The sequence below is a fragment of the Schistocerca serialis genome, chromosome 2 (genome assembly GCF_023864345.2).
Source record: "Schistocerca serialis cubense isolate TAMUIC-IGC-003099 chromosome 2, iqSchSeri2.2, whole genome shotgun sequence".
Lineage (NCBI taxonomy): Eukaryota > Metazoa > Arthropoda > Insecta > Orthoptera > Acrididae > Schistocerca > Schistocerca serialis.
The window spans coordinates 809415809-809559987 of record NC_064639.1 but is presented as its reverse complement, the minus strand read 5'-3'; positions in this window follow the sequence as shown (position 1 = coordinate 809559987).

The window sequence follows — 144179 nt, the reverse complement described above, 5'->3', positions numbered from 1 at the left end:
AAGGAGACACAGTCTGTCAGTCATCAGGATGATTCTAAAAAGATAAATGTTACTGATAGAACGTTAAAGTATATTAATAACAGTAGAGTAAAGTCTTTGGTCTGAAACCTATAGCCAGCCGGGGTGGCCGTGCAGTTCTAGGCGCTACAGTCTGGAACCGGGCGACCACTACAGTCACAGGTTTGACTGCTGCCTCGGGCATGGATGTGTGTGATGTCCTTAGGTTAGTTAGGTTTAATTAGTTCTAAGTTCTAGGCGACTAATGACCTCAGAAGTTAAGTCGCATAGTACTCAGAGCCATTTGAACCATTTTGAAGCCTATAGGGATGCTTAAATATGTTGTTTATTTACAACTTGAATCAATGGAGGTAATTTTAAAATTGGCGCAATGACATATGAGGGAACAGATGTATTAACGAGTCTTTTAACGAAAAAACAGATTACTATGGATGATATGGGGCAATGGCCTTGTGGCAGTGGATACACCGGTTCCCATCAGATCACTGAAATTCAGCGCCGTTGGGTGTGGCCAGCACCTGGATGGGTGACTGTCCAGGCCGCCATGTGCTGCTGCCATTTTTCAGGGTGCACTCAGCCTTGTGGTGCCAATTGAGGAACTACTCGAAAGAATAGTAGCTGCTCTGGTCACAGAAAACCATCATAACGACCGGGAGAGCAGTGTGCTGACCACTTGCCCCTCCTATGCACATCCTCAGCTGAGGATGACACAGCAGTAGATGGTTCCGATGGGCCTGATGACAGAGTGCATGGATGATATGGGGAAAAGTTTGATGGTGTAGATCTATCAATTTATGTAGATATATTATTCAACTCAGGAACGCTGTTTTCTGAAAATAACCCAAATAAAATAAAATCAAGTAATAGTAAAATATACAAACATCTGATAAAGCAAAATGTTGATGACTATTTACCATACTAAAGAGGACAACTATAGATGCTTCAGATATTCACAAATAAACTCACCTGAGAAAAAGGGGGAAGGCTTAGTAAAGAAACATACAGAAAAACCAGTTGATATGTTTTGGTGAATGATGTTAGAGGATTAATTGATAGGTTAACAGAAATTCATTGAAAGGAGTTAGCTGGAAAAAAAAATATCGCAATGAAAATGTTGGAATAAAACATGTTAACAAATGAACTTAGAGATTTTTTAATCAACAACCTAAAGGGATTTCATTTTTAATTAGGTTTTTGTATAATCTTCCTCATACTTTTTGGAAAAGTGAAAAACATCGAAAAAGATTGGTCAATTATGTTTTAAATAATTTACGAATGTCAGAGAAGCATTTGCCTGGATGTTTGTACTGTGGACCTTTTACTAAACTAGAAGAAAGATTAGATATAGGAGATCCACTTATTAATGCATTAGATGAAGCTTGCAAAATGCATGGCATTATCTATTGTGATAATAAAGATTTAGAAAAAAAACATGAAACTGGAAAGAACTTCAGTTAGCTGCAAAAGAAGGAGTGCACGCAAGTGATGCATCAACTGGCGAAAAACTAGCTGCAGCATCAGTTAGATGATAATGTTTGGAAAACTAAAATTAGGAATAGGCGCTATGACTGCTTCAGCTGTCGCTGGGTGTAGTGCTCGGCCTGCTTCAGCTGGCACTGGTTTGGATTTAGACCAAAATGGATGGGGATTATGAAATATATTACAAAACTTTTAATCTAAATAAATGAATAACTCTTCAACTGACTATGCTCTGCTACCTAGTGGTACAACTAAACCAAAATCAATTAAATATAAACTAAATAATGATCAATTAGAAAGCATTGAACAATTTTTAACTGATGCTCGAAAAAGAAAGAAAGAGGAAAAAATTTGTGCAAATTTTACTCATTATACTATGCATTCCTGTTGTGAAAAAGATTATTGAATATCTAACACAAAAGAAAGAAGGTGCTGGATTAACGAAACACTAAGCTGGATGTTTACAAATAGTTTTTATTGCATTACCATATCTAGCAACTATTGGTTAACTTGTAGCTGTAGTCAGATGTAGAAGAACAAAAAAGACATAATGAAGCAATGGAAAGGAAAGGAGAAGAAGTATAAAATTTTTGAAGAAATGATTAATAAATATAATAATCCACTACCAAATTTCGATATAGAATAATTAGTTAAACAATTGAAAATCAAACACTTTCCAGGCGTTTTTATAGTTGATGAATTGCCTAAAGAACCAATCAATAATGAACATGGAATAGTAAATTTAGATACATCTGATCCCCTGGGACTCACTGGATATGTTATTAAAAAAGCAATGACAAAAATTAGTTTTTGATTCCTTTAGTGCTAATATACCAAAACAACTAGTTAAATATTTGGGAAAAAATTATTTGTACTACAATAGAGAAAGAATACAAAATTTTGGTGAAGTAATGTGTGTTCACTTTTTTTGAAACTATTCTGTGATAATTTTTAATTTAATGACGTTTTGAGTTTAATAAATGGGCATTTTTGGAAATAATAAGCAAAGCAATTTTGAAATAATAGCCGATGGAACAATAAAAACCAGAGAATTGGAAAAAATAAAATTTGAATTTGATCCGAAAATAGAAAATACAATTAAAGAATTCCATAATGAATCACAAACCCTTTTTAAAGTAACTAAAGGATATATTGATTTTAAAGCTAGAAGAATAGTGGATATACAAGATCTAGTAAATGGTTATGATGCAGTCACCAAACAATACTTAGAAAATGAATATGTTAAAAAACCTGAACATAGAAGTACTTTAACACATTTCAGTAATTATGTCACATCTGCACAGCTTAATGAAAAATAAATTATAATCATCAAGATAACTGTAACACTATAAAAAAATTTTACAAAAGAGGAAGTAGAAAAAGCTTTTATAGATTATTTTTCAAAGGCAGGTTTAACACCATATCTAAATCAATTAAATAATCTTCAGAAAAGAATGTGTGAAAAACATGAACTGAAATTTGGTTTTAATACTGGTACAGAAATACTGAAATACACATTTGGGTATGATGTGAAAATCAAGATAATTACTTTATTTGGAGCCACTTTAAATCCTAACCTGTCACCTACTGATTGCAAAATAGAGATATTAAGATTCAGTGTCAATGAACTGTGAATTTTATATCTAACACAATTCAGTAATCCAACACTTGAAATGAAAAAGAAAGATAAAATTTTTATATCTCTAAATGAATCTGTTAAAACTGTACCTATTTCAGGTGAATTAATCATGTTTGGCGAATTACTTTTAGATACAATGATGATGACAGAATAGAATCACAATAAATTATATTATTAAATTTTCAATTTATATAAATGGAGTATCACAATCACATCTGTTGTTTATAGTGTAAAAATTCACTGGGACTCATAATCCTCATAGAATCACCACTAGAAATGGACAACAGAGGACAAGGTCTTTGCACAATATGTAAAAGTAAAAAGAGTAAGTCTGTTAAAAAAATTTTATAGGTGATGTAAATATTCGTGTAGAAATTATTAATGAATTACATAAACCAATGAGAAAAAATTGTAAATGAAGAAATGTTGCTTCATTCAGTATTGATGATTTATGGCAATCTGATGTAATTGAAATTGACTCAGGCGATCTGAGAGGATTATCTTAAATTAATAAAGGATATAAAAACTTTATTAACTGTTATCAATTTTTTTCAAAATTTGCTTGGGCTATTCCAATTGACGATAAAATGGGTAAAAATGTAACAGAGGATTTTGAAAAAAATTATTCATTAGAGAACTCCAAAAAGTTTATTAATAGATAATGACTGAGATATCTATAATAAACCATTGTAAGAACTCATGAAAAGATATATTATTGATAATTATTCAACCTTTCCTGAGTTAAAAGCATCTGTTGTTGAAAGGTTTATCAGAACACTAAAAGAAAATACGTGGAAAAAGTTTCTCTTCAAGGATTTTATAAATGGGTTGACTTAGTCTCGAAATCAGTTGATGAATACAATAACTCAAACATTCAACAACAGAAATGAAACCGATAGAGGTCACTGAAAATAATTACAAGGTAGGTAGAGTTGCATGTAATGGTAGAAATAAATTTAAAAAAGGAGACAAGGTGAGTATTAGTAAATTCAAAAGAATTTTTGATAAAGGATATACTGCCAACTTGCAAACAGAAATTTTTGAAATTGAATTAGTTATTCACTTTTATCCAATCACATACAAATTGAAAACTTTAGATGCAGAAGAAGTAAAAAGAAATTCTTATCAGTATAAATTACAAAAAACAAAATATCCAGATGTATATCTTGTTGAGATATTTTCAGAAAGAAAGGAGATAAAGTATATGTAATTATTTCTAATAAATGGCGAGCCTAAATAATCTTGAAGTCTGTGAACTGAAAGCTTCAGCAGAGCAACTTAATCAAATGATTCATCTGATGTATAAAAAATTAAGTTTTGGACAATTAAATGAGTTGTATTTTACAAATGAAAAGTATGGAAATATAGTAGATACTGATTATATTGAAAAGGAAAATTCATTTAGTGAATATATGTGGAAACAATATCGAATTGTGAAAAATTATCTGAAAACTTCATTACAGAATTTCAAGATGAATTGGATCGGAAGTATATATCGACATATCTAAATTTTCTGGAAATTTCATAAGAGAATTTTAGCATAAATTAGATTGGAATGATATATCATCTAAACAAGTATATATCTGAAGAATTTATTACACAGTTTCAACATAAAATAAATTGGGAAGAAATGTCATGTAGTAAAAAAGTGACTGAAGATTTTATCACTGAATTTCAAAATAAATTAGATTGGGAAGACATTGCATGCAATCCAAAATTAACTTTCAATTTTTTTAGAATTTTAAGATAAAGTAAATTTGAGAGGTATATCATACACACAAGAACCGACTGAAGATTTTATGAGAGAATGGTATATCATACACACAAGAATCGACTGATGATTTTATGAGAGAATTTCAGGATAAACTTAATTGGGAATTAATTTTAAAGTATCGAGTAATATCAGGTTCGCTGTTGCATAAAATACTTTATCCTTTGAACTAATTGAACAACCTGACGATGGGGAATGTTCTATATGTTTAAGTAATAAAAATCTACAATTTGTAAAAACAAAGTATAATAACTTTTCTCTTAAGGAATGTATTGATGAATAGTTAAAGGAAAGAAATAATCATTCAATGTGTAGAAATGATATTAAAATAATTATTAAAACTAATATAGGTTTCGAGTCTGATGATGATTAGATAAAAATTGTAAATGAATATAACTTTTTGACCTTAGAGTACTTACATCATTATCCATTACTTATAGAGTGTAATTATTTAAAATATTAAAATACTTATGCCAGCTAATAATTCTTAAGGTTTCCTTCATTATTTGGTATAAATTTATTGAACTGGTATTGTAATTAAGTCTTAAAATATCTTCACAATTTGGGTGTCTTTCTTCGATTCTGTATAGTCTTTTTGTAAATTTTTTCATTGTGTCATAATTACATAATAAGTATATGCACATTCATCATCGAATAATTTTAAAAGAAAGAATGTAGAACTTAAATTTTCATTGACTGTTTGAGGAACAACATCAGGTAATAAAGTATTTATTTCTTCATTTTTTCTGATGTAAGTTCTTATAGACTTACCAACTACTCCATTTAAATTTTTAATGGTATCTTCTTGAATTCTATTTAAATTTTGTAAGTGTGTTTTTAAGGTTTCTACATCTCTTTGATTTTTTTTCTCCATGTTTTATAATTGAAGGTAAAACTTCTTCATAAGCGCAGTCTTGGAAATTTTCTGCAAAAGGCATCTTCAGTTCCATAACTAAGGAGTATAGGCCAGGTTCACTCATTAATTTTGATGATTTTGTATAAATTTAGATAGAATGATTTAATCGCAACTGCGATTTGCATAATTTTTCTAATACCTTACTTCAACATGAAGTTTTACAGCATCTCAAGGACGATTAAATCATAGAAGTTAAGCGACTTGATTTCCATAAAAGCATGTATTATTCATTTTGTCAATAATCACAAAAACATGCTTATTATTATATGTAATTTTGTTGTTGAATTGATCTATAATTGGTTCAATTTACAAGCAAAGTTTTTTATTAGGAAAAAATATTTGAAGTGTATATAAATGAAGATACTTCTGCTATTGCTGTTTTTCAAAATAGCAATAGTCAATGAAAAAACAAATCAGCTAAATGTTTAATTGGCTTTCGTTACTTGGATATTCAATCAACAAAAGGAATAACTCAAGTGAGTGATGATCTATTGGGAGATTCATTAATGTTATTTCAACTAACACACCTTCATGATGTAACTGGTGAGTTATTTGAAGATACTATAAATTTTACGAATTATGCTTTATTAAACTACACCATTTATTAAATGGTATAGTTAAGACTAATTCAGAAAGGACATTTTCATTCTTTAATGAACTTTTCTACATGGAATTACATGAATGTCATTTTACGTATAAATGATGAGGAGTTATAAACAGGGAATTTCCTGGACTTCCAACTAAAATGAATTCTCCAGTTAGGTACATTAATGGATTGTTATATTTTTCCATGAATGATACTTCCTATGAATCGAATGAATTCATAAAGAAAGTTGTTAGAGCTGGCGCAAGTGATTTGTCATTGTTTATTATTGATTTTAGAGAATTAGTTCCTCAGGTAATAAATATATTTAAAGGTACATGAGAGATATTAGAAAATTTTACTTTTTCACAAATCTAATAGACTTTTATATTATGTAAATGGAGAAGGTTCAACAAGACCACATTCAAACACAACTAGAGCAGTCTTCTGTGAAATCCAAATTTTGAAAATATTGCAGTACTGAGATGTCAATTGATAATTTTACATTGCAGAAATACATAAAAGATGGCTGCAGAATGATGTGTAGACCATTTGTAATTAAATATGTTAAAAATCGCAATGGAATAGAATTCCTTGTGTGTGCGGAAAATGCATAACTAAATATTATTACAAAGATCATTAACAGCAGATTCTGAGTGAAGAAGATTGGAAAATATTATTGTCGACGGATACTAAAGAAGAATAAATAAACTGATCAACCAAAAATGTAAGGAAGTAAAGAGATTAAAGATTTAATTTTTTATTTAAATCTCTCACATAAAGATAAACATAATAATAAATGTATACAATGTTCTTTAGAATATATGAAAAATAAGAAATAAGAAGCATCTCATGCTTAATAAGCAATAATCTGTTAAATAAGGATCAATTTTGACAAATTATTTTTCTCAAATCTAATTAATTTTATTTTCTTTAAATAGAAAGATCAAATTGTGAGATTCACACTTGCTTGACTTTGTGATTGTTGATGAATGAATAACTTCAGAGGATATAGAAAATTAAATATAGCTTATCTAATTAGATTTATTAAAAGACATTATGTACCTAATGTAGATCCTTTAAATAAGGACCATCTTTGGAAACAATTACCCTATCATTAAACTGAAAATGATAATGATGTTCTCCAAACTAAATAAGAAAAACTATTGAAAGAAATATTCTCATGTTCTATTGTTGTATGTGTGGAACCAAAATATGAAGAGGGACAAACATTCAACGAAATATTTCCATTTTCTACCTTGTGTTTGTGAAACAAAAAATTAATACTAATCAAGAAATATTATTTTCCTTTTATACTTATTTATTTGAGAAACGAAGGGAAAGAAATACAGTTCCAGATTAAGTAGTTGACACTGCATTTAAAAACAGATTATGAACTATTAAATTTGAAAATAATATAAACTCAACAGAAACTAACCATTTCTTAACTGCAGTAAAACCAAAAATTTTGAAAATTCTAGAGACAATTTAAAAATAAACCATTGATTGAAAATAACATTAAAACGTTTTTGTGAGTACCAGTTGCAGACTGAGAGAAATATTATGGAATTTCAAAGAGAGACAATTAAAAAATTTAAAATTGTAAAAATAATATATTATTCAGAATGGGTGATTTTCAAGCCCCTTGGATCAGGATGGCCATTAAATAGAATTACTGTTTTGCAGTTAGGAATAAACAGGTATATGCCACTGAGAAAATCCACTTACATTGAATTGCCAGATAAATTAAAAAGTAAAAGGCATGTATTGTTGTAAAAAATAAAGATCGAAAATATTTTCTTTGGGTTGTAAAACCAACATTATATCATGTAGATAAAAATTCAGAAAGATTTACAAAAAATAAAGACGTTGGTCTTGATCTTTATTAGAAACTGGAAAAAATTGAATTTTTGTAGTAGTTCATCATATTGCAAAAATTAAATATAGATTTAATGTGTATATCAACTTCTATTCTTCTCATGAAAACGTCAAATTTATCCATTGGAAATTGTGAAAAGGTGAAGAGAAAACATGTAAATCTCCTTTATTTTAAGAGTCAAAATAATTCACATTTTTGTTGGATAAAACACTGATCTCGCCTTGCTTGTGCTCAGTTAACAATACACAAAGAGACAAAATTTATTTGTGATATGTGTTAACTTCATTTCTCTAGTAAAGAAAAACTAGGTAATCACACATCAACTTGTTTAATTAACACACCATTAAAAGTAGAGATACCATATGTTCATTTTAAAAATTATCTACACTAAAGTTCCATTTGTTATTTATGCTGATATTGAAAGTTTACTATTGAAGATGGACAACTGTCAACTCAATCCAGAAAATTTATATAAAATGAAATAATCAAAAACATGGAACAAGTGATTTCTGTTACTATATTAAGTACCTTAATGGACATTATACAGATCCTATTGTTTGAAATGGACCAAATCGTCATAAGTAATTTATTGGATGCATAAAAATAGAGGTTGAAGAAACTGGAAGAATATCTCCTGAAATTGAAGAAATGAGTCCATTAGACAACTGAAAAGAATCAAGACAGAATAAATCTAAAGTTTGTATATTGTGTGGATGTCATTATACAAGAAATTAAAAAAGGTTTGGCAATATTATCATTTGACTGAAAAATATATAAATCAGTTATGTAAGAAATGTACTTTACAGTTAAAACTCCCAAGGTTTGTATCAATTTATTTACATAATTTATCACAAGATGAATTTCATTTGTTTGTGAAAGAACTTGAGTATGATAAGAAAGAAACAGATTTAATACCCCAACAATGAAGACAGATATATTAGTTTTGATAGAAGGACAGAAAGTTTCAGAATGAGATTTATTGATATATTTAAATTTGTGGCTTCTTCACTTGACAGATTTTCATCAAATTTAAAGACGTATCAAATGATATAATATTAAGAAGTTTTTGAAAGCAGGATTATTCGATTTAGTGATCACAGAAGGTGAATATCCATATGTTTACATGGACTCTTGGAAGAAATTTGAAAGAGACACTATTACCATCATAAAAAGAATTTTACAATAAATTGAATGACTGTGAAATAAGTGATGAAGGCTATAAACATGCAAAATTGGTCTGGAAAAAATTTAATATGAAAAATCTTGGTGAATATCATGATCTGTAGCTTAAAATTGATGTACTATTGTTAGCTGATATTTTGGAAAATTTTAGAAAAACTTGTATAAAGATTTGGATCCATTTTGGTATTTTACTGCACCCAGTATATCCTGGGAGGCAATGAAGAAAATGACTGGACAACCACTAGAATTATTACATGATTATGATATGAGTCTTTGGTTTTGTAAGGATTAAGAGGTAATATACTACAAAATTGCAAAGATATGTAAAAGCAGATATTAAATATATGAAAAATTATAATGGAAGCAATTTATATGGCTATCCTTTGAGTCAGTATTTACCATATTCTGGATTTGAATGGGCTCAACTAAATAATTTTGATTTGGATATGTTTTAGAGATAGATTTTGTATATCCAAATGAACTGCATGATTTACATAAAGATATACCACTCTCTTCTGTAAAAAAAAAAAAAAATGTGGTGCAAGGTACTGAAGAAAGCAAAATGTTAACTATTTTGGAAAACAGAAATAATTATGTAGGTCACTATAGAAATCTTAAACTATACCTATCTCTAGGATGAAGATAAGAAAAATTTACAGAGTTTTAAAATTTAAACTATCTGATTGTTTGAAGAAATATATAGACTTCAATAGACAAATAGCGATGGAATCGAAGAATCATTCTGAAAGGTATTTCAACAAATTGATGAATAGTCCCATATTTGGTAAGACAATGGAAAATATGAGAAACAGGGTGGATATGAAATTAGTATCAGTGTGATAAATTAATAACAAAGCCAAAGTTTGCAGAAATAACTATATTCAATGGAAATCTCCAACTAATCACAGTAAAGTTCTCCTCATCTCCAGTCAACCTAAGTGCAATATTATATATCTAATGTGGTAAAGCTAAATCAATTACTTTAAAAGAAAATTAAAAACAACATCCTATCAATATTTGTAGCCAATAATAGCATAGTTCCAAAAACCCAATAAGTTGAAAATAGCAGTTTTGTTGGTGGAAAAATTAACATCCCAAATCTCAACCAATCAGAGCATACCTTTAAGATGATTCATAAAACTTGTGTCAGTTTACTTTATTTCTGACATACACATGAAAGCATATGCCTCTTCTTTCTAGTAACCCCCTCCTTACTTCCAACCAATCGTAGGGCACTATTAAAAATACCAGATGATGGGAACAAACTAATGTGTGCTTTATGGTCCCTTTCCCTCCTCTTTCCAGCGAATCAGAACCTGCTATTTAAATAGTGCGAGAGAATGGCGCCAGATGCATAGTAAAAATTATGGAACCTTACCATGAAAATCAATTATATTCATTATCTCCTAGAAAGTCAAAGAAATTCTTATTTCTGGCATAAAAATGTTCTCCAGTTACACAACTGTGTAATTTATAACCCTTCCTGATTTAATATCAGAATTATTCATTACAGGCAACATCTTTTCTTTAGTGAGTGTTTTCTGACATGACGTAGTTAAAATGGCTTGTTACAGGAAAAACTAAATAAATACATAAATAAAGAAGAAAATGAAAAGAGAAAAAAATGCTCACTGTTGCACGAGTAACGAAATACAACTGAAAACTTACATTACAATCTCCTCTGTGTGTACATTTCTGAGAAACCGTACATCATAATTTGAGGTACAGGCTATTTACCAAAGCAAAATCCAAAGTAAGTACCTTCAGAACTCAAACATTCTAACAATAATTTCAATGAAAAGGAAACTTTAATATATATACCACATTTTTAAACCGGTTTGAGAATTATAAAATAATTTCTTCCAGAACCATACAGATTCCTAATCTCAAAAAATGGTTCTGAATATTAGTGAATTTCTAATAGTTATGAAAATAGTTGTAAGATTTAAAACAAAAAGACAAGTGAGCGTCCTATACAAGTCTCAGTTAGTGAGTAGTGTGATATTAATGAGGTGAACTACTCAAGCACCAAGCATCTCTTGCACGGAATCCATGTTTTTCATTTTAAATCTCATAATCACTTTCCTAGCTATTAAAAATTCGCATGCACTAAGTTTCAATACTATCTACATGTGTTTAGGAATCTGTATGAAGACATGAAAAATTATTTTATACTTTTTAGTCTGATTTAGAATTGTGGCATATTAAAAATTCATTTTTATTTAAATAATTATTTCCTGGATTTTAGTCTTGATTCTGTGGCATTTATAAATCGATATCAAACAGTTTTACAAGGTTAAAATAGAGGACCATGGTGAATTTATGGCTATTTCATGTTCTCTTCACCTGACACAACTGTTATGTTGCTTGCTGTTAGCAGCAATCATTCTTCCCGCAAACCGTTCGTAACTGCAACAGGTAAGGCGAGAAATAGCAACAGTACACATTGTAGCTCCGCCACATAGTTTTGCATTGTAATCCTGTTCTAAGGTCCTCTGAAAGTTTCAAGCCTCTAGCTCAGTGCGAAATGGCGATGGTAAACAAAATCCTCTCAGTATACACCAGACAAGCAAGCTAGTTGATATTGTATTACCATCAAGTCCTAATTTGTGTTTTTCGTTTCTAATCTCTAGCTCACCTAGAAATAAATCTTAAAGCAACTGCAAAGTTTGTACTCAGCAGGCAGACAGACAAGAAAGCCATGCCCATCACCTCTTGCCCCCTCTCTCTGCATCCTCTCTCCATTTGTGTGCATTCCAGAGGTACCCACACAGCACGCCAGTCCTGCAGGTAACTGAGTCATCAGATATTAACAAACTTTTTCACCTTCCGAACACATCGAGAATAAACGGAGTTAATATTAAACCCAAAATTTGAAGTGTGTAAATCATTGAAAGTTAATTTAAAATCAACTGCAAAATTTGTACCAGATAGACAGACAAGAAAGCGACCTAATACAATATGTGGTAAAACAGAGTTATGTCAGAGACTATGTGAGCCATCCACTGTTCTAGCCATATGTAAGTACTTCCGTAATTATGAAATACCAATATACTAAACAGGAGTTACGCAAGAAATTATTTAACCTCTCCTACGGTTTTAGATATCCTTCATGAAATTTTCGTAAACTCGTCAAAAGTGAACAAACTGCAGTACGCTGCTCTCGAAAGTAGATAACATGAGGAAAAGTCAAGAAATTTGGTGGAAAGATGATAAAAACTGTTTGAGTCATTGCAACTGAAGGGTGTCTTTTGAAGGCTTTCGCTGTTCTAGGAGTAAGCAGACAAGGTTATTTAGATTAAAATGAATGGGCAAAACTTTAGTGTTTTAATTTTAACCGTATACTTTGTGTTGAATAACGTGATTTATCACATAGGTTTGATGGTTATATCATTAATAATTAATTTGTAATACCTGATCCACCGTATGAACACCTGTAAGACTTGTTCTTGTGTGGATTAGTATAGCTGTTGAGCATGAACGCAGAGTTGTGTGAGCCACCTCAAGAAGAACATAAAAGAGTGATTCTAATTCATTTTAGCACATTTTCACAACTAGCGAACTCATGCCTGGTCGTTATTGTTTGCAAAAATCAGTCCAAGTAACTAATCTTTGATAGACCATGTTCTTTTTTAATATGTAAACTCTTGGAACCTACAGAACGTTAAAGTGATCATATGAGCCTCTAAACGTACTATCGCAACGAACAGGCTAAATTATATTCCCGATAAAAATTTCTTGAAACAAATAAGGAGCTATTTAATGAGTTGTGATGACTTAACCGAGGATAACAGTGTTCCGTTTCAGCTAAAAGGGTATATTTCCTTTGGAGGAGGAGCGATGTATTTCTACGAATGCGAAGTTTGAAGCAGTTATTTGGCTCCAACTGCACAGTACCGCGCCAACGTTTATTTTTCATTATACTACTATATCCACCATTCGCAAATACTGTGTCAAAAACTTCTGTCAAAGGAGAGCAAATGTTTGCACAACTGTCTTACTAACGAGATGCCCTTAGTATCCCTAACCTGACACCAAATAAGAGTATAAGACGTCTTAGTAACAGATCCCCATCACAGTATTCACACACGAAGCAGAGAGCTTTGTTCCCACAGAACTTTCACAACGTCATCTATGGAAAGAATTGTCTATTTTTCTCCACTTCACTCGATAGAGAGAAGACCCGGTTTCATTACTTTCACAGCAATCTATTGGTTTAGTTGTGTTATGTATTTTTACCTCCTACCTCGTGAAACCTTCAATGATCTGGCATTTCGTCTTTCCTCATCAGAGTATCTCGGGTACAACTGTAGTTTTTAGACTAAACGTTTATCACTATTGCAGCCAACATGCTAAGCGCGACTTAGTGTCAACTGGTTAATAGCTGATTAATCTTTTGTATTTCTTGAGATCAATGGTTACACTTTTGTGAAAAATAAACAGAACCAATGAAGTACGGATACTTTAATCATTAGATTTCGCTAGATTCAATTTGTTAAATAAATGGAGTTGCCAATACTATTCGTTTTTCAAACTTTCTGGCTGACGAAAATTCTCTGCTGGACAGAGAGTATAAACTGAGACTATGCAAGTGGCGATCACTGCTGCCGACTGAGTAATCTAAGCATGACTCACGACTGTATTCATGGCTGTACTTCTGCTAGTACTTAACTTCGATTCAGAATGTAGTATTTAATTTTAAAACAGTTCCCTGCATTGCGGCTAAGTATTTACTCCATAATATCCTTTCTTCCAGGATTACTACAAGGTATGCAGGAAAACGTATGCTGTGCTTGGAGAGTAGGCGAGAGTACAAGTCAAGATCTGCAGCCAGGTCATGAGGCATGCCTGTATAGCTCAGTCGGCAGAGAGTTGTGGGCGGGATGGAAGGTTATGGGCTGGATTCTGTGTCCGGCGCACAATCTTAATCTGACAAGAAATTTCAAATCAGATCACACTCAGCACCAGAATGGACGATTCATTCTCTGAAGCACAGATTTCGGTATGAATCTAAACTAACCAGGCGTATCCTGTTGGTGAAAATCTCTCGTGATAGTAGTCAGTTGACAATGCTGATATGATGCTACGTTTGGAGGAGTGATCTATTTACCATTTTCTACGCATCATTTCAGGGTAGTAGAGAGATACCGCGGTTGTCACCCTAGGTATGCGTGAGGAGATGCTGTTCATCTTCGTCTGCTGAACAAGCGTCCTTAGCTCTCAAAGTATGCGTTTTACAACCCATATTTTCCGGATATTTATTTCTTCCAGAATGAGATTTTCACTCTGCAGCGGAGTGTGCGCTGATATGAAACTTCCTGGCAGTTTAAAACTGTGTGCCGGACCGAGACTCGAACTCGGGACCATTGCCTTTCGCGGGCAAGTGCTCTACCACCTGAGCGTCCCAAGTACGACTCACGCCCAGTCCTCACAGCTTTACTTCTGCCAGTAGCTCGTCTCCTACCTTCCAAACTTTACAGAAGCTCTCCTGCGAACCTTGCAGAACTAGCACTCCTGAAAGAAAGGATATTGCGGAGACAGGAAGTTTCATATCAGCGCACATTCCGCTGCAGAGTGAAAATCTCATTCTGGAAACATTCCCTAGGCTGTGGCTAAGCCATGTCTCCGCAATATCCTTTCTTTCAGGAGTGCTAGTTGTGCAAGGTTCGCAGGAGAGCTACTGTAAAGTTTGGAAGTTAGGAGACGAGCTACTGGCAGAAGGAAAGCTGTGAGGACGGGGCGTGAGTCGTGCTTTGGTAGCTCAGATGGTAGAGCACTTGCCCGCGAAAGGCAGAGGTTCCGAGTTCGAGTCTCGGTACCGCACACAGTTTTAATCTGCCAGGAAGTTTCATATTTAATTCCTGTTTTGGTTCGTACTACCTCCTCCAAAAATATGGAAACCAAAGAGACTGAGGCAGAAGAGAGATGTTTCACAGTGTTTCAGACGAAAATGTACTCATAGCTCTTAAGGTGTGACTTTTAGAGCCCATTTTCACCAGTCATTTATTTGTTCTCTTGGTCCATTCTACACCACTGAAAGTTTCCTTCACTATAATTGAGCTGTGCGTGGCTCATGATTGTGATCTGTTGTTCCTGCATGTCTGGAACTGTGACAATATATATATATATATATATATATACATATATATATATATATATATATATATGTATATATATATATATATATATATATATTAGTTTTGTGTTAATGTCTTCTAGCACCACTATCCTTGGTCACTTTCGCTGGTCCGTGGGTAGCAGCATCAGCGTTATGGGTAGTAGGTTCGTGTTACTATCTCTGAAGCGATTGTATTTCTGGGTTCTGCTCTGACAGGAAAAGGGGAATCGGTGGAGTGAGTCGGTGCAGTGAGTCGGCAGAGTCACTCGGAAAGCAGACTGTCGCATGTTAGTCAGTTGGCTCTGACGCTCAGTCGCGTTTGGGTTGTGGGCTGAGTCGGGTTTGTCGTTACTCGGCTGTTGGACGAGTTGGCAGTCAGTATCAGGCAGGTCCGCACGTTGGAAGTAAGCGCCATGACTCTGGTCGACGCAGACGGAAGGCCACTGGTTTGTCGGTCGGCTGGTCGTCGGATGGTGACATGTGGTACGCTGAGCTCTGACACCAGTATCAGTCGGGGAATAGTTGGCACTCAGGAACGGTCGGGTCTGTATGGTGTTAGAATTCACCGGGACCGCTGATGGAGAAAGTGGGCTGCCGTTGGTCGTTTGCTCGGCCTGTCGTCTCACTCGTCGACGCCTTGGATCCTTCGGACGAACACCATTTTCCGAGTCGGGAATTGGTGGACCTTGTTGGTCCGTTGGAACCGAGCAGCGTCGTAATCTCCACAGCGCGAAGCCAGGCCTGGCCTTTTGGCGGCGTGCCAGCGCTGTTGCATTTGGAGGTGCTAGCTGTGTGAGCGACCTTTCGCTTTCCTCCGAAACAGGATCCTCAAGTTGAGTAATTAGTTACCTATTCTTAAAATTCGACTGTTACGATTTGTTCGTTATTTGGGGTTTGCTGTTTCCTCAGCCGTTGACGCGTTTGATAACTAGTGGTGTGTGTTGTTGCCTAGAACCTGCAGCTTTCTTCCGTATTGATTTGACAGTTGTGACTTGCGTTTTCTGTATTCTTTAAACTTGTTTGAGTGGTCTTTGATGCCTTGGTCTTGGTGAAGCCGAGTTTGAAGTTATAGGTATCTTGGTTTACTCGTCATCCGGCGATATTTTCCGTTATTTATGCAGTTCGATCTGACGATTGCAATCGGTTCGATTGTCGGTCGGTCGTGAACCGTCTCTAGGTTGTGCTGCCTTCTCTTATCTGACCTTAAGCCTTGGCTGCCTGTCTCACTTCACTACACCCTTAAGGGACCTTCTCAGGTCGACCCTGGAGTATTTTCTGAATATCACTCGTGATTGTTTTAATTGGTGTTTTTCCCCTTTTTCTAAATTTGTAAGTACTGTGCTTGGCCTTCTCTAGTGTATTAATGCTGTTTTAATTGATTGAAATCAGGCCTTCAGCTGTGTTTTATTTAAAATTCTTGTTTGCTCTGTATTTAGGCTTTCAGCCGCCTTGTTTTAAAATTTGTGGCTTTCAGCCGTACAGTGTAAATGCTATGGAGTCGCCAATCAATAGCTTATCTTAAGGTTTGTCTTTAATTATTTTGAATAATAGTTTGGGCCTTCAGTCGTGAAGATATTTCATGTTTTCTTTATATGGTTTTCTGTTTACTGTGTAAATGCTTGTCATTAAAGGTTGCCTTTTATTATGATGAAATATTATTGGGCTTTCAGTCGGGGCAATAATTTAAATTTTGCTTAATATGGCTTTTAGCGAAATTTGTAAATGCTTACCTTTTATAGAATTGCCTCTGCTGATCTGAAATATTATTTGGGCCTTTAACCGAGAAGATATTTTAATTTTACTTATGTAAGGCCTTCAGCCGTTTGTCTGAATCCTTGGGTTTTAATAGGAATTATTTAAACTTTATTATTGAGAAGTTGTTTTAAAGAGAAAATTGCGCATTGTTTTGCAGGAATAAAGTTGTGTGTTTTGTGTAACTAGCAGTAACTGATCTTGGCCCTTCCCACAAAGTGATCCTGATCCGCTCTGTACTGCCAATCCGGATTTCAATAATGTTAGCAACAACAGTACTGGTAAATGTGTTCCTATGTCAGAGTTATCGGAACCATTTTCGGCGATAACCTTCGACTCGGTCGTTCCCGGACCTGGCCACTCACCTAAGATACACTTACCCTTCTCCATCATCTCTCAAACTTTGGAAATCGTCACCATGAGTGTAGAATGAACCAGAATAGTACTGACAAATTTTCAGGGGTTGTTGAGGAATGCCCTCTGAGTATTTTCGTGTCAGGGACCCACGGTCTACGGGAGTCCGTTACAGAGAAAGCGTATTTCGTTTGGTTTCTTGCGGGAATTAGCTTTGTACGTGCGTTGCACTGAAAAGAGTACACAACAGTGCAAGGGCGCCCTTTCAGTAGTTTCTAGGAAGGGGCACAGATCACGTGTTAAAATTTTGGAAGGCGAATGGGGAGTCATATGATTTAAACTTTCACGACCAAAAATGTCACAATAAAATTTTCAAGGCGGGCCTGGTTGAATGGATTTAACATTAAAGCCTAACGTTTCGTCTCCATCTGTGTAGGACACTGTCAACAGGGATCGTAGCTTCTTTGATGGTCCGATTCACGCCCTGCCTCGCAACTGACAGTAACGGGTACACGTACTTCCGCTCAGAGGAGGACAACGCATGTTTTGAATACCCGGGCGCAATTGACCCTTATCGATTGCAGCTGTTTGCCGTTGCTGTCACTCTACGTCTTCAGCACTAAGATCCAAACATCATACAGTTTTATGCCCTCCTCCTTTCTGTTCAAATTCCTGGGGTATTTTACAATCTCTGTGGCCTCTGTGTATAGCGTTTCATGGTACCCGCTTTTGGCTGCCAGTATTTGAGTCCCATCAAAGTGAATGTGGTGATCTCCTGCCTGCTAGTCCGAAGATTCAGTTTACCACGGAGGAGGAGGCAGGGTGAAGACATTTTCTTGATGTGATAGGTTTCATCAAAGAAGATGGTAGCTTAGGACACACAGTTTACCGAAAATCCTCGCACACAGACCGTTATCTACACCGGGATTCGAACTACTACCCACAGCAAAAGTGAGGCGTCATAAAGACGTTGGTGGATGGAACAAGGAACATGGGCGAACCAGAGCCCGGAATTAAAACATCTCACCAATGCATTGCTCAGTAATGGTTATTCGCCGGCTGAGACAAAAAAAAAAAAGGAACAAGCGCCTGTGAAACCAACTGTTTTCTTCTAGTTCTTAAAGGGCGTTACGGACTGCATAGGAAAAATATAGAAAAAAGGAGCATCATCATAGTCTACAAACGCATCTGTAAGATACGTAATCGTCTAAAGCTGGCCAAGGATGTTCGAAAATCGTTGCAAAAACAGAGGAATTAGAGGATTCCGACTGGTTGTGGGGAGATGTATGTGAAAACTGCAAGAAAAGAACGGTCGAAGAACGACTAGAGAACACACAAGGGCAATTACAGAAGGAGGAGGGGAGACTGTTTGATCAGCTGTTGAGGGATATGTTTGCAGCCAGGAGGCCACCTTATTCATTTTGATAGGAAGCAAGTACTGGCAGTCACAGGCGAACACCACGTAAGGCTAAATTGAGAGGTCATTAGATATTGTAAAACACCCCAGGAATTTCAATTGGAAGGAGGAGGGCGGCAAATTGAATAAAATTGGAATCCTGATGCTGAAGAAGATGTGCACTAGTCATCCGCTGTGGTGAACAGCAACAGCGCAAGTCGCCAGTCGACAACGGCCATTTAGTCTTGGGTGTGACGTCAGGCCACGATGTATATTGGTGCAGTCAGCAGCGAGCCAGGGTGTGAATCGGACACTCAAAAAAGCTAAAATCTCCCTTGAAAAAGCCTCCACAGGTGGAGACGGTGCGTTGGGTTTCAATGTTAAGTCAGTTCTACCCATGCATAACAGCCCCGAATATTTTTAATCGTGACTGGTGATCTGTAAACAGTACTAATTCATACTCTATTAAAATAGGGAATGGTAATGTCAGTTGCTGTGCTCCCACGTTAAATTTCATACATATGCTCATTGTTTTTCTTTATAATTGGTATATCGAGAAAGTTAATTTGTTTTTTCTAGCACCTATTCAGTTGTTTGTTTCGTATTTTTATATACCTTGTCGATGTCAGTATGAACTGTTTCAATGTTTATTTGTGGTTCATCTATGAAGCAGAGGATGTCATGCACACACCTGAATTAATATCATACGTTGTGTTCTTTCACTACTATTTTTTTGAAAATGAAATGTTCAATGTAGTTTATAAAAATGTCTGCTAAGGCTCCTGAAACTGGGGTCCCCATTGGAAATCCATCTTCTTCTAGATAAAATTCGTTATTGAATTGGAAGTAGTTTTGTCCTGTTACAAGCTTTATTAATGCATTTCATTAAACTGTTCATCAGGGAGTAGAATACGTATTTTCAGATTTTTATAGATAATGCCTGTTGATTCTGGTAACAGCATGTTGTAATAAAGGTTTTCTGAATCAAACGAGAGGAACGTTGCTGTGTCTGGGATCTTTGTATCTTGGATTTGTTGTATTAGGTGTGTAGTATTTTTAATGGTTCTGTCTTTTTGTACACTCAGGTCATCAGACAGTATTTTTAACACGTATTCTGCAAACTTGTAAGTTGGTGATGTTATGAAATTGAGTGTGTATACATCGGGAAATTTCGGTTTCTTGCTCTTTTGTTGCCTTCGGAGGACAGGTGCAGTGAGACTATTCTTCGTCAGCATACTTTTATCCATGTTATTCTGAATAATGCCTATATTTTTCAGCGTGTTTTTCGCTTTTGTCCGAAATTTCTGTGTTGGACCTGATTTTAATTTTATAATATTGTTCTGAGAGATAAAATTCTTGTATTTCTTAACGTATTGGCTTTTGACTATAAGAGCTATTCTCTTCTCCTTGTTTGCCTTTGAAATGATGTCATTTTCAGTTTGAAGCCTTCTCTCTTGTTTTTTTATTGTTACTGTTTCTGTGTTTGTGTTTTTTTGTGTTGTGTTTTCGTATTGGCTATTATATTACGGATTTATATTGACACTGCTGTTTTCTCCTCCTGCCTCCCTTGTCAATACACTTTGTGCTTCTGTAGTTAGATTTTCTATATGGGCTTTATCTACTTCTGAATTAAGGTTTATTTTAATCTTTTCCCCAGCAGGTGTCTTTCTTTACTTTTTATTTGCGTGTCTGTAAGGGTAACTAGTATTGTGTAGAATTTGTAAGTGTGTTTTTGTTTGTTGATTGTGTTGTGACGAATCTTTCTTCTATGAAATATTTCCTTTCTTTGTACAGAAGTTTTTGTGTGCTTTTCGACCTTGTTCACCAGTTGAGAGAAAACTGCAGTATTATTAACGATTTTTGCGAGTTGCAAATGTGTCTTATATAACTCGTAATTTAACTCTTATTTCGTATAGGAATTTTATTTCGAAAGTTAAACACATTTTCCGGGCAGCATGCATTGCATTTTGAGCGCTGGGTAAACTGTTTTTAATTTTACATTGATATATTTAGATACAAGGTCTTTATGTTTGCATATGATGTTGACTTTTATGTGTTGTATGGTTTTATGAACGTTCAGGTGAAATCTTCCTAATTTTTGGCGTAGACAACATGGAAATTTGTGCCATGGCGTCAATAATTAGCGTGTTATTGGCCACCGTGCGCTGCAAGCACACAAATATTCATTTTATTAATAAAAACTGTCATTTTTGTATTTGTTCCAGACGTTTTTGTCTTTAACTTTAAGATTTAAGATTTTAGAATCAGTTTCTTTCCATAAATCCAAAAAATAAGATAATTCTCGTTGGTGTGGAACACGTCAGAAGTATAACATAAAGAACCATAAAACACTGAAATAAAATACTTACTATCTGACCGTTTCTCAGGAGATTGTCAAAATAGTTGAATACATTACAGTAAACAGGAACTGCTAATATGTACAGAATTAATACATTGTCAGAGTGAAACATCATTATGCGCTTTTAATTAATGTATCATACACAAAATACCTAATCTTGACTGTCATGACCAAGTGGTGTCTAAACTGAACTCCAAAACATTTCTTCTTAAGCTGGTCTAACTGTCCCTGTTAAGATATTCATCTATACAGTAGAAGGAGTTGCCTACCAAGAAGTCTTTCGAACTCTATTTAAATCGTACTTTATCTGAAACCAAGTTTTTACTGGTTTCATTTTCAGTGGAGTCCAGAGTTATAGTTTTGTTTTGCTGTTGGTATTAGGAGATTATCAAACACTTCACGTATTGTTTTTTACGTAAATAAATAATTACCCACAGTTATTTCAGTTTTTGGCTGGTGCCTGCATTTTCTCACATTTAGTCACATGCTGGAGGTCGGATTGTAACTGTACATACGAAACGCAAGTGCATTTTAGTTTTACGAAATTTTTTCTTCACAATTTCATGTTCTTTACGATAACTGCTATGCGGCACTATTAGCGGTCTGTCACTAGTTGTAGATTCTTACCTGAAACTGTGATTTAAAGTGGCAACTATTGTGGGTTCACTTTATGTCTCTGCCTGTTTGGTTTTTGTACGAAGACGTCGCCAACCTAATAGGTTATATGCTGAAAACTTACGTGTGTTCACTACTGTTCTCATCATATCTTTGTTTGTATGTGTGTGTGTGTGTGTGTGTGTGTGTGTGTGTGTGTGTGTCTGTGTGTGTTTGGATGTGTATGCCAGAGAGAGGGTCTGTGTGTATGTGTGTATGATATTTTTCTATAGAGGTTATTGAGGGAAAATCGTAGGAAGTTGACTATAAATGTAATCACTGTCAGAGAGTGGTTGAGAGTTTTGGTGTTCAGTTGATTTGAGTTTTACTTTAAATGATCTGCGGGGGATTTCACGGAAGAGTGAGTGGAAAGGGGTTGGGTGGTATTATTGTGATAATAATCCTTTTTTGGTGTATTACTCTGTTATTTTGTCTATTAATGTAACATCTGAGTTGTTTGTCATGTGTTTTTGATCATTCAACGAGATTACCTTTCTGATTTGGTTTTTTGTATGTTGCAATTATCTTTAAGGGTTAGTAGATGTTTCTTTATGGTGGAATCTAGTTACTTTCATGTGTTCTTCTCTAGGGACTGGTTCGTGATTGTGTACTACTAGGTGTTCTGCAAATGTGGAAGGATTTGTCCCATATTTCTAGGCTCTCATTTGTTCTTTGTATCTGACATCAAATGTTCGGCCTGTTTATCCTATTTATCTCCCATCACAAGTGTTACACTGTAATTCATATCATCTGCTTTCTTGTATATATGTTTTTGTCAATTTTGCGGTCTATTTTTGGATAGAATTGTCTGTTGCGTATGCTACACTTATGCCCTGGCTTTTGAAAATGTTGACGATGTTGTGTGTGATTTTATGTTTGTACCGAAAATAAAAGATATAAAAATCCAAATGAACAGATTACTCAAATTTCAAAGACACTCGTGACAAAACGAAACCACTTCCAATTCAATAAAGCATTTTTTTTACAACAAGATGGATTGTAGGTGGTCTCACCAGTTTCAGGAGCCTTAGCAAATATTTTTACAAGATACACTGAACAGATCTTTTTCATAAAAATACAGCATATTATATTAGTTCAGGGATATGGACGACATACTCTGCTTAAGAGCTGAACGACAAACAAAGACTGAAAAAGTGCGTACTGATATTAGCAATGTATATAAAAATAATTGAAAGAGAACAGAATAACCAAATTAACTCATTGAATATAACAATCAAAAAATAAAACAATAAGCGCGTGTTTGAAATTTACTGTGAACACACAGCAACTGACAGTATCATTTCTCAATACTCGAGCCACCCACACTGACAAAGGCAAACAGAATTTCGACACATGTTCCATGGACTCATCACAGTGCCACTCAACTAAGAAAGCTACCGAAAAGAACTTGACATAAAGATGCAGATAACGAAAAACAATCGTTACAATAGTAACATAGCCACAAAGCTAAACAACAAGAAAAAAGTGTTTTTTATTTGCAACGCGTTTATTTCTTTGCTTCCTATGTACGATGGCCATGCAGAGAAACTTGTTGTTTAACATAGGTTCAATTTCATTTGTTGATGCGTCATCGTTAGTACCATCACGTTTCAGCAGGTAGAGCAAAAGGAGCTTTTAATGATAAATATTATTCCATTTAAAGTTATATTTCTACACTGTAAATGTTGCCACCCAGTCCATTTACATCAATGTGAAAGCCTGAATGAACACCTTTCTGTGGCGTGGACTGTTGCGAGACATGCAGTAAGAGTGTCAATGAGCTTCTAGAAGGTACCTAAAGATACGTGGAGCCATGCCGACTCCAGTTCTGTGGTCAGCTCCAGTATGTCTTTCGTTTGCGGATCCATGGTGCGACCAGCTGATCGAGATGGTCCCACAGATTCTCGGTTGTGTTTATATGCGGGTAGTAGCCAGAGGAAGACGGTGAATTCATCCTGGTGCTCTTCTGACTCTGTACGGGCACTATGAGCTGTATGGCAGACGGCATTATCCTGCTGGTAGACGCCTTATACCTGAGGAACAACAAACTACTTGTAGTGCTGGACACGCTCCCACAGCATAGATGCATACTTGTGTTGATTCGTTGGGGCAGCCACAATGGCGAGATAAGCCAGGGAATGCCACGAAAATATTTCCCACATTATAGCGCTCCGTCCTACGACCTGAATCTTTCCGACTATCCAACAGCCATCTGGCCTATGTAGCATAAAAAGTGATTCGTCAGAAAAGCCCACCTGTCGCCACTCATTGGACGTCCAGATGCGGTATAGGAGTGCAAATCCCAGTCTTCGCCTCCAGTGATACTGAGCAACGGTCACTGAACGGTAGTTGAGGAGACAGTGGTGGTAGCCCCTTGGTTCTTCTGGTCAATCAGTTGCTCAACAACTGCACGTCTATTCACCTGTACACAGCTCCGCAGCCGCCGTTCACCTTGTCGTCTAAGACTTGTGGTGCACTGGTTTTGGATAACGCCATTTAGCCATCCACGCTGTACCGTAACCAAGCCAACGGTTTACAAACATAGCGTTTCGGAAATGCCTGAAAGCCAATGATCATACCCTTTCAGACGTAAGATAAATCGCTCCGCTTCCACATTAAAACAACGACTTCTCTGTTTTCTGCGGCTTCCCCCCCCCTCCCCCCCAACGCTTTATGTACTCACCAATGCTAGTGCTGCCATATGCCGTCTGAATGGTTATTGCACCATGATGTCGAAGATATTCGGTGATTGCATTAATGTGGTCCGTGTATTTATCGTGAAACACAAGCGATTCCTGAAACGTTCTGGGAGTTATTTACTTATTTATTATTTTAATTTACTAGAACATTGTGTGTATCTTTAAATGGCAGCAATTCCTGGTGAAACAGGTATTTCAGCTCCCTGTGTATTTTCGCGTTTGGTTAATAAACTTGCATCAGTGTGGGTCGTTGATTCTTCGTCTTATTCCCAAAACTACACTCCTGGAAATGGAAAAAAGAACACATTGACACCGGTGTGTCAGACCCACCATACTTGCTCCGGACACTGCGAGAGGGCTGTACAAGCAATGATCACACGCACGGCACAGCGGACACACCAGGAACCGCGGTGTTGGCCGTCGAATGGCGCTAGCTGCGCAGCATTTGTGCACCGCCGCCGTCAGTGTCAGCCAGTTTGCCGTGGCATACGGAGCTCCATCGCAGTCTTTAACACTGGTAGCATTCCGCGACAGCGTGGACGTGAACCGTATGTGCAGTTGACGGACTTTGAGCGAGGGCGTATAGTGGGCATTCGGGAGGCCGGGTGGACGTACCGCCGAATTGCTCAACACGTGGGGCGTGACGTCTCCACAGTACATCGATGTTGTCGCCAGTGGTCGGCGGAAGGTGCACGTGCCCGTCGACCAGGGACCGGACCGCAGCGACGCACGGATGCGCGCCAAGACCGTAGGATCCTACGCAGTGCCGTAGGGGACCGCACCGCCACTTCCCAGCAAATTAGGGACACTGTTGCTCCTGGGGTATCGGCGAGGACCATTCGCAACCGTCTCCATGAAGCTGGGCTACGGTCCCGCACACCGTTAGGCCGTCTTCCGCTCACGCCCCAACATCGTGCAGCCCGCCTCCAGTGGTGTCGCGACAGGCGTGAATGGAGGGACGAATGGAGACGTGTCGTCTTCAGCGATGAGAGTCGCTTCTGCCTTGGTGCCAATGATGGTCGTATGCGTGTTTGGCGCCGTGCAGGTGAGCGCCACAATCAGGACTGCATACGACCGAGGCACACAGGGCCAACACCCGGCATCATGGTGTGGGGAGCGATCTCCTACACTGGCCGTACACCACTGGTGATCGTCGAGGGGACACTGAATAGTGCACGGTACATCCAAACCGTCATCGAACCCATCGTTCTACCATTCCTAGACCGGCAAGGTAACTTGCTGTTCCAACAGGACAATGCACGTCCGCATGTATCCCGTGCCACCGAACGTGCTCTAGAAGGTGTAAGTCAACTACCCTGGCCAACAAGATCTCCGGATCTGTCCCCCATTGAGCATGTTTGGGACTGGATGAAGCGTCGTCTCACGCGATCTGCACGTCCAGCACGAACGCTGGTCCAACTGAGGCGCCAGGTGGAAATGGCATGGCAAGCCGTTCCACAGGACTACATCCAGCATCTGTACGATCGTCTCCATGGGATAATAGCAGCCTGTATTGCTGCGAAAGGTGGATATACATTGTACTAGTGCCGACATTGTGCATGCTCTGTTGCCTGTGTCTATGTGCCAGTGTGTCAGTGTGATCATGTGATGTATCTGACCCCAGGAATGTGTCAATAAAGTTTCCCCTTCCTGGGACAATGAACTCACGGTGTTCTTATTTCAATTTCCAGGAGTGTATTACTTGATTCTAAGCTCTACGTGACAGTGTAATGGAATTTTCACCCACCTCTCCACTATCCACTTGACTGTAACAATATAACAATAATGAATCTCTCGGTCTGTCTTTGTATCAGATACTGATAATGCTGTCTCATAGGAACACTCAGGCATCTCTGTGCCGTCCATAGCGATTAATCAGAATATGATGCTCTTCCTTACTCTATGTCTATGACTCTTATTTACGTAGCTGTATTTACATGTCGTTAATGTCTACACCACCTTCATCACAGTCTCAATTATTAAGCGAGAACTCTACGTGTGTTAACTAAATCTACTCGTACAAGAGGAGTCTGGTGCCTGGGTCATGGTCAAGGCAATAAAGTGGATTGCTTGTCATTTGCGAAAAGTCAGCCGGCTCCGGCGCAGATTTTAAGACACTTGATCAAACGCAAAACCTGGGACACGGCAGTTCAGTATCTAGGAAAATACACTCCTGGAAATTGAAATAAGAACACCGTGAATTCATTGTCCCAGGAAGGGGAAACTTTATTGACACATTCCTGGGGTCAGATACATCACATGATCACACTGACAGAACCACAGGCACATAGACACAGGCAACAGAGCATGCACAATGTCGGCACTAGTACAGTGTATATCAACCTTTCGCAGCAATGCGGGCCGCTATTCTCCCATGGAGACGATCGTACAGATGCTGGATGTAGTCCTGTGGAACGGCTTGCCATGCCATTTCCACCTGGCGCCTCAGTTGGACCAGCGTTCGTGCTGAACGTGCAGATCGCGTGAGACGACGCTTCATCCACTCCCAAACATGCTCAATGGGGGACAGATCCGGAGATCTTGCTGGCCAGGGTAGTTGACTTACACCTTCTAGAGCACGTTCGGTGGCACGGGATACATGCGGACGTGCATTGTCCTGTTGGAACAGCAAGTTCCCTTGCCGGTCTAGGAATGGTAGAACGATGGGTTCGATGACGGTTTGGATGTACTGTGCACTATTCAGTGTCCCCTCGACGATCACCAGTGGTGTATAGCCAGTGTAGGAGATCGCTCCCCACACCATGATGCCGGGTGTTGGCCCTGTGTGCCTCGGTCGTATGCAGTCCTGATTGTGGCGCTCACCTGCACGGCGCCAAACACGCATACGACCATCATTGGCACCAAGGCAGAAGCGACTCTCATCGCTGAAGACGACACGTCTCCATTCGTCCCTCCATTCCCGCCTGTCGCGACACCACTGGAGGCGGGCTGCACGATGTTGGGGCGTGAGCGGAAGACGGCCTAACGGTGTGCGGGACCGTAGCCCAGCTTCATGGAGACGGTTGCGAATGGTCCTCGCCGATACCCCAGGAGCAACAGTGTCCCTAATTTGCTGGGAAGTGGCGGTGCGGTTCCCTACGGCACTGCGTAGGATCCTACGGTCTTGGCGTGCATCCGTGCGTCGCTGCGGTCCGGTCCCAGGTCGACGGGCACGTGGACCTTCCGCCGACCACTGGCGACAACATCGATGTACTGTGGAGACCTCACGCCCCACGTGTTGAGCAATTCGGCGGTACGTCCACCCGGCCTCCCGCATGCCCACTATACGCCCTCGCTCAAAGTCCGTCAACTGCACATACGGGTCACGTCCACGCTGTCGCGGGATGCTCCCAGTGTTAAAGACTGCGATGGAGCTCCGTATGCCACGACAAACTGGCTGACACTGACGGCGGCGGCGCACAAATGCTGCGCAGCTAGCGCCATTCGACGGCCAACACCGCGGTTCCTGGTGTGTCAGCTGTGCCGTGCGTGTGATCATTGCTTGTACAGCCCTCTCGCAGTGTCCGGAGCAAGTATGGTGGGTCTGACACACCGGTGTCAATGTGTTCTTTTTTCCATTTCCAGGAGTGTATATTTCATCAAACTTAATTCAGTTAATTTTCTTTTCTACTAAGATTAGTTCAGGAAAATTACGAGGAACTGGATAAAATGCAGATAATAAAGCAAGTGAAACATAATTTAGAACTGTTACTGTATGTCTTAACAGACAGTCAACGAAAGCAGATGTATCAAAAAGACAGGGTAGCAGAACACAAATGATAATTGAAGGACCTGTGATTGTCAACATTTAACTTTATGCGTACTATTAATACATTTTAATTCATTATTTTGTAGTCTTACCTATATTAACATTATGTGTCAAGTAATATATTGGTATAAGAAGACATCTCTGAGATCTTGCCTTTTCGTAACTGTGACAAATTTTAAAACAGTTAGACACATCTACACTAGAAACAGCTGAAATTTTAATATAAATTTTCGAATAATTCGACGCTTCCAGAGTATAAAACCGAATATTTTGAAGGAAATAAGTCCCCCACTTATATTTTTGCAATCACAAAAGAGATTATATTCCACTTTCTATTTCTCTGTGTTGTCAGAAAGAAATAAGACCAAAGCACATTACAAAAGAAACAAGCCTGCGTTCTTATAGGTAAAATCCACACACGAGCAATGTCATCCTGTAGACTGACGCAGTAGTTACAGAACAAAGATAGCCAGCTTTGAGAAAAGGCTCACCTATCGCAGGACAAACAGCTTTGCTCTTAGGGCTGACTTTTCGCTTTGCAGACATTACCAGAGGGCAAACTGTACACTTGTTACAGTTACGTGTTACGGAGTAGTAATAATGTTGATGCCTCTTGTGCTGTCCACAAACCCAATTAAGTTCAACTGTTTACGAGATATCTCGGAATTTACTAGAGAACTGTTTTTTTCTGTCCGGAGATGTTCAGCACTTGCAAATACCGGCGAAATCAAACCTTTATTCATACATGATGAAGCAGGTTTCCTTCGAGACTTAATTAAAAGCAGAATTTTCCGGGAAAATTTTTAATTAGAGAGATTTTAAGAGAAAAAAATCATAAGTTTTGAAGTAGGCAATACGTTTTCTCTCTCTTAGGGCTAGGGTTACATTGTTCGAGATCACGATGCACTACAAAATAAAACATGCAGTTCCAGTGAAAATATGTCACAACCATAGGGAATTTTGGGCGTAGAAATCGCGCAAATTACACGAAATTTTTTGTATACACTATCTGATTATGCAAACTACAGATACAATTCTGGACTTTAAATCTTCCACAAATACTTATCGACCCATCGCAGCACTGGCGTATATTCAATTCTGTAGTAGCAGAACGATATACCAACGTAAGTACTTTCGTAATAACTGAATGTCCCGACCAAATTCAGGCTTGGTTGTCTCAAGATGTGATTTCTAGCTGTTTGTCTGGATGATCCAGCTGGGTACAGAAATCATGTCAGGTGGCCATATCAACAGCTAATTAAACGCCGAAATTTTTCTAGACTAATGGCAAGTGGTGTACGGTTTGAACTGAAAAAAGAAATTTCCAGAGACCAGTCGAAAACAGCGGTCCACTTACACCAGCAGCGAACCATCTAATAACTTTGAAGAAGGAATTGGATGGAGTAGTTTATGTGGACTCGATGGATGATTTATACGAGCCTTTTGTTTCTGGGAGGATCTCGGAAAATGAGTGACTCTCTGCACAAAATGTTGCGCAAGTACGTTAATAAACATTTTGTAGCAATTGGTGCAGGCGTATTTTAATAAATATTTTTAGCAGCGTCATAATAGTGACAATGTTCAAATCATTATTGTTTCATGTGGTTAAGCAATCTGTATGGGATGGAATGATGGAGATATGCTGACCTGATGGTTTCTAGTTGAATGAAGATCATGATCTTAGAATTTAATTCAGGATGACTTCTTTGGTTAGCGATTTTCGAAGTATGATGAGTATAAAATCAACCTATATGTAATGAACACTCGCGGGTTTCCAGCCTGGCTGAAGGCGTTGACATATGGCGACGGTTCGACGAGTCACGATCTGTCTCCTCTGGTCAATCGTCAAGTTATTATGGCTGTCCCTCTGTACGTGTGCAGGGGAGGCTACCCCTCCTCGTCGGTTGGAGGGTGGCTGCTTGGGTGGGAAGGGGGTGGGTGTTGAGGGGAATGGGCTGATTGGGGTTAGGGCAGGGCAAAAGACTGCTTTCCAATCTCTTCTCGGGCGTTCTTGATTCCATCTTCATAGCAGCAGTTAGAGACGCAGCTCTGCGATTTCCCGATTTTTTTACACACACATCCACACGTGTTACTGCATATCCTTGGTACATGTAGTTTCGGGGTTCTTTCATAGAACAATAGCATTCGTCTATCGAGATGGCTGAAAGACTCAGCCATCTGGGCTGAGTTTGGCCCCACATAGGAAACAAAAGCGAGGGACATGCTACCTTCATCTTCTTCATGACTGACAGAGTATTTTCTGACCTTTTATAGTCTTACAGTTTCCACTGCACTCATGTTGACAGAACGCTTCCTTCAGGTGCTGTAGTGCGACTTGGAGGCCGTTCTTTTCATGAATGACAAGCGCCCTTGGCAACCGTGGTTAGGACTGCGTGCTGCTGCTTAATAGGATGGCTGTTCATTCATCTCAGGTATAAATCATTGTTGGACTTCATCTTGCAACCTACGTGACCTGGAGTACTTTCTGTCTTCTTTCTCATTAATATATACAGGAAACGAAGATATCAATTATCTTTCTGTTCCATCAAGAATGTAATGATTTCAGAAATTATGTTTAAGTTATCAAGTAAATCATCTAGCATGCCATGCTCCCATACCACAATGCTGTCATTGATGTGGTGGATAAACTCTTTGCGTGTGATCTGGGCAGTTTAAAGCGCAAACTTCTTAAAATGTCACATAGAACGATTTATAGTTCCTGGATCCCAAATGCGAAGCGCCTTCACAGCTGCATCAAATTGTTCGTAGAACTGCCCAAGACTAGAATCTCAGGAAACATTATGGATCGAGCTCGAAACCTCTGGATTTCAAGGCTGGCTCTTTTCGCGGATCCACGTTTTTGTTTCATTTCTTTTTGTTGATTCTTCTTTTCTTACTTCGACTCGCTGTCTTCTTCTTTCTTGGTATTGCAGTAGTTACCACTGAATATGTCTATCATCTTTGTTTCTCAAATGCTATTTTTAAACGTTTTGTCCTTGTTTGTAACATATAGAATTTCTTGCTCTTAACTTAGATGGTTGAAATGGCTCTGAGCACTATGGGACTTAACATCTATGGTCATCAGTCCCCTAGAACTTAGAACTACTTAAACCTAACTAACCTAAGGACATCACACAACACCCAGTCATCACGAGGCAGAGAAAATCCTTGACCCCGCCGGGAATCGAACCCGGGAACCCGGGCGCGGGAAGCACCGTTTCTTAGAGAGACCTGCACAGGGCCACAAAGCCACACGAAATCATTATTTACATACATAATTAAATATTTAGGGAACTGTCAGAGAGTAAGTTATACTCGCACTTGTCCGGCTTGTTTACCGTGATGCCAGTACTATTTAAGTCACAACGTCATGCCAGTATCATCTGACAGGCGTAGATAAGATAGAGTTCTGGAATTTTGCCTGGACGGCTGTCCGGACTTTCTGTGGGCATTTTTGTGTATTCGGCTGGAAGTATGTGTTTCTCGTAATCCACACAGCTTTGTTTTGTGTTATCCGCAGACCAGGGATATTCTACGGCCAATAGCGTGTGTGTTGTGTAGCTCACAAGGAAGGTTTGCTCCTTGGACAATAGTGGAATCGCTTAGTATTCCCAATCACGGACGGACCACATAGGTAGCTTTATTACTAAAGACCCTTGCGGCAAAATACAGTCTCTATATGTCAAATGTCATCGATTTTTGTGACAACACCTAAGAGCATATGACTGGAGAGGGATGAACTGCATGTGAGCTTCGAGGTGAAATCATTCTTCATGGAAGTGCTCTTCTTAACACTCCTGCTGCATCACTTACAGCGTAAATCAGATTTTCTCTGATCTATGTTAAAGATCGCTTCCAATTTATCAACTTTTTTCGCCGATAAAAAAGACGTGCCATGTACGCACACTTTCGTAGCAACGAACCGTAGCGTGATGCGGTGATCGCAACATCTCCCTGCGTGGGTAGTCTCCTGCACTACGCCAGCGACAGCGTTTGTATCGTACATTCAACACCTGGCATCTGCCGTGTAGCAAGTAGTAAAAGGTGAATAATGATCGTAAACAGTTTTCTGGGCAGTGTCTTTTCCGTGTATATGTTGTGTAAATGGCTCTGAGCACTATGGGACTTAACATCTATGGTCATCAGTCCCCTAGAACTTAGAACTACTTAAACCTAACTAACCTAAGGACATCACACAACACCCAGCCATCACGAGGCAGAGAAAATCCCTGACCCCGCCGGGAATCGAACCCGGGAACCCGAGCGTGGGAAGCGAGAACGCTACCGCACGACCACGAGATGCGGGCTGTTGTGTAAATGTCTGAGAGCACAGTCTCTATAGTATGTATAGAATAGAGCCCTGCATGACCGAGTAAGCGAGCACAAAATACGAGATGTTGCGAGCACACCCTAACTGTATAGGCTGCCCGCAGTAGTTCCTCTGACCAAGCATAGAAGCCGTGACCGAAACACATTACAAGTGTCATTATCCGTGTGAGACTGCAACCAGTACGAGCTTCTCATTTGTGGTGTGTCACTCTCTGTAATCATGCAGCGCGAGGAAGCCAGTGCAGGAAGACGTGAGATCGAAAGCAATGTTTACACACTGAAGAAACGGAAAGGTCTAAAAAGCGAAGTATGGAGTACATTTCTGTTGACTGTAGACGAAAGCCGGCAGAGGTAGCCGAGCAGTTCTAGGCGCTACAGTCTGGGACCGCACGACCGCTACGGTCGCAGGTTCGAATCCTGCCCGAACCACGCGACTGCTACGGTCGCAGGTTCGAATCCTGCCTCGGGCATGGATGTGCGTGATGTCCTTAGGTTAGTTAGGTTTAAGCAGTTCTAAGTTATAGGGGACTGATGACGATAGAAGTCTCATAGTGCTCAGAGCCATTTGAACCATTTTTTTATAGTTTTGTTTTTGTTGCAAACAAGTGAAAAGTACGAGAAGTTACATCGGTAAATGTTCTTTGTATGCTTTCTTTATGAAGATGGTTGCTTCTAGATTACGGGGACAGCACATATTAAATGTTTCCTATTAATGAAAGGAAAAATATATCTTCTGTTTGGAAATGAGACTCGAATTCTATCCACCATTGTAGTGAAATATGATTTTACTTTCCAAGTGCTTTATGAATTTAGCTGTGTGACGTACTTCTTCTTGGAAACGTTACTTTTGTATTAAAAGAGAGAGAGAGACAGAGATACATATATTTAATGTGTGTGTGTGTGTGTGTGAGAGAGAGAGAGAGAGAGAGAGAGAGAAAATGGCTCTGAGCACTATGGGACTCAACATCTTAGGTCATAAGTCCCCTAGAACTTAGAACTACTTAAACCTAACTAACCTAAGGACATCACACACACCCATGCCCGAGGCAGGATTCGAACCCGCGACCGTAGCAGTCCCGCGGTTCCGGACTGCAGCGCCAGAACCGCTAGACCACCGCGGCCGGCAGAGAGAGAGAGAGAGAGAGAGAGAGAGAGAGAGAGGCGTTGGATTTGTATAGTACAGTGCGGCGAGCTGGGGCGAGGCGAGGTCAGACGTCAGCGGTGACCGGTCACGCTCGGTTACCCGCGTGTCCGGAGTCCGCATAACAGACATGGGGCGAGTACGTGACCGAGCCGAGTCGTGTGGGGCCGGACACGAGTGTCTCGGTGCCCCCGCGAACAGGCGAGCCCTGACCGGTCAAACATGGAGCGTTGCAGCACTCTAGTATAGAACCCACCTTGTGACGAAATATAAAAAGGAACTGTAATCTCCACTCAGAGATAACTACGGTTAGGGTCGTAAATGATATACACTCCTGGAAATTGAAATAAGAACACCGTGAATGCATTGTCCCAGGAAGGGGAAACTTTATTGACACATTCCTGGGGTCAGATACATCACATGATCACACTGACAGAACCACAGGCACATAGACACAGGCAACAGAGCATGCACAATGTCGGCACTAGTACAGTGTATATCCACCTTTCGCAGCAATGCAGGCTGCTATTCTCCCATGGAGACGATCGTAGAGATGCTGGATGTAGTCCTGTGGAACGGCTTGCCATGCCATTTCCACCTGGCGCCTCAGTTGGACCAGCGTTCGTGCTGGACGTGCAGACCGCGTGAGACGACGCTTCATCCAGTCCCAAACATGCTCAATGGGGGACAGATCCGGAGATCTTGCTGGCCAGGGTAGTTGACTTACACCTTCTAGAGCACGTTGGGTGGCACGGGATACATGCGGACGTGCATTGTCCTGTTGGAACAGCAAGTTCCCTTGCCGGTCTAGGAATGGTAGAACGATGGGTTCGATGACGGTTTGGATGTACCGTGCACTATTCAGTGTCCCCTCGACGATCACCAGTGGTGTACGGCCAGTGTAGGAGATCGCTCCCCACACCATGATGCCGGGTGTTGGCCCTGTGTGCCTCGCTCGTATGCAGTCCTGATTGTGGCGCTCACCTGCACGGCGCCAAACACGCATACGACCATCATTGGCACCAAGGCAGAAGCGACTCTCATCGCTGAAGACGACACGTCTCCATTCGTCCCTCCATTCCCGCCTGTCGCGACACCACTGGAGGCGGGCTGCACGATGTTGGGGCGTGAGCGGAAGACGGCCTAACGGTGTGCGGGACCGTAGCCCAGCTTCATGGAGACGGTTGCGAATGGTCCTCGCCGATACCCCAGGAGCAACAGTGTCCCTAAGTTGCTGGGAAGTGGCGGTGCGGTCCCCTACGGCACTGCGTAGGATCCTACGGTCTTGGCGTGCATCCGTGCGTCGCTGCGGTCCGGTCCCAGGTCGACGGGCACGTGCACCTTCCGCCGACCACTGGCGACAACATCGATGTACTGTGGAGACCTCACGCCCCACGTGTTGAGCAATTCGGCGGTACGTCCACCCGGCCTCCCGCATGCCCACTATACGCCCTCGCTCAAAGTCCGTCAACTGCACATCCGGTTCACGTCCACGCTGTCGCGGCATGCTACCAGTGTTAAAGACTGCGATGGAGCTCCGTATGCCACGGCAAACTGGCTGACACTGACGGCGGCGGTGCACAAATGCTGCGCAGCTAGCGCCATTCGACGGCCAACACCGCGGTTCCTGGTGTGTCCGCTGTGCCGTGCGTGTGATCATTGCTTGTACAGCCCTCTCGCAGTGTCCGGAGCAAGTATGGTGGGTCTGACACACCGGTGCCAATGTGTTCTTTTTCCCATTTCCAGGAGTGTATATCCTGAGGAGCTTTCAATAAATAATGCAACGCATTTTTTCTCTGGAAGAAGGTTGCTTTTATTCACAATTCCAATACACCATATTAGTCCCCACTACGAAACCCTAGTTTTCAACATAACCTCCGTTCAGTGCGACGGCCTTACGCTACTATACTAGGAGGGCCTCCATGCCCGTATGGTGCCACTTCACTGGTCAACATCGGGGCGAAAGTCTTGCTCCATCAATAACCTTCCCACCATCCACGTACTTCCCGCGGGTGCATCCTTCTTTGGGTCAAACAGAAGTAAGTAGGAAGGTGTGAGATCCAGGCAGCAGGGTGGATGAGGAAGAACGCTTCAGTGAAGTTTCGGAGCTCCTCTCGGGGGCGCAGACTAGGGTGATGGGTTGCGTTTTCATGGGGAAGGAGAGGTTCGCCTTTTTGTGGCGACAAACACGTTGAAGTTGATCCTTCAATTTCCTGAGTGTTTGAGGCCGGCCGACACGCAGGAGGTCGGACAGGTTTTGGCAACCGCATTGCAATGATGACACACGCCTCATCCAATGACTCACGGTGATTTTGTTCATTGTCAGGTAGCCGTAGACATTCTGCTAGATCATGTGACCATCAGTGACTCTCTGGTTTGCCACGAAAAGAAACTCAATGATCCGGCCGTTGTGGCCGAGAGGTTCTAGGCGCTTCAGTCGGGAACCGCGCTGCTGCTACGGTCGCAGGTTCGAATCTTGCCTCAGGCATGGATGTGTGTGATGTCTTTAGGTTAGTTCACTTTAAGTAGTTCTAAGTCTAGGGGACTGATGACCTCAGATGTTAAGTCCCACAGTGCTTAGAGCCATTTGAACCATTTTTTTTTTAAACTCAATGACAGCTCTCTTCTGAAATACACCTCCATTACAGACGCCATTTAGAAGGCTACAGATAGCTCCGAAACCTATCGGAACTTCGTGAAACTGTAGAAGCTGTCGCCGGAACATTCCACGATGTCCTTCAACAGATTCCGCATTTTTGCGACCCATATTGTCTCAGAAAAAGAAGTGTTGCATTACTAATTGAAAACCACTCGTGATAGACGGAAGTAGTATTACTTCACATAACAAGATACTGCTACACTGAATCAAAAACTCATTTATTTTGTGAAGTAAAACAGCGTTCCATTTAGCCTCTCTGCCCAAAACCATTTTATAGTTTTCCATGCGATTCTGCAAGGTATATCTTACCTGTAGGCCGTGTTTCCACAGATTCTGATATAGGGGCGTCATTCGTACCGCAGCAACCTCTACAATCGTCCTAAAATAAGGAACTCAGATTCTTTAACCTGCTTATCAGATAGGTGAATAGTTGGAGGTTACGTGATGCTGCCGGTGGGTTATGGTGTGCGGACGGGTCGTAGATCCTACTTGGATAGCTCGGTCGGATGAGAACTTCCCAGTGATAGGCAACGGTCCCAGTCCGGCAGAGAATTCCAATTTTCAACCGAAGACACCCGTTTTCCTCATCGTGCTCTTAAAATGTCATTTCATTAAACTTTAAGGGTCTCAGTATTCATCTCCTGTTCCAAACTTTTCCTCTCAGAGAAGCACTTGTAACCTATATATTGGCCACGACATCTTGGAAGATGATTGTTGCAGTGTCTGTATGTTTATGGGTTGCATTTTTCATATGACTTGTCAAGCCAATGGCAGCACGGCAGCTCTTGCCGCAATTGCCACAAGTGTATCTGGCTGCTGAGGCAGGAGCAGTGGTAGCATTGCGAAGCTTTTTCTGACTTAATCTGTCTAACAAGCCTTCATCATGCTTCGACATTCCAGATGATATATCATCACGCCACTCTGGTCTCATGGTAGCCCGTGCCTCCCATCTGTTTGTGTCGATTCCAAAGCTCTCCAAATCTCGTTTACAGGAGTCCTTGAACCTCAATACAGGACGTCCTACAGGTCTTTTAGCTATAGAGATCTCTCCAAGCATCACCTCACATGGGAATCTGTCAGGATCCATACGGTGAACGTGTCCCAGCCAGCGGAGTCATCTCTGCTTCAAGATAGCTGAAATGCTATTGCAGTTAATTTTAGATAGCACTGCTTCGTTGGTCACTCGGTCCTTCCACGTTACTCCAAGGATGGATCTCAGGCACCGCATGTGGAAAGCATTAACGTGACGTTCTTGTTTGGCATAGGTAGTCCATGTTTCCGATGCGTACAAATGGATGCGGAGGACGTAAGTTTCATATACAAGAATTTTGGTGGTCAAAGGGAGTTTGTTGTTTTTCCAAACACGTGTAGAGAGTTTGCCGAAAGTTGTCGCAGCTCTTCCAATGCGAGCATCAATTTCCTTGTCAACAGACATGTTTGATTCTATAGTAGATTCAAGATAGCAGAAGTTATCTGCGACTTGCAGAATAGTGCCATCTAGTGTGATATTCGGCTTTGTGTTGGCACCCTGAACCATAATTACGGTTTTACTGCTGTTTACACTCATCGAGAATAGATGGCATGCGTGACTAAATCTTGATACTAGCTCTTGCAGCTCTTCTGCGGAGTTCGCAACAATTGCAGCATCATCAGCATACAGGAGTTCACGAGCGACTATCTCGTAGCGCTTTGTCTTACTCTTCAGAAGACTGACATTGAAAAGCCTTCCATCTTTCCTAGTATGCAGATGTACTCCAACATTGCAATTCTGGAAAGCCACTTGGAGCAGACCCGAGAGGAAAATTCCAACATGTGTAGGTGCCAACACACAGCCTTGTCTTACGCCACAGTTCATACTGAATGGTTTGGATGTACTGCCATCGAAGATTACAGAGCCACGCACATTGTCGTGGGAAGATCTTATTAAAGACAGCAAAGTTGGGGGACATCCAATTTTTTCCAATATGCTGTAGAGTCCCTCCCTACTGACGGTGTGAAAGGCTTTGTTGAGGTCAACAAAAGCCACATATAATGGCACTCTGTGTTCGCGGCACTTCTCTTGTAGTTGGCGCAAGGTGAATACCATGTCACTTGTGGATCTGCCAGTTCGAAATCCACACTGCGACTCAGGGTAAATCCAAGCAGCCAAGGTTTCCAGTCTCTTCAGGATTATCCTTGCATACGCCTTTCCAGCAATGCTCAAGAGAGATATTCCTCTATAGTTGTTACAATTTTCCCTTATAGATTGTTACTATATTTGCATCTCGTATGTCTTGAGGTACTGTGCCTTCTTCCCAGCACTAAAGTAGGACTTGATACAACGTAGGCAAAACGCAGCCAATTTTGATGATTTTAGCTGGTAAGTTATCACGGCCTGCACTCTTGTCTAGCTTTAGACTTTTAAGTGCGAGTTTTAATTCGTCAACAGTGGGGGGATAATCAAGCTCAGACTACTGGGTAAGTTGGTAAAGAACCCAAAGCTTCTGAAGAAATGTTGACCTCTTCTGAGTATAGTTTAGCATAGTGCTGCGCCCATCTATCTAGCTGCTTGCTTTTATTGTTGATTGGGTCTCCATTTAGATCTTTTATTGCAGCGAACTTCCTGCTTGTTGGTCCAATGGCCTTTTTGGTGCCTTGATACATGCCACTATAATCTCCTTTGTCTCGGCAGATCTGAATAGTTTTACAAAGGTTGGTCCACTATCTATTTGCGCAATGGCGAGAAACTCGTTGCAGATCTGCTTTGCAGGCCTTGTATTCAGCTATTGCTCATTGGCCTTTAGGATTGTTCATAACCTGTATATGAGCATTACGTTTCTTGTTTATACATGGACGCAACTCACTTTCACATTCAGTAAACCAGTCACTTTGAGTCCTACCCTGCTTCCCAAATGTTCCGATAGCTGTCTGCATAACATTTTCTTTAGCTAGATGCCACATATTTTCGGCCCTCTGTGCGGTTATAAATTACTCAGGATTCAGTTTCATCTCAATTTCGTCACTAAACTTTTTGTATAGCGTATCACCTTGAATGGCTTTGGTGTTGATCTTCACTCTTCGACAAACGCTCTAAGCTGTGTGAATCTTCTTTGGTGTGAACCATGATTTGGTCATAACTAAAGAGTGATCAGTATCACAGTCAGCACTGTGATATGTGCGGGAATTAAGGAAATGACGTAGGTTGCTTCTTCTGGTTATGATGAAGTCGAGCTGATGCCAATGGCCTGAACGTGGGTTTCCATGTTACTTTGTGCACGTATCTGTTCTGGAAGTAAGTGTTAGTGATGCAGAGAGAAAGAGAGGTGCAAAGTTGCAGCAGTCTCTGACCGTTCTCATTCATATTTCCAATGCCGTATGGGCCAATGCAGTCGGTCCAGTTGTTCCGTTTATTCCCAACCCTGGCATTAAAGTCTCCCAGTAACATGAGTTTATCTGATCCACGAACATTCTCCAGGCATTTCCGCAGGCCTTCATAGAACATGTCTTTGACTTCAGGTGGCGCTTTCATAGTGGGAGCATATGCAGAGATTAATGTGACGGGGCCCGATGTCCTTAATCTCAAAGTTGTTAATCGTTCAGACATAGATTTTGGTTGTTCGCGGCAGCTGAGAATACTGTTTCGCACTGAAAAGCCAACTCCGTGTTTACGTCTTTCTCCAGTTTCTCCCCCTTTCCAGAAAAAGGCGTAATTATCTTCACGCAGGCTGCCTTCTCCAGAGAGACGAGTTTCCTGTAATGCATCCACATCAACGCGAAGACGCAGGAGTTCTCTGTCAATTATGGCTGTTTTTCTGTCTATAGAGGTAGCATTTGTAGGAGTGTCATATCCGGGTAACATAGTTCTGACATTACACGTGGCAAATCGCGTTATTGAATAGTTAATTTTGCTCATATGAGCTACTTTATTGTTGTTTTTTCCAGGAGCCTCAATAACACACCTTGTATCAAGCACTGCGAGATGCTTACTGCTCCATACACCCATAGAAGCGCAAGGTGGGGGACGGACTGGTACCTTACTGGCTGGGGGCTGCCCGGCTTGAGGCGGGCGGTAACCAGTCAGTTAGCCGCAATGGGCTATCCCAGCGACGAGAGTCACCCCTGGCGCCCGCACTCACGTCCCTCAGCGCAAGGCTTAAAACCGGTAACTGCGACTCCCCGTGTTCTTATCCACACTTTTGCAGGTGCAGGTGGAGTGTCCTCTCCACAGGCTCTGCATCGCCCCTGGGTCGTATTTAGAACCCACGAATTTGCCCAGCGTTCATAGCTTTCTCTCGACCCAAACAACTGTTTCCACAGGAGTGACGGGTCGCTGCGTGTGGAGCTGAGTGGGTTGTTGGAGTTGCCGACTTGTTCAGGTTGAACCCTACTGTCGCCTACGGCTCTCCGGATCCGTTGCCTCATCCGCCAAGCATATGCACCGTGCCAGAGGTCTCCTCCTCCGCCGCAGCTGCCGTAGGGGACTTCACCCACAACCTTGGGCTAGGGTCCTGCATCAAACCCCGCAGAACTGGGGTGAGATAGGAAACTGAAAGACACCGTCAGGCCTCGAAACCTAATAATATTGGAGTCAAAAAACAAGAGTTGGCCAAGGGAGGCCGACGGGAAAGAAAGCAGTAGGGGTCTGACACAAGTAAGTGGAAGCAACGTCAGACTCAGCTCAGGGCCCTACGGATGCCACCCGCGAACTTCTAGTCCTCTTGGGAATCTTGTAACCTACGTCCTCAATTAGTTGTTGGATGTATTCCAACCTCTGTCTTCCTCTACAGTTTTTGCTCGCCAGTACCATGGAAGTCATTCCGTGATGTCTTAACAGAAGTCTTCTCATCATGTCCCTTCTCTTTGTCCGTGTTTGTGTGTGCGTGTGTGTGTGTGTGTGTGTGTATGTATGTGTGTGTGTGTGTGTGTATTGAATTGAAGTCTTAACAATTGTACCCTGTAACGGATTAAATGACTCAGAAATAGTGTCGACTCTCCTCTCTTCTCCGTTTTCCTGTGACACAGCAATATTAAGCCGAACTCATTAGTTTGTTTCACTCACGCCAATAATATTACACTTGCCACCCTGTAACAGATTGTTTACCGTCCTCCGTGGAGCAGAGTTATAGAAATAGGTTAGTGACTTGAGGGACAGTGATTATATTACCACATGTTACAATAACTCTGCCTAGACATGCTGATGTAACATACCCATCAAAAGCGTTCCTGGAAGGAGCCGACGGGGATGTATGGCCATACCAGCTCCACTAGTTTCACGGCTGAGGATCGACTGCACGAAAATTACGATTGACGTGGTCACGCAGATTCCCGAATGGGGTTAAACCCGGGGAGTTCGGTGGCCAGGGGAGTACAGTAAAATCATCTTGGTGATCTTCGAGCCACACGCGTACACTGCGAGCAGTGTGACACGTTACATTGTCCGTCTAGTAGACGCCATCGTGCAGCGAAAATATAAACTGTGTGAAGGGGAGTACATGGTCTCCTGGGATAGATACGTACTTGTGCTGATACATTGTGCCTTCAGGATCTCGAGAACACCCAGGGAATGCCATGAAAGCATTACTCACAGCTTGATGTTCCCTGCTCCGGCCTGGACACTTCCGACGATTCTTGCACGACCGTACTCGCCAATGGCTATCTGTAGGGCCATGAAACGTGGTTCATCCGAGAAACTCACCTTTCGCCTCTCAGTTAACGGCTGGATGATGTACTGACATTCAAATTCCAGCCTTCGTCGCCAGTGACCAATAGTCAGTATGGGTGAAAGAACCATGCTACTATTGCGGAGGTCCATACGCAGCAACGTCCACTAAATAGTCGTTGAGGAGGTACTGTTGGTGATTGTTTGGCTCATCTGCGAGATCAGTTGCTCAACAGTTCCACCTATATTCGCCAGTACACATCTCCGCAGCCCTCGGTCACCCATGTCTTCTATGGGCCTTGGTGCATCAAAGTTGTTTCTGCGCCGATTTTGGAGGCTGCGATTCTGCCACGCACGCTGCACTTTAACCACGGCGGCGCACTAATAGTTTACAAACATGACTGTTTCGGAAATGCTTTCTCCCTTGGCCAGAAAGTCAATGATAATGCTTTTCTGGACGTCAGATAAATTGTTCTGTTTCCGCCTTACAACAAGGACTGCAACTGTTTTCCGCGTCCCTCAGACACACTTTGTCTATCCTCTGATGCTAGTATTTCATCCTGCCGTCTGTGATCTGTTATTGCACGTTGACGTCGAACCCATTTGGTGGTCACATTGACGATGTCCGTATATTTATCTTGTAATACATGTGATTTCTGCATAGATCTGGGGTTTATTTACATGTGTAATATTTTAATTTACTTGAGCACTTTTTACATGCACAAATGGTCGCAATCTCTGCTAAAGCACGTAGTTCAGGTCCCTATATATTCTCTCATGTGCTCAATAAATGCGGTTCGCAGCTCGTGGTCTAGTGGCTAGCGTCGCTGTCTCTCGATCACGGGGTCCTGGATTCGTCTCCCTGCCGGATTGGGGATTTTCTCCACGCGGGAACTGGGTGTTTGTGTTGTCCTGATCGTTTCCTCATCATTCGTGAACATGGCGAGATTGGACTGAGTAACGATTAGCAACTTGTACGAGCCCTGATTACCGCCCAGTTGAGCGCCCCACAAACCAAACATCAGCTTGAGTCGCTGGTTCTTGTTCACGTCCTTGTTCTCATACTTATTACTTGATTCTGAAATCTACATGATAGTGTAATTAGATTATCCCCTCTTCTATGCAGATGCTTGATTGTAACAATAATGAAGCTTCGTGACTGGTCGGCCAGGGTGGCCGAGCGGTTCTAGGGCATGGATGTGTTTGATGTCCTTAGGTTGGTTAGGTTTAGGTAGTTCTAAGTTCTAGGGGACTGATGACCTCAGATGTTAAGTCCAATAGTGTTCAGAGCCATTTGAACCATTTTTGAAGCTTCGTGACTGCGTTTCAAACGCTATCAGATGTTGGTGACGCTGTCTCACATGAACGCCCAGACGTCTTGATGTCCTTTACAGTGATTACTCAAAATATGAGACTCTTCATGGCCCTTATATACAATACATGTGCTGGTAACAATATTAAACACCGACAAAACTCACTTTGGTGGCCTTTCTCCTTGTCACACAGAACTATCTCTCAAATCGCTTACATACGCGACTATGTTGTGTGCGAGTTTGACATCTGACCATGTCTTCCGGGTGGTTAAATTTTTTCCTTAGCAACTGTACTTGTTTATCGTAACTTCACCGCATGTTTCCAGTAACGGCAGCAGGAGGCCAAGTGCAATGATATCGTTGTCAGGCAGCAATCTACGAAAATTATTCCTAAAGACAGTCCGCCTGCCTACCTGAGTGGTAATGTGCTTGCCTCCCATGCTCTGGGCCCGGGTTAGATTCCCGGCCGGGTTGGAGATTTTTCCGCTCAGGGACTGGGTATTGTGTTGTCATCATCATCATTTCATCCTCATCATCGGCCGCAAGTCACACATTGTGGCGCCGACTGAAATGAGACTTGGACTTGGCGGCCGAACACGAATGGGAATTCCCGGCCAACAATGCCATACGATCATTTCATTTGATGCCTAAAGACAGTCTTCATTTGTTGTTATCTTTAACTCAGTTTTACATTATATACTCATGGAGGACCCCGTGCACATTGTCATGTATTGGTACATTGTCATCCGCAACTAAATGGTGTTATGTGAATTTGATTAGAGAATCAACTCGTCAGTTTATTATATGTAAATGTAATTTCATTTGTGTCAAGGTATTTCGCACCTTTATTGGCTGTTACTTACGTTTTTCTCTGGTAAATCCTTATGCATATGCGTCCTCACAAGTTATTCAGAACGACACACACAAATCCTACACTACTGGCCACTAAAATTGCTACACCAAGAAGAAATGCAGATGATAAACGAGTATTCATTGGACAAATATATTTTACTAGAACTGAAATAACATTACATTTTCACGCAATTTGGGTGTGTAGATCCTGAGAAATCAGTACCCAGAACAACCACCTCTGGCCGTAATAACGGCCTTGATACGCCTGGGTATTGAGTCAAACAGAGCTTGGATGGCTTGTACAGGTACAGCTGCCCATGCAGCTTCAACACGATACCACAGTTCATCAAGAGTAGTGACTGACGTATTGTGACGAGCCAGTTGCTCGGTCACCATTGACCAGACGTTTTCAATTGGTGCGAGATCTGGAGAATGTGTTGGCCAGGGCAGCAGTCGACATTTTCTGCATCCAGAAAGGCCCGTACAGGGCCTGCAATATGCGGTCGTGCATTATCCTGCTGAAATGAATGGATTCGCAGGGATTGAATGAGAGGTAGAGACAAGGGTCGTAACACATCTGAAATGTAACGTCCACTGTTCAAAGTGCCGTCAGTGCGAACAAGAGGTAACCGAGAAGTGTAACCAATGGCACCCCACACCATCACGCCAGGTCATACGCGAGTATGGCGATGACGAACACACGCTTCAAATGTGCGTTCACCGCGATGACACCAAACACAGATGCAACCATCATGATGCTGTAAACAGAACCTGAATTCATCCGAAAAAATGACGTTTTGCCATTCGTGCACCCAGGTTCGTGGTTGAGTACATCATCGCAGGCGCTCCTGTCTGTAATGCAGCGTCAAGGGTAACCGCAGCCATGGTCTCGGAGCTGATAGTCCGTGCTGCTGCAAACTTCGTCTATCAGTTCGTGCAGATTGTTGTTGTCTTGCAAACGTCCCCGTCTGTTGACTCAGGGATCGAGACGTGGCTGCACGATCCGTTACAGCCATGCGGTTAAGATGCCTGCCATCTTGACTGCTAGTGATACGAGGCCACTGGGATCCAGCACTGCGTTCCGTATTACCCTCCTGAACCCACCGATTCCATATTTTGCTAACAGTCATTGGATCTCGACCAACGCGAGCAGCAATGTCGCGATACTATAAACCGCAATCGCGATAGGATACAATCCGACCTTTATCAAAGTCGGAAACGTTATGGTACGCATTTCTTCTCCTTTCACGAGGCGTCACAACAACGTTACACCAGGCAACGCTGGTCAACTGCTGTTTGTGTATGAGAAATCGGTTGGAAACTTTCCTCGTGTCAGCACTTTGTAGGTGTCACCACCGGTCCCAACCTTGTGTGAATGCTCTGAAAAGCTAATCATTTGCGTATCACAGGATCTTCTTCCTGTCGGTTAAATTTCACATCTGTAGCAAATCGTCTTCGTGGTGTAGCAATTTTAATGGCCAGTAGTGTATTAATTTTTTGCAAAATTTCGATTATAAATAACATTTTTCACTGTTCCAAAAATCAGTGTAAACGTCGATGTTGTGAGTCCAGTCCCAGATGGGATTCAGTTGCTCTCAAGTATGTTTGTCAACAAATTTTAATTTTCTGTACTTTCTCTCTATCCTCGCGCGCATGTGTGTGTGTGTGTGTGTGTGTGTGTAGGTGGGTGCGTACGTGCGTGCGCTTCTTTGCTGCTTGTGCTGTCTTTTCTGTAAAGTTCTAACATTCTTTTAACGTATTTAATAATGTGCCTTTGCATAGTATAGTGTATTTATGTGTGATATGTTTTTTTTTCCCTTGTGCTAATGCCTTCTGTATACGAACGTTTTCTTCTGTTGTTAGTTTATGGTACAGGCTGTGATCGGATTTTAGTATTTTTCAGTCCGTTTCTAACTTAGATGAGTGGCGATTATCGGCTTTTAGATGGGCAGCAAATGTACTATTGGAGCTGGAACATTTTAGAACTATGAGGTCTAATGAATATCTTGTTTTAAAGTTCCTGCATGTTTGTTCCATATATACTGAGTGACAAGAGTTGCGTATGAGTTCCTACACAGAGCTTACAAAATTTATGGGATACCTCCCAGCATCGTGCTGGAACTCCTTTTGCCTGGCTTAATGCAGCAACCTTCGGAAACGTTCGTCTTAGATCCGACATTAATTTCTGCAGTTATTTCACGCAGTATTGCTTTTATGTTGACACTGACAACTCTACGCAAACGCCACTGCTCTCGGTTGTTAAGTGAAGACTGCCGGCCATTGTGTTGTCCGTGATGAGATGTAATGCCTGAAATTTGGTATTCTCGACACGCCCTTAACACTGTGCGTCTCGAAATATTCAATTCCCTAGCTATTTCTGAAACTGAACGTCACATGCAGTTCTAACTGCCATTTCGCATTCAAAGTCTGTTAATCCCAGTCGTGCAGTAATAATCATGTCGGAAATCTTTCCATGTGTATTACCTCAGTGCTAATGACAGTTCCGCCAAAGCACTGCCCTTTAAACTTGCGCACGCTATACAACCACCATCTGTATATGTGTACTTCGCTGTCCCATGACCTTAGTGTGTATGTCTGACTTGTCGATTTTATCTGTAGGTGTTTTCCTGAGCTCTGAGCTTTTTGTGTGCTGATTTATCCCTCCTGTATCATATTTGGAGTACCTGTTTCTTCAGTTCGTTTCCTATGCTGTACTACTTTATTATTATAGGTGAGAGTATGTGCCATTTATTCGTGTCTTGTTGCTGTGTTGTGTCTTGCATGCAGTCATTGTCTGTGTGTTGCGTTCTTCTGTGTTGTGCAAGGTCTTGTGTGTATGCGGCTTGTTCAATCCTTTTCCATTTATATACATGTTGGTTTTGTTCCTCGGCGATATGGGTTTCATAACTATTTACATCGCCATATTTTGTCGTGTATGTATGTATGTGTATAATTTCTGTATATAGCTCCGTTTGCTTATAGGTGTTCCGTTGGTTTGTGGAGCATGAATCTGAAGCGTGCTTGTTAGTGTTTCGGTGGGTTGCCTGATACTCTGTAAATGGTCCTGCTCGCGGCTTCCGGTTTCTTGAATATTGTCAAGTCATGAGCATTGCTTATTCTTGATGTAGTCAGATCCATAAAATTCAGAGTGTTGTCTGTTTATGTTTCTAATGTGAATACTTAAGTTTGCATATGGCAATATGCTACTGCTAGACTACATGGTTCAAATGGTTCAAATGGTTCAAATGGCTCTGAGCACTATGCGACTCAACTGCTGAGGTCATCAGTCGTAGACTACATGGAGGAAAATCCATCTTAAATGGAATGGATAAGTTGTTGAGCTTAGAATCCTCAGATAAGGCCTTGGCGAATATAAGACAAATACAATGAGCTGTACCAGAAACGAATTAACACAAATTATCGAAGAAATAGTGGAAGAAGAAAAGGAACTTTACTATCCAGGAATAGTGTCTCTACAGAACAGCTCAAGTACTGACATGAGAGATTCAAAAAGACCGATTCCCGGAGTGTCAGGGATTTTCACCTGTCACGAGATGCCTGAGTGTTCGTGTTGTCCTCATCATTTCATCATTATTCATGAAAGTGGCGAGATGGACTGAGCAAAATTTGGGACTTTGTAAGAGCGCTGATAACCGCGCAGTTGAGCGCCCCACAAACCGAACATCATCATCATCATCATCAAAAAGACAGTGACGATTTTCGTCAAGGGATGGCAAAAGGTTATACTTTTTAGGTGAAATAAGGAACGAATGGAGTTGGTAACTCGAATGCAACAGAATGAGGTTAGGCAATATGGAGAGAGGAGTGGTATAAGAGGGTAAACTTCCAATAAATAACCAAGATAGAAAAATGAAATATAGACCATTCAGAGCGCAATACAATGAAAAATGACAGTTTCGGTGCAGAAGATCTTTCAAAGCAATATCAGATACACCTGGTAGCTAAAAAGCCACAACTTCCTGCAGTCTCTTAGTTGGAGCCGAATGTTGTTATTTTGAAGGCGCGAAATTTCTTTTTCCATTACATCGCATTACGAATTCCTTGTAATAATTCTATGCTTCTTTCAACAACGTACTTCCAAAAAGTTCGTTAACACTTCTATCGAGTTCTCTCACCGATGAGAGTGATATGTTCAGAAGAAAAAAGGAGACTCAATAAGTTGGAGGAAAAGAGCCGAAATAAACGTGGTTTAAGTTGCTGATGGTTTGTGAAGAGAGAGCTGAGAAATTCTTTTCTCGTTCTGCCCTTCTCGAGGGAATTCCGTTCTGCAGACGTGCTGTAATTTCCAAGCCGTCGTTAAGAGCGGTCGCTGGTAGCAATTTGCGTAACAAATGAGTCTCTTCAGACATCACAGCTGGCTGAAAGTTACTCCGGTTGCGCACGCAAACTTCAGTTGTAGGAACGTCGCGCAAGGCATTCGGTGAAAGGGAGAGAGGTTTCACTTCCTACGGCACGTCTTTCAGAAGCAGTATGCCATGCATAAAAATGTTGCTTGTGACACAGTACTAGAAATGCACATTGTCATTTACAGCTTAAGTTATTTAGCGGTTATTGTAGTTTCCTGAAATCTCCGGAAAATGTATACCTCTCCCAGCAGACGCGATTTAACAGACCTTAACGAACATTATTTACGGCTCATTGCACATTTTTCCGCTTCTAAATTTTCCATGACGCAAGATAACTCACAACTAATTTCAAAAGGAGATGTTAACAGCGCCTGCAAACAGTAACATTTAACATTGAAGGTATGCAACCGAATGAAACAGGCCTATATTCCAATTAATATTTATTACTTACACAAGTGTCGGGACACGGTGTGCAAAACTTTACGCTTGTACAGTGTGCTTACGAACGCAGAACGAGGTTCGACCTGTCTTGACTCTACTCGGTATAACTCGTCTTTGGTCGGTCCTTCTCCGTATAGTGCGATATTGTGTTTAGACGTGCGATGCGACACTTTCTTCCACGTTTTGGTGCGGCTCAATATGGTCGGCGGGACTCTCTCTCCATTTCGGGAGAATCGTGGTGTAAGTAGTTTCTATCTTTCTCTATTAGTTCGTGTTATGAAGGCAAATTACAGGCTCAGGGGCTGTTTGTGCAAAAACATGTATTCGGACAATCTGTCGACGCAGTCCTTCAAAATTGAATAGGTATCACAGAGGATAAGGATGATAACTTTCAGTATCCGTTGTGTAGTCGCATTATTGGCGGGTATCACAGATTTCCTATGAAATGGCATTTCAACTAACTATTGTGGAAAACATTCGGCAATATGATGTTATGATAGCCTGAATGATCTAGACACCAATCAGCACATTATCGACCTTTCGCGATCACATCGTCCGCGCGTCTGAATTCCTTGCTGGAGAGCTCAAGTGAAAACAGGCAGGAGGGCCTGCGTACACCAATAACGGCTCCTTGAACACACAAACCCAGTATTAATACACAGTTCACTAAAATACTAAAACCAACAGCCAAGCACTGGGTAACACCAAAGAAGAAATGTTAGATGTTATACTGTAACAACTGCAGTTAATATTAAATGAATAATTCATTAAACAATCTCCAGTGATGTGGAGCTACACTTGACACATTTATAAACCGCAACTAGCTCAAGGTGTTAATGACTAGACAACCCGCACGCAACCTCAAATTCCAAAGCATCGTTTGACGGCGCAAAATTATTACTATTATAGTTGCCAACAACTAAGATGTTTGAAATTCCAATTTAAATTAGTGGCTGAAGTTTTATACAGAGAATAAATTTTGATTCATAGAATTGACTGCTTAACATATTAAGAGTCGATGAATATCGGTCACACTTATAATTCAAGACAAATGCACCAGAACCAGAGCACAGCGCAGTTACATAGACTAGCAATACCAAGTATCTCAGACCCACGTCCAAGTGGTTTAAGAAATGACTAGCGGAAATCAAAGTGGCTGCACAGAGCAGTCACATCGACATGTTCCACCACAAAATGCCTCACCATTTAAAATTAACATGCACCCCAGGGTAAACACCTGCACTCTCCTCAGGATTTGAGATAGACACAACTCTTAAACACAGCCTATGTTGACTGGTGACTGCTTCTGCACTCCAGTTCCGCTCACTGCCAGACACAGGCACCGGAATGACAACACAGTGCATCCTCGCAGTACACCAAGCGCCGACTGACTACTCGCGATGCTCTGTGCACTGTGTTCCCTCTGTCATTGCCGCCGACCGAGTCTCCATCTCTCCCCTGCCGAGTCTGCAGCACTGCCCACGACCGAGTCTCCTCTTGCGAGTGGCTGCCGTCCTAGATAGAGAGCGCTAGCCAACCATGACGCCGTAAAGCAAATATCTTTGACAGATAAACTATCCTGCCAAGAGCATTGCAGGAAGTCACTGCTTATGTACTTTCACTAATTAATTCATAAAACTTTGTTAGCATGAGGAGGAAGCATTCAGGATTCACACTCATAGCAATGGAAGTTCAAAACATAACAAAAGGATTTTTTTTTACATCTGAATTTTCATCATTTTTTCACTTACTATTGGCTGCATTTGTTGCAGTAGGTACACTTTTCTTCATAAGTAAGAGAGATTCTTTTCCACAGCGTACAAACCATACTTAAGGTGTGTGAAAGTCTAGAAGTTTCCAAATCTATTAAAAACAGTTATAAAAGTTGAGATAATTAACTATAAATAGTTTAAAATATAACAGATCATTCATTTTTTCATAAATCAAATAAATTATAAAGTTTCATACACCTATACGTATGGTTTGTATGCTGTGCAAACTTCATCGAAGAATCTCTCTTACCTACGAAGAAAAATGTATGTATAACAGTAAATGCAGCCAATAGTAAGTGAAAAAATGATCAAACTTTACATGTAAAGAGAAATTGGTTTGCTATGTTTTTGAACTTCCAATGCTATGAGTGTGAATCCTGAATGCTTCCTGGTTATGCTGACAAAATTTTATCAAAATATTTGGAAAAGAGTAGACAGTGGAAATTAAAATGCAGTGTGGCACTTCTCCCGCTCCAAGTCGGTCTGTTTGACGACCTACTGCCTTAACTTTAATTGTTTTTGCTTTAGCTCTTCCACTACATAGTGAAGTACAATCAACACTGACGATATTCATTTATATGCACAAAAGTTTTATCAGGATTACTATTTTTATACTCCATAATCATCAGCATTAAGATCCAGAGTCATACTTAATTTTCTCTTTCCATACACTATTCTTCTAACTGCAGTTGCTGCTATTTTTTCTCCTATTGAAGCATCAAAGGTATGCATTCTTCCCTTTATGACTAGTTTTCTAAATCTTTATTATATCAGTATGCAATATCATGTTTTTGCTAGCTTCATCTAGAGGATCAGGTCCTTGATTACCTCTAGCTACTCTTTCTTCTAGTTTTGTTCCTGCACCACAATAATTATAAGCAGGGAGATGCATTCTGAATGGTAATTTATTAAATAATGTTTTAATTAATCCTTTTCCATATGTTTCACATTTTCAAATCGTTTGTGGCAAGTTATTCAAAAATTTAAGTAGACACGGCATTCCTATTAGATTATTAATAATAAAAACCGCTAAACTTATCTATTATCATTTGTGTTGTTCACACTTTCTCATTATAATAGTTTTTATTCCCAGTTAATTATTCTCCTGCTAACCTGGTGATTAAATCTCTAACACTGTTGATCCAAATGCCATCATTTGGCTTTTCAGCATATTTCTTTATTAAACCTTCACCTGTTTTGCATCTCAAAAATCTGAGCTTGGAAGTGGTTGCCTGTATTTTGGAAAATAGTTTTTGCCATTTCTTTTATGAAGCTTTTAACCTTTACTTGATCTTATTTTATTTGGAATATTATCAGTTTATAATGCACCTGAATTGAATAATATATCCACGTAATTTGATAAATCAACAGCACACAATTTTTCACATATCATCCATAGCAATGTGCTTTCAGTTATCAGATTCATTAATTCATCAGTGCCTTCATAATTTTTTTCCCACGAATAGTTAATTTCTCTCCCTCAAATTTTATTGTTAAATTTCCAACTTATTGAAACATACCAACAGATTTCAATCGAAAAATTTTATCTTCACTATGATTAAAATAAAAATTTCTTCACTCATATTTATTTTCTACTTTCACTTCAAGCTTTAGCTTCTTTTCTGTTTTTAATCTCTTGCTTATACCTCTTAAATGCATCTTGTGTTTCTGATTCACTTAATTTATAATCATACAAAGCAGGATGATCATCAGACCATTCATATCTTGGAGTTATTCATTCTGATACGTCGCCATGACGATACAGAAGCATTTGTTTTTCTGTCTCTATATTTTCTTCAGTAGCTTTCAATATGTCATCACCTAAACCTTCGATTCCTTCTGTAATATTTTCAATTGGATCAACAATAGGTTGATCAACTTTTTTATACTTTTTGCATACTGTTCATGCTTACTTTTCCAAAACTTGACTCGTTCTTTCAATTTTCAATTTTTTTCTATTTTGCTTGGTTTTCTTAACAACTTTCAGGTCATGTTTCGAAAACATTTACTAAGAAGAAAAATCGTTGATGACATCTATTTTTATGTAAGAATTTATAGAAGTTAAAAAGATAATACATTCTGTTTTTACAGATATCAAAAAATAGGAACTACATGTTTATGGCCCCATTTAGCTTCTTTATTAGCTTATGAACAATTGGTGTAATGTTGATAAATTTTTTCTAATTTTTCATGTTGTGTTACATAGTCTAGAGCTCCTCTAATTTCAGTTGCATGTTCATGTAAAGGGCCATCATCATGGTATAGCAGATAAGCAATATCATCTTTTAAATAACTCATTAAATATGGAAATCTTTTATACTGCATTTGTGTTTCCCTTTATTAGGTTTCATAGTTATATCTACTGTAAAAAATACAAACTGATCATTCCAGCAACTGCTACACATTTATTTAAAAATCGTTAAATTTTGAAACACCACCAACTAACTCATGGTGTGCATGATTTAAACTTGTATCATCTTGTCTAAAGATATTTTTACAGATTTAGATTATACCTTACTAATCGTTTTAAGATTTTTGAATATGTCTGATCTAAATAAAAACTAGCTATTCCTTTATGTCTTCTTCTAGTAAAATATTCTCCAACTACATCTTGATTTTCAAGAGTGAAATCATTGAATACTCAAAGAGAATAAATAATCTTCGCAGTGTTCTGACTGTGAAAGTTCATCATTTTTGTAATAAATGTAGTGACCTTCTCTCTGCTTTTATCGCCAACTTTTTTTATAAATTTTGATAGATTCTTGGTATTTCAGTTAATGTAAAGTTTCTGAATACACATATGAGTGATTTACCTTATTCTAGTTCTGGAACTAGAATATGATTGTCAATCATTAATGTTGTTTTTCCACAACCATTCAGAGCTATTATAACACATTGAACAGAATTAGGCAAAAGCTGCACGTGTTTACTTTTTGATATCTTCTATGGAATTCCTATCTTTGGTTCCCAATCAGGTAAGTCATTGTTCTCAGAAAAATGAGGAAGTTTTAATAATGTTGCATAGGTTGGTTTTCATGCAACATTTCTAACTTCAAGTATTATATGATAAAATAATAATATATATTGTGATGAAAAAATTCCAGTTGACTAATATAGTCTGAAAAACTTGAAAAAATTTATTCATTCAAAAAAGTCAAATATTTACATTCAAGCGGATGAAATTTTAAATATAATTACTACCAAGAGTGATGTTAAAGTAAATACAGATGTAAATGATAGTATTGGAAGTGTACTTGGATGAAGTAATCAAATTATTGAAGCTAATAAAAAACTGTTGCTAATGAGTAATGACTATAAAATTTTATTTAGCTGATGGAATGTTTGTGAACGATATAATCACTTTCATTACGAAACTAATATTATTGGTTCATTCAAATGTAAAGCTGGATTTGGTGCACTAATAATTCATGAATCACACTATCCTGTATATATTCCAATTTTTAATACTACATAGGAATTAGAAATAACTGTAACTGAAGGAAAAGGTAATTTGACTGACTTCAATGGTGGTAGTGTATCTGCTATTTTAGAAATGGCTTAATAAATTTCTGTCATTACGAAATAATGAACAAAATGGAGGACTATGAGTTCTACTCATTCTCTGTGAATGAGTAATCAAAAAATAATCTAAATATTCCTAACAAGGATACATAAATTAACATAAATATAGAAGATGGATGGCTTAGTCCTAATCTTGCTCAGTTGTACATCAGCTTCAGTATTATTGTAGCTCATGGTACAGACAATCCAACTTATGATGGAAAATCTAATACAAAATTAATTGATTAATTATGTGGCAAAGCTATTTGATATTATTACCATAAAGAAAGTAAATGATTCTATGTCTAGAACAGAGCATCCTTTTATTCCATCATCATTTTTGTTGTATTCGACTTCATCCCTCAATAATAAAATAAATCTGGGAGGAGATACACTTGATAATGATAAATTAAAGAGAATGGATACACTTGGTGGTTTCCTTAGGGACTATAAAGAAATTTTATGGGAAGGGGATCTTACTGTAATTTTTACAGTCAGTCTGTAATATTATTGGTATTTCCGTACTACGAAAGCTTTGAGTATTCTTTGAAAGACATTTGTTTTGTACAATTTACGTAACTGTAAAGATGCGCATCTAGCGCGGACGCTAATACATCGATTGCGCAGTCAAAGAAACATTTTAACAGAAGCTGAACTGTCGTTCCGCTTCGATCTAAATAAAAGATGACGGTAGAAAACGTTTGTAGATCTTCAGATTTTAATGTACTTCTGCTTGTGGTGTGAAAGCGTAAAGGAGGTCGACTTTAAGCTAAAAGAGTGAGCGGTCTTGCCAGCGTGCAGACAACATTATTAATTAATAACGTTCAAGTAATTTATGTTCGAAATTGTAACTCGGCAAGCTATTGTTATCGGGGGTGTTGGACAGTGCAAGAATTGTCTTCAACGAAGGAGAAAAGTGACTGTAATTTGTGACAAAAAACGCGAACATGGGAAACAGCACAGGACAGGCTGAAATCTGATCGCACCATACTGTTAGAAAAGTAATTATGTAAGTTGTATTGTTTATAAATAAGCCCTAATTTGCTAGTGAGAATTGTTTGAATATATTTAGTGTTTACCAGACTTCTTATTCTGTTTTTTTTTCTTTATACTTTTTTTATCTCCATGCCATATTATTTTTATGAATGTCAAACAGCTTTTACTACAGCAGAGAATACTGCGGCATCCTGGTCGTGTACAGAAGGCCGCCCCTTATCTTCTATACAACTCATAGCAGCCCCATTTATGAATGATTTCATTTGCAAATGCATTTTTTCTTACTGTTCATTGTTAAAGGTCCCTTAGGTAATTTAAAAATCATACTGATTACGTAAAGAAATCCGGGTTGTTCTTTTCCAAGTAATAGAAGTCTTTGCGTATTCAAAAACTAGTCTCCTTCTGACAACGATCAGGAGCCGACCAGAAGACGGACGTCTTCGACCGCTTTCGTGTCTCCTGTGGCAAAGCTGTGCCAAACTGGGAACACGACATTCTAGTATGAAATACCGATCTAAATTGAAAGAATTGAAATATATTTAATAGTAATAATAATTTTTTTTTATCATACTAGAAGTCCCAGATGCTTTTCTTACATGGCCTGACTACAATAACACTGAAGTTGAAGTCAAAGATACACCTTTGAAAGAAGATAAAATTGTAGAACAATCTATGGAAATTCGTGTACATATTGTAAAATATGAACCGAATTATGAGCTGCAACTCCAATATCTTTCTATGAACTACAAACACTTGAGATAGCTCAATTAAGTGGACCAAAAATTCGAGTTAGATCTCACAAATTGGTATAAGTTAAGAGAACTTGATATGCCTTATTTCAGTTTTGTTCTATTTCACACAAATTCAAAAAATAACCACTTCTCTAAATCATAACTATGTGATCATGTAAAGCAGCATAACCTGCATTTGAAAAACGGAAGAAAGTAAGTATCTCCTGTACAAGTATGGAATTTAGAACTACCAAATAATTATTTGAAAGACGAAAATGCTTTTCCCTGTTTTAAGCAAGTTACTCAATTAAAAGGAGATGTTGATATAAATCCTTATAATTTTTATAACAAATATATATATATATATATATATATATATATATATATATATATATATATATATATATATCTGTGTGTTATTAATATGACACAAAAAATATGTTGTTATGAGTCAAAAGACAGTGATGAAAGTGATGGGTAAATTCAACGATAAGGTAGCAAAACACCCATTTCTCTTTATATAAACGTATGGTAACAAAGAGTTGACATGTCATTCTTAACACAGATTACTTATGGAAAACTTTTAACTGAAAAACTGTGTTTCTAATTATATCCAATTTTATTCGTTATTATTTTTGTTAATAGGTATTTTCATGTGGATTATGTTACCAACTTGAAGTTTTAAAATTGGTTAATATTTGGCTGAGAAATTACCGAAAATCGATCTATTTAGCAGGCCAGCTGGTTGAATATTGTGTAGCTCCGATCTCTAGTGAGCCTCGTGGCAGGCTGAAGTTTTTACATCCATCTGGTGAGGTCAGAAGTCTGCTCTGTGCTATCAAACCACATTTTTCTGGACGGCTTTAGCAGCTGAAGGTGGTGCAGGAAGCTGCTAACAGATATCTCATTCTCATTCTTCAGTTAACTTCATTCCTCAAATACCAACCATACATACGATTGGTGAATGTTATCGCCTTGCCTGTGAGGCACAGCTGAATAGGTATAGGATTGGTTCAGCTGGCCAGTGCTATTGTTATTTGCTATCACCATCCACTGATCGGGACCATTTGGAAAGAAGAGGAAGACATCTGCCGTCAGCAGTTCTACCATCTACACAAGTTGTTGCCAAGACGCTGCCAGAAGAAGATGGGTAGAAGACAGTTAGCATCCAATTTTCAGTCCAACAAAAACATTCAGCAAAAAAAGGAAAAAATGGTGGGGTGAAATGAAGTAAAGAGAGTACCATTCATGAGGATGTCTCTATACCCATACACGTTCATCCGCTCGCTGCGAGACTCGTCCAACCAGGCAATATGTTTCCAGTCAATAACAGTCCAATGTTGGTGTTGACGGGAAGAGGCGTGGCGTAAAGTCTTGAGTCGTGCCGTCACCAAGGGTACACGAGTGGGCCTTCGGCTCCAAAGACCCATATTGATGGTGTTTCGTTGAATAGTTCGCACGCTGACACTTTTAAACGGCCCAGCATTGAAATCTGCAGCAATTTTCGGAATAGTAGCACTTCCGTCACGTTGAACGATTCTCTTCAGTGGTCTTTGGTCCCATTCTGGCAGGATCATTATCTGGCAGCAGGGATTTCGAAGATTTGAAGTTTTACTGGATTCGTCATATTCATGGGACACTCGTAAAATGGTCGTACGGGTAACTCCCCTCTACATAACTAACCCGGAGGTGCTATGTCTCATCGCTCGTGCACCGCCTATAACACCTTCTTCAAGCTCTCTTAAATCTTGATAACCTGCCATTGTAACTGACCTGACAATTGCGCCAAACACTTGTTGTCTTATATAGGCGTCTCTGACCGCAATGCCGTATCCTGCCTGTTTCCATAGCTCTGAATATGCATACCCGTATCAGTTTCTTGGGCGCTTCAGTGTAGATTTTAATTTGGAATGAAAAAACTTCTCTAACAATTTTAAATTACTCCTCTCCCGCCACTCATGCATCCACTTCTACTCCTCTTTGAGCTATTTGACCCCATGGTGTACTGTTAGTTTCACTGATTAGTAATCTAAGCGCCCTTGGTCCTGAGTTGGAATCCCGCCACAGCTTAAATTTTGATTAATAATAAGCATTGGTGACCGAAGAGTTCCGGTATAAGAAGTCATCCTCATTCTTCTAACGGCCTTGTTAAAGAGGACGGAGGAGCGAACAGAGGTTCAGGCACTCTCTTGTCCTAGAGGTATTTAATTGCCCCTAAAAGGCGAAATAATCAGCAATGATCAAAGGCATGAGGATGTAGAAGGCGTTGGGAACCACTGCATTAAAGATACGTAACCTGTATCCACACGACATGTGGCCCGCAATTGAAAAAGTGTCATGATGATCGCTCCATTGGCAAAAGATTCCAAAATAGTCCCCCATTTGGATCTCCGGGAAGGGACTTCCAAGGCGGAGGTGAGCACGAGTAAAAGATTGAAAGATCAAAGAAAGGACAACGTTCTAAGAGTCAGGGCTTGGATTGTCAGAAGCTTTAACTTTGAAGGGAAACTAGAAAATCTGAAAAGGAGAATGCAAAGGCCCAGTCTAGATATAGCAGGGGTCAGTGAAGTGAAATGGAAAGAAGACAAGGATTTCTGGTCAGATGAGTATGGGGTAATAACAACAGCAGCACAAAATGATATAACCAGAGTAGAATTCGTTATGAATAGGAATTTAGGACAGTGAGTGTGTAACTGTGAACAGTTCAATGATAGAGTTGTTCTTATCATAATCAACGGCAAACCAACACAGACAACTATAGTTCAGGTATACAGGCCAACGTCGTAAGCTGAAGATGAAGAAATAGAGAAACTATGTGAGGATATTGAAAGGGTAACACAGTACGTAAAGGGAGATAAAAATCGAATAGTCCTGGGGGACTGGAAGGAGTAGAAGAAAAGATTACAATAGAATACGGGCTTGGGACAAAGAATGTGAGAGGAGAGAGACTAATTGGGTTCTGTGATAAATTTCCGCTACTAATAGCGAATACTCTCTTTAAGAATCACAAGAGGAGGATGTATGCTTGGAAAAGGCGGGGTGGTACGGGAAGATTTAAGTTAGATTACATCATGGTCAGACAGTGATTCCGAAATCAGATACTGGATTGTCAGACGTACCCAGGAGCACACATAGACTCAGTTCATAACAGAGTAATGATGAAGAGTAGGCTGAAGTTTAATACATTAGTCAGAAAGAATCAATACGCAAGGAAGTGGGATACAGATGTACTAAAGAATGACGAGATACGCTTCAGGTTCTCTAATGCTATCGATACAGCAATAAGGAATACCTCAGTAAGCAGTACAGTTGAAGAGGAATGGACATCTCTAAAAAGATCCATCACAGATGTTAGAAAGAAAAACGTAGGTACAAGAAGGTAACTGCGAAGAAACCATGGGTAAAAGAGGAAACACATCAGTTGATCGATGGAAGGTTGAAGTACAAAAATGTTCCTGGAAACTCAGGAATACAGATATACAAGTCGCTGAGAAATGAAATTAATATGAAGTGCAGAGATTCTAAGAGAAAATGGCTGCATGAAATATATGAAGAACTCGAAAAAGAAATGGTTGTCGGAAGAACAGGCTCAGTAGACATGAAAGTCAAAACAAACTTTGGTTACGTTAAAAGCAAGGGTGGTAACATTAAGAATGCAACGAGAATTCCCTTGTTAAATGCAGAGGAGAGAGTGGATAGATGGAAAGTATACACTGAAAGCCACTATGAGGCGGAAGATTTCTCGATGTGATAGAACAGGAAACAGGAGTAGAATTAGAAGAGATGGGGGATCCAGTATTAGAATCAAAATTAAAAAATAACTTTGGACGACTTAAAATCAAGTAAGGCAGAAGCGACAGATAACACTTCATCCAAAAACATTGGGGGAATTGGCAACAAAACGACTATTCACGATGGTATATAAAATGTGAGTCTGGCGACATCTGACTTTCGAAAAAGTATCTTCCACAAAATTCCGAAGACTGCAAAAGCTGGTAAGTGCGAGATTGATCGCACAATCAACTTAATAGCTCATGCATCCAAGATGCTCACAAGAATATTATACTGCAGAATGGAAAAGAAAATTGAGAATGTGTGTGATCAGTTGGGAGTTAGGAAGGGTATAGCCACCAGAGAGGCAATGGGAGCAAGACTAAAGAAAAATCAAGATACTTTCTTAGGATTTGATAACCTGGGAAAAGCGTTTGACAATATAAAATGGTGCAAGATGTTCGAAATTCTGAGAAAAATAGGGGTAAGCTACAGGGAGAAGAGGGTAATATACAATATGTACAAAAGGCAAGAGGGAACAATAATGGTGGACGACCAAGAACGAAGTGCTCGTATTAAAACAGGTGTGTGGCAAGGATGTAACCTTTTGCCCATAGTGTTCAATCTGTACATCGAGGAAGCAATGATGGAAATAAAAGAAAGGTTCAGGAAAGGAATTAAAATACAAGGTGAAAGGATATCGATGATATGATTCGCTGATGACATTGCTATCCTGAGTGAAAGTAAAGAGGAATTACATGATCTGCTGAACGGAATGAACAGTCTAATGAGTACACAATAAGGAAAGACGAAGGTAATGAGGAGCAGTAGAAATGAGAACAGCGAGAAACTTAACATCAGGATTAATGGTCACGAAGTAGATGAAGTTAAGGAATTCTGCTACCTAGGCAGTAAAATAACCAGTGATGAGCAGAGTAAGGAGGATATCAAAAGCAGACTAGCAACGACAAAAAGGGCATTCCTGGCCAAGAAATGTCTACTAGTATCAAACATAGGCCCTAATTTGGCGAAGAAATTTCGAAGAACGTACGTCTGGAGTACTGCATTTTATGGTAGTGAAACACAGACCGTGGAAAAACCGGAACAGAAGAGAATCGAAGCGTTTGAAACATGGTGCTACAGACGAATCTTGAAAATTTGGTGGACTGATAAGGTAAGGTATGAGGGGTTGTACGTAGATTCATAGATGAAAGAAATATGTGGAAAACAGTGATAAGGAGAAGGGACAGGATGATAGGACATTGCTAAGACATGAGGGAATGCCGTAACACTGGAGGGAGCTGTAGACGGCAAAAAATGTAGATGATACAGAGATTGTAAAATATCCACCAAGTAATTGAGGACGTAGGTTGCAAGTGCTGCTCTGTGATGAAGAGGTTGGCACAGGGGAGGATTTCGTAGCGGGCCGCATCAAACCAATCAGAAGACTGATGACCCAAAAAACAGCTTTTCATTTTCGTTGACACTACTCTACTCACATCTATTCTAATCCTTCCAGAACTGAAATTAGCTTTAAAGAAATACACATCTTTGTGAATGAAATATAATGTGCACACTTCATCAATTTCATTTTTTGCCGTTGGTAATGGAGAGTCACTTTGAGTGCTTCGTTAAGCATGGAATTTAATGTTTTGGTTAAGTGATAGCCAACTGCCATTAAGTAACTCGTATGTCTACTGGTTTTCGTCGTGGACCATTTTCACAGGCTATCTGTCAACATTAAAACTATAAGCAAGTAATATAACCTAAGAAGAATATGGATACAACATATGTTCATGTATTTATAACGTGAAAACAAATCATGTAATTGCATACTTCATCTTCCTTTTTGGCTGTCACAATCTCTAAGTTGTTTTAGTAAGAGTCCACCATCAGTAGCCAAATGTGGCACGAACACACTACAGGATGATTAACGTTAAAGGGACGGAAAATCATGCAGGAACATACACGCATGAAAAAAGGGGAGCAATCGTCTACACCATAGCATAACAGATGGTAAGGCCTGTGATGTATCCACTGACGATGATAATGTAACTGTTTAACAGATAACGTTTTATCAGTCGCTAGGAGCTAAGTAGAAAGTCTCTACTGGACATCTTTAGTAAGATAATTAGAGAAGGAGTGTTAGTTAGTTATCAGTGCTAACATTACTAGATAAAAAGGAATGAAAAACCATCGTAATAGTGGAACTTAATAACAGAACAAGTATAGCCGTACACACATCATAGAAAGGTGCAAAATAGTTAATAGTGAAGTTACAGTGAAAATCATAATATAACTAGACTGTACAATAGTTAGTGTCTGAGCCATGACAAACAAACCTTATACAGTACACAGAGGCAGGTTTTGCAGGGATTAAATAAAGATCTGCATAGTGTCATATTTGTCAGTACAGCATGGTTAAAATAACTAAGACCTTTTAGTTCACAGGTTACATGTTACATAGAATCCTTCAGTAAAGTCCGGTTTATGGCTGTTAAAATGTTGCGCTGTGTGCGAGGTGCGCCCATTATTCCGTTTGTAATCGGTGTGATATCTCGAATTTAGTAGGGAAGGAAATCGCCACAGATGTCATATTTTGTAACCTTCCACGATTTACTAATATGCCATGACTTGATAACATTAATGAAAATCCAGGTAGTACTCAGCTAAAAATTATATGACGTAAGTCACTGTAAATCTAAGGCTCGCTATGTATGTGAAATGAGATATTTAGTCATCTTGAATCATGTTTATAAGCAAATTACTAAAATGGATTGCTCAAGCTAGAATCAACTTCACATCCGTATCCTTTCTCAGTTTTTTATAGAGCTTGCAGGTAGTCAGTCTTTTTATTCATGTTAACCAGTAGCAAACGAAGATGAGAGCCACATGAACAATTCAACGGAGCGCAAATGACCTCTACCGTGGCACCACTGTTAACTCCGATTGAGGGAAACTTAGGAACTTTTAACCACCAGATTCTTTCGGCGTGCAAATGGAAATAATTACTCAAAATCTGAATTATTCTAACACTAATGATTCTCATTTGTAACTATTATTGTGCTATTTGTATATGCATTCGCATTTGCTACAATAGAATGAGCGGTAGGAATTTCCTGTGTGAAACCCTATACTGTTGCAGTCCTTTGACAATATTCAAAGGATGACGATACAAACAATAGAATTTCAAAGTATTGAAAATAACTTTAGCACCACATCATTATATTTTATTTTGACGCAATGAAGCAGCACGTTAATTCTCGTGGAGAGCTTTTGTTTAAGTAACATTGCACTTTTAACCACCAGATTCTTTCAGCGTGCAAATGGAAATAATTACTCAGAATCTGAATCATTCTAACACTAACGACTCTCATTTGTTACTATTATTGTGCTATTTCTATTCGCATTCATTATCATCTGAAAGAGGACTTTGCTTATTGTTTTATAGCTTGTGTGATATTGTTTCTGCATCTTTGTGGGAGGACTGTTTGCGGAAATTTCTAGACATGCCTCGTACATTTCTTCATCGCTTAGGAGATTAGTGCAGTCGCGCTATTGTGTTAACGAGGGGCAAACGGAGTAAATGTAAGGATATAGGATTTCTTTGCCACATTTTTACTCAGTCCAGGTACATCGATCCTACGCTGTCGAATAGTTCAGTTTGCTCAGTAGTCGCGCAAGGAACCTGTTGCATCGTTCTTGGCTTTCCTTGTACTATATCCTGGTGCGTTGACCCTCCAGTATCGAACAGTTCAGTTTTCCCTGCAGTCACCAAAGGAACCTGTTGCATCATCATCTCGGTTTTCCACGTACTGTTTCCTGACGTATCGCACATTACACTCATTTTAACAGCTTCTTCTAATGAGGAACACGCCATCATTGATACTCGGTCACTAATTGCTAACAAAGACGAACTCCACCGTGTAGGACTCACTGGCGATTGAGTGTTGCTTTGATACCCAGCGCCACCAACTTATATTCGGGGGCGTTTCCTGTGACACAAGAGCAGATTGTAAACATTCGCCTCATATTCGTTGCTCATACAGGTCCCCACTTCGACTCAAACATTCATATCCAAACATTGGTACCTAATACGAAAATATTCAAAGTTCTGGATAATTTTGAGCCTGTTTTTATCGTACATTAAGTTTCGAACCATACAGGGGCGGAACTGAATCTGTTATACAAACACGTCTTTGTATTCACTTTTAACACATTGCAACAGTAAGGTTCTGTATCTGACTTGCTGCTTTTGCAGCAGCGGTACTTTGGCTGGAGGGGAGACTAGCCCATTAAGTTGGTGGCTCGCGGCGCTCAGATCCAGACCACTTAGCGGAACTCCGGCCGGTGTAGTGCTGTCAGTGTGAGAACGTCTGGCTGCCCGGAACTGCAGACAGGCCCGAGAGCAACTCCGTAATGAGCTTCAGGGGTCAGGGGCGGCGCGAGGCCGTCAGACAGCTGACAGTCGCAGCAACACTGCCCGGGGGGCGCCGCTCTCGACGGCTCATTTGTCTCCGTAAAAACGTCTGATAACCAGCGGGCAGTGCTGCCACTAGCTTCGTGAATAATAAGTTAACGTATACTCGAATGTGCCTTGAAATTCTGATTTCTTTCGGCTGACGCTGATCGTCAAATTAGAAATAGGAAAAAATTGAATATGACTTTGCTAGAAGTTATATTCTGAAGTTTTTAATGTGTAGTGTAGCCTTGTACGGGAGGGAAACGTGGACGATAACCAGTTAAGAAGAGAATAAAAGTTTCTAAAATACCGTGCTACTTATAAATCTTGAATATTAGATAGATATACCGAAAATCCAATGTGCAGACACCGAATCGAATTTGAGAAAGGAAGAAATTTATGCATAATTTTATTACAAGAATGTATCGGTTCATAGAACGCCTCCTGAAGTATCAAGGCATCGTCATTTCGGTAATGGAGAGAAGTGTGGCGGGTGTTATAGTGGGTATGTGTAAGACACCCGTATGTTCACCGAATCGAAGTCGGTAGTTTCTGGTCGGTTGTTCTACTTTCGTTAGAGTGCGGGGGCATTATCTTGTTATTAGGCAACAGTTCTTCAGTGACTGTTTTCTGTTTACTTGAGCCCAAGCCATATGATTTTTTAGAAAGATTAACGTTTTGCTCCTGGACTGTTACTAAATTTTTACTCACTTTCAGCATGCCTTATGGCAGTGGGCAGCAAAGTACTACAATTCAATGAAACTATAAAATCTGCACACAAGTATTTTTTTTTATTTAAATGACGACCAGTTTCAGACTTTAGTCCATTATCACCCTTTCATGTAGAGCAGAATGTACAATGTTGCAATAAAATTTTCAATACAATTGGTCAATCAAAGTACAGGTACGACAGACAAGATGTGGTACATAACCATCTGGTCAGGCGTACTTGACACTAATTGATCTTATATATTGTACAGGATAATAGTAACATGGTGTACTCTATTCTACAGGATGACTTGATAAGGGATGAAAGTCTGCACCAGGTCTTTGTTTAAATAAAAACAAACTTCTGCGAAACTTCGACAGGTTTGTCACTTCGTTGTTATTAACTGTATTTACGACACGATTACGATGCCCTCTTAACATTAATGAATCTGCATTTTAATAGTGAACCGTAACGAGAGACAGGCACAGTAGCGGGAAACGTATTCCTAAATACATAAAAATATTTTCTAAGAGACCAGTCCGCCACACGAATACAACACAGTAACCGAAGGCAGAATCTAGTGTGTGCAACAGTCGGATAGGAAGACTTGTAGGATAATGTTAGATAATGCCTATGAAAAATGCAGATAAACAGAAAGTGTCCAATTACAAGATTAGTAGAGGACCTCTTGAGGACGACATAAGGCGTAAATATTCACGCGTAACTGATAACAAGATACATAAAATGGGACAATCGGGTGCAAGCAGTAGCAGAGAATGCAAACTGAACACCTACAAGGGGATCTTGCGAGCTGGTCCTCTTCCGTTGTTTTCATAGGTGCGCAGACATCAGGTTCCTAAACCATTACGAATAAATTATAAAAATAAATTAAAAAGAAGTATCTTGGAATGTAAGATTTAATAACACTTCCAAGTACAAAGCATTTCTATAGCGTATTCACCTAAAGCTAAGACGAAACGAAAACAGTATCACGTGACTGACCACTGACTGTTCCAATTGAAAGCAGGGGTGTCAAAATCCTTCGAGCAAGCTGTGCAGTTGGCCGTAGGGATAACGTAACAGCGGAGGGTGCGTCACTCGTATTAAGCCTGTTACAAAATGGGCTACAATGTAATGAAAGAAAATGCAAAAACCTGACAAGCTGCGTAGCAGACTCAAACGCAAGAGATTTTAGTAACAGTACCAGTTACAATACTCTTAAAACAACGATAAAACTAAATTCATTCTGTCCAAACTGAACTCAATTGATTCCTGTTTAGAAGAAAACGCTCTTCTCTATAATGTAGTCTAATTTTCGCATCTGAGTTTCAGCTTTTTCACCACATGGACACATTTGTACCACCCCTCTGCAGTCATTGTTCTCGTTGCTTGTTCCAATAGTACTTTATTTCTGGATTTTGTATGTTCTGTTTTTTGCTACAATACAGCCTTTGATTCCGTCCCAAAAAACGCGATGGTGTTTAATTCACGGTGGTACAGAGGAATTCGAAGAACAGAATTCCCTGCATTCTTAGCCGTTTCATTTACTGCGTACTCGTTGTGGGTTATTCCTTTTTATACTTTTTTATTTATTTTATTTTATTTTTTGCAGTTTTCAGTAGTTCCTTCTTCTTCACACCGTCTTTAAGAGCGATATTATTTGATTTTTAGCCAGTCAGGTATATTTTGCTAGTTGAAACTCGCACTAGGAACTTTTTCTTTTCGAAGTGAATGGTACAGCGCGTTATCGAGAACAATAACTGCATTTTCCCCAAGCCAAGGAAGAACATGTTGAAACTGCTTCTCAAACGTATCAGCGATCATCTCCTCCTCTCCCCTCTTCTTAGATTCGAAAGTCCACACACAGCCTTCGACGAAATATGTTCTGCTCCCAATGTGTGTGATAATCAGGCGTTTCAAATGGCTCAAATGGCTCTGAGCACTATGGGCCTTAACATCTGTGGTCATCAGTCCCCTAGAACTTAGAACTACTGAAACCTAACTAACCTAAGGACATCACACACATCCATGCCCGAGGCAGGATTCGAACCTGCGACCGTAGCAGTCCCGCGGTTCCGGACTGAGCGCCTAGAACCGCTAGACCACCGCGGCCGGCAATCAGGCGTTTCCCTTTACCTAGTGGACCCGCATTTCCGGGGGATAATACAGGGAGAAATGTTTGTTTAGAGGATTATATGGTGTTACCTGCCCAGACGTTAGTTCGGGTACTTCCTGCTTTCAACCATGCCTTATCCAAATAGTAAATGGGTATACCTTCATCTTTCAACAATGTAGCGGTTTGCCTCCATAAAATTATGTCGTCCTAGTCTATTAACATGCTATTACGTCCATACTGAACATATTTAAAACTCATTTCTTTTAATAACATATAAAATGTAATTAACGAAAATTACCCAGATCTGGATCTCCATTCACAGCAGCAAGCATGATGCGAGATTAAAGAACCCAAATTCAAACTAGAGTTAACTTAGTAACTTAGGTGGCACATCCGAAGCACATGAAAAGTGAACTGTTCAGATTACGGATCGTGCTACCGTAGTTTGCAAACCTTACTTGTGTTCCAAGTCAGCACAGTGTTATGAAACAACAATAGTTGGCCGTATGCTCCCATCTTCGTCGATCTTTGACCGCATAGCTCTAAACTCCATCCCTGACTCCAAAACTTTCTTTCTTCCTGGCCAGCTTCCAACCTCTCAAAAAGTACTTGGGCTGACGCAACACCATTGCCAATGTGACAGCCGAGAAATGCCACAAAATTGTCAAAAACTCAGGGGAAAGAAAGCAAACAGCACCTTCTCTGCATACAAGACAAATCTTTTCCCTTCACGATGTTGATACAAGACTGAAACTGTTATTTCGATTGATCGTTCCGTCCGCACCGTTAAATGCCTGTCAGAGGATTCATCGAACCACCTTTAAGCTACTATCTACCGTTACATTCCCGAAAAGCGCGCGGGACAAACGAATATTTAAATCTTTCGGTGCCAGCTTTGATTTCTCTTGTTTCATTATGATGATCATTTCTCCCTATGTTGGTGGGAGCGAACAAAATATTTTCACACTCTGCGGCGAAAGTTGCTGATACAAATTTCGTGACAAGGTCCTGCCGCAGCGAAAAACACCACCCCAATTCGCTTACCATGTTCGATTGACCCTCTCCCGTATTTCGCAATAATACAAAACGAGCTGCACTTCTTTGAACTTTTTCGATGTCCTCCGTCAATCCTATCTGATGCAGAACGCAGACCACACAGCCGTACTTCAGAAGAGGTTGGACAAGGGTAGTGTAAGCAGTCTCTTTAGTAGACCTGTAGACCTATTACATTTTCAACGAAATGTGCAGAAATAACTTACGTAAATGGCGCTATTTGTTATTAGATGATGATAATAATAATCGCAATCTTCTGTTATTAATATAATTACCGTTTCCGATTATAGATGATTAATTTCAGCTCACACCAGATAATAAGGTTTTTTTTTTTATGGGACTTAACTGCTAAGGTCATCAGTCCCTAAGCTTACACACTACTTAACCTAAATTATCCTAAGGAAAAACACACACACCCATGCCCGAGGGAGGACTCGATCCTCCGCCGGGACCAGCCGCACAGTTCATGACTGCAGTGCCTCAGACCGCTCGGCTAATCCCGAGCGGCAGATAATAAGTAAATAATTCGGTATGAAGCTAACGAACAGCTCTTTACGATGATAAGGTCATAAAATTTCAGAAGAGGAAATTATAATAACAACAATGTGAATCTATGGCTGTGTAGCAATCCTAATTTTAGTCTCCCATTCCTCCTCTAATTCCAACACGTCTTCTTCTAATTCTTGCGAATCGAGACCTCGTTGTCCGCGTTTGGTCCTTTTTTGTGTGTTCTGCTGCAATTCAGGGTTTTTATTCACTTACTTTGTCTTGATTGCAAAGAGGAGAAATAGTGTACAGCCATTGACTGCTTGCAGGATCTGTATATTCTTTCGAGCAGGGTAGCCAATTTCCTGAGGAGATTTTCTTCGATAATACGATACTTTATTGACTGACACCTGATCGTTTACGTCTTTCCCAACAAAAGATAGTGTGTTGTTGGTAATTAATGAATCAGCGTCTTCCACAGCCGGATTGGAAGCTATGCCTACATTGGCAAGTTTGTCCGTCAACACTGATATTAAGCGATCCTTGTTCTTCGAATAAGAGAGGAAGTGAGTGACACGTGTTACTATCGTTTCGTTGAAGGTTAGATCTGCAGAGCTGTGTTATTTTACTTCTCGCTCGCTCGTTCTCCTTGGTGCCGGTGCTCAGTTTGTCAGGGTAAACTTCAAACACAACGGAGCTTGAATTGTACTACGACTGAATGAAGGAAACCTACGTGTCAGAGATATCTGAAAATGATTGCCCACTGTGCCAAACAACTCGATGCAGCAGGTATCCACCGTTAATAACATCATTACGTCATTGTCAGAATCATCGGATCATTTAGGTGTGAATGCCTTGTACAGTGTCGATTTCACAGCTGCCAGAGCAGGTGACCAGCGTAAGGGATCGATGTTCCCCCTCGCGAGAAGGAGGTCAACGCCATCGTAGAAATGTCTTACGCGTCCATCACGGCAAGTGTCGACTACCAACCACTCCTACAACATTGTGAGATTGCTGCACCATGGAATTCAGCAGTGGATATGCAACAAAGTATGGTAAGGGCGATTGATTTTAGGTCCCGAGATTGCCTGAAATCAACACACGCTACACGCCGTAAGGTTGATACGAGCCGTGTTTTTTAAGTAAGTACCGTTTTGAAATTAAAAAAAGACGTGCTAAGGTATCTCAATAATTTTTTTTACATGAAAGCCTGTACCTTAATCTACTTTTCTACATAATTTCCGTCAATATTGAGGCACTTGCCATAACATTGTACCAGTTTTTGAATACCCTTCTCATAGAAGTCTGCCGCCTAACTTGTTAACCACTGCCTCACCATTGTTTTGACTTCGTCATCGTCTTGAAGACGCTGACCGCCCAGGTGTTTCTTCAAGTGCAGGAACAGATGGTAGTCACTGGGCGCAAGATCGGGGCTGTACGGAGGATGATGAGATCTTTGGTCTGTTTCACCACATGCGGACGGGCATTGTCTTGCAGCAAAACGATGCCCTTGCTCAATTTCTGTGGACTGTTGCTTTGATCCTGGTGTGACATAGGCCACCCATGTTAAATCTCCAGTAACAATTTGGCTTAAGAAATCATCACTGTCGTTGTGGTAACGCTCAAGGGAAGTCAATGCACTGTCTAAACATTTGGTTCTGTGCACATCCGTCAACATTTTCAGTACCCAACGTGCCCACAATTTTCGGTAATTCAAGTGCCATACAAAACACTACGAGAAACATTAGGAAAGTCATCCCGCAAGGAGGAAATCATAAAGCGTCTGTTTCCTCTCACCTTTTTGTCCACTTCCTGCACCAAACTTTCATTGACGACTGAAGGACGCCTACTTCGTTGTTCATCATGCACATTTGTGTGGCCATCTTTAAATGCTCTCACCAACTTTCTTACCATTCCATCACTCATAATATTTCTCCATAAACTGCACAGATCTCACGATGAATATCTATCGCTTTTAGGCCTTTAGCACTTAGAAATCTTATAACAGCCCGTACTTCACAGTCGGCGGGACTCACGATTATCGGAGGGATCTTAAACACACAGTACACAGCGTAAACAAGGAAGAATCAGACTGTAATGGCGTCAGTGCGTAGATTAAGGTACAGGCTTTCATTTAAAAATAAAATTATTGATATATCTCAGCACATATTTTTTTAATTTCAAAACGGTACTTACTTAAAAAACATGCCTCGTATGATGGAAAAAGTCACTGTGACGTGCTTTGTAAGAAATGTAAGCCATTTTTTTCATTAATAGTCAGCATTGTGCACAATTGCATAGTTTCCAAGTTATAAGCGTAAACGAAATAATGTCGCAAATTTTTGATTCTTTTTCCATTTTTTACCCATTTCTGAGGCGAAATTTTGATGGAATTTTAGAAGTAGGATTCACCATATTCGAAAACGCACAGAACGAAACTCTCCGCTGTTTGGGCTTCCTAAGCACAATATGTATGGAGTAATAAAGGCATACGAAATCCCTTGCAACGAAGAAATGTAATGCAGACAAGCAATACTATTTAATCTCTAGAAATGTTAAAGCATATTGTTTTCTATTTCATGTGTAACATTTGTGTTGCATTCTCTATGAGATTTTTATTTAATAGTTTTTGGATTGAATCTACCTTGAGTAGAACACAGTTACTCTTTTCTTCTATTAACCAGACGTATATCGCTGGGGTTTTAATATCAACAGTGGGCTTTTACCTTCGTTTTCTTAAACAGGTTCAAAAAAAAGGGTTCAGTGGGACTTAACACCTGAGGTCATCAGTCCCCTAGAACTTAGAGCTACTTAAACCTAACTAACCTAAGGACATCACACACATCCATATCCGAAGCAGGATTCGAACCTGCGACCGTAGCGGTCGCGCGGTTCCAGACTGTAGCGCCTAGAACCGCTCGACCACCCCGGTCGGCTCTTAAACAGTAAAATTGCACTTTACTAGTTGTACAAATAAAAACTGGAGTTTTAAAGAAAGTACTTACATATTTGAAAAGCAGAGAAGATTTTGTATATGAGCCGTGCTGCAGCTCGCGTTGGTACCGTTGCCGGGTTATCCATCCTTTAGTTGGTGTAATTATGGTTGTCGTCTTCTTATTTGTTCATTGGTGCCACTCCGTTTACAAGCGTTGTCTGTCCGCTAGTGGCAGCAGCGGCGGTTATCGATATCTGGTAACGGTGGTACTATCTTTGGGGCGACGTTATGGTGTTTCCGGTGGTGTGAGTTGGCAGTTCGGTTGGGGACGGACGAGCAGCCAGGACCGCGCAGCGTGAGGAACACCCAGAGACCACTGGCGGCACGCATGCGCTGCCGGATGGAAGGGCTGTAGTCGCGAGGGGTACAACCTCGTTGGCAACCGGACCCAGGAAGTATGAGTGGACCTTAATTCAGGTAGTGAAACCTCCACCATTGTGAGATCTCGCCATTTGCTTGCGTGTTGCTGCTCGCAGTGCCGCCGAGACGAAGAGCAGCGAGTGGAGCAATTGGGGAAGGCGAGCCTAATTAGCCTTCCTCCACTCCTTATTATTAATTGTTGCATCCTATATGTCATTATTTGTGAAGTTCAACCAGTGGTATTATTCCTGCCTAGTGGCCTCTAACGCCCCAGTTACCTGCCCTGGAGAGTAGTGTATGTTACGGCAGTGTACTTTTCCTCGCCTTGCCCTGCTGACCGGTAAGGCGTGTAGTTCGATGGCTTCCTTGATTTGTGGGCCAGGTGGTGTGCTTTTTTTCCCTACTCTGGCAGTAGTGGTTCCTTTCTGCTTCTGGATGCTCTAAACAATGGAGTCTGAAGATGTAGTGCTGACCGCCAGTTCTGGCTTGGGTGTGTTAGTCCATCGTTGCATTGGTCATCGAACGTTAGGTAAATTCGGCAAATGATTGTTGGTCGTGCATTTAAACTGCCACTTGTCTGAGTTACCATCTCGTGAAGTGAATGCAACTCTTGGCTGCCTGTCTCATCGCTTGCGAAATTTTGAGGGATTTCCCAAGTCGATCCTTAGAGCAACATCTGCGCCCCCCCCCCCCGCCCAATACTTTTTCTTTTTTTTAAATTTAATGATTGTAATTTCAAGTTTGAAGATGTTTAACTGGTTCTTAAAGGATGGCTATTCAGGCCTTCAGCCGTGAAACTGTTTTAAATTATCACTATTGGGGCCTTCAGCCGAGAAATAGTTTTGAATTTGTTGTCATTAAGGCCTTCAGCCATGGAACACTTCTTAATTTATTGTCACCTTTTATTTGTTGCTGTTTCCAAATAAAGTGTACGTGATTGAAAAATAAACTAACCAGCAGCAATTGGTTACGGCCCCATCCACAATCGTAACCCAATCCTGCCTTCCTTGGTAACAGGTCTCAGTATATGCACATTATTAGCAAATGCTGTAGTTACGTTTTACGCTGCAGTTATTTTTCTTGCATAGACCATGTAGAACTTAATGCAGAAAAAGCTATTTACCTCGAAATTTTACGACTGGAAATGTCGTGATTAGGTGTAACATTAATTACTTTTATGTAGAAGATTGTGCGATTTTGTGTGTGTGTGTGTGTTTACGCACGCAATTCTTCACTTTTCATCTCGTTTCCCCATTACCTTAAATGCAAACAACTGCACTTTTTGAACCAGGGTCGGCCAAAAATTCGACTTACGGGCCTTGCCCAGGCCCGAGTACCAAATCGTTCAGCTTCGCTTCACATTTCCCCCACTGCCGCACCACGCTGTCTGAGCGTGAGGAGGGGGAAGGGGTAAAACTGCGAACACGCTGCATTTAAATGGTAGTGCAGTCGCACTGCATACGACTTCGTTATATAATTCACTTTTCTTAACAATGTTGGCCACAAAAAAGAAATTCAGTATTATTTAATTTTTTTTAACTGTGGATGAAGCCAGACCAACAGGCATTACATGCATTGATAAAAACTGATAGTGCATTGAGAATGGTTAGTTTCTAGCTGAAATCTAGATCCGCCAATAAAATTTAAAAAGGACCACTGATAGCTGAAATCTGTTCTTTACAAGTCAATATAACAGTCGCTGCGAGCAACAGCCTTCTGAATGGAAGGTAACCTGATGAACATATTAATCGTTCGTCCAGAAATGTGCGTCAGTGGCTTAAGTTTCATATTACAAAATACAGGCTTAGGGTTCGATCCCCAGCTGGTCCTATGATTTCCTCTGTTACTTATCGGTTCTTTCACCTGTAGCAATGACAAGAATTCCAAGATAAGTTGCACCGTATTTCAGAGTACCTGTTAAAAAGTAGATCCTCCTCTATCTGGCTACATCTGTTCAGAAGTTGGAGGAAGACGACGGCACACCAACAAGCCTACTAAAGCACTGCAGAGCTGAAACCATCCCTCACTTTGAGCATAGATTTGGATTTACAGCGTAACAAATCAAACATAATAATGCTCATAAGCGAACGGCGTCATCAGTTTGGGCTATAACGCACCAGGCAGCCGCAACGTTGAGCAGCCAATTTAGTTAGCCAGCTGACGGTCAGTGGCTACCAGTCAGTCGAGCAAAATAAACGTGAACTATGTGATGTCTTTTCTCCCAAGAAAAACTTCATCATGATAAAAATTATTTTTCCGTCATTTTACTTGCTTTGTGCGCAGCGTATTACTCGCTCACTTACGTAGATGTTGGACATACATTTAGTGACTCATCTATTTTAATACAATCAGTTTTCCATGAAAATCTCCTTAGTAAAAATTTACAAATATCGGAGAAAAGTCCCAATCAAACAAGGGAGTACCGATGCTGTGGGACATTGTCGGAGACAAGATATTTGCTTTATCTGAAAATTTAATGCGTCCTTGAGAAGGAAGCAGTTTAACAAACAATAAAAGAAGCTTTAAAAACTGAATGTCTCGGACGAGGTGGTTTATAGAAGACACTCTGGAAAATGTATGGAGAACGGAAAATTTTTTATCACCCAATAGCTGTTCGAGATGAATTAGCAATTGCCATAATAAATACAAACTGTGTCTTACAAAATTATGTGCCAGAAGGAGATGGATACAAATTTGACGACATACTGTACGTCCCTCCACAAATAGAAATTCCATCAAGTCATACAAGCAGACGGCCACTGTGGCCGAGCGGCTCTAGACGCTTCAGTCCGGAACCGCGCTGCTGCTACGGTCGCAGGTTCGAATCCTGCCTCGGGCATGAATGTGTGTGATGTCCTTAGGTTAGTTAGGTTTAAGTAGTTCTAACTCTAGGGACCTGATGACCTCGGATGTTAAGTCCCGTAGTGCTTGGAGCTATTTTTTTACATGATCTGTCAAAAGTCATCACGAAATTTCCTTTAGGATGCAAGGAAGGTCTCACTGCTTCGACAAGTGCACTGATACTGATGGTAACTGGGTAAGTCCTCCACGAGACAGCCAGCTCACAACTGGTGGCGTAGAGGCAGCTGGCTATTGCAGCGTCCCGCCCTGCGCGGGCTACAATGCACGTAATTTTTTTATTGGCTGCCGCAGAGGGCCTGCCTTGAAAGTTACGACCCTCCTACGCTACTGACTCGGCCCCCTTCATCCGCTTCTGCACCTGTCAATTCGTGTCCACCTCCCACTGATAACGCAGCTCAAGAACCGCACTTAAGTAGCCAACGATGAGAAGGCAATTGACAAAAAATCTTCAGCCTTCTATACCTTTCTTAGTGTGCTAACACTAGCGAATATGCTGTGTCTCCTTTGTATAATTACGCAATCCGTGGTTATAGTGCTACAAAATGAGTGACCCAAGCAAGAAATCCGAGTTTCCTAACGATTAACATCACCAGCCCTTTAATATAAAGCCTCCTATAACGTTTATGTAATGCTGCTGGACATCCAAAGTCATCCTAAGTGTTTCAGGATTAATACGAAGTAAGCCTTCGGTTAGAATATGGAATAACTTCTAGATCCGACATCTGTTTATGTAGTTAAGCAGAATACTGACATACAAAAATTTCAGAAAAGGCATTCGGTTCGAGTACGTGACAGAGTTAGTAATATTGCAGCGTATTTGCAACTTGGGTGTCGTGAAAGCATCAAGAGACGATTGTAAAAGGTTTTTTGCCTTTCTATACCAACTGCAGTTAGCAGCAAAGTCTTACTCACAATTCAAAAACAAGTAGTTCTACTACTGTCCATGACCAAGGGTGGCCTACAACAAACTTCAGGCCCGTAACAGGCAAAGAAATGTCAAAGAAAGCGGGTCATCAGTTTCGAATGATATTATGACGTAAGAAGAAGGTTTCATTAGGAATGTGATTTAAGAGGTGAAGCCGAAGTGGAATCACATGGAATTATTTACCAAAAACTCAGGCATTGATTATTTCTCAGCTTTTGCTGAAGAAGATTATGAGCTGAAAGTCATACATCAAAGTCATAATTAAAGACAAATTCGGGAGTTACATACGTAGAATGTCTTTTCTCTATGTCACAATGAGAAATCTCCGGCCGGCCGGGGTGGCCGAGCGGTTCTAGGCGCTACAGGTTCGAATCCTGCCTCGTGTATGGAGGTGTGTGATGTCCTCAGGTTAGTTAGGTTTAAGCAGTTCTAGGGGACTGATGACCTCAGAAGTTAAGTCCCATAGTGCTCAGAGCCATTTGAACCATTTTTGAACAAATCTCCGTAAATCAAATAATCTGTCTGATGAGACATTTTATTCACAAGTAACCAATAAGTGATTCTATTCATGTAACTCAATAATGAAATAACAATTAAATGGACACCCTAGCTGCAACCAGGAGTTGATATATTTCATTGGGGACATGTTGAAAATGTGTGCCCCCACCGGGACTCGAACCTGGGATCTCCTGCTTACAGGGCAGACGCTCTATCCATTTTTTTTTTTTTTTTTAAATCTCATTTTTGTTCGTTTTCGTTCGTTGAATCTGCTCGGGGTGGACGTCGTAAGACATCCGTTTAAGTTCGTTGTTGATCGATTAGCTTAGTTTTTTTATTACATAGGGCTGCTGATCCTCTGACCGAACACGCTGAGCTACCGTGCCGGCAATCCATCTGAGCCACCGAGGACACAGAGAATTATCATGGGAGCGTGCAAGGGATAAGTCCCTGAAGGCGCACTACTCTCTGCGCCCTCGGTGGCTCAAATGGATAGAGCGTCTGCCATGTAAGCAACAGATCTTGTGTTCGAGTCCCGATCGGGGCACACATTTTCAACATGCCCCCAGTGAAGTATATCAACGCCTGGTTGCAGCTTGGGTGTCCTTTTAATTATCATTTCATCGACGGTAACTGTTCTTTCGGGAACAGATACTACTGCCATATATAGCTCAACAATGTTTAGACAAATATTTGTCATTCTCCAATGACGAATAGTAATCTGCATTCGTTATTCGGCATTCGCACACATTTCGCCCAAGTCTGGTGCTAAGTGAGGCGCATCGCGCATGTGCTCCCTGTAAATTCGCGACTCGTGTGCAAATGAGTGCAGGCGCGTGAAATCCGTATGTCTCTAGTGGCTGAGTCAGCCACGTGTACATCGAGGCCTACGAGAAAGACGGGCCGCGGCGCGCACGTCACGAAGGTAGGCCTGAACTCACTCGCTAGCACAACTCAGCAAACAAACTACGTTTCGAGGCCCGTTAACTCGTAACTAGGTGTGTACATACAAACGAGACCGCTATTATGGGGTCTTACTGTTATTGGTCCTACAATGATCGGAAGTCCACAGGCTTACTTATAATTTGTTACGGCTGTACTGAGGTACCATAAAATTAAAATCATGCTAAAGTGATTATCAGTTGCATAAGGCACCACTCCTTGTGTGAAATGAGGACTTTTAAGCAGAAGAGACTGAATGCTATAAAAAAGCCGTTATGACATCTACGTAGAATATTGATCTTAATTTAAATTTTCTTGTAGTACTGCTAATCAGTAAGACTCCATAATAGCAGATTCCAGTAGAAGATGCAATTCTCATTAGTACGTACACGCCCAGCTGCGAATTAACAGGTTTAGAAAGTCATGTTTGCTGAGCTGAGCGAGCGAGCGAGTTCATGTCTACCTAGCGCCATGCGCGCTGCGGCCTGTCTTTCTCATGGGTCTCGGTGTACATGTGCTGACGTATCTGTCACTGGCATCGGTGGTCTTCGGCAGCCTCCGCCAGCGTTCGTGAAGCGTATTAGTGCTCTCACTCGCACGCCATAGGCGCGTGCGGGCCAGGCGTGTAGGCCACGAGGTTACAGGCCTGTATTGCCCAGTGCCTTGCTGACAACTTAGTCCATGGCTTTGTGGGGCATGTGTAACACTCGAACGCATTTACCAACTGAAATCAGGATTCATCTGACCAGGCTACGGTCGTAGCATCGCCTAGGAACCAACCAGTATGGTCACGAGCCCAGCAGAGGTGCTGCAGGCTATGTTATGCTGTTAGCAAAGACACTTGTGCCGGCCATCTGCTGCATAGCCCATTGACACCAAATTTTGCAGCACTGCCCTAACAGATACGTTCATCGTATTTCCCACCTTGTTTTCTGTAGTTCTTTCAAGCAGTATTTCTTCTCTGGAAATGCTGCTGATCTCGGTCGTGAAGTGAAGGCCACTGGGTACTGCATTGTCCATGGTGAGAGATGATGCCTAAAATTTGGTATTATCAGCACACTCTTGACACTGTGGATGACGGAATATTGAATTCCCTAAAGATTTCCAAAACTGAATGTCACATTCAGTCTGTCAATTCCCATCCTGCAGAAATAATCACGTTGGACGCCTTTTCAAATGAATCGCCTGAGTACAAACGACAGCTCGACCAATGCACTCCCCTTTTATACTTTGTGGACACTATACTACTGCCATCTGTATTTGTGTGTATCATATCCCATGACTTTTGTCTCCTCACTGTATAACCACATGTAACTTAATAAGTGTACAAAATGGTTTATGCCACCACCACTGAAAGTACACAAGCGATCCAGAGAGGTCCCAGTGTTAACGACTTTCCACTGAAAGTGATAAATTCTGTACCTGTCATTCTGCTCAAGAAATGTCATTCAATCTGGAGGTTGGTCTGTGTAGAATTAAGTACCTACATGATAACGAACCCTACACTTTCAATAACATTATTTCAGTCACATGTGACAGTGACGCCATACAAATACTCATACATTACTAATGAAAAAAAAAAAACAGATCTGAGATTCTATTATCTGTTTCACTTCATTCCATGGTCAGAGTGGGTGTCATGGTTCAAGGTGATAAATCAGATAAATAGCACTAGCTAAGTACTACCATTCATAAGCTGTTCGTCACACAGAAATCTTTACCAGTATCGTTATTCTTGCACATTTAAAAGAAATTTGTACTGTGTTCTTCTTATGGACACCTTTTAACTATTTACCAACATGGCTATGTGAACACATTAGTGGATTACTGGTTTTGCCAATAAAATTGTCATCTTCAAATTTATGGAAAAAGAAAATATCCCATGGTTACAGTCTTATAGTTTCCGCCTCTTTAGCTAAGTGGTCAGCACATATGACTGTCATGTAGGGGGCCCTAGTCCCATAACCAGCTAGGTCGGTGGGACTGGAAGTTGTGTTTTCCTTATCATTTTATTATCATCGAGATGGAAGTTGCCAAATCTGCCGTTACCTGAAAAGACTTGCAACTCAGTCACCCAAATTCCCTAGGTAAGGACTCCCAGCCATCAATCCTAAACAATCAATCCACTTTTCACAGGCTCAAAGCAATATAAAAACACAGTAGGGCATACATAAAAACTGAATGACAAAAATTTATGTACCCCTAAATCCGAGAAGTGGTAGTTACATCGTACTAAGTTTGACACCACTCTGTCGCAGTAAGAATGTACAATGTGCTGTAAGACAATAACACAAAATTCTTTTCATATGGACGAACACAATCCAAAGTCAAAACGCTACTGTCATTACATCCAATAATTAATTTGTATGGCATGAAAACAACAGATACATGTCGCATAACGTCCTTTAACAGTATAATGCTATGTTGGCTACCATAGAGTAACTGACAGCTATACCTACCACACAACAGAGCTGCTAAGTGCTGAGATGTACCACCATATGTCGGTCCGCAACGCATGACATCAACTAGAAGTAATGGAATAGGGTCCCACATTAGCATAACACTAAAATTAACAACAGTAATTTAACTTCAGTGTAGTAAATCCAGTATTAACAGACTATGTCATACAAGAAATATAGTGTAACAGAAATGCCTTTACTGGAAAACCACACAGTCCACTTTTGCAGGGACACAAATAGGATATGACCTTATTGGTAAGTTTCGTAGCAAGTGAAGGACGACAAAGTTAATGACAGTATAACAGAAACCTCTAAAACAAGCTGCCTTGCAATGTGGAATAGCAACATAAATTAGATTTCTAGTATGGATTTTTTTTTTTTAAAGTGATGAACTCCGGCCTATCAATACATACGCATCAGTTTCCTGTCACTGTATGAGACAATTTTGTAGTTTGTTTACAGCCATCTGATACCATTTCTGAAAACACATAGTATGGTTAGCTGTATGAGGGAAGTTACGAGATGCTACACTTTTTATGCGACTAGGTTATACGATGGAGTGACACTTTGCTTTCACCTACTGAATGTGTCAGCACGAACAACAAATCATTATTTCGTTTATTTAGTAATTGTGGCAATATATGATGGGTGCTGTGATTGGTGCTACTGGGATTACACATACACACACACAAATATATAAACACACGCACATATATACTGATCAGCCAGTGCATTATGACCACTGATCTACTATCGATATGGTTCAAATGGTTCAAATGGCTCTGAGCACTATGGGACTTAACATCTATGGTCATCAGTCCCCTAGAACTTAGAACTACTTAAACCTAACTAACCTAAGGACAGCACACAACACCCAGCCATCACGAGGCAGAGAAAATCCCTGACCCCGCCGGGAATCGTACTATCGATATGAATCAGTCCAGGCGATAGCTGTGTCGCTGGCACCTGGCAAGAAATGACTGCTAGTCAGAGACATGCATGGCCCAAGTAGTATCAGTGAGCGTCCTGTCAATGTGTAGAACAGGGAAGACAAGCTGTCTGTCTAAGTTTGACCAAGGATAGAGTTTGATGGCCTGGAGGCTTGGCACCAGGATTTTGGAAACTGCAAGACTTGTCGGTTGTTGGAGGAGTGTTGTGGTGACTTCAATATATGGCAAAGCGAGGGTGAAACAAGGTCCAGATGTCGTGGGGCACTGAATATTGGTGCAGTAAGAGAGCGTTGCATGGTCTGACCAATCGCAAAACCGTCTTCATCATTCTGATGGGAGGGCGTGAATCTGTCGTCTTCCAAGGGTGCAGCTTCTTGGCACCTGTACTGCAGGATGGAGATAAGTTGGCAGCAGGTCCGTTATACTCGGGAGAACATTCAGTTGGTCATCCATGCGTTCAGTGGAACTCCTGCACCATGACGGCCATGGAGTATTCTACACTGTTTGCAGACAACGAACACCTCTTCATTACGATCATGTTTCCCGATGAAAGTAACAGTTCTCAGCAAATTAATGCGCCATATCAGGCAGCCAGGAGTGTGATGGAGTGGTCTGAGGAATACAGTGGCGGTTTTCAATTGATGTGCTGGCCCCAGAACTTGCAAGAAATGAACCCGATCAGACACATCTGGGATGTGATTGAACGTGGCGTCAGAGCTCGTCGTCCCCCTGCCCCCCCCCCCCCCCCCTAGAATTTAAGGGGATTCGGTGACTTGTGTGTGCACATGTGGTATCAACTCCCTCCAGCGACCTACAAAAGCCTCATTGCTTCAATACCATGTCGCGGCACCACTGTTATCTGTGCCAAAGGTGTAATTACCGACTATTAAGTAGGTGGTCATAGTGTGCTGGGTGATCAGCGTATATCTGCAATATGTATTATAATTATTTAGTTAGTGCTATGTCTTTTTGTCTGACATGCTTGACAGCGTCTAACGACCCTTTAACGCTAACTAGGTTTGCTGGTAGAGTCTCGTTGGTGCTTGGTGGTAGCCTGTAGGAATTTTTGTTTCGAGTCTGAAAACGATGTTGCTCACTACTTACGAGAAGTAGCAATAGCAAAGGCAATAGTGCTAACACAAAGTAACACGGCTCACTTTGGACGGTGTTTTGCAGGGTGTATCTTTTGGAAATTCTGTGGAAGATTATTGTTTAGCTGTTTTGGTTTTATTATGATTAGCCTCCTCAGTGACACTATACCAGAGTGTTAGTTAATATGTATCTGTGCAATGAGAACTGTTTTGGCAAGAGTTCATTCAGTATCATCTATTCATGCTGTTTTTTATTGCACTGTTATCTTATCTGGAAGCGGCAGTTAATTGCATCAACGTAAATGAATCCAAAAAAAAAAAAAAAAACGTAGTTCTGACTGCTTGTTGACTTGCTTCCCCTTTAAATATAATTGTTGAATCGATATAATATCGGTAATTCCGCAAATCAATCGAAGAGGTGTAGAAAGTCTCATGGACTTCTAATCCAGATATAAAATAAAGTTACAAAGTCTACATGAAAATATTCCTCTTTCTAAAGAAAAGGGCAATTTTTTTCCGCTGACAGAGCACTATTAATAATATAACATGAAACGACATTTTCGCTATCATGAACACCATTTAAGAAGATTGCCAACAGGACTGCAGAACGTCTTATGTAGTTACTGACAGAGGTTCCATGCAGCCTGGCTGAGACTTTCAGAGATAATCCATTTATTTCAGCGCCGCAACTCCACCGTCTTTCGTCACAAACGTAGAGGCAGCGAATACAGGCATCTCTAAATGCTCAATTAAATTCCTGCAGTCCTACAAAGGGATAAGCTTAGTCTTCTTATACTCTGCTAAACATTTTACTAAATCTTGCCTTAAAGAAATTCTCGTAAACTTATTCGCGATGTCTGTGCCTGTCTGTCAGTCTAGGAACAAAATATGATGAATTAATGTTCGACATAGAAGAAGTGTAGCCCTGGAGAAACAGAGACTTTGGAGTGACACGTCTGCGGAAATCAGTAGAGAGTCGAGAGAGTGCTGCCTGCTGTTGTGCACGAAGTACACCATTACGATAAGTTTTTTAAGAAAAACTAACTTTATCAACTTCTTGATATTCGGTACATTACAGAAGTGACCAAGCTATTGTCCTGTCTGAAGGTTGAATTTTAGTTAAGTGTTATTTGCTATCAACGAAATTCACGGACGAACTAATGTCAGTGAAATATGTCAGAGTTAAGGACTGAGAAAATTTATTGAGCACTGTAAATGTAAAAAAGTGGCTCCGTGTTTACTAATACTGCGATTCTCTTTTCACAATTACTTGACATTACGGATAGTCCACATGGATACTCGTGGAACAATCCACAGCACATTTTCTTGGGTGAACTTTCTCATGCCATATTTCCTCTGTTGCTAGAGACGCACATATTGTTCAGCAATATTTATAGTCTCAGGGCTCACGATTTATCTATTTTGTACATTCACCTTCGTTAAAATTATTTTTGCTGCTTATCACTAATTTTAAATGTAAAATGATTGCTATATTTGTGAAACTACAATGATGCTTTTTTTGGAGGAAGAGGAACAACAGTGTAATTACTGCCAACGCAGCGCAGTTCATCCTTAGCTCGAGATAAGGATGATATCACACCTTCAGCGTACTGCAAGTTGTAACATTCTCATCATAATCATCGTAGTCAAGTTCATGAGGCACGCAGACCTGATACTCTTAGTTATATCTATGTTGTATCGTCGCAGAAACAAAAGCAAATAAGCACTATCTCCTGTCTCTACCAAAATTTCGGAAGATTTCTCTTCGCTGTAACGAAAATTTTGGAACTATCAATCACCGTCATCTCAATATTCGAAGCTGAGTTCAAAAAAATGGTTCAAATGGCTCTGAGCACTATGGGACTCAACTGCTGAGGTCATTAGTCCCCTAGAACTTAGAACTAGTTAAACCTAACTAACCTAAGGACATCACAAACATCCATGCCCGAGGTAGGATTCGAACCTGCGACCGTAGCGGTCTTGCAGTTCCAGACTGCAGCGCCTTTAACCGCACGGCCACTGCGGCCGGCTCAGCTGAGTTCAATGTGAGTGGTCTGAGCACAAATGCCTCGCTCTACCCTTGAAGGTAGGGCATAAAAGTAGCAGCAAAACATACACTGTAGAAAATAAGCGCAAAAAACCGCAACACCAAAAACTAATAAATCTACAGTCACGAAATTTAGGGAATACATTGTCATCGTGACATATTTAAATCATTAACACGTCAAGATAACAGGTTCATACAAGCACGTGTTAAGCCATTAGAAATGTGAAATGTCGCTGCATGAATAATTGGTGGATGCACCAGAATGTTGACTGCAGGTATGTAAGCGTGTATGTATTGTGTCGTACAGGAGAGGGATGTCAGTTTGTGTGGTGGAGTTCCGTGGCTGTTTCACTTGGTCAGTTAATACAGGGAAGGCTAACGCTTGTTGTAGATGACGCAGCTGTTGTCTTCCGATGATGAGCCGTGGGTGCTCGACTGGAGACAGATCGAGCAGGCCTAGTCAATATGTCGACGCTCTGTGAAGCATTTTGGGCTATAACAGCTGTAAGTGGGCAAGCGTTATCCTATTGGAAAACACTGCCTGGAATGCTGTTAATGAAGGACAGTACAATCACCAGATTAACGTATAAATTTACAGTCAGGGTGCATGCGATAACCTCGAGTGTGATCCTTCTGTCATGCGAAATTACGTTCAAGATCATAACTCAAGGTGTAGCTGAAGTGTGTCTAGCACATAGGCAGATTGGTTGCAGGCCGTCAACTGGCCTCCTTCTAACGAACATGCGGCCATCACTGGTACCGAAGAAGAACCAGCGTTCGTCAGAAAACACAACAAACCTCCACCCTGCCTACCAATGAGATCACGCTTGACACCACTGACGTCACTAATGGTGATCGTTTAGGGTGAGTGGAAGGCACGCTACAGCGCGCCTTCCTCGGAAATGTCCTTGAAATAACAGATTAGTAACAGTTTCCTGTACCACTGTGCTGCCAACTCTTACTCAGACTGTTGCTGCAGATGCAATACAGTGTGCAGGGCCATATGCCGAACACGATCGTCTTCTCTGGTGCCACGTGGCCGTCCGGAGACTGGTCTTTTGCAATCGTACATTCTCTTGAGCACCGCTTTCAGCAATCATGTACAGTGTCAAAATTCCTGCCAAGTCCTTCTGCATTATTGAGGAGGATCATCCAGCTCCTCGTAGCCCTATTACACGACCTCGTTGAAACTCAGTGAGGTATTGATAATGGTGTCTTTCTCGCCTTACAGGCATTTTTGACTTACATCAATTTGCTACGTCCAGTCGCAAAGGAAACTAACGGTCCCAACCCTTCAGTGTGTATTTAAATCAAACTTTATTTGCATCTTCATAGTGGCGCTAATAGCGTCACTCCAAAGCTACTGTCGCGAAATTTTAATACACATCATCTTTCACATGTAGGAACACGGCTAACAACTTTCGTTTATGTCACAAATCTCCTTCTTTCCGTCAGTGTATTTTCTTAATCCGGATCCCTATATGAATCGGAAATAATGATCGCACTAAGAGAGGCACGGATCAACCCACGCTTCGCTAACGGCATATTTACTTTTGTATTCACAATAGAGTGTGACTTGTGTGAATTCTCACAAAAGTGCAACCATTTTAAAACGTCACCGTAGTGATTGTTTTAGTGCATTGGTTGTACGCGATAACAGCTGTCCCTAAAAATGTAGCTCTGAGTGTTTCGATTGCTCATCTGCAATCACACGCTGTGTACGTAACTCAGTAATTACTGGAACGTTCCGTTTGGCAGCAATATGGGCTTTGACATGGTAATGGCTGGGATTGTGAGGGCTTAAGTATGTGATTTGGGAGTCACACACAATTTAATAACACATTTCCGGCTATACATAACTACCGCAAATATTAAGCAAAACAACATGAATAGATTAATTAGAATAAGCGCAGTAGCCATAGCAAACTATACTGATTCTCTTTTAATTAACTCACATGAAATTACAGTCTCTAATTTTGTCTTCATACCTAAATTGTAAATTACACGGAACACATTAAGCCACAGTTCAGACGCGTAAACTAGAAGTACGTATTAACTGAAAAGGACTACTTACTTGGGTATGCTAATGGTGAGTATATAAACACAATCGCACATATTAGACAGGAGTACAGCCACCTACAGTTACAACCTCGTTATGTGTATATCCGTTCTATCTCATATACATGTACAAATCGACGTCCTCCTGCCGTGATTCTGTGTATATGTTGGGGATAATCTCCCAAATTACTATTGGGATTTTTATATGGTTTTCACTAAGAGAGATAGTGAATTACGAGAAATTTTGTGTGTATAATTTACAAATGTTTAACACAAACTGGCTGAATTGTGATGAACTCCTGCCACTGTGAAAAGATTGCAGTTGGATGGAATAAGTCCTCGGAATCAAGGTAGCTGGTACACAGCTCCATACCAATCTTACGTGACAGAGCGCGCTTGGTATCAATATTATGATGTGGAGGGTCCTTGGTATCAATGTTAAGTGACATAGGGTGCTCTGTACTAATGTTGCGTGGCATAAGGTGTTTGTGGTGTCACCGCCAGACACCACACTTGCTAGGTGGTAGCCTTTAAATCGGCCGGGGTCCGTTAGTATACGTCGGACCCGCGTGTCGCCACTGTCAGTGACTGCAGACCGAGCGCCACCACACGGCAGGTCTAGAGGGACTTACTAGCACTCGCCCCAGTTGTACAGCCGACGTTCATAGCAATGGTTCACTGACAATTACGCTATCATTTGCCGAGACGATAGTTAGCATAGCCTTCAGCTACGTCATTTGCTACGACCTAGCAAGGCGCCATAGCATTTGATAATTAATATTGTGAAGCATGTTCAGTAACGAGAGATGTTCTACAATTGTGGATTAAAGTTAAGTATTACATCAACTACGTACTTTATTTGCTACTATTAATTCCCTTAACTGTTCCAGACCTCGCGCCAGTCAGCGTGTAATTAAACGCTCGCATTTCGGCCTCCTCTAGGAAAACAGTGTTGGCTCTTCTGCCAACACTTCAGTGCTTGTAAGCAATGTTGCGGGAGGAGGGTGCTTGATACTATGTTGGGAGAGGAGTGTTCTCGATACTGATTGTGTGTGGCAGAGGGTGCTTCGTATCAATATTGCATCGCAGAGGGTACCATATCGACACTGCAGTTGGACGGTAGACAAGCGGCAGTAGCTGGCACCGCACTAGACCTGCAGTCGGGTGATGCTGCGTGGTGCTATGCCACACAGCTCTCAACATCGACAAGAAATGTCACCCCAAACGCCAGTAAAATGTCGAACAGATAACTTTTGCACCTCTTGAGAGCCTTTCTGGCATGTGCTGTTTGAAATATTTATGGTCTAAGAAAAGAATAATATCAGTTATCTCAAATCGTTCTCTGAAAATTTTACGTAACTCTTCGAAGTGACCCAGCACCAAAGTAACTGCTATGCCAGATAATTGTTACTGCTATCCGGTGAAGCTGAGAGGAATACAAGTACGTATATAAGTCCCTCACAGGCAATTTCTGTTTGTATAGTTGGGGTAACCTCAGGAACTACAGTAGGTGTTTTAATACAATTTTCACTAACACACATACTGAGTTACGAGAAAGGTATGTGAGCATGGGAGATAAGTGTAAGACCACCTGACTGCTGCAGCCGGCTGGTGCAATCTTCCGTTCCTGCACGAGCGACACGAGCTTCAGGTGGTTGCAGAAACAACATGCAACGCAGCACACATCAGATGTTAAACTAGTGAGATCAGACTTTTTAATATACAATTATTTAACTGCAGAAAAGTATCCCACACAAAATGTAGCTCGCACCAGATTCGTGGTCGTGTCAGGCAGCCAGCATGTGGACGAAGATCGTCCCAAACTTCGTTATGCTCAGGCAGACTGCGTAGTTCTGTCGCTGCAGTGAGGTCTCTGGGAAGTGGCCACAGCTCACGCCAAACTGGTGACGTGTTAGACTGACCAGACAATAGCTCCCACTTCCCATCATTCGCAAGAAACTTCACTCCAGTTAAACATGGAATAGTTAACATTGCTAAAACCTGGCACTGCGATGCCTGTCTGTTTCTGCAAATCTCTGGAAAAACTTTTGGGAATTTTGCTGTGTTTGTCAGTAATATATAGACAGCTTATAAGGAATAGTTGTGCGCACGGAAGATAGGAGTAAGGGTGCACAACTGCAGCACCATGCCGGTGCAAGCTGCCACCATTGAGAGGCCATTGTGTGATGTCACCGACTTCCAAAACGACCGGCAGTGCAGGACCTACCAGATATTAAGCTGATAAAAACAAATTATGTGGTATAATACTGAAGAGTGCAATATGCCCGTCCTCCAAACCATAGTTTGATAAAAACTCTCCTCTCCACCTGGTCCTACGTCGTTCACAGACTGCGTATGACCCTTAACTGCTTATTGACACCCTCGTCCCAACGGAAAAAGTAACTGTACTAATAAAATTAATTTTTTACATGGTATCAAAATAGGTCCAAGTAACTAGGTTATGCTATCGCTACTATACGTTTACAGCTGAATTTCTAAATACGTAAATACATTCAAAATCCACTGGTATTACACTATTCAATTTCTCTGTGTGCATCCACACGATCTCATCAAGGTACAGCGATTTGATGACACGAAGTCTGACATAACAATGAGATCATATCACGTACAAACATTTATCTGCTCATTAATACAATACAAGGATAGCAAGACCATAATGCTAATGAGCGAACAAATAAGAAATATCGCACTGGATTCGAAAGACTACCTCAAAATTTATCATTTTTAGTTCATAAATGAAAAGCACTTTATTGTTTATGGTTTACAGGATTAGTTATTGAGATAACTTGTTTTCAACTTACAAGGCCAACCTCAGACTTTAAGCTACTATTGTTGTCCAAGAAATCACAATGTTTGTAAACAGTATTGGGAAAGATGTTACTCATCTAGACTGAAGCCAAATACACAGTAAAAGTCACCTTTGAAGTATGGTGGTAAAGCAATTTAAAAGGTAAAGTTGAACAATAAATGAATATAAAGCGAATAAAGAAGGAAACATAAACACTAAACCCGAAAACTGTGCCAACATAACAGTTGACATTAATAGACAATACCAACAAAATAAGATAAAATTAGTACTCCACACGACTACTTCAAGAAGTATTGAGCATGGAACGTGATACACAAACCATTTAAAATTGGCAATTATTTGCGAAGTGAAGGGGAAGAACTCGATGTGTTGGAAACCTTGGAAGTCAGCAAACATCTAGCCCACCATCCGCACTTAATCTTAAATGACCAAATATGTGCCCTCTTCTAAATTTCACACAATCATCTCAGTTTTCCATTACCTTCCACACTGTCTGCTCCTCCGTATACCTCCTTCTACCTATTTGCATTCATTTATTTTTATTTTTATCCTGATTTTCCATTTGTAAGATATGTTTGGCTGTTACAATTGTTAATTCCTTCTTTTAATTTGTTTCTGTGTCCTGTGTCACTTCATGTGTTTAATACCTCTTGAAGTAGTCCTACCAAGTACTAACTTAGCTTCATTTTATTGGGTTTATTTATTAATGTCAGCTGCTACGCAGGCGCAGTTTCGTGGTTAACGCTTATGTTTTTCCTACTTGCTCCCTTTATGTCCCTTTATTGTTCAGTTTTTTACCTTTTAATTGCATTACCGCCACTCTGTCGAAGATTGCAATTGCTGTGCTGTTGTGCCTCAGTCCAGACATGTAACGTCTTTTCCATTGTGTTTACGGATATTGCAACTTCTTTAGCGACAAGAGTCAGCTAAAGTATGATCAATGCCTTGTAAGCCGAAAACCGGCTAGCTTAATACATTAATCCTGAGAACATAATCAAAATAGTGCTTTTCAATTATTATCTACATTACACTCCGCAAGTCACGTAATGGTGTGTGGCAGAGGGTACTTTCGGTTGTTCTGTCAAGAACCGACGGAAGAATCAGTTATCATTTGTAGTTAGTTGTGCGAGTGGCTATAGTAATCTGACCACAATGTTACATATAGTCCCTGACACCATATTTTGCCCAGTAAGCTACTGGTGAGCCATACAGTCATTTGTATATACGGACTGACGAATGAGGGTCGAATAAAACCCATTACACAATCATGCCTAAACTTCAGTAACGTCCTGAAATGTCGTTCCGCAGATATATCTTACTAACTGTGTGTAGGAAGCTACAGCTTCCGCACTTGCATTGAACCAACCAGATGAGCAACAAACATCAATTTCGGGATGGCCAAATGTCACTCGTTTCTGATGTAATTTCGCCTCCAAAGCTGATGAGTACATAATTTTCTGTGTCCAGAAAAATTGTGACAAGTGCTTAATGAAAGTCAACAAACAAAACAACTTCACTCCAAGGGTGCCTACATGTAATCGCCAAGAGACTCTTCTGCTTTTCTGCTCGAGAGTTTAGTATTATGGTTTCATGCATACTCCTCTGCCAGTCCGAGAGCTAGTTCCAAACCTTCTGTCTTTTGGAATGTTTAGTAACGACGTTACATCTCCCATCTAAGGTAATTTTCTGAATTAACCAATGAACAGCATCCCTACATACAGAGAGACGATTACTAATTTTTACCAGGCTCAGTGCCAGACTGTTAACTACCGCCCCCACAAAACAGAAAAAGCGTAGTCCATAGTGGCGCCTGCATCTTACACAACACAGAAAGGTTCAGCCTCGGTGAAAACTTTTCAGCCAGCACTTCATGAACACGGACTGTAAGCGAAACATTGCTTTTGTGTTTCCATCATTGTCACGTGATGTCACTCCAGACGCCTGTTAAATGTGGAACACACAACATTTGTGCCTCCTCAGAGTTTTCCTTCCGTATAGCGTCTAAAGCACTTTAGTTAAATGAAAATTAAGATATTCAGCAAGCTGCCACTGATCTGGGAATCTTAATCATACACTCCTGGAAATGGAAAAAAGAACACATGGACACCGGTGTGTCAGACCCACCATACTTGCTCCGGACACTGCGAGAGGGCTGTACAAGCAATGATCACACGCACGGCACAGCGGACACACCAGGAACCGCGGTGTTGGCCGTCGAATGGCGCTAGCTGCGCAGCATTTGTGCACCGCCGCCGTCAGTGTCAGCCAGTTTGCCGTGGCATACGGAGCTCCATCGCAGTCTTTAACACTGGTAGCATGCCGCGACAGCGTGGACGTGAACCGTATGTGCAGTTGACGGACTTTGAGCGAGGGCGTATAGTGGGCATGCGGAAGGCCGGGTGGACGTACCGCCGAATTGCTCAACACGTGGGGCGTGAGGTCTCCACAGTACATCGATGTTGTCGCCAGTGGTCGGCGGAAGGTGCACGTGCCCGTCGACCTGGGACCGGACCGCAGCGACGCACGGAAGCACGCCAAGACCGTAGGATCCTACGCAGTGCCGTAGGGGACCGCACCGCCACTTCCCAGCAAATTAGGGACACTGTTGCTCCTGGGGTATCGGCGAGGACCATTCGCAACCGTCTCCATGAAGCTGGGCTACGGTCCCGCACACCGTTAGGCCGTCTTCCGCTCACGCCCCAACATCGTGCAGCCCGCCTCCAGTGGTGTCGCGACAGGCGTGAATGGAGGGACGAATGGAGACGTGTCGTCTTCAGCGATGAGAGTCGCTTCTGCCTTGGTGCCAATGATGGTCGTATGCGTGTTTGGCGCCGTGCAGGTGAGCGCCACAATCAGGACTGCATACGACCGAGGCACACAGGGCCAACACCCGGCATCATGGTGTGGAGAGCGATCTCCTACACTGGCCGTACACCACTGGTGATCGTCGAGCGGACACTGAATAGTGCACGTTACATGCAAACCGTCATCGAACCCATCGTTCTACCATTCCTAGACCGGCAAGGGAACTTGCTGCTCCAACAGAACAATGCACGTCCGCATGTATCCTGTGCCATCCAGCGTGCTCTAGAAGGTGTAAGTCAACTACCCTGGCCAGCAAGATCTCCGGATCTGTCCCCCATTGAGCATGTTTGGGACTGGATGAAGCGTCGTCTCACGCGGTCTGCACGTCCAGCACGAACGCTGGTCCAACTGAGGCGCCAGGTGGAAATGGCATGGCAAGCCGTTCCACAGGACTACATCCAGCATCTCTACGATCGTCTCCATGGGAGAATAGCAGCCTGCATTGCTGCGAAAGGTGGATATACACTGTACTAGTGCCGACATTGTGCATGCTCTGTTGCCTGTGTCTATGTGCCTGTGGTTCTGTCAGTGTGATCATGTGATGTATCTGACCCCAGGAATGTGTCAATAAAGTTTCCCCTTCCTGGGACAATGAATTCACGGTGTTCTTATTTCAATTTCCAGGAGTGTATATCAATGCAATAGTTTATAAACACATGTGGGAACCTGCAGCAGGTAGCCAATTCTGTATAAAATGAAAGATTATGCAGCAGATTTCTTATTCAGAAATCCCATTTGAATCGTGGTTTTTCGTGAGATAATCGTGTTCTACGTCGAGTAAGAAAGCGACAGGATCGTTGTCTACTGCGCTTGCATTTATCGTTCCACGGTGTGGCTGCTCTTCTTGTTTGGGTGCCCACGACTTTCATGCGAATATATAACGATGGTTTCAGGAGGGCAATGGTAAACGCCGTACGTGATATGAACTGCTTCACGTGACTAGCGCGCGAGATGATAGTCACATTTTTTTGCTAGGCCTTGCAGGATCGTACAGCAACATAAGAAGTCTTGAGTCAGGTCATGAGTTTTTATTCAGCAAGACAAGTATCAATATGGACAGTGTGGCAGTCTCTGTCACTCTGACAGACGGTCAGCGTTGAGTAGCATCATTAGAAGCAGAGGTGGCGCCATGCCGTCTTTTTAGGTGAGTCTCAATCCAGCGCAAAGCTTCACGTGTGATGCTATGCGATACCAATGAGTACATAATACGATCACCTATGATTTATCAATTCACTATTTTCGTCAACAGACGTTACTTTCCCGACGTTTGCAGGACAGTGGCGGGGCCATATTTCAACAAGGTAACGATTGCTCACGTGTTCTCCTTGCCGTCGTGACCTAGCTTGATACAGACGTCGTTTTACTATTCCTCAAGGGACACGTTCTTCATATATCTCACACGTCGAAAACATACTGTCGTTGCCAAGACACAGGCACGCGATGATTCACCAACCCCTAGGACAGTTCTACTTTGCCTTGGAGGTGAATCAGCATGGAAGGTCGCACAAATGTCACCCAGACTCAGCTCTGCTCGGTGCACAGCCACTGTTGATGGCACAAGTGGCAGTTTGGTGTACTAAATTTTGCACTAGGTATACATCCTCACACCTATGTGCTCTTCCTGGTATACAGTGCAGGGTGAATAAGCAAATCTTCGTCATCTGTTGTCCTTCCTGGCGTTGCAATTTTAATCGGTATCAATATATGTCGTTAACATCAGTAATGTGAGTTTCGTTGCTCTGTCATTGGCGACTGGAAAGTTAACTAGTGTAGGACCATAGAACCGTCCGCAAAACAAATCTACGGCAGTTCAAAAGGGGCGGCGTCCCACAGCTAGCCAGCTAGCTGCCGCCGGAAGCCACTGTCCTCATCGCAGCGTACTTCCCCATAGTACACCATTGCTGCGAGACCCTGCAGCTCTGTGCACGTTCACCGAGGCTTGCGTGAAGGAAGTCCTGCGACTACCCATAGTGATGTCACGACCTGAGCGTTACCCACAGGCCCAGGCGAGACACGGGCATCAGTTTATTTTGAGATTTCTGACGCGAAATTTTGGCGCATGCTTCTAGTCTGCTACACACTGTACATTTCAAAGAAATGGCTCAAATGGCTCTGAGCACTATGGGACTTAACTTCTGAGGTGATCAGTCCCCTATAACTTAGAACTATTTAAACCTAACTAACCTAAGGACATCACACACATCCATGCCCGAGGCAGGATTCGAACCTGCGACCGTAGCAGTTGCGTGGTTCCAGACTGTAGCGCCTAGAACCGCTCGGCCACACCGTCCGGCTCACTGTACATTTCATGAAGGTTGTGTAGCTGCTGAAGAGAAACCTGTATTTAACATAGCTTCGAGGGGATTGTTTAAAAATATTCTTCATTTTCGAGCTTTGGCTCAACATGAAATCCTGGAACATAATGTAATGTCAAAAGGACGATTTTCACATCACGTAACACAGAAAAGCAGGCACCAAAAAAGAAAAAAAGAACACAGAAAGTAGATAACCACGGCACTACATATAAGTATGCTTTTATTTGGAAGATTTCAGTACTATATCTACTATTTGCTTACAAGGTAGTTGTTCCTTATTCTAGAATAATTATTTGCCAAGAGACACTGGTGTGCAGAACTTAAGACGGATGCTCCACAATGTGCAACTGCCATGCATCATAGCTTGAAGAAACTTGGTCATATACAGGAAGATCAGTTACGGTATAGTACAGAAGTTAAGTGAAATAAATACGCAATGAAACCAACAGATATGACTTATTCATTGCCAATACTCAGTTCGCTCTGTTCCTCCATGGAGTTTATAGCTCTGTAGACAACGGCGTCCACGTTGCTAAAGTGTTTCCTGGGTTCAGGAAAGCATTTGACACCGTCCAGCACTGTCGTTTAGTGAAAAACATACGAGCTTGTCGAGTATCGGACCAGATTTGCGACTAGATTCAAGGTTTCCCTGCAGGTACAACTCAACATAACGCCCTTAACGTCACAAACTCGACAGATATAAAGGTACTTCCCGGAGTACTTTAAGAAAGTGTGACAGGACGGTTACTGTTTACAAAGTTCGTAAATGACCTAGTAGGAAGCGTCGGAAGCTCTTTAAGACTGTTCACACATGGTGCGATTGTTTATAGAAAAATAGGAGCTCTAGATGGCAGTAGTGAATGGTGCAGGCTCTGGCTGTTGACCGTGAATTTGAATAAATATAACACACGTGCATGCACAGGTACAGAAACTCAATATTCTAGGACTACACTGTACACGACAAATTGTTGGAAACATGTATCTAAGAGTAAACACCCAGAGCGACCTTAAATGGAATAACCACATTAAGCAAACAGGAGGAAAATCAGATGCAAGACTGAGATTCATAGAAGGAATCTTAAGGAAATGTAACGCATCTATCAAGGAATAGGCTTATAAGGCGCTTGTTCGATCGATTCTTGAGTTATGTTCATCAATATGGGGTCCTTACCATATAGGAATAATAGAACACGTAGAGACGATCCTACGAAGAGGGGCACGTTTCGTGACGATATCGTTTGGTCAGCGCGAGAGTGTTACAGAGATGCTCAACAAATTCCAGTGGCAAACGTTACAAGAGAGGCATGGTTCGTCACGGAGATGTTTACTATAGAAATTTCGAGAGAATTCTTTTCAGGAAGAATCGGACAACATGCAACTTCCTGCCGCATACATTTCGCGAAATGACCGTGACAACAAAATTCGAGAAATTAAAGATAGTACAGAACCTTACCGACGAGCATTCTTCCAACGCGTCATTCGCGAGTGGACCAAGGAAGGAGGAATTATTTAATAGTACCGAAGTACCCTCCGCCACACACCGTTGACTTACGGAGTATAATGCATACATAGATAATCGCACTAACGTCAACACGATTTGTGATGGCCGTTTAAACTAAACTAAACTAAACTCAGCCCATGGAGAGCCAACGGTCCCGCCCGGCCGCCGTGTCATCCTCAGCCTGCAGGCCTCACTGGATGCGGATACGTTGGGGCCTGTGGTCAGCACACCACTCTCCCGGCCGTACGTCAGTTTACGTGATCGGAGCCGCTACTTCTCAATCAAGTAGTTCGTCAATTTGTTTCAGAAGGGCTGAGTGCACCCTACTTTCCAATAGCGCTTGGCAGATCGGAACGTCTTCCATCCAGGTGCTATCCCAACCCGACCGCTTAATTTTGGTGATCTGACGGGAACTGGTGTTACCACTGCGGTAAGGCCGTTGGCGTGATTGTTCTTTGGACATTACTTAAGATGAGACTTGGTTCTTAATAGGGTTAGTGATTAACCCGGGCGGCAGTACAGTCTCTGTTACGTGATCCCAGGCTGACAGCAATGATGGTGAGGAGTGCTTGTGGCAGGGCGTTCCATTTCTGCACCCGAGCGGTTGACAGCTTCTGGGAGCCGGTAGTAGACGTGAGTGGAGAAACGTCTCCCAAACGCAGCCCCACGTTCTCGATGGTATTTAAGTCGCAGGAATGAGCGCCAGTCCATTCACCGAAAATCTTCTCGTTCCAAGAGCTGCTGCACATGTGTAGATGTTCGATGCGGTCAGTTACCTGCAGCAGACAGTAGTAGTTCGTCCTATACATGGTCCAGGTTTTCACAAGCTACTGAAACGTGATAACAAGACATGGGAACCTGGGATTGGAACCACTGAGCGCATGGAACAATTGTTCGTACACGCTAGTACTAAGTACTTTTGACCATGTAAAGGCGAAACAGTAAATACTTCAGAGAAAGCAATAAGTCATAACCAGATTTAAAAATTACATTCTGATGGAAACACACATATATTGATTAATCGTTTCCGATAAAGTAACTCCGTAACAATCAGTTACTTAATAAGAATACCAGATTTGTTTGGTTAAATGTTTACACAGCTGCAGTATTTTCAATTTCCAAATCTTAATGTTTACGTTTAAAATACAAAAATAGCAAGCAGTATTAAAAATTACACACATAAAGAGCACCACCTGGAAACCAATTAATATCACATGAACAGTGAAGGTTAATTCATTAAACAGTTTTAAAAAACGTACAATAACATGTAATATTAGCCCACTAGCTAGCCCACACTACCGAGACTCAGGTGGCCCGGATGACACCTCTACTGGATGCCATTCTGCAAACAGACCGTCGTCCCATGGAACGTGCAAGAAACAACAAGAAAATACACTTCCGGAAACAGTAAACACCATTCAGTTTTCATTACTGGTTAAAACACGTACATGTTGCCCCCACAACCTTGTTTTTTAATCAACAACTGTAGTTAACATAGTATTTCAGGGAGCGATGAAAGTATTGCACAAATACATTTACTAATGGCCGGCGCTTTGCTTTTGCCTTGAATGAGAACGTTAATTACGAGAGCACAGCTATTAAGAACAAGGAAAGAAATGCTGTACAGATAATTCTGTTAGCGATGAGGACCTTGCCTTTAGAAAACACGAGCAGTGATTACCCGAAAAACACAGTCATTCAAGACACAAAAGATACCACGTAATTAAACAGATTATCCACAAACGGCTGCCTTCCAACCACCGTCAACCTTCTTTGACAAAATCAACATTGTATTCAGTGACCCAGAGAGATGCACTCCATCATTAAATACAGGGTGTTCCACATAAAACCGATATGCCTCACGCACTATTTAATCACCTCTAGCCGAATTGCTTGTGAAGTGGCAACATTGTCACGAAAGTTGACTACACTGCGTTTTATCTGAAAGCTGAGTACAGCTGTGTGTACGTGCTTTAATTATTGTCAGAAACTTGTACTGTTGAGCTGTAACAGAAATAGGACAGTTTGCATTAGAACAGCGAATTGGTATTGTGGAGTTTTACATAAACACAGGCTCCATCAATGAATATAAAGAAATATTTCAAGTGAAGTATGCTGGTAGGAAATTCCCCAGAGCCAGCATTATTCAAGATCTGTACAAGAATTGGAGGGTTGTGGGATCCGTTCAGAAAGTGCAAAGGAATAGGCGACCGACATAGAGGATCTCTGAAACTATAGAATTCACATGGACATTGCGAGAAATCCTCTCATGTCAGTAACGAGGTTATCGCAGCAGAGTTGTGTACGTCGTACATCGTGTAATAGTGTATTAAAAGTTATAAAATCATAAGATTATCGTCAGAGTATGATACAAGAGTTGAAATTTGAGGATCAGAAAAAAAATAATTCATTATTGTAATTTGCTGTTACTATCAACTGCTATGACATCTAGGGCGCCTTGGCACGGTTCATGCGGCTCCCCCGTCGAAGGTTCGAGTCCTCCCTTGGGCATGAGTATGTGTGTTGTTCTTAGTGTAAGTTGGTTTAAGTCAGATTACCTAGTGTGTAAGCCTAGGGGCCGATGACCTCAGCAGGTTGGTCCCATACTACTTACCACTAATTTCCAATTTTTTTTACTTCACATCAAATGAGGGCTGGATTCATTTGTCAGGTTATGTAAACTCGCAAAATTGTAGAACAGCCCCACATATTCCATGTCAAGAATCTCTCCACTCAGAAAAGAGAGGTTTTTTGTATGCGTTGCCTATCAAGCTTATTATTGGCCCCATGTTTTTCAATTACACCTTAAACAGTGCCATATACAAGGTGCGACAATAAAGTAATGAGACTGTTAAAAAAAAAGTTGCTTACCGTTTTAGTCAAGTTTATTGTCTCCTTCAAAGTAGTTCCCTTCTGACTGCACACACTTTTTCCAGCGCTTCTGCCATTGATGGTAACATTTCTGGAACTCATCTTCTGTAATATTCTCCAAGACCCCCGTCACAGCTTTTTGGACATCTTGTGTTTATTTGAAAATGGTGTCCCTTGACCGCCGTTTTTATTCTTGGAAATAGAAAAGTGTCGCAAGGAGCGATATCTGATGAATAAGGTGGCAGTGGTAGTACTGAAATTTGTTTTGAGGTTAAAAATTGCTATCCTGACAGAGCAGTATGAGTTGGCGCATTATCGTGATGCAGAATACAATTTTCAGCAATGTTGGCACGGACACGAAGAACTCTTTTAAGAAGTGTTTCTAAAATTTCTTTGTAGTAATATTGGTTAACTGTTTGTCCAGGAGGCATCTACTCCTTATGAACAATTCCCTTGGAATCAAAGAAGCACACAAGCATGCATTGCCCTTTTGACTTTGACATGCGAGCTTTCTTTGGTCGGGGTGATCCCTTTGAGCACCATTGCGAACTTTGGCGCTTTGGCGTTTTGTCTCTGGATTGTACTGAAAAAAACAACTTTCATCACCAGTGATAACACAGCTCAACAATTCTGGATTGATTTCCGTTTGCTCTAACAGATTGGCTGCCACATTCTTCCGTGTTTCTCGGTGTGAGATTTTTGGGGACAATTTTTGCACAAATCAGGATCTTCAGTTATTATTAGACGAACTGTTTCTCGATTGATGTTCAGTTCTTCTGCAATCATTCACGGATAATCTTCGATCAGATCGTACGAGTTCACGCACCCTGGCCAAGTTGACATCTATCCGTGAGGTTGATGGTCGTCCACTGCGGTCTTAATCTTCAACATTCGTTCTGCCTTCGCCAAACATTTTATGCCAACGAAAACTTGAGCCTTTCACATAACCCCTTCTGCAAAAGCCTTCTGAAGCCTATCGTAAGTTTTCGTCGCGTTTACACCCAATTTAACGCAAAAAGAAATGCCATACCATTGCGCAATATTATGCGGTTCCATTTCTGTGACAGGAGACATAAACATGTGTTAACTTATTACAGTACAACTCACGACTGAGCAGTTGCATCAATCTTCAGCTTGGACTAGAAGCAGCTTATAGACCAAAGTCAAAGATATTGTGCCTACGAAAGCCTGCAGGGTTGGCACATCTTGCAAAGAAAATCAGTTTCATTACTTTACTGTCGCACCTCGTATCTATAGATCTTTTACTCTTTGTGTGCACAGTTAAAAGATGCAGAGAAGCTGTATGCAGTATTAGAACACAGTAGAGCAATAGCTCACACCTCCAGTCAAAGTAATGCCTACACCTCCAACGTGCTCCAAGAAGACAGACTTGTCAGTAACTGGCTCTGGTCCCTGAGGTCCTGGACTTAACATTGTGTGATTTTTATTTATGGGGCACACTAAAAGGCAAAGTGTATGATTACAATCCCCGCACAACAGACTATCTTAAACGTGTCATTGTTAGAGAAATTAACAACGTCACGCCTGCAGAATTACAGTTTAGTGCCGCTAACAACATCACACGAGGTCGGAGATGCCTGGCTGCCCATTGCCACCACTTCCAGCATCTCTTGTAAACAGGTAACTACATGCTTTCTAACGTTACTCTTACGTATTCGTAGTTCATTGTTAAATGAGTGTGACGAATATCAGTTTTATGAGGGAGACCCTGTACTCAAGAAACAACACCAGTCATGAAAACTTTGCCTTTACAAGTCTAAATTATTAATTCGCCGCAACAGTTCGTGATCCCGGCTTAGCACATTTTAGCTAGCAGCAAGGACGGAATGCCCGCAACGTCATTTAGAATAACGACTCACGACTACAAATCATTGATGAACAGTTACCAAACTTTCAAGAAATTCGGAGCACACTTTACTAAGGATGCTCAATGTTTCTAAAACTGAAGCCCATGTGTGCTGGTGCACCTGTTGGTGAGCAACAGGGAAAAGAGAGGCACCCACACACACTTGCTCGATCGCTGTCAGACACGTCAGTCACACCGATCCACGTGTGGTTCTCAAGCGTGCCTTCCCCAACACCGAACAGCAAGTCGCTCTTCAGACGTTCCCGCTGACTTCACGTGGCGTCCCTCCACGGGTCTCATGGCCCGTAGTAACACTCTCCCCGTCCATCACATGCGCTGGCCCATTTTTTTTCCCCCCCACTCGCTCGCGCGCATGGTGCACTCCCGTGCGGAACTCAGTACTGAGTAAACAGAGACTCCGAGTGTTCGTATCGATGCAGTGGTGTCAACTATGCTACATGGCGGTGACACACCGTGAGGAAGTCACTTACATCCTTAAATTTAGGACACTAGTGCATTTTCCAAAATTTAGTAAGTTTTTGGAATTATTTCTTTCATCTCTTAACCACAAGTATATTTCTTAAGACCTCAAACAATGACATATTTAAGAAAAATTTTATGATTGTCTAGATCGTGTACATTATAGAACAGTAAAATGTGATGACTAGTTTCAGTTACCGAGCGAGGTGGTTGAGTGGTTAACACACTGGACTCACATTCGGAAGGACGACGGTTCAAACCGCATCCGTCCATCCTGATTTAGGTTTTCCGTGATTTCCCTAAATCACTTCAGGCGAATGCCGGGATGGTTCCTTTGAAAAGGGCACGGCCGACTTCCTTTCCCATCCTTCTCTAATCCGACGGGACCGATGACCTCGTTGTTTCGTCCCTCCCCTCAAATCAACCAACCAAACAACCAACCAACCAACCAACCAACAAGTTTTAGTTGGCTAGGCAACCATCATCAGATCACTCATGGTAAAATATCTGTCAGCACATAACGTACTGAAAAACCTGCGTCATCTGTAAAGCTTGGAGCATGTCTGTATGGGTAACACTCCCAATAAAAAAAAAATTGAGTAAACCAACGAGGTAAACCCAACTTGTATAGAACCTATAGGAACAAACCAAATGCCGGCCGGGGTGGCCGAGTGGTTCTAGGCGCTACAGTCTGGAAACGCGCGACCGCTACGGTCGCAGGTTCGAATCCTGCCTCGGGCATGGATGTGTGTGATGTCCTTAGGTTAGTTAGGTTAAAGTAGTTCTAATTTCTAGGGGACTGATGACCACAGCAGTTGAGTCCCATAGTGCTCATTTTGAACAAACCAAATACGTTACACAGGGAGTGTATTACAAAGATAAAAATAGCAGTAACATACTAAAAGAAACATATCATACTAAATCATATTCCATTCCGTTATAAAATGTATACGTGATATCATTACATTGAGTAACTCGTCAAAGCTGACGGTGACTGACTTACAGCTGTACTTGTGAAAGCTTAGCCAAAAGTTGCCGGAAAAGTAGGTAGTTGGCATCCAAGTATACACGTTTCCATCATATGTCATGTATAAAAACATGAATAATTAGAATATGCGTTAAAATATGTCAATAAAAACACTGACACAAAAAATATAGGAAAAATGTGTATAGGAAAAAGTGTGACAAAATAAAACAAGGCTTTAAAGATCGTGTGATTAATGTTTAATAGATAAGCTGCAAACAACATTGCCAGAAAACCCGACATGGTGTCAGCAGACAAGTGAATGAAGGTAGCGGACGTTGAGTCCGTACTGCGTATTGGCCGTGATGTGGACCATCGCATTTCCCATGATGTGCTGAGTTACCGAAAAGTGTCTGCAATATAGGTACTGAGATACGTCACCCCAGATCACAAGAGAGCAAAAATGGGAATCACCCTTAAAGACTTTATGCGGTATGCACGAGAAAGGAATGAGTTTCTGTTCAGACTCATCATAGGTGCTGAGACGTGTGTACACCACTTTATCTCGGAATCCAAGGCCGCCTCGATGAAGTGGAATCACCCCAGTTCACAAGGAAGAAAAAGTTCAAAGTGGAATGGTTATGGCCACAGTGATCCGGCATGCGACAGGTGTGATTTCCCTTCATTTCTTCCAGCAAGATATCTACACTGTGTACACTACTGCGACAGTCTCGCCAAACACAGGTCCACTATTCGACGAAAGGGACAATGGCTCTTCAGTGAAGGTGTTATGCTATTGGACGACAACGCAAGATTACGCACAGAAAGGCTCACACAGGATCACATTAGTCCACTCGGATCGGAAAGACAGTTTTGAGGCACCTGGCCTACAGTCTTGATCTTGCGCCGTCAGACCGTCACCTGTTACCTGCGTTGAAAGCCTCACTTACGGGACGTCACTTCCAAACTAATGTTCAGGTGGTGCAGGATGTGTGAAAATATTCCTTGAGCGTAGGGCACCGAGTTTTACCAATTTCTTCAAATTGATTGCAAACTAATTGTCTCAATGTCGGTGGCGAATATGTCGAAAAATAGTACAATGTTTATAGTCCATGTCATGGTGTATCTGTTTTTGGCAATAGTTTTCGTGTGAAAATCAGTGAGGAAACTTGATTTCGGAATATCCTTCGTACATGTCAATTTATAACATTAAATATATAAAAGTAGAAATAAAGTAAGAAGACAGCTAATATGATTGAGCGTCATTGAGCCGTGGTAAAAATCGATAGTAAATAAAACAAATTCTTAAGAATATTCTTTGAAAGTAAATCACGGTTCAGTCATGCTCTAGATATGAAGTCAGCGAAGGCCACGGTTGAACACACAGGCGAGCTACAATAGATGGCAGTAGCCGCAATGAAGCTAGCGATCATCCGGCCGGAGTTGTCACACCATCTCTCTTGTACACGTTTGCCAATAATACATACATTCGCAATAAATACTGAAGAGCCCTTCTCATTAAACTTCGGGAGCTCTCTTACTCGTTTCTTTTTCCTTCCTTTTTTGAGATATCAGTCTTTGACTGGTTTGATGCGTCCCGCCATAAATTCCTCTCCTGTGTCAATCTTTTCATCTCAGCGTAGCAGTTGCATCCTTTCTCCTCAATTATTTGCTAGATGTATCCCAATTTCTATCTTCCTCTGCAGTTTTTACCCTCTAGTAGGCTACCATGGAAGTTATTCCCTGATGTCTTAACTGATGTCCTATCAACGTGTCCTTCTCAGTGTTTTCCATACATTCTTTTTCACGCCGATTCTGCGGAAAACCTCTTCATTCCTTGCCTTATTAGTCCAACCAACTTTCAGCAGTCGTCTGTACGACTACATCTCAAAAGCTTCGATTCTTCTCTGTCCCAGTATTCCCATAGTCCATGTTTCACTACCTTACAACACGGTGCTCCAAATGCACATCCTCAGAAATTTCATCCTAAAATTAAGACTTTCTTTGATACCACCAGAAATGCCCTTCGTGTCAGTGCTAGTCTGCTTTTTATGTCCATCTTACTCTGTTTGTCATGGGTTATTTTGCTGCCTAGACGGAAGACTTCCTTAACTTCATCTGCTTCGTGACCTCCAATCCTGACATTAACATTCTCGCTGTTCTCATTTCTGCTACTCATCATCACTTTCATCTTTCTTTCATTTACTCTCAGTCTATTCCCTATACCCATTAGACTGTTCATTCCATCCATTAGATAATTTAATTTTTATTCACTTTCATTTATGACAGAAATGATTTGCAAGTCTTATGATTTTTATATCTGTCATTGCTTGTTCCATCTATAGATTGAACAGTGGGGGCAAAAGACTACATTCCTTTCTTATACCCCTTTTAATCCGTACACTTCGTTCTTGGTCTTCCAGATATTGTTCCCTCTTGGTTCGTATACATTGTGTATATTACAGATCTTGCCCTATAGTATACTCCTATTTTTCTCGGAACTGCGAACATCATTTTACACTGTCGAATGCTTTTCCAGGTCTACACATTCTATGAACTTACCTTGCTTTTCTTCCGTTTTGCCTCCATTATCAAGCGAAACGTCATAACTGCCTCTCTGATGCCTTTATCTTTCATTAAGCCAAAGTAATTATCATCTAACAGATTCTCAATTTCCTTTTCCATTTTTCTGTATATTGTTCTTGTCAGTAACTTGGATGTGTGAGCTTTTAAGCCGATTGTGTGATTATTTTTGTGCTTCTAGACTCTTGCTGTTTTCAGAATTGTGTGGATGACGTTTTTCCAGAAAGTGTGATGGTATATGACTAATCTTTTACATTCTACACACCAACGTGAATAGTCGTTTTGTTGCCACTTCTCCTATGATTTTAAAAATTCCGGTATAATGTTGTCTATCGCTTCTGCTTGGAGGAATTCATAGCAAAGACTTTGCTGTTTTAAAATATATTTATTTACAACCGGCTTCGATCATTGATCATCTTCACAGTGGAAAAATATTGTGACAACTACATTCTCTACCTTATTTGATCCTAAGTGTTCCAAAGCCCTTTTAATTTCAGATTCTAATACTGGATGCCCTATCTCTTCCAGCCAACTTCTATTTCTTTCTCCATCATGTCGTCAGACAAGTCTTCTCCCTCACGTAGGCCTTCAGCGTACCCTTTCTACCTATTTGCTCCCACCTCGGCATTTAGCAGTGGAATTTCCATTGCAATCTTGATGTTACTGCCTTTGCTTAATTTCACCAAAGACTGTTTTGACTTTTCTGTATGCTGAGTCAGTCCTTCCGATCATCACCTATTTTTCGATTTCATCACTTTTGTCAGGCAGCCGACTCGCCTCATCTTCCCTGCTCTCCCTACTTATTTTATTACTAACTCATCTACATTTCTGTATTTCTGAATTTCCCTGAACATTTTTGGACTTCCTTCTTTCATCGACCAACTGTGGTATTCCTTCTGTTACCGAGGGTTTCTTCACAGTTGCTTCCTTGTACCTACGTTTTTCTTTCCAATATCTGCGATTGCCCTTTTTAGAGATGTCCATCATTCTTCAACTAGATGGAGGACAATCGTTATCGAAATCCAATATGTTACCGCAATCCGATGTCTGATTTTGAAATCTCTGCCTGACAGTTATGCAGTCTATTAGGAATCTTCTCGTATCTGCTGGCCTTTTCCAAGTCTTCCTCCTCCTCTACGGATCTTGGACAGAGTATTTGCTGTTATTAGCTCCTTTCCTATAACTGTAAATCTCCGACTCCTCTTTCTTCCTTTGGGAGTATTGTGTGGCACCTTTATTCCAGAGTGCTTTCTTGCACTGTGTCATAATGTACTCAATGTAACGATGTCGTATATGTGGTGAATTACTTAAAACTTGCACCTCAAATATTGCGGAAATGGAAGATGCTATTGATGTGGGATTTTTATAGACTGAATTGGTAGTCTGGGGAACAAAATAAAAAATAGAGTACTGATCGATAATACGAAGGTTTTCTGTCGAGTCCTTACGTTGATATTTTTTCTTTAATGCCTCAGTTTTACATTACTTGGACTTCAAACAAACTAAAATAGCGCTCAGTATATTATATTTAAAAAAAATTTCGTGAGAGGCAAGTAAAGAAAGGACAAAGAAATCTGTGATTGCAAAAAATTGTAGTTCCAGCATCCAAGGAGACTCTGCATGTAACTTTTCAAGAATGGATTGTAATTAACGCATAAAATGCTTGTTTTTTTGTTTCTTTTTTTAAAAAAACTTCGGGCACACTACATTAAATAGATTTATTGTATATCACAAACTACTCTCCCCAATATTTGGAAAAATGGTGTATTAGGTGTGATTTACTGCCGTACTGTGCGATGAGAGAGAACCTCTGTTGCATGTAAACCAAGTCTGTTTTTTGTAGAAACTACAAAATAACCATGTAATTTTAAACATTATTTATAATGCGTACTAAATCCCTAGAAAGTTACGGCTTGCCTTCTTTTATCATGAATACCACTCCAGAACGTGTAAACCATCAACTGTAGTGTAATAAAGGTATCTAATTAGATGTAGGATGTTCTCGTGAGACGTGACAATTCTTTTCTGGATATTTGTTTCCATTCCCAAGCTTTTCTTTATCTTTTGTTTTCATGTCTATTATGAAAATATTGCTAAACACAATATACGGAGCCTTGTTTCAGTGTACTTGCAGTATCAGTAACGTAAAAATTGAAAATAAAAAAAATCTGCATTGGATTCGACCCAACGACCTCACATTAACGTTCAATTCTCTTTCCGCTGCGCCAAACGGCGCATGGAAACTACAATAATATAAGTCACTCATGCCCGATGCTCGCCAAAAATGCAATTTTATAAAACATTGGCCATCTGGAGCTCCCAGTTCTGTCACGTTCGTTTCTGACAAAGGCGTGCGTATACTATACATTTGGATGAAATCGTTGATAACGAGTAGGCACAGTGCCGTTGCGATCCAGTATCACATCCTACAAAAACATATGTTTCACTCAGCTGTGGTACAATTCTGGGGTTAGCATTTGCATTAACAAATTGCGCTCGATATATGTTTATTCAGTTCTCTCTTTCGGAAGAAGGTGCAGATTATCTTCATGGTGTTAAAATCGGAGAAGTCTTTAAGCAGTACGCGTTTGTGTTGATGTGTATTTCTCCGTATATTCCAGCAAACGGTTGGATTGCTGTTTTGTCAACTCTAGCTTTCAAGTACGCGATTATTACAAGATCGTGTCGTTGATTGTGTTGAATGATGAGCTGTTGTTGTTCATAGAAGATATCCGTGTCTTAATCTCTACCATCTTCCGGAGAATTAACATCAATCACCCACAGATGTCCCCAATCACTCCCAAAACTGGCTACTGCTGTCCACTCATTAATAAGTGTATAATAGTCTGCTTTACTCTACTGTTTCGATCAAACACTAAAGATGCTCCTGCAGTTGCTCGTTTTACTTTCTCATCACCGCTCTACTGGCTGATTAAGTTTCCTCTGCCCATAGGTTTTATGCAACCCACGACTTCTTCAAAATCTATATCCCCGAGTTTTATATTTTAGCGCCTTTTATGCGCAAATTATTAGCCTTTCGGAAAAATTAATAGGACCTTTTTGCAGGAAACTTAATTTAGTTAATTTTTTTTACTGGGATATGTTCTCGCAGGAGGCGCGGTTCTGCAATTGTTCAAGAAAAACCTGCTTGATTGTACATTTGTGCGTTTGCATTCTATATCCGAATCCCGCTCCAGCTACTGCCGGGTCTGGGTGCTGACGAGTTTTCTCCATTTGTCTCGGTCCTCCCACCACTTTTCTTCCTCCACTTGCTGCCAGGTCACACCTCTCCCTTCTACAGATATTCTCACTCCCATTTTCCACCGTGTTCTTGGGCCCCCTCTAGGTGTTTTCCCATCCATCTTTAGTTCTTCCATAATTTTGGGGAGTCTCTGCCCATGCATCCTCTTAACATGCTCATACCATCTTAATCTCTTTCTTTCAATTTCTTCTCTCATACTTTTTTGTTTGAGGTCCTTTCTAATCTCTACATTTCTTACTCCGTCCATTCTTGTTTTTCCCTTAACTGCTCTGAGAAATTTCATTTCCCCTGCTTGCAGTCTGCTTCAGTCCCTTTCTGTCACTGTCCATGTTTCTCCACCATAGGTGACAATAGGGATGTAATAATTCTTATAGATAAGGAGTTTTGCTCTTTCTGAAACTTCCTTATACCAAATCAGATGTTTTATTGTTTGGTAGAAATTGCCTCCCTTCTGTAACCTCCTACCAATTTCGTTAGTTATTCTTCCATCCCTAGATATTTCACTCCCTAACTAAAGTGAAACTTTCTACCACTTTGAGGGGTTTTCCATTCAAGGTAATATTTCCGTTGATTCCTTTCGCCCTTCCAAATACCATTACTTCACTCCTATCTTTATTTATTTTTAATCCATACCTTTTCATTATTTCCTCCCATGCATCAAGCTGTAACTGTACATCTACCTCTTTATCACCCCATATTACCATATCATCTGCAAAAATCATCTTTTTGTCTTTTTCTTTTACTACATCTTTAACTGCCCTATTCATTCCCTCCATCACAACATTAAAAAGCGCAGGAGATAGAATACCTCCTTGCTTAAGTCCTTGTCTTATTTCAAAGTATTCAGAGTTCCCCAATGGTGTTCTAATTCTACAATTGTGGCCTCTGTACATTGTCTTTATAACATTAATGTATCCATCTTCTATTTCTATCTTCTTCAGTTCGTCCCAGAGTCTTTCCCTGTTAACTGAGTCATATGCCTTTTCTATGTCTATAAAAACCATTATCACCCTCTTGTTATACTCCCAACTTTTTTCCATCAGTTGACGGATAGAAAATATCAGGTCGATCGTGCTCCTTCCTTTCCTAAACCCATGCTGTTCTTCACTCAGCTCCTTTTCTACCTTTTCACTTATTCGATTTAGTAAAATTATTTCAAAAATCTTGGCTGTATGGCTCATGAGGGTTATTCCTCTGTAGTTTTTACAAAGTCTTTTATTGCCTTTCTTGAAGATGGGAACAATGTCTCCTGTTCTCCAGTCGTCAGGTATTTTACTATTTCTCCACACACTTGTTCCTCATGTACCTGCTCCTCAGCGTTTAACAGCTTCTTAAAATGTTCTTTCCAGAGATCTTTTATATTCCCTGGATCTTCAATAATGGTACTGTCCTCTGTTTCCATCTTTACTGGTACTTCAGAAGCCTTCCTCTTATTTTTCATCATTTTATAGAACATTTTCTTATTGCTCTTCACATCTTCAAGTTTTTTTGTAAACTCTTCCCATGCCTTTTTCTTTGCTGTTTCCACTATTTCTATGCACTTCTTCCTTTCCTCTATATATCTTTTATGGTCTTCCTCATTTTTAGTTTTCCACCATTTTTCCATGCTCCATTTTTTCTTCTAACTGCTTGGATTGTGGTATCATCCCACCAACTTGTCTGTCTTATTTTTTCATTTCCAGATGTTCTGCCACATACTTTTTGTGCTGCTTCGACTAAAGTGTCTTTGAATAAACTCTATTCTTTTTCTACATTGCAGAAAACTTCTTTTGGAAATTTTTGTGTTATTAATTCTCTGTACTTCTCAGCACATTCACTCTCCTTCAATTTCCAATCCCGTATCCTCATCACATTCTTCTGTTTTCTATTTTTCACACACTGATTCATTTTCCATTGTCCCACTAGTAATCTATGGTCTCCATCTGCACTCACACTTGGAATTACCTTCACATTTGTTACTTTCTCTCCCCATTCCCTATCTACTAGAATATAATCAGTTACACTCTTCGTTCTTCCATCCCAACTGTATCTGGTGATAACATTACTTTCTCTCTTCATAAACCAGCTGTTTGCTATTTTCATTCCATTCCTCTGGCACAAATCCAGGAGTCTTTCCCCTTCTTCATTTCTGCCTCCATATCCAAAACATCTCAATACTTGCTCAAATCCCTTTCTGTCTTTTCCTACCTGTGCATTAAAATCTCCCATCACTATATTAGCACCCTCTATATGGTTTTCTAAAACATTTTCAAAGTCCATCTTCTCTTCTTCGCTACATCCCACTTGAGGTGCGTAAATCTGGATTACTTTTTGTGTTTCTTTTTGGAATCTCAGGTTTAAGATTATGATCCTGTCTGATATATATCTCACATTTTCAATACAGCTTTGTACATTCTTATTCACCATCAATGCCACACCATTTCTTCCATACCTGTTATTCCCACTCCAGCACAGTTTGCCTCCTCCTCTCAAATTCTTCTCACCTTTTCCCTTCCACTTTGTTTCGCTTAATCCCAATATATCCAACTTCCTCTCTGTTAGTACATCTGTCATTTCTTCCATTTTTCCATTGAGGGTTAATATATTCAGGGTGCCAATATTTAGGTTATTTTTTAGTCCAGTTGGTTTCATCTTCTTGTACTGGTCCAACTTCCTCTCTGTTAATACATCTGTCATTTCTTCCATTTTTCCATTGAGGGTTAATATATTAAGGGTGCCAATATTTAGGTTATTTTTTAGTCCAGTTGGTTTCATCTTCTTGTACTGATGAATATCATCAGGTCACCCATCATTTGTACCAGTACTTGAAGAAGCAGTGGGGTCAAATCCTGAGTGGTTCGTTCCGAGGCTCGTCTGTGTTTTGAAAGCAATATATGAAGACTTTCCTACTGGCTTGCTAGGCCTAACGCAAGGAAGGATTTTCTGTTGGGGTTGTCTCCCTTAGCCTTTGGAGTTTCTCCTCCACCACAAGGCAGTGGTTCCCTTCTCATTTAATCCCCAGAAAGGAGGATTGCCTCATCTGCCAGCTACGCCGTTCCGAAGTCTTCCTTCTCCGCCGTGGCTGCCATTAAGGTCTTCACCCGTAACCCTGGGCATGGGTTCCGTGTTATACCCCACGGGATTGGGTCCCTGCCTGAACTCAGCCACCCTAGCACTCCGGCCTACTGAAGTGTAGGATGCCCACCCCCGCGACGTGGACGCGCCAGGCAGGAATTACCGCAGTGGAGGAATAGGGAAGGGCACCCTACCTCCCTGGAGCCAGGTTAATGATTGTGTATGGCGCCACAATCAAAGGGCCGCGTTTGTATTGAATACAGTAATTCGAAAACTACGGCCTGTAGCGAAAACGTATCCCAGTAAAAAATGTTACATTAAATTTTCTACAAGAATGTCCTGTGTATTTTTTCTATAGGACAAATAGTGTTAATCATCGTATTTGAAGGTATTGTGGTGTCGTAGAGGCCCCTTATTAGTTAGAGGGCCAAAACAACCGACACGCAAGATGGGTTACCGACCCCTTCCAGAAGCGCTGAGAGAAACATCACCAGCGTACAGAAACTATAACAGACTTTCCAAATAAACACGGAACTACTTCGCCAGACAACATGTGACAGTGTTTCACCAATCGGAACTCATCTGACTCATGTACACTCCGCAGACCTGGCTTTATAAGCACGCCTAGATCGTCAGACCAGCAGCGTTTACCAACCGCTAGGAACAGTACTTACACCGGACCTTGCATTGTTTTCACTTCCCGTAGCGTTACACATCTACATCTACGTGGTTACTCTGCAGTTCACATTTAAGTGCCTGGCAGAGGCTTCGTCGAACCAGTTTCATACTACTTCTCTACCATTCCATTCTAGAATGGCGCGTGGGAAAAAGGAACACCTAAATCTTTCCGTTCGAGCTCCGATTTCTCTTATTTTATTATGATGATCATATCTCCCTACGTAGGTGGGTGTTAACAAAATATTTTCGCATTCGGAAGAGACGGTTGGTGATTGAAATTTCATAAATAGATCTCGCCGCAAAGAAAACCGCCTTTGTTTCAGTGACTGCCACCCCAACTCGCGTATCGTGTCACTGACACTCTCACCCCTAATGCGTGATAACACGAAACGGGCTGCCCTTCTTTGCACATTTTCGATGTCTTCTGTCAATCCTACCTTTTAAGGATCCCATACCGCGCTGCAATATTCCAGCAGAGGACGGACAAGTGTAATGTAGGCTGTCTCTTTACTGGGTTTGTCGCATCTTCTAAGTGTTCTGCCAACAAAACGCAGTCTTTGTTTCGCTTTCACCACAATATTATCTATGTGGTCTTTCCAATTCAAGTTGCTCGTAATTGTAACTCTTAGGTACTTAGTTGAATTGAGGGCCCTTAGATTTGTGCGATTTGTCGTATACCCAAAATTTATCGGATTTCTTTTAGTACCCATGTGGATGACCTCACACTTTTCTTTCTTTAGTGCCAATTGCCACTTTTCGCACCATACAGAAATTCTCTGTAGATCATTTTGTAATTGGAATTGATCGTCTGATGATTTTACTAGACGGTAAATTACAGCGTCGTCTGCAAACAATCTAAAGGGGCTGCTCAGATTATCACCTAGATCATTTATGTAAGTCAGGAACAGAAGAAGGCTTTCGGCACTACCTTGTGGAACGCCAGATATCGCTTCTATTCTAATCGATGATTGACCGTCCATCACTACGCACTGTGACCGCTCTGAGACGAAATCACGAATCCAGTCACACAACTGAGACGATACTCCATATGCACGTAATTTGATTAATAGTCGCTAGTGAGGAACGGTATTAAAAGACTTCTGGAAATCTAGGAATATGGAATCGATCTGAGATAGTAGCACGTTGTATTTTGTAGAGTAGATTTTGGTCAGAATTTTTTTCTATTGTCTTGTTTCCTTGCAAGAGTTGTGGGGTTTTCTGGTTGCTCTTGCGTTTAAAACGTAGTGTATGCCAAGAAGTCATTTTTCTGTAATTATAATAAAGTGTGTTCAAATTGACTGTAGTTCTTTCCTGCCGACCGCAGGACACTACAGGTATTGGCGACGAGGATAAAACTTCCATTTTCGAATGGAGTGGGCTCCTCCGAGGAGCTTCTTCAGTCTTTGGTGGAAACTTTACAGCAGATTCAGCGAACGCCTACGCGTTCAGATATTCGCTCTCACTCGCCTGCGTTACAAGAGGTACTTCATAGAGTTGATTCCACCGCAGGTAAATTGAACATTTTGGAAGTGGCTCCACCGACGTTTCCGGGTTTCGATCGGTCCGTCGAACCGTGGACCAATTATGTCGAATGGTTGGAACAACATTTACTGCCATATGCGATCCACAACGAAAGTCGAAGTAAGGCTTTTTTTTTTTTTTTACCAACAGTCGGTCCACAGCTGTATCGTTTAATTGAACCCTGAGCAGTCCCCTCACGACCTCTCGTTTAATTTAAGGGCTGCCTTTTTGAGTACTTTGACCCACAAACACATGTCACCTCCACCCGTCAGACTTTCCTTTCTTGTCGAAAGTCCCTAGGTCAGACTTACGGGGAATGGATTACGAGCTCCAGGGTCTCTCCCGCAATTGTAAATTTCGGTGCACCAACGTTTCCTGGAAGCAGTCTTAGCCTCTTCATTGATTCGCCATATGTGGTGGTTTCACGCACCACACAAGGGTCTTCGGGCTGATATTTTTAAGTTACAGGACCCGTCCCGCGACACCTGCCTCCAGATCACGCGTGCGTTTAAACAGTCTCTCTGCCTACAACCACCGCGTCTTGATCCAGCTGTTTTCACGGTTCGCCAATTGCCTAGCTCCGAGCCGGAGCTTCGTCGATCCGTTGGTCCACTCCGTGACGTCAAGTCTTTCACCCGGCTTCCATCCTGTCCGGGCTCACCAACAGTCGGAGTGCACGGCTTGTAGCCGAACGGGCCATATCGCCTTGGTTTGCCAGGTTTCTCAGAAACATCACGTAAATGCCACGCTTCCTGTGGACGCACGTGCTCGTCACCTCACGACCTGGACGCCTTGCATTCAACTGAACGCGAAGTATTCTCCATCATTCATCAAATGGGTGCCCGTTTTCTCCTTACCTTGAAGGTGGTGTATATTCTGGTGAATTGACACGGCATCATCCGTTTCTATTGTGGATGGTACCACACACCAACGCTTGGGCTCGATAGCTTTATCCTCGTACATTCGCGCCTTGTGCACTTCTAGTAATCACTCTATATCAGCCGACGTCGTTTTTTCCACACAAATCTCTTACAACGGTCGTTCCTTCACCGCTCAGTTTTTGGTGGTCGGATCCCCCGGTGCTACTAACCATCTGGGAGTAGACATTTTTGGTCGTCTGGATTTATCATTGCAGAACGCCTTACAGGTGGTGTCAATTCCCTCTTCCCTCATCGGACACCCTCCTCGCCCCGTTGCTCAGCAAATACGAAACGTTATTCTCATCCTCCACACCAGGAGTGAAAGGTTTCACCACACATGTTCACCTTCTTCCATCTGCTGCTCCTCGTTCTTTCAAGGCCCGCCCGGTCCCCTTTGTTCTCCGAGATGGACTCCAGGTGGAACTTCGCCACTTACGAAGACGAAGGCATCCTTTCTCCCGTTGCGCACGGTCGCTGGGCAATGCCTATCGTGATAGTCGAGAAGCCGAACGGTGCTTTACACATCTGTGGCGATTTTACGGTCACGATCAGTTCTCAGTCTGTCATCGATGCATATCCTGCCATTGGTGGATGACATACTCACACGTCTTGCGGGCTCGACCGTTTTCGTCAAAACTGATTTGCGCGATGCTTATTTGCTGCTGCCGCTGGACGAAGAATTGCAGCAGATCCTAGTCATCAATACCCCCTGTGGCCTTTTCCGGTACAACCGCCTCCCGTTTGGCAGTGCCAGCTCCCCTGCCATTTTCCAAAATTATTTGGAACGCCTCACAAGCCACATGCCTGGGGCGGCCAATTGCCTGGACGATGTCAGTGGCTCGTCCGCGGTGGACGTAGCGGACAAGCTGAATCGACTCTTTCATGTTTTTCCAGAGGCTAACCTGCGTTGCCAGAAAGAAAAGTGTGACTTTTTTTCGCGAGAGGACAGCTATCACGGGTTCACGATTGATGGCCTTGGCCTACACGCCTCTAAGAAGTATGCCTGATCCAAATCTGCCTCCTCCCACCAATGTGAAGCAACTGCAATCGGTCCTCGATAAAATCAACTTTTATCGTCGTTTTATACCCCACGCCGCCGAGATATCGGCGCTCCTGACGGGGTTATTGCGCAAGGATGCACGTTGGGTTTGGGACACGGCGTGTGAGCAGGCTTTCACAAGTGTAAGTCAGCTCTCTCCCGCTCTCCTTCTCTGGCCACTTACGATCCTTCCCTGCCCCACATCGTCGCCGCTAATGCCTCGGACTATGGCCTGGGTCCTCTAGCAAGTGGTCGACAGCGTTGAGAGGCCGGTGGCTTTCATATCCAAAAAATTGCCCGACGCTCAAACCAAATATACTGAAATTGAAAACAAAACTTAGGCGCTGGTGTACGCCCTGACGAAATTCTACGATTTCGGGTATGGTCGTCATTTAACACTGCAGACCGACCACAAACTTTTGGTTTCTTTGTTTTACCCGGGTGCTGCAGTGCCCACCCTGACGGTGGGCTGCCTTCAGTTTGGGGGCTCTTCCTGGCGATGTCCAACTTTGGTATTAAGTACCGCACCTCTGAATGGCACGCAAATGGAGATTTTCTGTCCCTGCTGGAAAGGACCGTGAGTTTGACGCCTCCCCCTTGGTTTGTTTCCATGTGGAACCGGACGTGTATGTAGCTCTTGGCGCGCTTCCGTTGGATGCCGATGCGGTCCGGCGGGCCACGATCAGGATCAGACACTGCAAGTCTCTGCCACCAAATCTCTGCGGGTTGGCCGACAAGCCCTCGTAGTGTCCGCAATGTAGAGGTCCAGCATTTTTGGGATCATCGGCATAGTCTCTTTTTCCGCAGTGGCGTCATCCTTTTGCATAGTGATTCGGACGTTCCCCGGGCGGTCATACCACATGCGTGCACCGCCGTGTCATTACCCTGCTCCACGTACGCCATTGGGGCATCGTCCTCACCAAACAGTTGGCCTTCGGACACATTTATTGGCTCGGTTTGGATAAAGACATTACCTTCCCCGTTCAGCCTGCACCACGTGCCAGACACGTCAGGCAGCAACCCCGCACCAGTATTTTTCGTGCCGGATGCAGTTGCCCCATGGGAACGTCTCTATTTGGATTTCGCAGGGCCGTTTCATGGTTCCCAGTGGGTCATTCTAATCGACTCCGGGTAGAGATACCCTTATGTCTCCCGCATAAGGAACACCGATTCTGCTGAGACTATCAAAATTCTCCGGCGCCTTTTTGCTGTCGAGTAACTCCCCAAAACGATTGTAACAGATTATGGTCCACTGCTTACTTCGACCAAATTTAAGTAATTCTGTAAAGCCAATGGAATTTCCCTCGTCCATACCACACCATTTCCCCCTGCATCAAATGGCCGGACAGAACGTTTTGTGTGGACGTTCAAGACCCAGCTCGATAAGCTGCTGAGCCATCACCCGTTGGAGGAGGCCGTGCTTCTTTTTCTGCTACATATCACGCTGCCCCCATGTCGGTAAAAGTCCAGCGGAGATACTTAAAGGTCGCCAGTTGCGCTCTTCCTTATCTGTCCTGGTTCCCGAGGCTTCTCACTCTCCCGCCCGCACGCCGACGCACTCGTTTCGCGTCGGGCAGAAGGTCTGGGGACTGACCTTCTCTCATCCACGGGCACGCTGGGCGCCTGTGGTCGTCACCGAGCTCTGCGGCCAGGCGATGGCGTCCCTCCGGTGGGCCGACGGTTCCGCCGCCCGTCGACACCTCAACCAGCCCCGCCCTCGTTTGGCGGACCATGACGCCCCGGGGGAGCTGCCAGTGCCTATCGACGACCGCCCTGTGGCGGAACCTCCGCTTCCGCCTCTGCCTCAGCCGCTGTCTCCGTATCCTGCTGCCCGTGCTGCGTCGCCGCCACCAGCCCTTGACGCCCCTACTCTTATGACATTAGAGGACCCTCACAACCGACATGCAAGCTGAGTTGCCGACCCCATTCCGGGATGCGCAGAAAAACATCGCCCGCGATAAGTAACAATGACTTTCCAAATGAACACGGAAGTACTTAGCCAGACAACATGTGACAGTGTTCCACCAATCGGAACTCATCTGACTCATGTAGCACTCCGCCGACCTGGATTTATAAGCACGCCTAGACAGTCAGACCGGCAGTGTTTACCAACCGATAGGAACATCTTCGGCCAGTACTTATGCAAGTCGTGGCATTGATTTCACTCGCAGTAGCATTGTAGTAGCATGTTGTGTTTTGTATTTCGTAGAGAAGATTTTGGTCAGTATTTTCTTCCATTGTTTTGCTTACTTATATGGTTTGCCACCACAAGAGTTGTGGGGTTTTCTGGATGTTCTTGCGTTTAAAACTTAGTGTTTGCCCAGAACACGTTTTTCTTCAATTATAATAAAGTGTGTTCAAATTCACTGTTAGTTTTTTCCTGCTGACCGCAGGCAGCTCTCCCTGTACATAATGGTGAAAGGACCTATTCCTCGGTATCTCTCAGTTTCTTTTTTCTGTTATGATATCGACATTGGCCTATTTCTTTAACAATATTTCGATTACTTCTGAGTCCTTAAAACCTACTCCAACTCCTATTTTCCTTGTCATTATCTCAAGGATGTCCTTTATTTCATTTAGATTTCCTTTTCTATTGGTTGTTCGTTTACTCTTGCTCCATTAGCTTTCTCCGTCGTGCTGCAGCCTGTGCTCTTGGGTGGATAGTTGTAGCTGTGGATGGCGTCTCTGTCGCCTCTCCTCTTGTTGTTGTTGTGGTCTTCAGTCCTGAGACTGGTTTGATGCAGCTCTCCATGCTACTCTATCCTGTGCAAGCTTCTTCATCTCCAAGTACCTACTGCACCCTACATCCTTCTGAATCTGCTTAGTGTATTCATTTCTTGGTCTCCCTCTACGATTTTTACAATCCATGCTGCCCTCCATTACTAAATTGGTGATCACTTGATGCCTCAGAACATGTCCTACCAACCGATCTCTTCTTCTAGTCAAGTTGTGCCACAAACTCCTCTTCTCCCCAATTCTATTCAATACCTCCTCATTAGTTATGTGATCTACACATCTAATATTCAGAATTCTTCTGTAGCACCACATTTCGAAAGCTTCTGTTCTCTTCTTGTCTAAACTATTTATCGTACATGTTTCACATCCATACATGGCCACACTCCATATAAATACTTTCAGAAACGACTTCCTGACACTGAAATCAATACTCAATGTAAACAAATTCGTCTTCTTCAGAAACGCTTTCCTTGCCATTGCCAGTCTACATTTTATATCCTCTCTACTTCGACCATCACCAGTTATTTTGCTCCGTAAGTAGCAAAACTCCTATACTATTTTAAGTGTGTCATTTCCTATTCTAAATTCCCTCAGCATCATTCCACTTAATTTGACTACATTCCATTATCCTCGTTTTGCTTTTGTTGATGTTCATCTTACACCCTCCTTTCAAGACACTGTCCATTCCGTTCAACTGCTCTTCCAAGTTCTTTGCAGTCTCTCACAGAATTACAATGTAATCGGCGAACCTCAAAGTTTTTGTTTCTTCTCCATGAATTTTAATACCTACTCCGAACTTTTGTTTCCTTTACGGCTTACTCAACATACAGATTGAATAGCATCGGTGAGAGGTTACAACCCTGTCTCACCCCCTTCCCTACGACTGCTTCCCTTTCATGCCCCCCGACTCTTATAACTGCCATCTGGTTTCTGTATAAATTGTAAATAGCCTATCGCTCCCTGTATTTTACCCCTGCCACCTTCGGAATTTGAAAGAGCGTATTTCAGTCAACATTGTCAAAAGCTTTCTCTAAGTCTACAAATGCTAGAAACGTAGGTTTGCCTTTCCTTAATCTATGTTCTAAGATAAGTCGTAGGGTCAGTATTGCCTCACGTGTTCCAACATTTCTACGGAATCCAAACTGATCTTCCCCGAGGTCGGCTTCTACCAGTTTTTCCATTCGTCTGTAAAGAATTCGGTTAGTATTTTGCAGCTGTGACTTATTAAACTAATTTTCACATCTGCCAACACCTGCTTTCTTTGGGATTGGAATTATTATATTCTTCTTGAAGTCTGAGGGAATTTCGCCTGTCTCATTCATCTTGTTCGCCAGATGGTAGAGTTTTGTCAGGACTGGCTCTCCCAAGGCTGTTAGTAGCTCTAATGGAATATTGTCTACTCCCGGGGCCTTGTTTCGACTTAGGTCTTCCATTGCACTGTCAAACTCTGGACGCAGTGTCATATCTCCCATTTCATCTTCATCTACACCCTCTTCCATTTCCATAATATTGTCCTCAAGAGCATCGCCCCTGTATAGACCCTCTATATTCTCCTTCCACCTTTCTGCTTTCCCTTCTTTGCTTGTTTCCATCTGATCTCTTGATATTCATACAAGTGGTTCTCTTTTCTCCAAAGGTCTCTTTAATTTCCTGTAGGCAGAATCTATCTTACCCCTCGTGAGATAAGCCTCTACATCCTTACATTTGTCCTCTAGCCATCCCTGCTTAGCCATTTTGCACTTCCTGTCGGTCTCATTTTTGAGACGTTTGTATTCCTTTTTGCCTGCTTCGTTTACTGCATTTTTATATTTTCTTCTTTCATCAATTAAATGCTGTTACCAAGGATTTCTACTAGCCCTCGTCTTTTCACCTATTTGATCCTCTGCTGCCTTATCTACTTCATCCCTCAGAGCTACTCATTCTTCTTCTACTGTATTTCTTTCCCCCATTCCTCTCAATTGTTCCCTTATGCTCTCCCTGAAACTCTGTACGACCTCTAGTTCTTTCAGTTTATCCAGGTCCCCCCTCTCTCCTTAAATTCCCACCTTTTTGCAGTTTCTTCAATCTACAGTTCATAACCAATAGATTGTGGTCAGAGTCCACATCTGCCCCTGGAAATGTCTTACAATTTAAAACCTGGTTCCTAAATCCCTGTCTTACCATTATATAATCTATCTGAAACCGTCAAGTATCTCCAGGGTTCTTCCACGTATACAAACTCCTTTCATGATTATTGAACCAAGCGTTAACTATGATTAAGTTATGTTCTGTGCAAAATTCTACCAGGCGGTTTCCTCTTTCATTTCTTAGCCCTAAGCTATATTCATCTACTACGCTTCCTTCTATTCCTTTTCCTACTGTTTAATTCCAGTCACCCATGACTATTAAATTTTCGTCCCCATTCACTACCTGAATAATTTCTTTTATCCCATCAAAAATTTCATCAATTTCTTCATCATCTGCAGAGCTAGTTGGCATATAAACTTGTAGTACTGTAGCAGCCGTGGGCCTCGTATCTATCTTGGCGACAATAATACGTTCAATATGCTGTTTGTAGTAGCTTACCCACACTCCTATTTTTTATTCATTATTAAACCTACTCCTGCATTACCCCTATTTGATTTTGTATTTATAACCCTGTATTCACCGGACCAGAAGTCTTGTTCCTCCTATCCATTTCCTTTTTTAAATTTTCTAACCTACCTGTCCGATTAAGTGATCTGACATTCCACGCTCCGATCCGTAGAACGCCAGTTTTCTTTCTCCTGATAACGACGTCCTCCTGAGTAGTCCCCGCCCGGGGATCGGAATGGGGGACTATTTTACCTCCGGAATATTTTACCCAAGAGGATGCCATCATCATTTAATTATACAGTAAAGCTGCATGACCTCGGGAAAAATTACGGCTGTTGTTTCCCCTTGCTATCAGCCGTTCGCAGTACCAGCATAGCAAGGCCGTTTTGGTTAATGTTACAAGGCCAGATCAGTCAATCATCCAGACTGCAACTACCGAAAAGACTGCTGCCCCTCTTCAGGATTCTTGTAAATATTATGTACTCCAAGTCAATCCATTTAACATGTAACTATTTTTCTGAGGCCAACTCCCGTGCCGTGGTGGATACACCAGTTCCTGTCAATTCGTCGAAGTTCAGCAATGCTAGACATGGTTGCTACTAAAATGGGTGACCACGCGGGCCGTCCTGTGTTGTTGACCTGGAGGGGTGATCTCAGCCTCGTGGTGCCAATTGTGGAATTTCTTGACCGTGTAGTAGCGGCTCCAGGCCACCAAAACAGACAACGGCCAGGATATCCGTGTGCTGACTCCACGCCCCTCCAATTCACATTCGGTGACGCCAGTTGGTTGCGGTTGACACGGCGGTCGGTCGGTCCCGTTGGGCTTTCGATGGCCTTTCCGGAAGAAGAGTTTTAGGAATATTTTCCTGTGGATTTCAAACGTCTTACACCATGTTACGTTGTCAACACTTTTTCTTGTTAAACGGTCTTGAATTTTCTTGTGTCTTGGTTTATCTAGAGAGCGTAACGCCCAACTACCGTTAGAAATTGAAAAAGTGCTAAAGAAAAAGTGGAAAGTCTTCCAAGCGGTTTCTTTGTTTGACTTACTTCACTCCCTGACGTTACGATTCCAAGTACGGGAAGTTCTTAGAGGTGTATCCAATGTTAACAGCACACATTATAGTTCGTTTGTGCTTCACTATGCGGATATTCAAAACCTGCTTGTCAGATGTGTAAGACTTATGGGAAGAAAATATGAGAAAATGAGTCGATCCGAGTGTAGATGTATATTTTCAGAACATCTTAATGAGGAAAAGAGCAAGCGACCAAGAAAATTAAATGAGGAATTACACGATGACAGTTTCAGTAGTGCGATTACATGTATAATTCATATCGAAAGAAATATACCCGTTGGCTAACATGCCACTCGAATACTACCTACTGTGACAACCCTTAAAGTTATTCCCATACGCTTCGTAATAGTTGCTTGGGAAAAATTATTCCAAGGTACGTACTGACATGGACAATCAACAAATATTTTTAATTTATCACTTGTATACCTGAAACAACAGACGTTATTGACGATCCATAGCCGCACTAAATTATTCGATGTATAATGAACTTAATAAATTTCAAATAATTTCGTACAGATGGTGGATCGTCATTCTGTTCTTTCAAACATTCAAGTGAAGTATTACAAGCCTATACGACGATAACATCAGTGGCCTCGATTCCTAGTAGTTTCATTCACCCTATGCGGGAATCCAATTAATAATGTTGGCGAGCATTAGGTGAAGGCGACTACGGCTTAAAGGTGTAAACAACGTGTTATATGGAGTTCACACTGGTTCAGGGTATGTGCACGGATACAAGTGGTTAAGACCACCGCTCGCGACAAGCAGACAGTCCTGGTTCTAGTTCCTGTCTAGCACAAATGTTCAAGCATCATTAATAGGTAGTACATTTTTACCTAATACTGCTGATGTCAAGGAATTGGCAATCAGTGAATAAATTTCGAATCCATTTTAAACTTTTCCTCATTTAACCGAAACCCAAATTTTATTCTGCCGAATGATCTGGTTCACGTCTGATAATGAGATACCTTCATGTTGAGGACAGATTTACTGACTGTTATGAACCATAAGCTTGTATTTTGACTTCTATTGGAGTCATACTAGCTTTTACTTCAGCTCTCGGCTGATATACATCTACAGAGCGGCAAGTTAGTGTTTTTGAACAAAACATTTTGTCTATGGAGTGCGTGATTGATACTTTTGCAAATTTTTTTTTGTTTATTCATAGACCCAATCACATGTTTATGAAATAATCATAACCGGTTTCGGTCATACAGTGACCATCTTCAGATGCCATAGGCGGCATACACATAAGCAGGATAGCAAGTTGCATATCTATGATTCTGTCTGCTTCTTCAATTACTCTTGCTTGCTTGACTACGATGTGTACATAATTCGTGCGAATGCAGAAGGAGCTGGCCGCTGTTCATGAACGGCTGCATGCGCTTTTTGCTACGGTCAGCCACATTCAGACTGCTGCCTCGGTGTGGTGGTGGTGGAAACCCTGGCGCATCACATTGGACACCTTAAGTGTCACTTATTTTGCAACAGGGCTTTGCTTCTGAGGCACCTCCTAGTGTACCTGATGCGGTGGATCCGCCTTCACAGCAGGGTTAGTGGCGGGTGGCGATGCTTTCGCGTCACTCGTGGCTGAAGGTCAAGTGGAGACAGGCTGGCCGGCCTCGCTCATTTATCCTTCAGCAGTATCCGAGCAGCACGTGTGGGAAAGGGTTTACTAATTATCAGGATTTCCAACGTTAGGAGCGACATGGAGCCCCTTAGGCAGATAGCGTTCATGGCTGGAAAAAAAGCCAATGTGCACTCGATACATCCGCAGAGAGCCTCACCCGAGATGTGGGCCTGTACCATGGCTTCTACCTTCAGTCATGCCGCTGGCGGAGGTAGTGAAGACTGCTAGCCTCACGTGCAGGGTGTAAGCAGAGCTCTCAATCTGCACCATTATTCCCAGAGTTGGTCTGGGTCCTTTGGTTTGAATTAAAGCGGAGTATCTCAACCAAAGGCTTTGTCTACTCTGCGATGGTCTTGGCTACAGATTTCTAGGCCTGCATTGTGGTGTGGGGGTTTGTAGGAGTCCCCTTGATAGGTCAGGGTTGCACTGCACAAAGGAGCAGCTTTTCAGGTAGGAGAGTATTTGTGGAGCTAACATTAGCGTTTTCTAGGCTAGGTGGTTTGGACTGCTCTGATGAACACTTGCCAATCTACTCTGAACACAGTCGACTACCCTTGTTGTGTATAAAGAGATTTCGACAGTCAAAATTTTATCAGTAAACTGTCGAAATGTTCGTAATAAAGTTTTCGAATTTACTGCCCTCTAGGAAAGTTCTCGCATTCAAATTATTCTTGGAACCGAGAGCTGGCTGAAACCCGAAGTGGAAGGCTCTAAGATATTCAGGGAGTCCTGGAACATATCGTAGAGAGGTAAGGAATCTTAGGAGGGAGAGTGTTCATAGCGGTTGACAAGAATGTTGTATCATTAAGACTGAAACTGAATGTGGCAGTGAAGTTATGTGGTCGCGTATAACAGGTGTAGCTGAAAGCAAGTTAATTGCTGGATGTTTTTACCGGCCACCCGACTACGCTATGACAGATCCAGACTCATTCAAAGAAAATCTACAATCAGCAACGCAGAAATACCCAGATCACGCAATACTAGTTGGAGGCGACTTGAACAAACCGAGTATGCCTGTGGATTCAGTGCAGGGGCTACAGACAGACAGTCGTGCTAAATACTTTTGAACACGTTTCCTGAAAGCTATCTTGCGAAGATAACTCTGAAGACCACAGGCAATGGAAAGGTCGTAAATCTTGTAGCAACAAATACGCTGGAACTTATTAACAATGTTAGTATAGAAATGGAGATTAGCGATCATGAAATCATCATCGTAGCAACTATGGTTACGAAAGTTAATAGATCATTCAAGAGAGCTAGGAGAGTGTTTCTGCTAGACAGAGCAGTTGTCAGCATCTCAGATACTGAATTCACATCACTTAGTTCCAGTAAAATGGACGTAGAGGGATCATGGGCAAAGTTTAATCAGAAGTAATTCGTAGTCTGGAGAGTTATGTGGCGAGCAAGTGAATAAACAAATAAACTATGGTCTCAGTATGGTTTAATAACGAATTCATAAGATGCTGAGGAAGCAGAGGCTGTTGCACTCTCGGTTAAAAAAAGAGCGCACAAATTACGACAAATAAAGACTAGTAGAGATCCGTGCTTACAACAACTACCACCGTCACACCTTGGCAAAAGGGTTGCAGAGAAACTAAAAAAATTCTACTCCTACGTAAAATACCTAAGCGGTACTAAGACTTCCATTCAGTCCTTTCTTGATCAGTCTGGTGTGGCACTTGAAAACACGCTACGGTCGCAGGTTCGAATCCTGCCTCGGGCATGGATGTGTGTGATGTCCTTAGGTTAGTTAGGTTTAAGTAGTTCTAAGTTCTAGTGGGACTCATGACCCCAGATGTTAAGTCCCATAGTGCTCAGAGCCATTTTTTGAACTTGAAGACAGCAAAACGAAAGACGAAGTTTTAAATTTCACGTTCAAGAAATCGTTCACGCTGTAGACTTTTACAAACATACCGTCATTTGACCATTAGACAGACTCCCGTATAGACGACATTGTAATAAACATCCCAGGCGTAGAGAAACAACAGAGATCTTAGAAAATAAATAAATCATCTGGTCCGGATGGAACCCCAGTTCGGTTTTACAAAGAGTACTGTATGGCACTGGCCCTTTTCATTAGCTTTCTTTTATCGTGGATATTTCCCCCAGTACAAAGTCCCAAGCGACTGGAAAAAGCGCAAGTGACTGCAGTACATAAGAAGGGTAGAAGAACGGACCCACAAAATTACAGACCAAAATGGCTATCTTCCGTTCGCTGCAGAATCGTTTACCATATTCACAATTCCAATATAATAACCTTTCTTGAGATTGAGAAACCTATGTGCACGAATCAGCATGTTTTTAGGAAGCATCGCTCGTGCGAGACTCAGCTTGCCCTTTTCTCACATGATATACTGAGAACTATGGATGAAGGGCAACACGCACGTTCCATATTTCTAGATTTCCGGAAAGCATCTGACACGGTGCCCTACTGTAGGCTGTTAGCGAAAGTACGAGCATATGGAATAAGTTCACAGATATGTGAGGCGCTCCGTAAGTAATAGAATCCAGTATGTTGTCCTCGACGGGAGTGTTCATCAAAGGTATGGTAAGGAGTGCCCCAGGAAAGTGGACATGGAAGGAAGGCGAAGTTCTTCTCGTGAAACACTACTGAGAAAATTTAGAGAACCGGAATCTGAAGCTGACTACCGAATGATTCTGCTACCATCAACATACATTGTGCTTAACGACCACTCAAGATAAGATTGGAAGAATGAGGGCTCATAATAGGGCTCATATGGAGGCATATAGATAGTCGTTTTTCCCTCAGTGGCTTGCGAAGTATCTATGTAGATGTAGTTGTAGACGTACATATTCAAATTTTGATATACTCGTACATAAGAACATACAAAACGTTAACTGTATACCTTAATGAATTTAAAGGAAATATAACTGTCGATACGGAAGGAAAAACTACTAGAAACGTGTAGTTTCTCACGAACGGAAGACAAATTAATTCCTGCTCCCCGTCTGTGCCGGCACTTCGTGAGCTCCGGTTCCACAGTGCACGGAGTTAATTGGTGCCGACGGCGGCAGCGTTGCTAATATCGCTGCTGCATTGGCGCAGCCCGCACAGACGTGGCAGCCATTTGTAATCCGTCCTCTTTTGTTCTGGTGGCGCACCGACAAAACAGCAGCACGCAGATGCGTGCCAGGGAGGCGTGATGTCCTCCTCAATAGAGCGGGGTTTTATTCTGTTGTAATAGATCGTCTGAACAGTGTGCGCGCTACTGTTTCAAAAGTAACAGCTGCTCTAGCGATCGTTTCAGTGGAGGGAAGTGTCTCTCGCACTCTACTATACTGTTCTTTGCTTCTGACATTCCACTCAGCTGTAAAATTTATGACATTGATGGGTTTCGTAGTTGACAGAGTAAGACCTCATTCTGTCAGACTAACAGATACACGATCGAGAGTTTCGTTTCTATGGTATCTGATAGATACCGAAAGAAGATCCCTATGAAACTCCAATCTTGTTCTATTTGGTTATTTCATCTTTCGCTTTAGTTTGATAGAAGAAAATATGAAAGCTAGCAAACACTCTGAATCAATTTTTGCCTTATAACGCCGTTGGGTGACTTCAGTATTCTCTTCACAACCAGTCTTTCCCACACGGCCTCACCGTCCTATGTGTTCGACACGTATATTGAACATCTCTGTGTCCACCTCTTCCTCCCTATGTCTTTCGATTCATACTCCCACTCTATGTGTTTATATCCTCTTCTCCAGTCTGTCTGTTCACATCCTCCTCCATTCTCTCTGTGACCATTTCATCCACCCCCTCTCTCTGAAAACCTACTCCTTCCTCCTCCTCCTAAATCCTGTTCCCCCACTCTCTGCCCACATCAACTCCGTGTCTTGTCCCTGACATGTGGGCTACCCTGCTCTTGCTATTGCTCTGGCAATTTGAAACTGTTTCCACACAACATCTGTCCTGTGGCGCAGCCTATACTCTGGGGCCGAAAAAAAGCAGTTTTTGTGCCCTATCTGTTCCCATTGGAGCTAGGAGGCTGTAATCCCTACAATACTGAAAGTCATGACACCTGCTGTTTCTCTGTGAAATTTGATTGAAGTCGATCAAGGTGTCTGGGAGGCGATGTTGGACACACACACACACACACACACACACACACACACACACACACACACGCACGCACAAGCTGCTTTATATGTATTAGAGACAGATATATGACATTTATTTTTGCCTGAAAGAGTTTTAATGCGGTATACGAAACACATCACAATTCAGACATGTCCATGTCGTAGCAACTGCACTTCGGCTAGTTGTTGGCTATGTGAGCTCGCTGCAATGGGAAAGTCCACTATAGCCAGCCCCAATCAATAATATTGGGTAATAGAGAACCTTTGTGAAGTCTTAGCAAGTTCAGGGCTCAGCGTTTATTATGTCTGGACGTATAGATCTGATAATTTTGAGGAATAATTAGTTGAACTTGACAGTGGAATGCCGCGAAGCGAACGCGAATTTGGGAGAAAGACGAAATTCTGATTTTTATGTGTGAATTGTGACTTTTGAATTAACTAAAATCAGCATTGCGTATTGTGCGATAACAAGAACTGAACGTTCAAAGGGATTACGTCGTGGGAATATTTGAACCATAATTCTGTCACAGACAATTAGTTTTCTAATCTTACCAATAACAGGTTTGGGTTGACTAGCATAAGCTGGCTATGACGACTGATTGTGATTGCGTGTGATTGTCGAAATTGTAACTTAAACCTAGTATGGACTTGGTGGTATTTTTTAAATGGGAAGTGGCAATGTATCGTGTGGTTATAATTAAAACTCCCCTATTTAATACGTTATAACACGGGAACTAATTACCGTATGAGTACAGAACTTGGTAGCATTAACGTCAAGGACATAGGGAAGTAGAATAATGCACAATCAATTCAATTGAAACGCTTTTAATGCGCTACTAAGGTGCATCATACCATTACATACCGGTACTATTACTGCTATAAAAAGGACTCACTGTTGCGCCCATCAGCGTCCAGAGGAGTCTGAAAGCGCAGGATTGCGTTCTACACAGCAGAACGAAGCATATCTACATCTACATCTACATTTATACTCCGCAAGCCACCCAACGGTGTGTGGCGGAGGGCACTTTACGTGCCACGGTCATTACCTCCCTTTTCTGTTCCAGTCACGTATGGTTCGCGGGAAGAACGACTGTCTGAAAGCCTCCGTACGCGCTCGAATCTCTCTAATTTTACATTCGTGATCTCCTCGGGAGGTATAAGTAGGGGGAAGCAATATATTCGATACCTCATCCAGAAACGCACCCTCTTGAAACCTGGCGAGCAAGCTACACCGCGATGCAGAGCGCCTCTCTTGCAGAGTCTGCCACTTGAGTTTGCTAAACATCTCCGTAACGCTATCACGGTTACCAAATAACCCTGTGACGAAACGCACCGCTCTTCTTTGGATCTTCTCTACCTCCTCCGTCAAACCGATCTGGTACGGATCCCACACTGATGAGCAATACTCAAGTATAGGTCGAACAAGTGTTTTGTAAGCCACCTCCTTTGTTGATGGACTACATTTTCTAAGGACTCTCCCAATGAATCTCAACCTGGCACCCGCCTTACCAACATTTAATTTTATATGATCATTCCACTTCAAATCGTTCCGCACGCATACTCCCAGATATTTTAGAGAAGTAACTGCTACCAGTTTTTGCTCCGCTATCATATAATCATACAATAAAGGATCCTTCTTTCTATGTATTCGCAATACATTACATTTGTCTATGTTAGGGTCAGTTGCCACTCCCTGCACCACGTGCCTATCCGCTGCAGATCTTCTTGCATTTCGCTAAAATTTTCTAATGCTGCAACTTCTCTGTATACTACAGCATCACCCGCGAAAAGCCGCATGGAACTTCCGACACTATCTACTAGGTCATTTACATATATTGTGAAAAGCAATGGTCCCATAACACTCCCCAGTGGCACGCCAGTGGTTACTTTAACGTCTGTAGACGCCTCCCCATTGATAACAACATGCTGTGTTATGTTTGCTAAAAACTCTTCAATCCAGCCACACAGCTGGTCTGATATTCCGTAGGCTCTTACTTTGTTTATCAGGCGGCAGTGCGGAACTGTATCAAACGCCTTCCGGAAGTCAAGGAAAATAGCATCTACCTGGGAGCCTGTATCTAATATTTTCTGGGTCTCATGAACAAATAAAGCGAGTTGGGTCTCACACGATCGCTGTTTCCGGAATCCATACTGATTCCTACAGAGTAGATTCCGGGTTTCCAAAAACGACATGATACGCGAGCAAAAAACATGTTCTAAAATTCTACAACAGATCGACGTCAGAGATATAGGTCTATAGTTTTGCGCATCTGCTCGACGACCCTTCTTGAAGACTGGGACTACCAGTGCTCTTTTCCAATCATTTGGAACCTTCCGTTCCTCTAGAGACTTGCGGTACACGGCTGTTAGAAGGGGGCAACTTCTTTCGCGCACTCTGTGTAGAATCGAACTGGTATCCCATCAGGTCCAGTGGACTTTCCTCTATTGAGTGATTCCAGTTGCTTTTCTATTCCTTGGACACTTATTTCGATGTCAGCCACTTTTTCGTTTGTGCGAGGATTTAGAGAAGGAACTGCAGTGCGGTCTTCCTCTGTGAAACAGCTTTCAATGCCATCATCATCCCGGAGTGTCTGGATATGCTGTTTCGAGCCACTTACTGATTTAACGTAAGACCAGAACTTCCTAGGATTTTCTGTCAAGTCGGTAAATATAATTTTACTTTCGAATTCACTGAACGCTTCACGCATAGCCCTCCTTACGCTAACTTTGACATCGTTTAGCTTCTGTTTGTCTGAGAGATTTTGGCTGCGTTTAAACTTTGAGTGAAGCTCTCTTTGCTTTCGCAGTAATTTCCTAACTTTGTTGTTGAACCACGGTGGGTTTTTCCCGTCCCTCACAGTTTTACTCGGCACATACCTGTCTAAAACGTATTTTACGATTGCCTTGAACTTTTTCCATAAACACTCAACATTGTCAGTGTCGGAACAGAAATTTTCGTTTTGATCTGTTAGGTAGTCTGAAATCTGCCTTCTATTACTCTTGCTAAACAGATAAACCTTCCTCTGTTTTTTTTATATTCCTATTAACTTCCATATTCATGGATGCTGCAACGGCCTTGTGATCACTGATTCCCTGTTCTGCACTTACAGAGTCGAAAAGTTCGGGTCTGTTTGTTATCAGTAGGTCCAAGATGTTATCTCCAAGAGTCGGTTCTCTGTTTAATTGCTCGAGGTAATTTTCGGATAGTGCACTCAGTATAATGTCACTCGATGCTCTGTCCCTATCACCCGTCCTAAACATTTGAGTGTCCCACTCTATATCTGGTAAACTGAATTCTCCACCTAAGACTATAACATGCTGAGAAAATTTATGTGAAATGTATTCCAAATTTTCTCTCAGTTGTTCCGTAGGTATGCTGGCTACCTCTATTGATATGCTGCGCTTCGGACCAGCACATGTGTGAATGTTCTACTGGCAAACCCTCCTTCAGGTAGCACCACAAACAGAAATCGCAGGGAGTGAGAACAAGTGATCGTGCCGGCCAAGCATTTGGAAATGATCGGCTGATAATTCGATCGTTTCCAAATGTGTTCCGGAGAAGCAGGTGAACTTCACGAGTGATATGTGGTGGGACCTCATCTTGCATGGACACTGCTGAGTTCAATGCGTCTCTCGCGTGTAGGCAGGGTATGACGTGCTGGCGACGGATCTATCAGTATCGCTGGTCAGTCACACTGCGCGTCTTGGGTCCTTGAGCGCCAGCCTGTTCAAAAAATAATGAGCGAATGATGAACGTAGCCGCGAAGCCAAACCATACGGTGACACGTTCACCATGCAGAGGAACTTCATGCTCGCTGAGTGGAGGTGAAGATCCCCACACTCGGCAATTCTGTGTGTTCACCTCGCCCGTCAGGGACCAATGATCTTCGTCTGTCCATAGGATGGTCCAGGGCCAGCCATCGTCAACTTCAATCTTTGCGAGGAATTGGAGAGCGCACGTCGTTGTGCATTCTTGTGGGGCAAGTTGCTGTATGATATGGATCTTGTACGGATCCCATTTGGAAATGGTTCGAAGCACCTTCCGTACAATGGACCACGTGATCTTCACCTGTCGTGACACAGTACGCGCACTGCCTGACGACAGGGAATTGCATGCAGCGTTGTCTGCCATAGCAACAGAGATTTCATCAACCACCTGTGGTACAACCGATCGTCGGCCTCTTCCCGGAGCGTCGACCAGTTCTGCAGCTGATTCGAACTTCTTGATTATGCTCCACGCAGGTGGAGAAAGACGATTTCGTAATCATTTCAGCCAGCGATATTCTCGAAGTGCAGCTGCAGCGTTACTGTTGTTCTGATAATAGAGCTTCACGAATAATGGCCTGCTCCTTTTGTCCAATCTCATGTTGACACATGAACAAGTGCACAGCGACTGATCAGGTGTGTGAGACTATGAATCACGATGACTGATCAAGGTAGCCATAGTTGGAGCTGGACAGTGGCGCTGTGGCGCATGGACATCATGCACCCGATACTCTGGACATGATTGCTGCTAAGTTTGATATTCGTACGGTAATTAGTTTCGTATCACAACGTGTTAAATAGGGAAAGTTTAATGATAACCACTCGGTATCTAACATTCCACTCACAGCTTACCTTTCAATTAATAGCTCAGTAATCCCGAAACTGTAAAAACATTAACGCAACCTTTATATACAGTTAGTGAGATTGGTAATACTACAGCAGATCGAATCGACGAACATTAATTGCTTTCTAATAGGTTAGACGTGTGAGTGAGCTGCAGAAGGCGAGAAGATGACCACAGGTGAGTGAACGTTTTTGAAGAACAAATAACCGCGCCACTGGAAGGGCGCAATGCGCCATGTTGAAGAGCAAATAAAGACGTTTTGTTGATATGGAAATATGCTCTGGGGATAATTTCTGTGGAAAGATATAGCGCAGATCGGATTGGTTCAAATGAAATCCAGGATACAATTAATAACGTTTTACTGCTTCTTACTACACAAAAGAGATCAAGCAGTGTAGCGCTAATAAAGGCGTCGATTGAGTTATTCACGTGTTCCATACTGTAATTCATTAACCTGTGAAAGGCTTCGTTTTTTAATATTTGATTACAATCAGCGTATCATTTTATCCAAGACAGCTACACAAATAGGAAGGTAGCAAGCGTTGAAAAACGTGATTAAACACCTCCTAGAACATTTAGTTTATAAGATTTATATTTTCAATTCCGTTTTAACTAACTGTTTTTAGATTTGCATAGTTTTACACCAAAATTCGAAATTGTTTAGAAGATTGTTGTGCTGCACATGACTGTTCTGTTGTTAATGAAGGCACACAGTTCATGAATTATGTTGATTACTGTTGCTCAAATTTGCAGTTGTTTGAAATTAGTTGTGGCGAAACACAGTATGTTGAATTGAGTATAAAATATTTATTTTATTTACTTTTTTAGCATGCAACTAATTGCACCTTAAGATTTTTACGGTATTGTGTATAAAATGTTGTATGAGAGATTGGTGGTAACGTGAAGTTATTAAGTGACGAACATTCTTGAATTTTCATGTGAGGGGTGGGCCAAGGGCTTAAAAGCGTGGCGGACAGCATCCTCTTTCAGATTCTTTGGAATAGTTTAATAGAGGCCAGATCTATGCTACTCTGAACGATGACCCGGCCGCACTATTCTCAGTGACAAAAGTTCTCACGTCGCGACACTTTGAGAAGCGACAGTTCATTGGGGACTTAGAGATATTCTACTGTGGTCAGTACTCAGTTTTATTTCTGCCGGTTGCTCAGCAGGACTTGAGTTTTCGAGAGTTAAGCCAGTTTGTCCTGAGACTGACTTTTAACTCAGTTTGCCAGTGGGCTTTGGTTAATTGATTAATTTCATAACTAGTCAGCACTTACAGACTGCTGCATCTTTTGTCGATGTTTTTGGGTTACTTTATTTAGATTTGCTGCATCTACTATCAATTTAACTTTATTTTGAATCTAATTAGTGCATGGATCGGTTTACTAGTTTTACTTTTATTTAAAGCTACAATACTAGAGAAAGAACAATCATCCCCTAATGGAAGAAGAGCCACTGTATTTTATTTTCGCAAAGGGTTGCCAGCCATTATAATATATTAGCGTATCAGAATGGTAAAACATATAAGTACAACGTCTGTAAATTGTATTGACTTGTCGGTAATACACTCCTGGAAATGGAAAAAAGAACACATTGACACCGGTGTCTAAGACCCACCATACTTGCTCCGGACACTGCGAGAGGGCTGTACAAGCAATGATCAGAAGCACGACACAGCGGACACACCAGGAACCGCGGTGTTGGCCGTCGAATGGCGCTAGCTGCGCAGCATTTATGCACCGCCGCCGTCAGTGTCAGCCAGTTTGCCGTGGCATACGGAGCTCCATCGCAGTCTTTAACACTGGTAGCATGCCGCGACAGCGTGGACGTGAACCGTATGTGCAGTTGACGGACTTTGAGCGAGGGCGTATAGTGGGCATGCGGGAGGCCGGGTGGACGTACCGCCGAATTGCTCAACACGTGGGGCGTGAGGTCTCCACAGTACATCGATGTTGTCGCCAGTGGTCGGCGGAAGGTGCACGTGCCCGTCGACCTGGGACCGGACCGCAGCGACGCACGGATGCACGCCAAGACCGTAGGATCCTACGCAGTGCCGTAGGGGACCGCACCGCCACTTCCCAGCAAATTAGGGACACTGTTGCTCCTGGGGTATCGGCGAGGACCATTCGCAACCGTCTCCATGAAGCTGGGCTACGGTCCCGCACACCGTTAGGCCGTCTTCCGCTCACGCACCAACATCGTGCAGCCCGCCTCCAGTGGTGCCGCGACAGGCGTGAATGGAGGGACGAATGGAGGCGTGTCGTCTTCAGCGATGAGAGTCGCTTCTGCCTTGGTGCCAATGATGGTCGTATGCGTGTTTGGCGCCGTGCAGGTGAGCGCCACAATCAGGACTGCATACGACCGAGGCACACAGGGCCAACACCCGGCATCATGGTGTGGGGAGCGATCTCCTACACTGGCCGTACACCACTGGTGATCGTCGAGGGGACACTGAATAGTGCACGCTACATCCAAACCGTCATCGAACCCATCTTTCTACCATTCCTAGACCGGCAAGGGAACTTGCTGTTCCAACAGGACAATGCACGTCCGCATGTATCCCGTGCCACCCAACGTGCTCTAGAAGGTGTAAGTCAACTACCCTGGCTGGCAAGATCTCCGGATCTGTCCCCCATTGAGCATGTTTGGGACTGGATGAAGCGTCGTCTCACGCGGTCTGCATGTCCAGCACGAACGCTGGTCCAACTGAGGCGCCAGGTGGAAATGGCATGGCAAGCCGTTCCACAGGACTACATCCAGCATCTCTACGATCGTCTCCATGGGAGAATAGCAGCCTGCATTGCTGCGAAAGGTGGATATACACTGCACTAGTGCCGACATTGTGCATGCTCTGTTGCCTGTGTCTATGTGCCTGTGGTTCTGTCAGTGTGATCATGTGATGTATCTGACCCCAGGAATGTGTCAATAGAGTTTCCCCTTCCTGGGACAATGAATTCACGGTGTTCTTATTTCAATTTCCAGGAGTGTAGACATTTATTAGGTAGGCTACGGAAATACTCGATGAATACTGAAGTACTTGTTATTGTAATTTATCTGCAACATGCTCCATTACTATACTTTTTATACTACTTGTATGTACTGTGTGGGTAGCCGGCCGGTGTGGCCGAGTGGTTCTAGGCGCTTCAGTCTGGAATCGCTCGACCTCTACGGTCGCAGGTTCAAATCCTGCCTCGGGCATGGATGTGTGTGATGTCCTTAGGTTAGTTAAGTTCAAGTAGTTCTAAGTTCTAGGGTACTGATGACCTCAGCTGTAAAGCCCATAGTGCTCAGAGCCATTTTTTTGTACTGTGTGCCTGTGCCTGTGCTTGCATGTGGAGTGTAGTGGAATGTTTGAATTGTACAATGATGACGATCATAATGACAAGAGAAGCAAGAGGGTGAAATCCAGTGGCAGCACGTAGTCTAGTCATAGTGAACAACAACAAAGGGGCCGCGAGGCTTCACATCCCCATCCGACGGACGAGTCACCATCAACTGTGTGACATATCCTCACTACTTGAGGCCCTGGAGAGAGGTTTGGTATTTAACTCAAAACACTGGCGGAAGTCTGATCATCAGGAACTTCACGCCACCACCTCTCCTCTCCTTATCGGCCAAATACTGGCAGTGAATTTATTTTTCTGTCACCAGAATTAGAACCGCCATACCTTCAGGTTGGGCGCCACTGCACAGGTGTACGCTAGCAGTCTCGGATACGGAGGTGGGTTTGTTATTGTTTTTACCCTTTTAAAATAATTGCGGTTTTTATAACATAATCTGTGAAAATATTTTTCCCCATTTTTTATGTAGCCATTCTGATGTATCAGTCTGAGGACAGCTCCAAACTGTCTCTGCTGACAGACAGGAGAATTTTTGGGAAGTACCTCATTATTCAATACTGGAGTAAATGCCGTCCCCGAGAACCAGAATTGGTGCCCTTTTTGCAACAACTTAATCCTTCATTCGTACACGAGAAAAATACTCAATGAGCTGCGGTGGCTTTAATTTCGGCGGACATGGCACTCCGCTGGCGCCAGTAACTACTTGGACTGCCGATATGCTGGAGAGCATGTGGCTGGCAAGTTGTTGGTTTTAGGGGACTCCTTTTGTCCGGTACGGGTCTCGAGAAGCCGCGAGTGTTTGAATCTGTCGGAGCCAAGGTTTGTCGCATGGATTAAGAGTTGTTGCGGGAACAGTAGTGGAAGCCACGCGCGACTTGGGCAGCAAGGTTCTGGCCAACTCTGAAACCTTAAATATTACGGCACCTCAAAGGTCTCCTGTATGGATTGGAGGCAATAACACTCTTGCTTGGAATCCTGGAAGTCATCGCTCCTTCACACCTGAGTGGAGTTAAGTGTTGTTTTTCGTTGGTACTTGTTACCGTAAGGCTGCGTTCACACTGCCGGCCGGGCCGAGCCGAGCTTGGCCTTGCCGCCGCCCGCTTTGATATAAAACACATGGTTTTGAATTGCATGTTCACACTGGCGGCCGGGCCGCGCCGACACGGCGTGTGCCTCCCGGAGCCGAGCCGGTGACATCCCGAGTGTTTAATATTGCCGGCGTGAGCCGACCGCAGGCGCGAGCCTGTGGAGCAGCACTACAGCTTCTGCAGTACACGCATCACACGTCTCCCTTCTGCTTTCATCACAAGTGTGACTGCACACGTCTTTCATTTTAAAATGTTACCTCACATTCCACTATCAGTGAGGAAAAATTACGTTTATTATAATGATTCATGCGAAATTACTTTCATTTCATTTATTTAATCTACCGTATCTACATGCATTTACAACAGTAGCTTGCCAGCGATCGTGGCATTGCCGCCACTGAATAGTTCGCATTTACTTGTAAACGGAGACAGATACCAGTGTCACTGAGGGACGGAAATGTGTGCCTGCCAGATGACAATGCACTGTGAAGTCATGCTGTGGCAGTTCCTTATCAGTGGAAATAGAACCACTGAGTCAAAGGGCATTGTCTCAAAACTCTTCGCCTATCAATCTGTCTATCTTACAAGGTAATGAAAAGAATTCTGTGAGGTCATCAGTGGCTCCACATGATGAACCTAGCGCTGCATCATGAAGAAAAAAGAAGAAGAAAAAAGTTAGAAAATTCTGAAGGAGTATTTCTGCGATTCTTCGTAGAAGGCACAGCAAGACATTACCCAAAATGACGAAGCTAATTACTTCCTAATGATTCTCAGGAGTCCCATAAACTCTCTTCCCCTCAGAGGTAAGCTTGGAGGTAGTGAATGCTGTACAAAGTTCTACTGCAAACCAAAAAGTGTGTACTAATGAATCTCACCTTATCGTTATACACAATTTTTCTTCTGCTGTTATACTTCTGCGAAAATTTGTGTTCTGTTTCGAAATTTTGTCTTGAATATTCTGGAGCACATACTGAAATGTATTATGATTCATTCTGTAATATGAATAAAATTTTTCAGGATAGTTTTTAAGTTCTTCATATAAAGAAAGAAACTCTCCTAAATGTCTTTCGCTTTTTATGGGATGAATCCATAACCTCCTAGTTCTTCTGTACTTTAAAACTCGACGAGTTACTGCAGAGTCAAAACAATACCAATAAAAGAGTGAAGACATTGTTCTACACGACAGCACAGACTAGCTAAAGGCGAGCAACTGTTGACTGCAGCTGCGTTTTCTACTGACTTGCTTGTCAGCTGTCGAAGGGTGGGTATTTTTTTAAATTTATTTATTTGGCCTCCGGTAGCTAACAGCCATTTAGCCAAAGAGTGGGGATTATCTTGACAGTGCAGCGCAGCCCGCCAAGGAAGAGAAAAAACAATGAAGAACAATGAAACACACGTCTCTGTCTATCTACAGTAGTTTCATTAACTTTCCATTATTTTTTCTGTCAAAGTAGACAACGAGACTACAGAATTGCGCTTCAGTTATCTTTTAGTTCGAAATACGAAATGTACATTATACTAATTGTAGGATGTTGATGACAAATAATTGTTTCATAATATGAAGGCTTTCACGACCGGATGACATATCTTCTGGTAAACCTTCCGGGATGTAAGGTCGTGGTCCATGAAACTCTTCAGCTCCTAACGTTTCGTCCAGAGCTGCGCTGGACATCTTCAGAGGGGTGTTTCTCCTCCGGTGAGTCTTGCCGGACGAAACGTTAGGAGCTGAAGAGTTTCATGGACCACGACCTTACATCCCGGAAGGTTTACTAGAAGAAATAATTGTTTGCCTTTCGAGATGCAACGTGTGGCCAATTATAAAAGCATAGCAGATGATTGTCCAGTAACCGATGGAAAAATTCTTATACATTTGGATTTATCTAGACAATGAGACCATTAAAATAATACGAGGGACCGACACTAGGTCTTCGCTGATCACTAGTAATTAGTTTCTTTCTGCCCTGCATCATATGACTACACTAAACCAAGCTGTAACCGCGCGAACTCCGTGGCTTGCGGACGAGGCACTGACGCTACTGAGTAGCTCGCATTACTTGTGACCAGAGACAGATATCAGTATCATTATCATTTAAAAAACTTTTTGGTACTTTTAGCTACATTTCATTCCCAACAATGTATGGTCTAAAACGGATCTAACAGCAAGCTACCCGCTACATAACTTTTTCACTGCAAGATTTGTAAATGAAGTGCACAACGTTGACAAATAGCATCATTTCACAATGACCGTTAAGAAATATGGAAAGATAAATGATTCAACACTAAGCTAAGATGTTATACTACCACGTGTACAAAAATCAGATTTTTTAGCCGGATACTTTCTTCAAAATCGGTTGGGAAGCGTTACGAAACTAGGAAATCACGCGAAACGAAAAGTAGAGTTTTTCTTTTTTCACGACGTAAGTAACGCTTTTAAGGAAAAAATAAGTACATAAAACGATGTGGCGAAGTCTTCTATACCACTAAGAATTTTTAAAACACGAAAATCAGAGAAGTGTATTTCCCCCATTTCGCCGTCCCGGCTCGGCGCGGCGCGCAATGTGAATGCACTACACGTCGGCCTGAGCTCGCTAGGCCCGAGCCGAGCCAGTATGCGTCATCCCGGCTCGGCCCGGCCGGCAGTGTGAACGCAGCCTAAGTCCACGTCTGTGTTTAAAGTGGCATTAGACAGGTCACATTAACGCACCTCTGAGTGATGGTGTGGGTGGTTATTGGTCAATGTAACTGACAATAATTTTTTGCTCCAAGCCATATTCCGTGCAAGTATATAAGTATTCTATGTTGTAAATTGAAATTGAAATTGTAACACAATCTGTGTCAACGGCTGGGGACTTTCTATAGATCAGTATCCCTAGTTGTCGAATTTGCAGTCGCTGATATTATACCTTGCTAATTTACAAGTAATTTTAAAGAACTTTGAACTTGTGACTTGTATGTGTAGTCACTTCTAGAATAAGTTAATATTGCCTACATCCTAGACATTCTCGTCTGTAGCCTTATTTGGGCAGATTACTGTTCTCTTCTGAAGTGTGTTGGCAGCGAACGACGTGTTCCTGTTTCCTGTGTCCGGAGCAGAGACGTGTATTCTTTCTGCTGAAGCGACACTTCCGTCGTCACATGACATCTAGGTTGGCCTCTACCACCCGCCTTGTGTTGGATCAAGTTAAGCAAATTTGATCGTTCGATATGTGCCACGGCGGGGTGTCACCAATTACTTCCGGAGCTCTTCATTTTCTCAGTGTTGTGAATTCAGCAAGCACATACGTTTTGATGCATGTTCTGCAAGTTCGAAGTTCTTTGTCACTATACTTGCTCTCTAACTACTTGTTTGAACGTTGCAACCATATTGCTAGTTCCGGAGCGTGTTAAGTTTTAGAGCCATCTACATGCAAATGCGAACTTTTGAGTCTTCCTTTTTTATCTACATTCATTAGCTAACTCCATTCGTTGTAAACCTTGCTTCCTTGTTGCCTGTTGACTGTGATAGCCGTCTGCTGTAATTTGCCACGTTTCCTTGTACTTAGGAAGACTGCATATTTGTTTAAGTGTCATTGTCAATGTTTCTGCTGGCGTGTATCAGCTAGAACTCACATTTAAGTTGTATGCCTTTCCAGCCTTTCTCGTGTTTCTGGGGACTGTGTATTCTATTTCTTAAGGGATTATATTAAGGTTTGTAGATTGTAAAGGGCTTTCCAACAGCCACAATCAGTGGTGCCACTTGTTATCCTTTCTGCATTTTGGATCGACGTTGTCTGGTAGTTTAAGGCGTTATCTACGCGTGGGAACTCTGTGTACGTTTAGCGGGAGTCATTTGTAATTCATTTTACAGGTAAAACTCAGTTTGTTGAACCAACTTGCAGCCACACCTAGTTGGTGTGACTTCTTACTGGCTTCCTGGTTTCAAGCCCTTTTCTCAATCGTATAAATTGTTAACGTTTATTATTAGTGAATTGATTCTGTTCAAGTTTTTTTTTTAAATTATTGTGAGCGTTGTTATTCCTTTTGACAGGATTTTTAATTTGTTATCAAAATAATTGTTGTTAAGCAATAAAGTGTATTCCCTGAAATGAGAAATGACGAAATATGTGGGTCAGCCTTCCATGTATTTTTCCTTAAAATTATCCCAACCTTCGTTGTGAGGTATCACACAGTAGTTACCAGCTGACAAAAAGAAAACAATTACACTTTGCTCCTCATCATTACTCATTTCAATTCTCTACGTTACTTCGTAATATGACTTAATGATGACATTTATACTAGTTACAGGTACACATTCAGCTCACAGTGCTGAATGCTCAATCAGATTACGCAGCAAACAACACCTCACAGACTATAAATACTGCTCTTTACTGTCACAATGAATTCATATTCATCAGCTGTTTCTTCTAGTCTACATAAAGTAATCGTCAAGTTACGATGAAACTCCCTCTTAACAGTTTCTTCCACCAGCCCACCATTTTGATACAGTATATCGTGGTCCAGACATCACACTGTGTGATTGGTGCACGTTCTGCTGTCCACTGAAGGTCACGTGGTACTTCTGACACCAGTTACAGCCGAACCCGAGGGTAGCGTGGGGCGGCTGCAGTGTCAGGAGGCTGTCAGAAGGATGAGGCTGGACGGTAGGCCGATGAGGCATAGGGAGAAGCGGCTCCCAAAATTAGCAGTGTGTTTTCAATCTGTACATTGGTTCTGCAGTATGATGGGGATATGATGACTCCCCTGGTACACAGGAGTATATCAGCAGTCAGTCATCAGACGGCTAACATCTGTCCTACTGGTGGCACGTTCATGGGCTCCCTGCTATGCTAATGTTCACACTCGGTGCAAGGTCCACAACGGCTGTGTTGCGTGAGCCACAGCACCAAAGTAGCGTGTACATGAATCTGGCAGAGGTAGCCAGTCTTCCATGAATAATCGCATCCAAGCAACCAATGTGAGCGGAAAGAGGCGAGCCCACCACGTTACCAGAAGGCGAGGCGGTTATGTGCCCGTGGTGTGACCTAGTGCCTCTAGGCAGGAGTCTGGCTGCTTCTAGAGTGGACCAGCACCAGCACCAAGTCTCGTGGCCGGACTTGGTGCAGGAACCAGGTACACCGGCAGGGACTCATACTCTGGTGCCCCACATCGTCTCCTCATCTGGCGTAGCCAACACATCCTTGGGGTACTGCTGAACTCTGAATGAATCAGCTATAACATCAACAGTTATTTATACCAGATAGTAGTGCACTTGTTGTACTAATGCACTGTTCCTGGTCATTTACTAAGCAGCTCCATTGAAACCCCCAATGATGGCTAAGTCGCATTTCCTGCAACAATCATTACTGCTGCAATGGTAAGCTACTCCAAGCGAGGCTAGCCTATCTCGCAGTAATTTCACATGCTTCTTCTTTTAGCCGAAATGTTGACACAAAGCACTCACTGGTCACCGACAGCTGGTGCAATGCCCACTGCAGCTTCTACACCTACATACATACTCCGCAATCCACCATACGGTGTGTGGCGGAGGGTACCTCGTACCACAACTAGCATCTTCTCCCAGTGTTCAACTCCCAAACAGAACGAAGGAAAAATTACTGCCTATATGCCTCTGTACGAGCTCTAACGTCTCTTATTTTATCTTTGTGGTCTTCCCGCGAAATGTAAGTTGGTGGCAGTAAAATTATACTGCAGTCAGCCTCAGATGCTGGTTCTCTAAATTTCCTCAGTAGCGATTCACGAAAAGCGCGCCTCCTTTCCTCTAGAGACTCCCACCCGAGTTCCTGAAGCATTTCCGTAACACTCGCGTTATGATCTAACCTACCAGTAACAAATCTAGCAGCCCGCCTCTGAATTGCTTCTACGTCCTCCCTCAATCCGACCTGATAGGGATCCCAATCACCCGAGCAGTACTCAAGAATAGGTCGCACCAGCGTTCTATAAGCGGTCTCCTTTACAGATGAACCACATCTTCCCAAAATTCTACCAATGAACCGAAGACGACTATCCGCTTTCCCCACAACTGCCATTACATGCTTGTCCCACTTCATATCACTCTGCAATGCCTCGCTCAAATGTTTAATCGACGTGACTGTGTCAAGCACTACACTACTAATGGAGTATTCAAACATTACAGGATTCTTTTTCCTATTTATCTGCATTAATTTACATTTATCTATATTTAGAGTTAGCTGCCATTCTTTGCACCAATCACAAATCCTGTCTAAGTCATCTTGTATCCTTCTACAGTCACTCAACGACGACACCTTTCTGTACACCACAACATCATCAGCAAACAGCCGCACATTGCTATCCACCCTATCCAAAAGATCATTTATGTAGATAAAAAACAACAGCAGACCTACCACAAATCTTACTCTTCAACTAGTAGCTGTGCTACAATATTTGAACAAGTAATGCCAGAGTTATTTCACCTCATGGGACTGTAATAATCCCTTATTTTGACCATAAGCTTTTCACTTTATTTAAAACATTTACACTGATCAGTTTTTTGGGTCCTACATCATTTCAAGCGTTCTTCTACAAATAGGCGTTTGAATTTAAGCAGACTGGACTGCACTGACACTATTTTACTTTTTTAATACATCCCCATTCGCCTTTCATGCTTTGTGTGCCTGAGCAATGTAGTGTACTAAAAATCGAACGCCTGTGTGGGGAGCAACACTTGGAAACAGAGTAGGAACCAAAAAACTGTCCATAAAATACAGTTAAAATAAAGCAAACTGGATATGGTCCAGGTGAGATTTATTAAAGCCGTAAAGGGCGGAATAATTCCCATATTATTTGTAAAAATGTGACTGTAGAAGAGAGATTTCAAATAAATGGTTAAATTAACAAATTGACTGTCTTATTAAAAACTGTACTGAATACATATATTTTTATGTGAGGGCTCAGTGTAAATCACAACAGAAGTATGCGCTACTATTGTATTCTAGATTTAAAATAGTAGTGTAGAAAAGCAGGTTAACTTGTACCACATTCTAATAAAAATGAATTATGACTCCAAAGACAGAAGAGTATAGTTGCTGGTACAACCCTAAGTATGAAAAGAATTTAAACTGTCATACGCTCTGTTGAACAATAACATTTATTTCTGCCGGTGTCACACTCAGTTCATGTCTAAAAACGTGAGTTACACGTACCTGACAAAATCAGACAGTATTCAAAGACACTGAAAACACATAACGCATTGTCACTAAACACAAAACGCTCTGAATGGTCTCCAAAAGCAACAGAAGTGCTGAAAAAAAATTTGGGTTGGAAGATCCGAGAAAGGCTTCCACTGGTTTCGTGAAGACCCGCTGCGCTCTCAGAGCACTGGCGTGGTCGCACCTCGGCGAGGCGTCTCTTTGTCCGTGGAAGCGCCTGTCCGTAATTTGTACTCTGTAAGCTTTTGTCGCTGCTCGTGCGGCGCGGAATCGCTGCCCGTCTATAGAGGACCGCCACGCCACGTTTGGAGCGAATTGCATTCTCGCCTCGCTGCGCCACGCTCAAAGCTGCACCTCATTATGCTTTCATTACCGAGCGACTGCTCCAGCGTCGTGTTGTTGTTTGGAATTGAGTACACATTTTCATGATGGATGCGCGGCGCTTGCCTTTGAAGAACGTGTGAGGTTCTTTTTCCGTTTTTCTCTTTTTCAGTCCGATGTTGCTCTCTTTCATGAAGATTACGAAATTATGAAAGCATGTATACACCCAGGGGCAAAGACAAAACGTCTCGATCTGACACAGAGAGGGCTTAATTCACACGTGTTGTTACTGTTGCTGTGGTCCAATCTGAAGACTGATCTGATGCAGATTTCCATACTTTTCTAACCTGTGCAAGCTTATTTATCTCTGATTAACAACTGCAGCCTACAACCATTTGTATCTGCCTACCTTATTCAAACTTTCGTCTCCCCTGACAATGATTGCCACCCATATTTCTTTCTATTAACAAATCGAATATCTGATCCCCACATTGAGTCAAGCTGTGTCGTTAATTTCTCTATTCACCAATTCGATCCACAACATCTCCAGAGACAACAAAAGACTTGGAAGATTAGCTGAATGGAATGGACAGTGTGTTTAAAGGAGGATATAAATGAACATGAACAAAAGAAAAACA